The sequence below is a fragment of the Mesoplodon bidens genome (genome assembly GCF_964165515.1).
Source record: "Mesoplodon bidens genome assembly, chromosome: 7".
Taxonomy (NCBI): Eukaryota; Metazoa; Chordata; class Mammalia; order Artiodactyla; family Ziphiidae; genus Mesoplodon; species Mesoplodon bidens.
Window position 1 is genome coordinate 17568689 of NC_138164.1, and position 144179 is coordinate 17712867.

The 144179-nt window shown below is 38.4% G+C and overlaps 2 protein-coding genes and 1 pseudogene across 3 annotated transcripts in view; 1 reads left to right on the forward strand and 2 right to left on the reverse strand.

The window, feature by feature from the left end:
- Positions 1 to 30292: 30292 nt before the first annotated feature.
- LOC308620363 (14-3-3 protein theta-like) lies at positions 30293 to 32455 on the reverse strand (annotated as a pseudogene). The gene is made up of 2 exons: positions 31759 to 32455; positions 30293 to 31446 (listed from the first exon to the last, which is right to left on the reverse strand). The product of its transcript is annotated as a 14-3-3 protein theta-like (transcript).
- A 20324-nt stretch (positions 32456 to 52779) lies between these two features.
- LOC308620045 (NXPE family member 2-like) lies at positions 52780 to 105699 on the reverse strand (the record flags this gene model as incomplete). Its single annotated transcript, XM_081239393.1, is given in 13 exon segments — positions 52780 to 52880; positions 52883 to 53095; positions 53098 to 53298; positions 53680 to 53789; positions 53791 to 53891; positions 55571 to 55625; positions 60711 to 61444; positions 86714 to 86784; positions 86787 to 86818; positions 90390 to 90492; positions 92816 to 92864; positions 104851 to 104982; positions 105520 to 105699. Coding segments are annotated over 13 exon segments (2082 nt in total).
- A 31019-nt stretch (positions 105700 to 136718) lies between these two features.
- NXPE4 (neurexophilin and PC-esterase domain family member 4) overlaps positions 136719 to 144179 on the forward strand; it is a 13234-nt gene continuing 5773 nt past the window's right edge. Inside the window, exons 1-2 of the mRNA XM_081239343.1 lie at positions 136719 to 137104; positions 143171 to 143901. Coding sequence (XP_081095469.1) covers positions 136898 to 137104; positions 143171 to 143901 — 938 coding nt within the window. The 5' untranslated portion in view covers positions 136719 to 136897. The remainder of the gene's footprint in view (positions 137105 to 143170; positions 143902 to 144179) is intronic.

Here is a 144179-nt window from a genome sequence, read left to right on the forward strand (position 1 = left end):
GATTACAGGCCACTGGGGAGACACTTGGGAAGGGACAATGGATGTAAAGAGGGAGATCCAGGACAAATTGGGGCCAACATAAGGAGCTGAAAACTCATGAGATGGACAGAAAATCATATTTGTTCTTGTTGCTTCTGACATAGTGGTATGGATATCTGGCAGACCTGAGGTCTTTCATCTTGGAGTTTATCATGCATACATGTCCCTGGTTGTTGTAGAAGCTGGCAGCATGTCCAGGGCATGGCGGAGTCATTGCAGTCCACCTGCTGCATTAATGCCAAATTGACTCAGCAGATCACCAACAGCATGCTGCTGCTTCACTTCCACCTTCTAAATCTTCCACAAGAATCTCCCTGTGGCCCATCACAATCACAAATATGTAAGAGTGAATATTCTGGGGAATGTATTTCAGCCTATTCAAGTTGACACACAACAAAGCGGTGTCATGTTTTCTGCTGATGTTGGTTAGCTGTTTAATAAATGGCAAACGGTGTTGAGTTCTCTAACTATATTTGTATATTTTTTCTACTTCCCCTTCTCTGTACATTTCAAAATATTTCCAATAAAAATATAAAATAGTGACCTCACTTATATGTGGAGTCTACACAGCAAAACAAACAAAACAGAACAGAAACAGACTTATAGATCCAGAGAGAAAACTGATGTCTGCCAGAGGGGAGCAGAGCGGGGGATTCAGTGAAATAGATGAAGGGGATCAAGAGATACAAATTTCCAGGGCTTCCCTGGTGGCACAGTGGTTGAGAGTCCGCCTGCCGATATAGGGGACACGGGTTCGTGCCCCGGTCCGGGAAGATCCCACATGCCACGGAGCGACTAGGCCCATGATCCATGGCCACTGAGCCTGCGTGTCCGGAGCCTGTGATCCACAACGGGAGAGGCCACAACAGTGAGAGGCCCACGTACCACAAAAAAAAAAAAGAGATACAAATTTCCAGTTATAAAATAAATAAGTCACAGGGATGTAATACATACTGTAAGGAATAGAGTCAATTATACTGTAATTATACTATAATAATTTTGTATGGTGATAGTGGTGATCATTTTTTAATGTATTTGATTGTCGGATCACTATGTTGTACACCTGAAACTAACTTAATATTGTACATTAATTATATTTCAATAAAAAATATATTTGTATATACATATATATATAGCCACTTAATGTCTGTTGTTTTAGTGGTTATTTACTCTTTGATTGCCTCTTCACATAAAATCCAGGTGGAAAGAGCCCTTAGTCTTAACTGATTGCAGTTTTATTTATATATATATATATATAGTAAAAATAACTAAATATATATTTATAAAATATAAGTTTTTATATTTTATGTTTGGTATATATTTATCTATCTATATAAATACATATATAATATATACAGATTTTTTTTTACTAAAATATATAGCCATGTGACTGTATTGCTAGGGCCTCTCCCAGGGCCTTGGAAGGAACCCATGCAAATGAAGGACCCTGGCTTACATTTTCTCCTGATTCTAGCCCAGGTTTGTCTCCAAAGCCCAACCTCTTGACCACTCTACTGCTTCTTCAGTGAGAGAGTCAGGACCAGAATTCCGGTATGACACAAATACACGTGCTCTCTGCTCTGTTTAAAGAATAACTGTGTATCCCAGACTTCCACTGTGATCCAGCTAATGCATCAACGTATCTGAGTAAGTTCACTCATACTTGTCCAAGAACATGTCCTGCTTATCGCTCAAGAAAAATGTGAACATTCAACCAAACCTCTCAATCCTATGTTAAAGGAGAAGCAGATGAACATTTGAAAGAAAGCTGAGATTGTGATTCTTGTTTTAAGTAGGAAGTTGGACCAGATAATCCCATATTGCCTTCCAACAGAGTAATTCCACTTTCCTCTACCTTCCCCAGCAGCAAGAATTCTGCCTGAGTGGAATTTGTCCATCTAATTTTCATTCACCTATGAAGTCTGCACACATTAGGTTCATTCAACAAGTATCTATTATATACTTGATACAATAGTGAATAAGACAAGCACAGTTGATGGTAAACTCAAGTGTGCTTCTTATACTTTACCACTGGGTTAGAACGTAGAGACAGAGTCCCATGGGTATAAGCTGTTGGTTAAAGATTCTACAAGACTGCTTCCATCAGAGCTGGTGTTAAAGATAGAACATAATAATGATAACAGCAATAGTATCTTTCTTGATCAGTGGCCATATACCTTGTTCTCTGCCAAGCACGTTGCACAATGTAACTCATCAAATCTCCTCAATAACCCTAGATGTAGATACTTAACCACTATGCAATCGTGGACGCAATGCCTTTCTAAGCAAATGGCAATAATATTCTTGGATCAGTGAAATTCACCTAGGAAATGGGAGAGGTTAATGGATGGAGATGAGCCAAAAGTGTCTGCGAACAATTCCAACGCCAACCCAGAATCTGCTCACAAATATTTCCATTCCTCCAGACGCTTTATCCTCTCCACCTTGTAGCAGGGAGGGGGAGAAGTCTTTTTAATAATCAATGTCATTTAATGCCAAGGACAATCAAACAAAACTTCCCCTGAAATTTTTACCACCATTGCTTGCAATTTTTAGTCAAGAAAAACATCTCTTTACTCCTTCCCCAATGACTCCTTGCCTCCGTCCACCCACATTAATCTCTTCAAAATGTCCTGAGAACTTATTTAATGTCAATGCTTAATCACTTTATTAAATGCCACTGCTCCTGAGTGTGAATATTTGTTTTTGTGTTATCTCTGACATCTTCCATAGAGCCCTAATCTAAGAACCCCAACTCTTTTCCAAAAGAACATGAGTTTCCCACTGTGCACCCCATTTGTCACTTTTTGCCGTTAAGACCAAATAGTACAATCTGAGGTACATTAGAAAAACAGCTCTTTCTGACATATCTCCCATTTGGTCTTATTGTCTGAAATCTATCATAGAAAATTCTTGCTACAGATTAAGCACAGCCTTTTCCAAATCTCTCCCTAGGGATTTGGAGGGGTAACAATAGGGGTAACAATATTTTTTTTTCATTTTTAATTAGTATTCTTTGATCTGAGGAGAGAAATTCCCATTTTTAACTAGTATTCTCTGGTCTGAGAAGAAAAAGGGGCATGAAAGTTCTGGAAACTTCAGGAATGAGTGGTTACAGGGATAAAAAGAGTGAAAAACAGAGAAAAAGCTTCTGTCACCAATAGAAATGTGGCCAAAATAAAGCTTTCACTCCATTGACTAAAACCAAAATGTTGTCCCATGACTGGCATAAGACATGTCCTGCCCACCCTCGGGAAGAAGGTAGAAACGTGGAAAGACAGTGGGTTACACAATTGGTACAGGAAGGATCCGCTCTGGAGGGGGAGGATGGTTTCACCATAGTCTATATATATATATTTTTTCAGAGTCGATATTATCTTGGAGAGAAAAAGGAAACTACACTCTACTAAGTGTTTCCTATATGTTGTGAAGACAAACTCTCTGGAACAAATATTTTTGTTCCAGGGATGAAACATTGGTTCCCATGTGCAGGCCAATGCCAAGTGATTGGTAATGGTTTGTTGCAGAACTGTGTTGAGAAGGATTCTGAGACCTCAACAAGCATAGCTGGTAAAAGCTGTGATGCATGAACAAGGTCTATTGTGGAGAGAAAAAGAATGTCATGACTTCCAAGTACCTGCTAACCCTGTATTGACATACCAGTTAAACCCCATGCTGCCTTGAGGAGAAGAGAAACGCAAGTAGTAGACACTCACCAAGTCCTCACCTTATAGTTCATTCAATGCTTAAATCTCCTTCCTCACAGAAACTCGAAACTGGTATTGTTGGTTGCATATATTTAAAAGGGATCTTAGAAATCCTCTGCATTTCACTCCTCACTTCATGAATAAGGAAACTAAAAGTAGGAGAAGTGGTTTGCTAATTATATCTTTAGGTTCCAGCGTTTTTTTAATGTACCTTTCTGCAAGTAGGGTCATTTCACTGTATAAAATAAAACCGATTTCTGAGAGGGTCACTACAAAATAAAGACTTCAGAATGTTAAGTTTTTCTGTTGACATCCATTATAGCAATACATATGGCTTTCCTGATGGAGAAAAATTATTGGCTGTTGAGAGAATTATACTTATTGTTAAGGATTTAGAAATATAGGAAGAAATCACATTTTAGAAACTCAAAACTAAGTATGAGACTCATAACGAAGCAGAAATCTTTTACTACAGAATGTAAACAAGGACTTGTTTTAATGCTAAGAAATTTACTTTTTTTTCCTCATTTGGTCCACAGCCCTAACAAAGCATTATGATTTCATCCCCATTTAACAGGGAACATGCTGCACAGAGCTAGTCAGTACAGGCCTGAGACGTATATGCAGGCTTGTCTTATTCAATAGTTTTGGCTCTTAACTCCTCTGTTATTGCCTCCTTCTGTGACCTTTGGAAAAGAAGCAGCATCTCATCCTCTATGGAATGATAAAGAGAATTCACAAGTATTATAGAGTCTGAGAAATCCACTCACTGGGCCCAGGAAAAAAAGAAACCATCGACTAGAGAGCATGGAGCAAACACTAAATGGTGGATGTGAGAAGCCAGGAGGGGACTGGCTGTCTCTGGTGCAGACGAATCCACGATGTGATGGACAATAAACAGAATTTATCACTCTTTCATCCCCAACCACTTTAACTCATTCCTGGAAAGATGGAGGTGTGGGACATGGGGAAATACTCTAGAGAAAGGATGTCTTATCATAAAACTATAAAACTTGGGGTTCAGGTAGGTAATATTTTTCATTTCAACTAAGACTGGGATTTGAGGAAAGAAATTAGTTCAACAAACAGCCAAGTGGTTTAATTTCCTTCTAGAACTAGATGATAGAGGAGAGATAGATAGATAGATACAGACAGACAGACATAATACATAGAGAGAGAGAGAGAGATAAGGAAGGTATCTGTCTGCAAAACTAGTATTATGGGATGACATTTGGTTTTGGCTTTCTAGGTTGTGGTTTAAGATACTGAAATGTTGGTCTCTTGGCAGAGAAAAGAGCACACATCCAGTATATGCAGGCTACCTAGGTGCTTATTGATTTATCAAGCAGACTTTACACTAAAAATAGAGGCAGAGAAAGAAAAATTCCCAGAAATGAATCAGGGCAGCATCTATAACAAGAGAAGAAAAAATAATAGTGAGAGGGATGCCTGGTACTTCATAATGGGAAGAAAAGCTGAGCATAATACTGAAAAAAAATATGTGTAGCCTTAGTACCTCCCACACACAGCTCCTGGGTAATAAACAAAGACAGACATCATCTCTCTGCAAAAGCTTTCTCTTCAACAGCAAACATACTATTAATTCTCCTACTTTAAGAAAACCTTCCTTTGATCCCCTCATCCCCAACCCCATTTCTCTACTCCTCTTTATAGCAAAATCCCTTGAAAGAGTCACCAATTTTCCTTATATTTTCCTTTGTACCTACTCAGTCAAACTCATACCCTTATTGGCTCACCAAAACATCAATGACCTCCACGTTATAAAATCTAAGTCAGTTTTCAGCTTACTTGAACTAAGAGCAGAGCAAAGATCCAACCATATGCATAGCTATAGCCATACTAGTTGTTAAAATACTAAACTATTCCCACACCATTGATAAATAGTCACATTTCTGAGCTCTCTCAGTGCTCCTGCCAACCATTGCTACTCCCTGGAACCCATTCACTACCTTCTCAAAATCCAGAAATTAAAGACTTCATCCTAGGCACTGGAGGGGGCTCTAGGTCCCTGCTCCAGCACTAAGACCAGATTCTTTTCCCATTGATCGATAGTGTAAGTGCCACTTATATTCCCCAAGGGTCCTGACTCCCTGGCATTGCCATCCTTCCATCCCCAAGCAGAGTAGACCATGTCCTGCTCACACTGTGCACAGGCCTGAGGATCTCTGAGTGGTAATGTTTGGGAGGCTCCTGGAATGCCAGCCCACCCACCATGGCTCCCATGAGTCAACCTTAGATTCCGGCTCTAGTTGGCACAGAGATTTGTAGGAAGTGTCCCCGGCAGCACTGGTATTCACGTAAGAAAATGCCTAAGCTCCATATGGCCCCCAAAGCTCTGGCCTAGTGCTGCTGGTGCTTATCCTGGTGTCACTTTCACATGGCTACTAGGACTGTAGCCTCCATGGGACTTTGCCTCAGAAAGGATCTGGAATGCAAACTATTATATATAGGATGGAGAAACAAGGTCCTACAGTATAGCACAGGGAACTATATTCAAAATCCTGTGACAAACCATCATGGAAAATATGAAAAAGAATATATATATGTATAACTGAAAAAAATAATAATAAAACTGAAACTCTTTTAGAAAAAGAAAGAAAGGATCTGGGAGATGCTGGGAGAACAGGTAAGCAGGAAGGAATGGGTGGGACACTTGGGGACAGTTTGAGGTCTAGGACACCCAGAGTATAGATCACTGTTGAATTTCACCTCCATCTAATTGGATCAGCTCATTAAAATCCATCCAACACTCACCCATCACAAGAATTAGCAGCAATAATTTTATTAATAAAAATGAGAGCAATCACTTACAGCATTTGCTTTGTCTGGTAAATATCAACTCATTTAGGTACTTAATGCTCATTATCATCTCCATTTTTACAGATAAGATAACTGAGACACAGAGAGGTTATTTAAAACTTGAATGGCAGAACTAAGATTCAAACTTAGTCTGGCACATAGCCAATGTTCTTTTTTTTTTTTTTTTTTTTTTTTTTTTTGCAGTATGTGGGCCTCTCACTGTTGTGGCCTCTCCCGTTGTGGAGCACAGGCTCCGGACGCCCAGGCTCAGCGGCCATGGCTCACAGGCCCAGCCGCTCCACGGCATGTGGGATCCTCCCGGACCGGGGCACGAACCCATGTCCCCTGAATCGGCAGGCGGACTCTCAACCACTGCACCACCAGGGAAGCCCTAGCCAATGCTCTTAACTGCTATAGTGCTTTGCCTCTTGTTTGGCCGGAAGGATTGTGTTCCACCCAATTAAATATGACATTCCTAAATGCTTTTCTTGATTTAGTTGATGATATAGATTTTTAATATACAAAATCTCAGTAATATAAGGACTAAAACATTTAGGAGGGTAGAACATTTTTAATATAATTGCATTTCAATAGAAGCTGAGAGGATTTGGCATCATAATCTATATTATTGACATTAATTTGACACTCTAAGTCACCAATGACTATTAATTTAGCGGGGAAGCTTTTGTGTGTTGGATGTAGTCTCTTTTATTAAAGCATAGCTCACAGACAGGGGCATCATTTAGCTAATGACAACCTCTTCAAATGAAAGATCACACCTACAATTTCTAAACATTAACAAATGATTTGGAATTTATTGTAATGATTTGATGAACAATTTACACCATGACTATGGCACATGATGGAATTATAATATATTTAGCTTAGCTTTTTTAAGGATAAAGGGGGTTTTCTTTTGGGTTGTTATATATGCACTTTTACATTAATTTATTTTACCAAGCTGATCACCTCACCTTCCACATCTCCAAACCTTAGATGGCACTTGAATTCCTTGAGTCCTACCCCCTTCAAAGTCAGCCACGTAGCATCTTCATATCTCCCTTCCTCTGACTTCTGCTTCCACTGTCATTGTCTTTTCTGACTCTGACCCTCCTACCACCCTCTTATAAAGACCCTTGTCACTTGATCCAACCAACTTAATCCAGGATAATCTTTCCTTTTCATGATCCTTAATCACCTCTGCAAAGTCTCTTTTGCTATAAAAAGTAACACATTCACAGGTTCTGGGAATGAAGTCGTGGACATCTTTGGGTGCCATTGTTCAGCCAACTACAGTGACTTTCTTAGTAGACCTTCTCCAACTGAAATATTCAAGCTTGCAGATCTCATTCCCCCACCAGAAAGCCCTAGCCTCCTTTTCTGCTTAATTTTTCTCCACAGCATTTATCATCACCTGACACACTGTATATTTAAAATTTGTCTAGAATGAAGGTAAGTGGGCTTTGTCTCTTCTTTTCACTGCTGTATGACGAGTGCCTAGAAGAGTACCTAGAAAATAATAGGCACTCAATAAATATCTGCTGAATGACTGTGAAGGACACTTCATAAACAATAACCATGTTGGAATGAGACACAACTGAAATCTGCTAGTGAAAGGTACACGCAGAAGATACTAGTGTTTGCCAATATCTAGTTCTGCCCCTGTTGCCATATGAAGGTCCACTTTCAGCTTCTTCATGGTTGATTGGGACCCTATGACTAATTCTGGCTATTGAAATGTGGCCATAAGTGATGTATGTCGTATCTGGTGTGAGGTGATGGAAAGTCCATGCACTCTTCACCAGTCCCTATTACCCTGTTGAGGCAACTAGGGAGCTAGTTGCTTCAGATGGTGTAGATACAGATGGCAGAACATCTGACAAACTGCGTTTCTGAGTGGCTATGCCAAACAGAGCCTTCCCTTTATCCCCACCAACCACAACAGGACATACGATGGGATCAAGAAATCAACTTTTGTTGTATTAAGACACTGAAACTTTGGATTGTTTGTTATCAGAACATAACCTCATCCATTCCTACTAATGCAGAATTTCCTGCCAGAAATTTGGTGCCTTTGTAAAAAAAAATAATAATAATAACTCAAAATACGTGGTGGCACAGGTTTCACAGTTAGATGGTCATTGGCAAGGACACTGATGACAGAGGCTAGAAAGGCTGTGAACCATGTTTTATAGTGACCAAATATTTCGTAGAACTGTCATTCATGTAACTTGAGAAATAGATCATGATTTGAGTGAACGTACAGCTCTAGGGAGAAATACGTTAGAATGTTTGTTTAGTGATATTTGTCACGTTTGGCTAGGTATTATAATAAAGACATAAGCCCAGGAGAAAATTGCTTAATTTGAAAGCACAAATGAAAGGAAATTGAGAGATTTAGGAATTGGGGCTTTGCAAGCTCAAAAAACCCCAACTGCTTCTAGGTTCCAAATAGTAAAATACAAGCGTCAGAAAGCAATTTTAAGGAAGATGATAAAATCTGTCAACAGATTATATTACCTAAGGGCAAGGATCAGATTACAGATATATTGCTCAGTAAATCTTTTCCAGCTTTATAAAATTACTCATGTCAAATATTAAGGGTAAAACTTGCCCCCAGAAGTGGAATAGAGAAAGAGAGCTTTGGGAAGGAAAATGCAAAGAAACACACCAGCTATGAGAAATTTGTCCCAAAAGGAACAATGGGATCTTTCTCTTCTCTTCCCTTTTCTTCTTGAAGAATTTGCCCCTAAAGCCAAATTGGGCAAAGGCAGGTGGACCATCCATACCTGGTGCGGGGTGGGGACAGCCACAGTGGCCCAGAGGAGAGTACTGGAGTCTGAGCTGAATAAGGAGGGCATCTGCATAGGACAGCTGCCCAGGTCTGAGCCTGACTGTGGCGAGGAGGTTGTCCACCTGGAGGAGGGAGTGTAGGTGTCAGAGCCTCAGAAGGGTGAGGAGGGTGTCCCTGTGGAGGGAAGTGTCCTGGCAAGTGGTGTCAGAGCCTGAGGAGGCTGAAGAGTCTTGCTGGAGGAGTGGGCTGGCGTGGGGTATCAGAGGGCATCCCTGTGAGAAGCACACACTAGCAAAGAGGGTGAGAGACCCATGGAAACCGAGGTGACCATCCGTGGTGATGGGAGAGGGGGAGTTGGCACATCAGACACAAGGTGGCAAACCCTGAGCTGGGTGCAGAAGACCCCACGTGGAGGATGGCTTGTTATGGGCTTTTGGAGCCCAGAGTGAAAAGGGCATTCCAAGTATGGGAGTTAGAGACCCAGCAGGGTTAAGAAGGGGTCTTTGTGGAGTGGCATCCTAGCATGGGTATCAGCTCTTGAGTTGGTTGAGGGTGGCATCCACATGGGAAGTGCAGATCGAGTCAGGCTGTCAGAGCCTAAGTGCAGTGAGGAGGGCATTCGTGCAGGGAAGGGGCAGTAGAAATGGATGATTACCAAGGGATTGATGAAATAAGGATAATGGGAGATGGGTTTCTCATTGTCAGAGAAGGGCACTTTAAATATGAAAAGGGAAGAAATTAGAATCAGCCCTGTGATGCATCATATGAGCTTGTGGAGATTTTATATATATGTTATATGTAATATTAGATAGATGATAGATAGATGATAGATTGATAGATAGAGAGATAGAAGTAAATGTGTATGTTTATGTGTGTGTGTGTGTGTGTGTGTATACATACATACACTGATTCCCTAACTCTATCCTCTGAGAGAGCTTAGGAAGAGTGACACTGCAATGAACATACCAGTGCCTAGATCATGGTTTCTATATACCCATTCTCTACCAAAAGGAACCAGGGCTCCTTGGAGAAATGTCTGATTCCAGAGCTGGGGCAAGAAAAGTATAAAATGAGCTTGGGTACCTTCTTGTCCTAGAAAACAAGGAGTAGCTCAAAGAATGATAAAGACATGTCAAAAGAACACAGATGCCTGCTTGAAGGGGCACTTGCTGATCAAATCTAGGACAATTTAATTATCAAAATAATAATGATGGTAAGGGATTATAATTCATTAAATAAAATGGAAAACATATGTACTCTAAATACAAATTAATAAATGAATAAACTGAAAGTTAGATGACAAATGGGGCATACACATAGTTCCAAAGTACCTTCCCACAATAGTTATTAGTTACAAATGGAAAAAGAATAACTTTACCGTGAAGAAGCATGGTAGACATCATCTTATTCAAGTGATCGAAGTGAAAAAATCAAACTCTGTCACCCAATGGCACGGACACAGCATCGTCTCTGTGATATTCTTGACAAAACATACAACTTGAATCTGATAATGGGGAAACATGAAACAAATGCAGATCAGGGGACACAGAACAAAGTTATCGGTCTATAATCTTCCGAAGTGTCAACGTAATGAAAATGAAGGGAAGACTGAGGAGCTGGGCCACAGTGAGGGACACTAAGAAGACACGAGAATGAAAAACAATTCATGATTCTGAACTGAATTCTTTTGCTATAAAGGACATTTTTGAAATATCAGGCAAAATGTGAATGTGTCTGAGGTTTCTTTCTTTTTTTTTAATTGGAGTATAGTCGCTTTACAATGTGTTCATTTCTGTTGTATAACAAAGTAAATCAGCTATATGTATACATATATCCCCTCCCTCTTGTACTAACATATCAATGTTGACTTCCTGATTTTGATGATTATATTTTGGTTACGTAGGACAACATACTTGTTAGTAGGAAATGCACACACAAGGGGACGAGGAGACATCAGATCAACAACTTGCTGTCAAATGGCTCAGAGAAAAGAAAGCTCTTTGTGCCATACTTGCAGCTTTTCTATGTGCTTGAGATTGTTTTAAAATAAAATAATAGTAAGCAAAAAAAGAATTGTGAATATGGGGGTGGTTTCTGGCACATGAAGATGACTGGAATCAAATGGCAAGAAGCTCTATATGTTTTTGAAAGACTGTGTGATATTGTTTGCTCCTGACCTTTTCTAGCCAGAACATGGGCTGTGAAATCTGCATAGCCCTCATAGAGCACCTATTTCCCAGTCATCATCGGCTGTGTCTGAAGAAGAAAACGATAAAAGGAAAATCTCCCAAAGACTGGGGCCAAGAAAACAAAGGACTAGGAAGCTTCCAGGGTAGAAGACCCTCACAATGCCTGCCAGTGAGACTGAAGAATTCCCAGAAACTGGTGATTTCTTCCTCTTCCTAGATTTTGGGCCCATGGCAGACAGATAACTTGCCTTTCTCATTCATTATTTCCAGATATAGAGGAGTCAGGCCTGGATCTGAAGTAGAGGCTATGATCCTTCCTGAAGAGGCCCTGGGCTTTGAGCTCAAAACCATAACTGGCTGACATTTCAGGTTGTCTCCCTTGGGGAGGGTTGTTAGGGAAGAGTGAACTGAATATTTCGAGACTAGAAGAGAGACTGTGGTAGCCATTATTCATATTCACAAAATCTGACTTTCCTCCCCTTCTGTGTGTACAAAACATTGCAATTATTAGCCCATGTGACTTGTGACTATTTCAGGCCAATGAAAGGTGAGCAGAAATAACACTTACCACTTCTATACAGATGCAGTGAAGGGTCCAGATGCTTTTCCCCCATCTCTCTTTCCCTGCTGTGGTGATTGAAGAAGGCATGTGCTCAGATGCTGCAGCTACAAGATGACAGATTCTCTACCAGCCTGAATCCGAGTGTCACCATGGAGTCACACACCTAATGGAACCTAGAAATAAAGGAGGCAAGTAGGGCAAGTAAAAGACTTTTGTGGGGGATTAAACCACTACGTTTAGAGGTTGTTCATTACTATAGTGTAATCTAGCCTACATAGATACTTCATTCCTAGAAAGAACCTGGGAAGAGGGAAGGGAAAAGACATGAGCATCACTTTGAAGATAAAACGGGTCAGAGTGATATCTTTGTGGAATACGACTATGAATCAACCAAAGAGATAGGGAATCTAGATTTTCTGATGGACATAACAATGCTAACGTAGGAACAAGACATAAAAATTGCTATCTTTAGACATAGGGTGATAAAAGAGGAAAATGCACTCTTTTGATTCCTGGCCCTTTAAATGCTTGGATTCTTGGCACCTGAAGTGGATCTCCTAATAGTTCTTGGTCTTAGGATTTCTGTCACCTCACCCATCTCTGGTCTTGGTAACAATCCTCAAATGGTTTATATCTCTGGATTTGGCATACTGAATTTCTTACAATAGTTAACTCCTACTAGGAGGTTTGCTTTTTGTTTTGTTTTGTTTTTAGTTTATTTGATATTCTTGACAAAAAATCCTGGTTCAGTTAACAGAAATAAAGATACTATAATAATACCCATCATCATAACTAGTTACCCCACATAGTAGGAATACTCACTTAATGAGGGTCAGCACCCCACTGCTAAGGGTACAACATGGTTGCCAAAATTATACAAGATAGTTTGTAGTAGAAGTTCACCAAATATAGATTTTAGCCAAATGCCCAAAGGTCAAGTGTGAAAACCACTATTCAGCTAAAGCCAAGCCAAATAGACATTATAGAAGGCAGTTGTTGGATGTAAAATATATTACTTTATGTGTACACAAAATGTATATTTATACAAAATCAATTACTTATATTTTTATAATATAGAAAAAATATTATTATTGCAATTTTATCACTAAACTTAGAAGTGAAATTTGACATTTTAAGCTTATCATGTGACCACAGGAGCAGTATTTGCTTAGCGTGGTCAGTTCCTATATAGCACATTTGTGAGATAAAGTAACTCATTAAAATTGGTAAAAGAGGGCTTCCCTGGTGGCGCAGTGGTTGAGAGTCCGCCTGCCGATGCAGGGGACATGGGTTCGTGCCCCGGTCCGGGAAGATCCCACATGCTGCAGAGCGGCTGGGCCCGTGAGCCATGGCCGCTGAGCCTGCGTGTCCAGAGCCTGTGCTCTGCAATGGGAGAGGCCACAACAGTGAGAGGCCCGTGTATCGCAAAAAAAAAAAAATTGGTAAAAGAACAAGAAATTGAGAGGCACCTAATTTTTCCCTAGTGTTTTCTTCTTGTATTCTACTCTATTATTCTTTATTATAACTAGTTTTTCTATGTGATTTTGGAGTTTTCTCTTTTCATGAAATTTGAAGGTCACAAAGTTGACTTTCATACTTCATGCTCACAAGACATCAAGAATTCCCAAAAGAAACTTTCCTTGAGAGAATCATGGCCTAAATGGAGCTACAAAACTAAGATTTAAATATGGTTCTTAAAACTTATTTTAATATCTAGTCATGTTACAAATATTAGAACAATGGCATAATCATATTTTTATTATTCGGCTTTTGTATTATTTAAATTCTTATAAATAGTTATTTGCTGACCAAGGATAACTTCCTGAAGTTACCCAGCTTCCCTTAATTTTTGTATTAACTACTAACTTATATCCTTATATTTAAATATTCTTAATTATTTTTGTACAAAAAGTGAACAGCAAAGCGAGAGAGAGGCATGGACATATATACACTACCAAATGTAAAATAGATAGCTAGTGGGAAGCAGCTGCATAGCACAGGGAGATCAGCTCGGTGCTTTGTGACCACCTAGAGGGGTGGGATAGGGAGGGTGGGAGGGAGGGAGACACAAGAGGGAAGAGATATGGGAACATATGTATATGTATAGCTGATTCACTTTGTTATAAAACAGAAACAAACACACCACTGTAAAGCAATTTTACTCCAATAAAGATGGGAAAAAAAAAGTGAACAGCCTTCATAATTGTTCCATTTTATAATTGCAATAACATATATGCCTTTATAACTTTAATGGGCTGAGAATGTTCGTATATAAAATACACAAAGAGATTTTCATTCTACGTAACATCTAGAATGCTCACTTACATTTAAAGGTATCAGCAAAAAATCTGAATAACATGTCATGTTTGTATTACTCACATTGCTAAACCATTTAGACATAATAGTAAACCACAGGATGAAGCTGTTATTGATCATGGACAAGTTAAAGGTGGCAAAAGTTATGTTTAAACATATATCTAGTCTAACATACAAAGGCTAAGACTAATGATGAAGCCAAGGCTGAACACCAGATTTTTTGGCCAGATTCCTAGGGTAAAGTCAAACTTTGGTGTATATCTAGTGTGTACAAATGATACTTTGAAGACAAAGTCTCTATCTAGAATTTACAGGAAGGTGAATGGCAAAGACCACATTCACACCAGGCACAATTTAATAGGGGAAGCACTCCTGCTCTCTCAGCAAATCAGCTCAGGTACATGGGATTGAGCTGCATTAGCAAAGGGCTCTAGGGGCAGCTAAGAAAGCAAAATCCACAGAAACAAAGAAAGGATGGAGAAACACACTCTTTCCTAGCTTTGGTAAAGAAAAATATTTACACTAACTAAATAGAAAGCTTATCTAAAATACCCAGCCTAAAAGAAAAATAAAAAGGAATAGGAACATTGTAAAGCAATTATACTCCAATAAAGATGTTAAAAAAAAGTAGGAAATAGATGATAAGGCAAAGGTCTGGACTATCTTTCCACCTCTGCTATGTATTGACTGTTCCACTTTAGCCCACCTAAGTCACCTGAGCCTGAGTTTCCCATCTATAAAATGTAGGTAACAGTATCTACATTACCAAATTGGTAAAGGTATTAGAAAGATGAAAGTTTTGTCAATTCTAAATTTATGCATAAAATAAATGGATTTTAAACATCCAAGTAAGCTCCTCACTAAAAACTCTTATTCTCTTCTGCTTACTCCCTCACCTTTCCAGTTTGATTGGTACTATTTCAATCATGCTTACATGTTACACTATAAAAACAATATTAGAAAATATGACCATAATTCCCATTTACAGGTAAGGAAACTGAGGCACCGAGCTAAGATTACATAGCTAGGAAGCATCATAACACATAATTTACTGACAAGATCAAATTTTCTTTAGTAATAAAAATAGTATACAAGAAGTTATTCTCTATTTTTCCCATCTCCAACCTACAGTGATATAAGGCAGCAGCCTGGTCAGGTGTGTCTGCCCTGCAGAATCAAACTTTCCCATGATCTTAGTTGAGGGACACTGAGAAGTGGGAAGCCAATTTTTGCTGCATAAGCCATGCCCTCCATTCCAATTTATTTCAGTAAAAGAGCCAATCTTTGATCTCCATCTTTCTATTTTATTCCTCTCGGTTTAGAATTCAAGAGGTAAGCATAGGGGAGCAATTTATTAGAGCTCCTCAAAACCTAGACTTGTGTCCAGGATTCACTGTTCAGCAGATGTGTGTGATCATGAGTTAGTGATTTAATCCATCCACAGCTCTGATTCTTCATCCGTAAAATGGAGAAAATAAGAGAAACTACTTCAAGGATTGTTTGGCAGGATAACAAGGTATAAGCCAAAAAAAGGGTTTAGCTGAGTGACTGGCACATTTTAGACACTCAAGAAATGTTACTATTATATTTATAATTTAATATTTTAATTCATTTCATACTTTATTATTATAATTTTTATCTTTGCTGCAGAAACGTATTGCTCTGTTTCTTTTTAAAAACATTCTTCCAGTACTGATATCAGGTAACGCCCCAAACCCACCTCCACCCAATCCATGTGGAAAGGAATTTGAAGCATTAGCTGATATTGGTGAAGATGGGTTTGAGCATTAACTGATATCGGTGGAAATGGGATTGGGATATTACTGATATCAGCAGAGATGAGTGTGGGGCTTTGGCCAATATCAGTGCTGAAAGAACTGGTTTAAAAGGAAAACACAGCACTAAAATTCTGGGGCAAAGATCGAAATCAGACTATTGTCAGAACACAGAAAATAAGAGAAATCCAATTGTGTAAAGGAAGAAACAAGTTTTACCATGTGTATGTCTGTTCTAGGAGAGAGTGCAGGAGTCAGGGAAATCAATACCTTGCAAATTGCTAGCACTCAGAGGTTGGCAGTTTATCACTTCCAGAGAGAGAAGGGAAGAAGTAGGTTTTAGAAGCACGCTTTCCAGGAACACCACAAACAGACACAGACGGTGCCCACATAGGACCACTTAGATAAAGCTCAAATTCAGAGAGACAGATACTTGTAACAAAGGCCTGTAGGACAGTGTGCCATGGTTACTTTCCTGTTGCAGGTGATCACTCCAGATACCTCTTGCAAGTTTAAGCTGGAGTTTCTGCTTGATATCAGAGGAAAGTAACTGAAATATAAATGGCAACAACGATGATGATTATGACTGACAGTACCACCTAATGTTTATTGATTCCTGTGTGCCACGCTAAGCAATGTGCGTTCATTATCTCATTTCATCTTCACAACAATCCTACGAGATGGAAATAATTTTAACTTCTCCATTTTTCTAACGAGGAAACTGTGGTCACAGAAGTTAAGTGGGTTTGCCTACATTCACAAAGCTAGAAACTCATAGATTTGGACTACAAACCTGGCTTATCAGTGAGGAAGAAAAATTCTCACATAAGATATAAGAAATCCTTTTGTAAAAATACAGTGGTAGAGGGCTTCCCTGGTGGTGCAGTGGTTGAGAGTCCGTCTGCCGATGCGGGGGACACGGGTTCGTGCCCCGGTCCGGGAAGATCCCACATGCCGCGGAGCAGCTGGGCCTGTGAGCCATGGTCGCTAAGCCTGCGTGTCCGGAGCCTGTGCTCCACAATGGGAGAGGCCACAAGAGTGAGAGGCCCACGTACTGCAAAAAAAAAAAAAAAAAAAAAACAGTGGTAGAAGGAAACGACTCATAAGAAATGGCTTTGGAAAGATCCCAAACAGCAGAGGTAAAAAAAGAGAAACCTTTATATTCTTATAAATATAGAGTTGAGGCTCTTTTGTAGAAGATTATTCTGAATATGCTAAAAAGAAGAAAATCTATACTATGCTTTTAGAAATGCCAAGAAAAGAAAAAATTTCCCAAACACCACAGGAGGTTGAGACATTCAAAACTCCCTGTTATACTTCAGAGAAGTGACCATTGAATCACACAGGGACATGTGCTTATTTTTCCTGGAGCGTGTATCCAAGAGAAGCTGAAGAGTCTTAGCAACCCTATGAGGGTACAAATAACATATTTGAAATATGATGTAATTGTGAAATGAAGCAAACTGAAGATCATGCTAAGTTTCATTACTTTCTACTGACAGCCATAGCTTTAAAGATAAGCAGTGTATAGGAAAGTGAATTATTAGCCACACACCTGGCATTGGCCAAAGTTTTCGTCCCCTGAACCATGACCAATGCCAGTACAATGAGCATTTTGAAAGGGATTAAAAAGAAAACTAAACAAATATATAAAGCCCTGTGCTTGCACACTGTGGAGGAAACAAGATGAATTAGCTTTGCCCTAAAAGTTGCTCATTACACAAGTAAGCAGTATTTGGAAGACATATCTGTAGATACATAGGGGAGTTTTAAAGTTATAATAAGAATTTACTATGTCAAATTTGTATCAGAGTAAAAGATCTATGTGAAAAGATGGGTTTTTAAAAAAAATACAAATGATCAAAATTGACCAAGATAAGAATTATTATAGGTAGTCAAAACTCTGCCACTAATTCAGATTCAGGGGGTTTCTTTAAGATACGTTCTATCAAGACTTAAAATAACAAATAATTCTGGTGCTACTTAAACTATTCCAGAGCATAGTAAAAGATTAAAAAAAAATTGGAGAATGGATTGCCCACAAACTCCTGTCTCCACTTCCTCACCTAAATCCTTAAAAATGGCACAAAAGATATTGTTTAAAGGAATAAATTCATAAACACACTATAAAACAAAAATGTATACCAGTGATCATGAGGAAGCCATGAAAAATAGAATATACACATGGGGTTGGATCAACAGAAGAAATCATTGTCCAAAACATATAAGAGGACTCTTAGGAAAGGTGGCAATGACTTTGGAAGTATCAATACTTCAAGTTGAAGGGGTAGACGCGGGGGTCAGGAAGGATCCCTGGCAAAACATCTAGGTGATTAAAGAAATATATTTTGAATGTCCAGATGAGTTGACCCCATAGGACAATGACATCCCATGTCCATTTATACCAAGGAACAGCCAACAGAACATTAGCCTCTGGGCTAAAACTATGAATATGGGTACCTGGGCAAGAGAGGAAAGACAACATATTAGGCTACTTGCAGCACCCAGGAAAAAGCAGGAAACCCATGCCCCCCAAATAAATATTTTTACCTCCTTGAAATATAGCCTACTGTTTCAGTACCACAATCACTTAAGGCAGCATTGTTCACCCCCAAAATTAGCATCCACTGAAATTAGAATAGGGAAACTCTCATACAAGATGAGTATGCAGCAAGAAGCATCTAACATTCTGGAAATTCACTACATAAAACAGCACCAAACTCAACAAACAGGACACTCAAGAAGATAATTAAAGGAAAAGAACATTTTTTTAAATCAAGGTAATATTCTCAGAGGAACAGGACAGAATATTATATCAATCAAATAAGAACAGGCTAAAAAATGAGGAATGAAGAAATAATATTACAGAATTGCTGTAAAGACCTAATCGATGGGTGGCTTAAACAGTAGAAATTTATTTCTCAAAATTCTGGAGGCTAGATGTCCAAGGTCAAAATGTTGGCAAAGTTGGTTTCCCCTAAGGCCTCTCTGCTTGGCTTATAGATGGCCATCTTCTCTATGACTCTTCAAATGATTTTACCTCTATAACAACCTGTGTCCTAGTCTCCTCTTACAAAGACATCATTCTTTATTACTGGAAATAGAGTCATTAGTGTCTTTAAATCTAATCAGATCAGAGAACCAACTCCAGATATCCCAGAACCAATTCAGAAAACTCATCCTTAAGATTCTGTTCCTCTAGAACCACTGTCAATACAAAAATCTGTATTAGTCAGGATTCTCCAGAGAAACAGAACCAAGAGTATGTGTATATAGCCAAAGAGAGAGAGAGAGAGAGATTTATTGGCTCACAAGATTGTGCAGGCTTCGAACATCCGAAATCTGCAGGGTAGGCTGTCAGGCTGGAGACCCAGGGAAGAGTTGCAGTTTGAGGACAAAGGCAGTCTGCTGGAAAACCCCCACTTCTTGAGGAAAGGTCACTCTTTTTCTATTAAGACCTGCAAATAATTGGATGAGGCCCACCCATATTATGAAGGGTAATCTGCTTTAATCAGAGTCTACTGATTTAATGTTAATTTCATGTTAAAAATATTACAAAAACATCTAGAATAATGTTTGACCAAATACCTGGGTACTGTGGCCTAGTCAAGCTGACACAAAATTAACCATCACAGGAACTAGTAGTTTACCCAAAGTGTTTGACATATTAAAGAGAGTTTTATTATTCTAACATAGAGTATAGGAAAAAATGTATAAGTACATAGAAAATTAAGCAAACAACAAAGGATAATTATCAACATCAAAAGAAATTATATAAGTAATGAAAATTTAATCATAGTATACCATGTTGTTCATTTATAGAAAGATTTATATAATCCTAGTATGGTAGGCAAAATTATGCCAAGCCCCTGACCCAGATGGCCACATCTTAATCCCTGGAACCTGTGAATATATTAACTTACACTGCAAAGGGACTTATAGATGTGGTTAAATTAAGAATCTTAAAATGGGAGATTTTCCAACTGAGCCCAAAGTAATCAAAAGGATCTTTATAAGAGGGAGGCAGGAGGGTTGGCATGAGAGAAAATGATGGGCAACTAAAGCAAAGGTCAAAGAGTCAGAGAGATTTAAAGATGCTACACTGCTGGTCTGGAAAATGAAGGAAGGGACCATGAGCTAAGGAATGCTGGTGGTCTCTAAAAGCTGGAAAACACAAGGAACTTCCAGAAGGAACCAGCCCTGATAACATTTTCACTTTACTCCAGTGAGACTGATATTTTACTTCTGACCTACAGGATGTAAGGTAATAAATTTGTGTTCATTTACACCACTAGTTTGTGCTAATCTGTTACAGCAGCAATAGGAAACTCATACACCCAGTAATATGAAATCCTGAGTAATTAATCAAAAACATAGTCTTCTGAGAGGGAGAGAAGGGGAAAGATGTGTGTGTGCGTGCGTGTGTGTGTGTGTATGTGTGTGTGTGTGTGTGTGTATGGGAGGGCAGTAGGGTAAGAGAAATGAACACTTATCTCCCTATATAATAAGCTAATGAATATATCAAAAATAGATATTAAGTCTAGAAAGCAGAACTTAAGGAGTAAGGATGTAGGGGATTGCTCTTATGCATTACAAGCTTTGTCAGACAAATGCCATTAATCTATGTACTATATAATTTTAATTAAAAAATTAAAATAAAACTAAATCAAAAAGGTTATCAACTTCATAGTCTGAAAGAATTATTAGAGGATATACTCCAAAAGGAGAAATAAATGAATTCAGAGAAGACACAGGTCATAAGAAGCAAGAGCAAGCAAAGAAACTAAAGAAGCCTAAATGTAAAAGGTTAATAATCTATATTGAGAATCCCAGATGATCTCAATATAGATGATGGTGAAGGAAAGAAGATAGAAACAAGCCCTGCTAAGGTTCTTGGTGTTTGTTTGTTCTGGTTTGGGCAAGCCATAGATACTGATTAACTCTAGATATTAATGCCTAAATAAAAATTAAAGCTATATTAACATTTTTAGTGTTAATATTAAAATGAGAAATAGAATGCATACCTTTCAAATCACTAGAGGAGATTCTAGTTCTAGTATGGCTAAGTAAGCTTATAATGAGCAGATTTTCACACAAATAACTATTATAAAATCTAGTGTGGAAGGAAGAGAAAGTAAAAGTAGGCAGATTCTGGAAAGGGATTGATATTGGAAAAACAAGAATAAACTAGTGTGTTTATTGTCTTCACAGCTTTGAGCCTAAGGAAAATTTTAGACTGTACTATACAGGGCATCTAAAACTCCTAAAGCAAATCTTCCACTTTTCTGACTTGAAGAGCCAGAAAAGATAGCCAATAGAAAGAAACTGTCCTTTCTCCACTGTACATTCCTGCCTCCTTTATCAAAGATAGGTGACCATATGTGCATGGGTTTATCTCTGGGCTTTCTATCCTGTTCCATTGATCTATATTTCTGTTTTTGTGCCAGTACCATACTGTCTTGATTACTGTAGCTTTGTAGTATAGTCTGAAGTCAGGGAGCCTGATTCCTCCAGCTCCATTTTTCGTTCTCAAGATTGCTTTTGCTATTCGGGGTCTTTTGTGTTTCCATATAAATTGTGAAATTTTTTGTTCTAGTTCTGTGAAAAATGCCAGTGGTAGTTTGATAAGGATTGCACTGAATCTGTAGATTGCTTTGGGTAGTAGAGTCATTTCCACAATACTGCTTCTTCCAATCCAAGAACATGGTATATCTCTCCATCTATTTGTATCATCTTTAATTTCTTTCATCAGTGTCTTCTAATTTTCTGCATATAGGAACACTAGAAATGAGAGAGATAGAGGGAGATATCCCCAAATGCTGTGTACAGTCTTTAAACAAATCTCTGGCTGTCCCCAGACCATGCATGTGCAAGGCAGATTCCAAGCTGCTTAGCAAAGGATAAAGAATTGAACTGAGATTTGAACTGCTTCCCAAGGAACAGGTTTGCAGTGTGAGTGCAACCAAGTCAACTGAGTGCTAAAACAATAAGAATAAATAAGCAATACTTATCAGAGGAATATAACAGCATCCATAGTCTTTACAACATAATATTTACAATATCTAGAATTCAATCCCAGACATTTCTATTCATGATAGAACAGGAAAATGTGACCCATTTTCAGGAAGAAAATAAATTCAGTAGAGACTAACCCTAAGATGACTCAGATGTTGGAATGAGCAGATTTTAAACTATTCTCAATGACATGAAGAAAAAATTTTTGCAATACATAAAAACATAGGAAATACTAGCAGAGAAATAGACACTAATTTTTTAATATAAATTTTAGAACTAAAATTTGTTTAAAAAGTCACTGATGTACTCAAAAGCAGGATGACGATTATAGAGGAAAGTCAGTGAACTTAAAGATAAATCAATAGTGGGCTTCCCTGGTGGCGCAGTGGTCGAGAGTCTGCCTGCCGATGCAGGGGACACGGGTTCGTGCCCTGGTCCAGGAAGATCCCACATGCTGTGGAGCGGCTAGGCCTGTAAGCCATGGCCTCTGAGTCTGTGCATCCAGAGCCTGTGCTCTGCAACAGGAGAGGCCACAACAGTGAGAGGCCCGCATACCACACACAAAAAAAAAAAAAGTTATCCAGTACATTAAAAAATGTTTTTAGATGAACCAAGACTCCGGGACAATATCATAAAGTTTAACATAGATGCAGTTGGAATCTGTCAACAGTTCAGAGACAGCCAAGGTAAAACTAATGAATCACCAAAGTAGTAATTAGTAGAAGTTTATTATGTACACAGCAAAAAGACAGTTTCTGAACCTGGAGCATTCAAATCAAACATGGAATGAGGGTCCAGGGTAAGGAGACAGTGACTGTTTATTCTTCACAGTGATTAATTATAACATTAGAATTTTCTTAAATGATAGGGAATTGGTCAGTGGTTACCTCATATCAACAGTTTAAGTTTTGCTTATGATTTCCAGAGTCATAAACAAGAAATGACCTAGGTCAAGTTATTCTTGTAAAGTAAGCTAAATTAAACTTTGCTTGTATGACTAAAGTAGTTTTGTCTGCTCAGGGAATTTTCAAGGCTGGTTTCCATTTGTTTTTTATTTTAACAAGCCCCATAAGGAAAGGAGAGAGTAAATAAAGAAAATAAGGGTGGGGGGTGGTAAAGAAATCACAACCCCAAATGTCCTAAGCTTAGCAAAAGAAATAAACTTACAGATTCACGTACTTCATAGATCCCCAGGCAGGATAGATTTGAAGAAAACCACTCCTAAGCACATTAGAGATAAACTGCTGAAAACTAAAGATAAAGAGAACATCTTGAAAGTAGACAGAGGAAACTGACACAATACATAAAAACTGAATAATGACTCAAATGATAGCTGACTTCTTTTGGATATAACAGAGGCCAGTAAACAGAGGAACAACATCTTTAAAATGCTTATGAATAACAACTGTCAACACAGAATTCTATACCAAGCAAAAGATATCCTTCAGGAATAAAGGTAAAATAAAGCATATTCAGGTAAAATAAAGCATTTTCAGGTAAAATAAGCTAAGAAAATTTGTTGCCGGTACACACTGCAAGAAACACTTGTGACTTAACAAGCTTTCCAGGTGATTCTGATACACATTAAAATTTGAAAACCACTGATTTAAATGGGAATTTGGCACCTCGTACAAGGTTAACACAGAAGCTCTTCACCATCCCCTTTAACTCTGAGTCCTATGATTGTGTGATTTAATAACATGCAGCAAGGAATTTTGGCTGGTTGAGCTAGACCTCAGATGTTGTTAGTGTGGACAAAATACTTTCGTGAGCTATGGCACAAACAATGCTGCTACAGGACCCCAGTGCAAAAGTGTAGCATAGAGTTTTAGGGTATTCTCCCGACCTGTAACCTGAAATCTAGCACAACTGTGGCAAGCCAAGGATCACTAGCTTTATTAGCATTAGGAGGAGACAGTTTCTGAAGGAAACATTACCCAGAGTGTAAAATAAAGCCGTGGAAGTCCCAATGATGCTCCTTCAAGTAGCTTTGCAAGCATTGCTTGCCAGCAGGCATGAACCAAAACAGAGAGGGGTGGAAGAGGCAAACACAGAAAAGACCAGCAGATGGTTCATAGGCACTCACGAGGCCCCCATTTGGGAATGTTCAGAAACAGATGGGAAGACTTTTTGTTCAGAGGTAGTGCAATGGAGGATTATGAATTTCCTGCTTAGTCTAGTAGAAAGTTCAGAGGTACTTAAATATGGTAACAGGGCATGCAAGTCTCTTCATTTGGTGTAGCAGGTAACATTTGGACTTCAAAGCCTGTGTATGGCAAAAGACTGGCCGAGTGGTAGGAAAAAGATGGTGGAAAAAGAATGCAAAGATAGACCCTAGCTGTTGGCTATAACATTACAAGCAGAAGTGAATGGAATATTTTCATTGTCAACATGTTGAAGCTCTATGGTGTCACGCACTCTGGTGGGATAAGGAGAAAGAGACTTCCACTCTGAAGTTGACTCAAGGTTGAGAGTCTAACTGAGAAGTGGGCCGTCATAATGGCATGAGAAGCAGTACGGTGTTGTGGTTAGGATCTGAGTTAGGAATTGTACAGATCTGGGATTAAATCTCAGGTTACTGGTTTGCCCTTCATGTGACCTTGACTATTTTATTTATCCTCTTTGAATTTTCGGTTCCTCATCTATCAAATGGAGATAATAATGGTCTCTCATCCTTAGAATTGTGTATGTTGTCTCCAACCAGTTTGATATTTTATTTTTCTAGAGGAAATTTAGGAAGTTTCTTCATTTCTGATTTTCCCCTTCTATTGAAAGCATTGTTGATCAATTCAGAGCTACAAAGAGACAACAGCTGGGAAGAACTGGGAAGAACTTGGAACCAGTCAGGAGAGGGTTCTGAGCACAAGAGATCTAATGGAAAGGGACAGTGTCAGCACCAAGAGATGTCATGTTGCTTGTGATTGTGCATGAAATTTCTTTCATATTTACCTATAATAAGATTCATACCATGTATTGTACACTGGAAGGAAACATACATTATCTTCCATACTGATGTTTGTACTAGTTGCCTGGGTCATTTTTGTGACCCCTTCCTTGCCCCCCAAAGACTTTGTAAAGCTAGGAAATGTTTGCTCACTCACTACATTAGATGTTTCAATCCAATTTCATAACAATCTCCCTGGGCAAGCCAGAGTAAATCATCTCCTTATGAAGATAACTCAGATTTGGGGATATAGCTGGTACATGCCCAGGGGAATTAATAACCATGTACAAAATCCATTGTGAGACTCTTTCCTTCTGAAGCCCTCAGGAAATCTTAGCATATGACATAACCTTGAATTGTTCTCCCTCTTCCTGCCCAAATGGATCATTTATTACTGTGTTTTTGGTAACACTTTTCCAACTCTATGCTTTCCACACTTTGGGATTTCACAAATTAGTAATCCTTCCCTCCCTCTCCCCTTCCTTCCATGCTTTCCTCCCTTTTTTCTCTCCCTCCCTTCCTTTCTTCTTTTCTCACTTCCTTCTTTCCTTCCTTTCCTCCTTGCAATTCTTAAATAAATTGCAAATTTTCTGTAAAGGTTAGGGAATGATGTGTTGTCTCATTAACAGAACTCCTTAAACTATATAGGAAAATTAAGCTTAAATAGAAGTTTTGCTGATAAATGCAAGAACAGGGATCTTCCAGGTACAATATATAAACAAGGGTTGAAACTGCAGACTTTCTTTCCACTTCCTTCCTATCTCCTCCTCTTTTCAATACTATCTCCTTCCAGTCAAACTTTTCCTCTAGCTGCTCACATGTCTGGGATACCATTATTTTGTACCCTCTATTTCCTTTTTCTTTTGGCATGCCTTTCTCTTTTCTACTTAATCCTCTCTCCTAATTCTATTCATGGGCAGGAAATACAGTCGTTAAAGGAAAAAAGCACTCTAAAGTCAGACCTCTCAAATCTGGTCCAAGCTACTGATCATTGATGTGATTTGGGGCAGATTATTTAACCTCCTTCTGTGTCAGTTTTCTCATCAGTAAAATGGGATGATCTTACTACCTCCCTCAGGGGTGATTATGGAAAGAGAAATAATAGCAATACTAAAAATCTTTCATAAGTTGTAGGTATGCAGTCAACTCCCCCAGGTCCCCCATGGCCTGAACTCACCCTGGGCATCCTGGGCAGCCACTTGACCTTGCAGGCTTCCTCCTTTGTCAGGGACTGTGCAAAGCCATGGGGGGTCAGACACGGGGCACAAGCTCACTCATAGCTGTCACAGCCAGGCTGTCTCCAGTGTGTCACCTTCATTAGGGGAGAGCCACTAGGGTACCAATGAGAAGTATGGGGCTTCCAGAAGGACCTGGGGTGGGGGGATGGCATCAGAGAGGGCTGGGACCACAGCCTACTTGTCTTGAGAGGTTCTCAGCTGAGGAACGAGGCCAGGAAACTTCTTGAGAGGAGACATGTGACACGCACGTTGTGGCCCGAGACCCCCAGCAACAACAGCCACCAAAAGCAGGCTGAGCCCTGGGTCAGGTGGTCACATGAGGCTGGATGCAGTCACTCTGCAGGCCCTCCACCAGGTCTGGGGAGGCAGAAACTTTGTGTAACTCTTCTAAATACTTTCCCTGACCAAGTGGATCCAATGGTTCTGATGGGCACTGCCACTTCTGACTCATACCAGGGACCTGTAGTGATGACAGAATGGGCAAAAGTCCACCCAAAGCAATGTAGAGAAGAACAAAGGCACAACCAGACAGCTTCCCTGCCCCCCAGGGTCCATGGCACCCAACCTTCTCCTGCACTAAGCTGCTGCCTCCCATACCCCTGAGGAGTGACATTGTTTTCTGACTTTCAGAAAATGCTCAAAAATTGTCCATCTGCTATTGGTTCTCTTCCTTGTTTCCTAAAATTGTTATTAATTTTTTCATCAAAAATATTATTTCTGCCATTTCTTTGGTTGGGTTGGGAGAGAGGTGAAAGGAAGGAAGAAGTAGTGACGTATTATTATCTATCGTACCTGCTGGCAGTGAAGACATACTGACTACAGGTGATCTAACATGCAATAGAGGTTTGACTGTATTATCTAACGTAATAAAAAAAACAATCCACAGAAGCACTAAAAGTAGTAATATAAGGAACAAATCTTATAGTGGAAGAAAGAAGCTGGAAGTGATCTAGATTCCTCATCTTTCCCAGTGACGACTCAGTGAATTCCATCTAATGTCAGTATAATCAATAAGAAGTATGAATTTAAATTTATGGTATACCACCTGCCAACCTGAAACAGAAATAATTAACTCTTTGGAGGGAGTGGTATTCCATGTGCTACCATTCTATTGTACTTAGTTGTGCTTTTAACATATATATGTGTTATATATTTATATATATCTTTATTTCAAATTTTTTAAAAATAGGATTTGTAACATGTAATTTTTGTCACAGATAAATGAAGCCTGAACATCTCAGTTACACTAACGACTATACGTACCTATAATCACAGCAGTTTCATTGGAAATTCTGCCAGATTTACTACCCTTATTGTGGATTTCAACTCACCATGAGAAAAGCAATGATGGATATGACTTCATCCATTTCCTTGTAACAAAGGGATTATGGACCCTCATATTCTTTTTCACTTTTTATTGAACATTTTCAAACATTTATATAAATAGGTAGAATGGACTAATATAATTAATCCTCAGATACCTATCGTCTGGTTTTAACAATGATTAGAATTTTACTATATTTTTTCCATTTATTTAGTTTTGTCCCATTTGTTTTCCACTTGTTTTGTTTTGGCAAAAGTATTTTAAAGTAAATGTCAGACAAATGAAACTTAATTTCCAAAAGTGTATGTATGCCTCTCCTTTTTAAAACATGGCATTTCTTACTTAAGATCAATGCCATTATCATTCCCAACAAGATTTACAGTATTATCTTAGTTATATCAAGTATCCTGTTCATATTCAAAATTCCCCAATTGTCCCCAAAACATCTTTTACAAGTTCAAGCCAGGATTCAATAAATAACCATACATTTTATTAATTGGATATTACATCTCTTAAGTTTTTCTTTCTTTAAACAGTTTTATTGATGTATAATTGGTATACAAAAAAACTGTACTTATTTAATGTGTATAATTTGAGCTTGGACATATTGTGACCGAATTCTGGTCTCTGTACACCAGCACCAAATTCAATCTCGGAGACAAAGTTTTGGGTGAAGCAGAAAGGAATAGCTTTATTTCTTTGCCAGGCAAAGGGGGGCCACAGCAGGATAATGCACTCAAAACTGTGTGTCCCAGCCCGGGGAAGGGGGCTGTTTTGAGGAGTCTTATAGTAATGGTTCAGGGAGCAGGGTTGTTGATTAGGAGCAGGGTACATGCAGGGCCTGCATTCCTTCCATCCAGAAATCATCTGGAGACCGTCAGGACTGGTCTTGTGATGGGCTTCTGTGGTTCTCAAGGTTATCGAACTGTGACCTTCTCTCTGGAATGAAGAATGCTTACAAAGAAGGGAGTGTAAAGGGGAGTGTCCTTAAAAGAGAAAAATACCAGGTGTGGATATGCAACTAAGCAGGAAAACAAGTCATCTGTAAAAAACAAGTCAGAGTGAATTAGATCAGAGTATGATGGGGGTTGTTTCAACTAGACTTTATAAATTTATCTGGAACAAAATGTGTAACACTCATGAAGCCCTCACCATAATCAACCTAATAAACATATCCATCACCTCTAAAAGTTTCCTTGTGCAAATTGGTTATTTTTGTTTAGTTTGTGTTTGTGTGTGTGTGTGTGTTAACATGAGGTCTACTCTCTTAATTTTTTAACTGCATGTTGTAGGATTAACTATAGGCATGATATTGTACAGAAGTTCTCTGGAATTTATTCATCTGGTGCAACTGAAACTTTATACCCACTGAACAACTTCACGTTGCTCCACCCCCCACCCCTGGCAACCACCATTCTACTTCTTAAATCTCTTTTAGTCTAGAACAGTTATCTCACAACTTCCTTTGTTTTTTTGAGGTTGACTTGTTGAAAAATGAGGCAGTTGTTCTGCAGAATAACCCATCTTCTGAATTTTCTTATTGCTTCCCCAAGATGTTAGTTAATTTGTTCCATTACTCTTCTAGGTTTCCTATAAACTAGACATAGATCTGAAGGCTCAATTAGATTCTGGTTCAACAGTTTGGACAAAAGCACTTCATGTTGCATGAAGTGTTCAGAAGGCATGTAGTTGCCTACTGTCCCACTTGTAGTGATGCTGAGTAGGTTTGGGTGGTGGCAGGCTGACTTCCCCATTGTGTAGATGCACTTTCCTCTTACAGCCAGTAAGTAATTTGTGGGGCAATGTTTGGGTGCTTTGTGGATATCTGTAATTACTTTAGCATCTATTAATAATATTATCTAAATAGACAAATTCATTAGGAGCTTAAAAGCTGGTGATTTTCTAATTCTTTCCACATTTATTCCCTGGAAAAATTCTGTTAAGTAGAACTTTCCTTCATCAGTTCAAGCTCTTTGATTTCCCTGAATATAATTCACACAGGAAAAGCAAGATGAATGCGAATTCTTTAACTTTAATTATCAACATTTAGAGTAAGGTATTTCTGTGCTTCCTACCTCCAATGATGATAAATGAAATTTCTTCTCTCTCTCACTCCCTCTCCCTCTCTCCCATAAACTCGGAGACTTTTATATATTCAATGTGCTTCAAACAACTGCAGTCATTCTTTTTGGAGTTCACATTGCCCCATATTTGACCAATGAGAGCCCCTTGAATTCCTTTTCGGACCCCTAAATGGAAGGGGACCTCAGTTTTTTTTTCTAGTTTTAGAATGTCCACTTTATCTTATTTAACAGTTAACTAATATCATTTACCTCTAAGGAAGGGAGGGTCCACAAAACTGATCTAAGGTAAAACACTAACTCTTAAGTTTATACAGGTCCAGGCATCCCTAGACAAGTGTATCACAATGCAGAAAAATGGGTACCACTACTCCATTTTAAATGAGATAAAAGGGAAGTATCAATAAACTTCAGAAAGTAGTAAATTCACCTGTCCCTTAAAATATGAGTACGCAATTGTTACAAAGCCATAGTAAATGGTTTATAAAATGTAATTTTATTTTATGTTACTCTGTTGTTACATAGGGCATAACATTTTCACAAAGTCTTTTTGGAACTACAGTCGATGATTATTAGCAACATACAATAGTGGTCCAACTCTCTGACAATCACTAGACAAACTGGACACCCTCTCACATGTGCACAAATCTGCATGGAAAAGTACTAAAGTTTTAGACTTGGACTTGTGTACTTTATTTCCCCTTTCTAGTGTATTAAGAAATGACATGCACTTTCATTTGCCAAAAGCAATGCTTGTATTCTGGCAGCAACATGCTACTTCTATTACATAATAAAGTGAATACCAGAACTACAAAGGCAGGAGGTGTAAGTGAATTTTTATTGGGAAGGGAAGTTGTCAACTTAAACAGCAGCAAATGAAGAATGAATGAGGAAACTCCCTGTTGTCACAGATACACAAGACCTCCATCATATATGATACAGGAGGCATTTTAATTTGTGACCTCCAGCCTCAAAATGTCATCTGCTTTTCCATTCAATCTAATACTTCTGGATTCCTACCAAAAAGGAATATATTAAGAGGATGGAAATTTGCTTACTGAAAGAAAATCCCCGAAGAAGAGTAAGAGAGGGAATGTAGAAATTAAGAAGTTATGTAGAACACTCTTTAAATTGTAATTAACTACATTTTCATATCTTCACAGTAATACAAAACACAGTCACTTGCAGAACTGGTTCAGATTACTTAAATACCAGATACATTTTTAGTCCTCTACATAAGTGTTTGGAAGTTACTTATGTTTATATGAAATGAAGCTATTAATACTTTTCTACAGCAGTAACTGCACACCAGAAAGGCCAAGACAAACACAAATCAAGGAATGGAGTTTTCCCAAAGCTGCGGTGTGAAAAGACTATAAACGGTTGATTCCATACACATGAATGGGTTTCTTTGCTATAGGAAATCCAAATGGAATAAGGAATGGAGATGAGTAAAAAGGTTTCTTGAGGGGAAGAAAGATGACACCCTGTATGCACTTAGTTCTGTGGCATCACATCCTTCTCCTGCACTGTCTGATGTCCATAATGTTAGGTTGTCTCTGAGCAACTGCATGATGAGGGTGCTGTCTTTGTATGAGTCTTCATTCAGTGTATCAAGTTCTGCCATGGCCTCATCAAAAGCCGTTTTAGGGCTTCCCTGGTGGTGCAGTGGTTAAGAATCTGCCTGCCAATGCAGGGGACACAGGTTCGAGCCCTGGTCCGGGAAGATCCCACATGCCACGGGGCAAGTAGGCCCGTGTGTCACAACTACTGAAGCCGGCGCGCCTAGAGCCTGTGCTCTGCAACAAGAAAGGCCACTGCAATGAGAAGTCTGTGCACCGCAACGAAGAGTGGCCTCCGCTCGCCGCAACTGGAGAAAGCCCGCGCGCAGCAACGAAGACCCAACTCAGCCAAAAACAAAAATAAATAAAATAAATTTATTTTTAAAAAAAGCCGTTTTAGCCAGTGTGCAGGCAAGTTCTGGGTTATTAAGGATCTCATAGTAAAATACAGAAAAGTTAAGAGCCAGCCCCAGGCGGATTGGGTATGTGGGTTGCATCTCTTTCTTGCTTATATCAAAAGCCTCTTGGTAAGCTCCTTGGGAATTATCTATCGTTTGCTTCCGATCATCACCACAAGCAACTTCAGCAAGGTACCGGAAGTAATCTCCTTTCATCTTCAGATAGAAGACCTTACTCTCTTGATTAGTTGCATTGGCTATTAAATACTTATCCAACAGTTCCAGGACCGTGGTGCAGATGGACCACAGTTCGGACTCCACTATCTCCCGATAGTTCTTCATCAGCTGCAGCTTCTTGTCGGAGGTGTCTGTCTTCTGCTCGATGCTCGAGATGACCCTCCAGCCGGACCTGCGGCCCCCGACCACGTTCTTGTAGGCCACCGAGAGCAGGTTGCGCTCCTCGTTGGACAGCTCAGCGCCCTGCTCCGTCACGGCCTTCATGCAGGTGGCCATGTCGTCGTAGCGCTTGGCCTGCTCGGCCAGCTTGGCCTTCTGGATCAGCTCCGTCTTCTCCATGGGGCCAGGGACAGGACAGCGAGGGCGAGCACCGACCCGGATGCTGAGGAGGAGTGCGGAAGGCCTTCACGTCTCCGCGGCCACGGCGCGAGTCCCACCACTTTGACCCGCCTTTGGCTTTTCGGGACCTCAGTTTTTATAGTACAATTTCTGTTTATAAAAAGAGTTAAGTATTACATGTGAAACTTTATTCATGGCTGCTAGAAGCCTGAAAAAAAATCAGGAGAGAGGTGAACTCAGAATTACCTTCCAACGTAAAAAGAATAGTGTGTGATATTGAGTGTAGGGGACTAGGAAAAAAAACTGTTAAGAAATGTCAGTTAGACATTGCAGGGATGGAAAAATATTGGACATAAGTAAATCAAAAAGCAAATACAAATAACCTCAGGACCGTTTTTTAGAATGTAGATCAAATTTTTAAAAGTTGTTTTTAGGCTACATTTTGACATTTACATATCCCTGTCCACCAAAAGGGAAGAGAGAGAGAGTCAGAGAGACAGAGACGAAAAGAGAGAAACAGAGAAAGAGAGGGGAGAGGGAGGGAGGAAAGGGGTGAGCGAGAGGGAGAGAGAAAGAAAGAAACAGAGGCAGACTAGCTTGGTTCTTTCAAAAGCTTTTATGTATGAGTAAAATTGCTACCAAATTCATCCATCACCTGTAACATCTGCAAATCCCAACTCTGAGAGTTACCTTGCCCTTACTTTATTCCATGTCTGACTCTTGATTCATTTCTTAGTTTTGAAATGGACTTTGATTTCTGTTATATTTTTTCCACTAGTGACATCAATAAGGATTATTTCTTCTATTTTTATGGATGAAAATTTGAAGAATTATGACACATTTCCCAGAATATTGTCTACTGTTTTGCTAATGGAGCAAGGCAATTGTCCTAAGCCAAAATGGTTCAAGACATTGGGTATTTTATGGTGCCAGTTGTTACACAAGATACAGCCCAACTCAAAAGCAAGAAAGCCACAAATTTAAGCCAAAATCTAAATCCAGTTACTTAATTATAAAGCCAAAGATTAATTGCAGGATTTAACAGTAATTTGCCCACAATAAAGTTGGCATTAGTAAAATATTTGGACTACGGGTCAGGAATGAGACTATGTCCAGGGGTGGGGTGAAGGCTGGCCATCCTGGGAGAAGATTCATTTCTCACATTAGTTACTGGGAGAAATAAAGGCTAAAAGTCAAATGCTACCCCATACTACCACTTCCACAAAGCATCAAAATGACCGTATCATAATACTTACAGAAGAACATTCTGTTTCTTAAACATTATCTCTCCTATATCTTACCCAAGAATTAAGAATTCTTGGATTCTTAGAATTTAGAATTAAGAATAGTGACATAGATGAGATAAGAGCAGATATGTCTGTGAGGCAGAGAACATTTCAGAGGCAAGAGTGGGCATCAGGATTTAACATCTTTTGCTGCTATAATTCAGACTTGTTTTGATTTCATCACAGCCTTTGCTTCTTAAATCGGATGAGCATGAGAGACCAAAAGAATAGAAATATTTGGCTACAATGAATCTGTTCTATTAAAATTAGGCATCTTGACATATTAGAGTGGTACTATTGTATTGTGGCTTCCTTTCCTTGAAATGATGAACTGACTAATAGATTAAAAGAAGAGCATGAGGCATAGGGGGTATCAATGAGTGTTAGTTGTTAACATTGACTTTGATGAGAAAGATAATAATAGCTTACATTGTTGAGCACTTATATTGTTCCAGACTTATTTTAGTAAATACTTTAAATCAATTCTTGAAAGTCGATACTATTATCTGTTTTATAGATGATGAAACTGAAGTCCAGAGAGGTTAAGTAAGTTGTCCAAAGATACAGAGCTTGTAAGGGACAAAGCTATATTCAAATTCAGGCTATTCACAGCCCAGTCTCTTAATCAGTATTTGATCAGGATTGCATTCATTTATTGGCAGATACAATCAGCATTCATTCACTCATCCAGCAATTATATATTGAATGGCTCCTATTTCCAAGCAATTGTGCCAGCCATGGTAGATACAGAGCAAAATAAGACTGGAACTCAGCCCTTAAAGTGGAATCCAGTGACTATTTTCTCTTTTGAAGGATATCCTCAGGACAACCCACTCAAAATTTTGCACTTGTCCTGCTCATAAGGCCCCAGCCAACTGTCTCAGACCTCAAACTTTTCCTGGGGTCCAAACACCTCCACAACAGACACAGAAGGAGGATCCACTGGACTCCCATCCAGTCCTGGCCTAAGCAGAGTGAGTTGTAGAGAAGATGGAGGAGGGAAGAGGAAACCTCCACCCTACTATGGGGCCAGTGGAGGAAAAGTGGGGAATGTGTATCCCAAACACTGTGTGGTATGTTTGCTTGTACCTATTCTCACTCTTCCCAAATCCTTCTCTCTGAGATAATAATGTAGCATTATTTCAAATTTGCACATGAAAAAACAAGCTCGTTGACGTTAAGTGAATTTTTGAAGGTCATCCAACTAGTTAAGTAGTGATGACTTGATTTGAATTTAAGAATATTTAACCAGGGAATGATTCTCTTTCCAGTACACCAGATGCCTCACACCTCTCAGGACTGGGCAGTGGTTGCTGGAGTCAGCTCCTACCATCTAGTGAGATATGATGTGTGCCTTTCTTCCCAATTTTGTGTTCAGTAACATCATGCTGGTAGCTTGAAACCAGCCGTGAAGGGGAATATTTACACCACAGAAACCGGCAGATGCTACAAATCAAGGCTTTTTTGTTCCGATTGCTGGTTGTTGAACATTTACTTGCACACCAGTGGGACTTGGTAAATGGATGACAGGTATGTGAACTAGGTCAGAAATGACTCCCCGTTGGTCTTCATGGTAGATCCAGGAAGAGTCCAATTAAGAGGAAGGCCAGCCAGGAAGTTACCAGGTACACCAGTCTAAAAGGACTCTAAGCCAAAGGTCAGCAAATTTTTCGGTAAAAGGCCAGATGGTAACTATCTTAGGTTTTGAAGGTCACATATTCTTCTTTGTTTTATTTTTACAAACCTAAAAAGGCAAAAACCATACTTAGCCTCTGTCCCTCAGGCTGTATAAATACAGGCTGCAGGCTGGGTTTGGCTGGCCGCCACCAATTTGCTGAGTCCTAAACTAGCAGCAGATATGCAAAAAGGCAGAACCTATTTATTTATTTCCATTCTCCTTATAGAAAGTGCTCTTTGTAGGTGGAAGGAATACTTTCACCAACTGCTTAAAGTATGGAACACCACCTACCTCCTCCCTAAGTGTATAACCTAGTGACAATGACCTGATGCCAAACGGCCTTCTGAGTAGGGCAGATCTTTTCAATCACAGAGCTCTCACTTGGCTTAGTGAGATTTGCAGCTTGGGGGTCAGAGCTGAATTGCTCAAGAGTATAGAAGCAGCACTGACCATTCCCTGCTTGGCCACCAGGAAGCCCTCAGCTTGCATCTCAATATATGCTGACCAAATCCTTGAAAAGTGCCACTCACTTATTTCTCTGCCCAGGTTGTACTTTGCAGGAAGGACATATTGTGTAATACATCCGAGACCCAGATAATCAAGACAGAGATGAATAGAAAAGACAAGAAACATATACCCACCTACATTTCAGAGCATTTTTATTTCATCCCTCATCACCCCTCCCCTATTCCTAGGGTAACTTATATGTAGGAAATGGAGTGACCTTCCTTGTGCACCAGAATTCCTTTTTTCATGAAGTGCAGTAGAAGAGGAGGCATAGACAACTAGTGTTTTTGGATCCAGAGCAGGTGAGGGTGGAGACAAACTGCTTGGTGATCAGGCCCCACTAAAGCTGCTTTACCTTGTCCTACCTGCTGATGAAACTTCCACAAGGATTATGAGTTACCTCTTTTGGGGGCTGCTTCCCACAGTATCCTGGGTGAGGACTCAGCTATGTGATAGGTTTAGATGAGACCCGAGGAGGGATATAGACAGGGCAAATGGACAAGTGTAAGTTGCTTGACCTCAGGGAATAGAGTGGAGAGAGAATACTTTAGGGTGTGATTCCTAAATTAATCCCATTGCCAGATGCCAAGATGCATATGTTAGAGTTACTATTTAAAAATAGAGACTTCTGGGCTCCCCTGGTGGCGCAGTGGTTGAGAGTCCGCCTGCCGGTGCAGGGGACGTGGGTTCGTGCCCAGGTCTGGGAGGATCCCACATGCCATGGAGTGGCTGGGCCCGTGAACCATGGCTGCTGAGCCTGCGCGTCCGGAGCCTGTGCTCCACAATGGGAGAGGCCACAATGGTGAGAGGCCCACGTACGGCAAAAAAAAAAAAAAATTAGAGACTTCTGAGCATCACCCAGAAAAAGCCTTATTTAGTTAGTCAGAATTAAGTCTGTCAATCAATGTCTTTTATAAGCTTCACAGATAGTTGTGGTACCCAAGCTCTCGGAGGAGGTGACTTTGAAAATACCCTTGTAGGAGAAAGCACTAATTCTCAGAGTGCGGCCTGTGGTAGTTTAGCAAGGGGTCAGGAGGTGTTTGAGTAGTTCTCAAAGAAAAATACTTAAATATTTTGTTTACTTATATTTCATAGATTTGAAGTGAAATGCATTTTATCTTACCCCACCTTAGGCTAGTTTGAGGTTGATTTCTATCACCTGTTAAAAAAAAAGTCTTGTCTAATAGAGAGGACTAAAGCCATGAAAGACTTGATATAATTTTCAGGCAAAATTATGATTTTCCCCAAATTTCTCCATATTCTTAATAAAAATCTCTTACTCAAAGGTGGTGCATGAGTCATAAGGTCTGTTTGGTCACTTAATTTTGACTAGTATCCAGCTAACATGGAGCAGTTTGGGATTCATAAACATATTTTTATATATTTCAGAGTATTTTTGTTTATGTTAAATTTATATTTTATTGTTTTCTATTATATAATTTTAGATTCTCACTACACATATAAATAACTCAAAGGCTTAAGAATGGATTATTGAAATTAAATGTAGTGGAAAAATTAGTGACAAATACTTCAACTCAAAATAATTTTAGACATAAAATGAAGAGTTTCTTTCCAACTATCTGTGAATGTGGTGATTTTATGGAATTAAGTAAGAAAGTACAAAAAAATACAAACACAAATCTCTGATAATTAAATTTTACAGAATCAGTAATCTATTTGCCCCTGGGGTATTATTTTTTATTTTTATTATTCTTTATGAGACTTCATCAAATACATCTGCAGTGGACAGGAATAAAGACGCAGATGTAGAGAATGGACCTGAGAACACGGGGAGGGGGAAGGGTAAGCTGGGATGAAGTGAGAGAGTGGCATGGACATATATACACTACCAAATGTAAAATCAATAGCTAGTGGGAAGCAGCCACATAGCACAGGGAGATCAGCTTGGTGCTTTGTGACCCCCTAGAGGGGTGTGATATGGAGGGTGGGAGGGAGATGCAAGAAGGAGGAGATATGGGGATATATGTTTATGTATAGCTGATTCACTTTATTATACAACAGAAACTAACACACCATTGTAAAGCAATTATACTCCAATAAAGATGTTAAAAAAATACATCTGCAGTAGAAGAAAAATATGTTGTGTTTATATTCTTTCCTTCACTTCTAGCAATAGAATCTGGCCATAGGTGTTGGCATATGGTCTAGGCTTGATAATCAAAATCATTTATACCCTGGGCCACTGTCATTGGGCCCAACATGGACATGTGTCCTAAACAGGACAACCAGAGTCTTCTCTGTTTTCTATCTATATATAGGCACTAGAAAAGGGTTCTATTCTTCTGGGATCCCAAGTCACAAGGATCATGCAGCCTTTCAGCTATCATATGTAAAAATCCTGCCTGAAAATGAAACCACCAGAGAAACACAGAGCCAAGAGGTGGTAAGGGAGAGACAAAGAGTCCTAACAATGTTCTTTAAGCATCTGGAGACAACATTCCTCAATTTTTCTGCCTTTTCTGTACTTTTTAGTTATGAGTCAATACGTTCCTTCCCGCCCCTCCTTAGGCTATTTTGAGGTGGATTTCTATCACCTATAAAAAAAAAAAAAGCTCCTGTCTAACACAGAGGACTAAAGCCATTAAAGATTTTATATGATTGTCAGAGAAAGCACAGTCACCTCTCTGCTAAAGCAATCTGCTTTTCTCCAGAGCAGGAACAAAATATTGCCTTCTAGTACAAACTTGATGAATTCTATCAATGAAGTCAAAGGAAAGATTAAAATTACTAAGGTATCATTCAGCATTGAACTCTTGATAATGAAAAAATGTACAAGTCAAACCACTGATGAGAAGTTTATAAAGCCAACCACAAGTTAATGACAAATATGGTTAGTGCTAAATCAGATGGAACTGTTGGCAAAATTCCTTTGTCAAATGATACTGTTGTGCAAACACAATATCAATAGCATATAATGTGAATTGAAAGGTGTATACTAGAACACATTTTGCTTTACAGTAAGTTGAATTGATTGATATGTAGGGTATGATAAGTTCTTGGCATCTGTGCAGCATTTCTAAGAGGCTAAAGCACTTGATGATTTTTTGCTTCTGGTTGTCATTGAAAACATGCTGTAGAGGAAGAATTTTCATATAAGTTATTTTGTGAGCTGTGGTGTTGAATGGAAAAGAGCATTGGGATTACTCCTACTAGGACAGCAGCTATGTGTGTAGCAAGACTTATACCTGAAGCCGATTCACATGCTGCTTTACTAACAGAACAGTTTTTTTAAAACAATATGCCTCCTAATATTGACTTATTATGAAAGAAAATTAAGAATTCAAGTCACTAACAGCTACTGAGCAACTAAGACTATTTCATTTTAACATGTTAAGCAAAGAAATGAACTGCTCTGGATCTCAACATTGATGTTTATTTGCTATGAAAGGGACAGAACATACGTCACATAAAAAACACATAACATTAAATTTACCACCTTAACCATTTTTAAATGTTCAGTTCAGTAGCATTAAGTATATTCACATTGTTGTACAACAGGTCTCTAGAACTTCTGTCTTGCAACACCAGAACTCTACACCCACTAAACACTGGTTCCCCCTCCTCCCACCTCGGTAACCACAGTTGTACTTTCTGTTTCTATGATTTTGATTACTTTAGATACTTGATATGAGTGGAATCATACACTATTTGTCCTTTTGTGACTGGCTTATTTTACTTAGCATAATTTCCTTGAGGTTCATCCATGTTGTAGCATGTGACAGGATTTCCTTTTTTTCTTAAGACTCCCATTATGTTCTACTGCATGTATATATCACATTATTCATTTATTTGTTGGTGCACATTTGGATTGTTTCCACATCTTGGCTATTGTGAATAATGCTGCAATGAACATGAGAGTGCACATATATCTCTTTGAGATCCTGATTTCAGTCCTTCTGGATATACCCAGAAGCAGGATCAGTGGGTCATATGGTAAATCTATTTTTAATTTTTTGAGTAACCTCCATACTGTTTTCCACAATAACTGCACCATTTTACATTCCCACTAACAGTGCACAAGAGTTCCAACTTCTCTCTGCATCCTCACCAACACTTGTTTTGATAGTGGCCATCCTGATAGGTGTGAAGTGATGTCTCATTTTGGTTTTGATTTGCATTTCCCTAATGATCACTGGTGTTGAGCATCTTTTCATATGCTTATTGGACATTTGTATATCTTCTTTGGAGAAATATCTATTCGATTCCTTTGCCCATTTTTTTTTCTCTGATGCATGTCACTAACCTGGTGACTGACTATGCCATGAGGGCCACAGCCAGTGAATAAGGTCAGCAGCCACTCTTTGAGGACTCTAGCACACTAAGACAATGGCTGGTACCCAAGCGTAACTCTAGCCTCGATCCTTTGCCCGCTTTATAATCAGGTTTTTTTTTTTTTTTGAGTTGTAGTTATTCCTTATACATTGTGGATATTAACCTTGGTTAGATGTGTGATTTACAATTATTTTCTCCCATTCTTTAGACTATCTTTTCATGCATCGTTTCCTTTGACATGCATAAGTTTTTAAGTTTGTGGTATAGTCCCATTTGTCTGTTTATTTTGTTATTTGTGCTTTTGGTGTCATATCAAAGAAATCGTTGCCAAATCTAAAGTCCTAAAGATTTTCCCCTATGTTTTCTTCTAGAAGTTTAATAGTTTAGGCCTTATGTTTAGGACTTTAATCAATTTTGAGTTAATTTTTGTATGCAGTGTAAGGTAAGGGTCCAACTTCATTGTGTTGTATGTGGATATCCAGTTTCCACAACACCCTTGGTGTTCTTTCCCTACTGTTTAGGCTTGGCACCCTTGGTAAAAATCATTTGGCCATATATGCAAGGGATTATTTCTATACTCTCTATCCTGTTCCATTGGTTTATATATCTAACTTTATGCCAGTACCACACCACCTTAATTATTACTGCTTTGTAGTATCATTTTGAAATCAGGAAGTCTGAGTCTTCCAACTTTTTTTCTTTTTTGCAAGATTGTTTTGGCTATTCAGGGTCCCTTGAGATTCCATGTGAATTTTAGAATTTTTTTCTATCTCCACAAAAAAATACCATTGGAATTTTGATAAGTATTGCATTGAGTCTGTAGATTGCATTGGGAAGTATGAACATTTTGATATTAAGTCTTCCAATCCACAAGTATGCGATGCCTTTCCATTTATCTGTAACCTCTTTGATTTTTTTTAACAACGTTTTGTATTTTTTAACATACAAGTCTTTCACCTCCTTGATTAAGTTTGTTCCAAAATATTTAATTCCTTTTTGAGGCTATAGTAAATAGGACTGTTTTCTTAATTAAATTTTTAGATTGGTCTATTGTTAGTGTATAAAAATACAGCTGATTTTTTTTATTGAAGTACAGTTGATTTACAATATTGTGTTAGTTTCAGGTGTTCAGCATAGTGATTCAGTTATTTCCTTCTGATTATACTCCCTTATAGGTTATTAAAAGATATTGAGTATAATTACCTGTGCTATACAATAAATCTTTGTTGCTTACCTATTTTATGTATAATAGTTTGTATAGGTTAATCCCATACTCCTAATTTTTCCCTCCTTCCCTCCTTCCCTCACCCCTCTGGAAACCATAATTTTGTTTTCTGTCTGAGTCTTGTTTCTGTTTTGTATATAGATTCATTTGTATTATTTTTTCAATTCCACATATGTTACATCATATAGTATTTGTCTTTCTCTGCCTGACGTATTTCACTCAGTATAATATTCCTGGTGGCACAGTGGTTAGGCATCCACCTGCCGATGCAGGGGACACAGGTTCGAGCCCTGATCCAGAAAGATCCCACATGCTGTGGAGTAACTAAGCTCATACTCCCCAACTACTGAGCCTGAGCTCTAGAGCTCAGGCTCTAGAGCCTGTGTGCCACAATTACTGAAGCCTGCACACCTAGAACCTGTGCTCCGCAACAAGAGAAGCCACCACAATGAGAAGCCCATGTACAACAAGGAAGAGTAGCCCACGCTCGCCGCAACTAGAGAAAGCCCACACGCACCAACGAAAACTCAACACAGCCAAAAATAAAATAAATAAAATAAATAAATGTATAAAAAATTCCCTAAGGATAACCACGTTGCTGCAAATGGCATTATTTCATTCTTTTTTATTGCTGAGTAATAGTCCATTGTTTATGTACCACATCTTCTTAATCCAATTGTCGTTTCCATGGCTTGGCTATTATAAACAATACTGCTATGAACATTGGGGTGCATGTATCTTTTTGAATTACAGCTTTAATTTTTTCTGGGTATACCCAGGGTGGGATTGCTGGATCATATAGTAACTCTGTTTTTAGTTTTTTAAGGAAACTCCATACTGTTTCCCGTAGTGGCTGCATCAATTTTCATTCTCATCAACAGTGTACAATGGTTCCATTTTCTCACACCCTCTCCAGAATTTTTTTTTAACATCTTTATTGGAGTGTAATTGCTTTACATTGTTGTGTTAGTTGCTGCTGTATAACAAAGTGAATCAGCTATACATATACATATATCTCCATATCCCCTCCCTCTTGTGTCTCCCTAATGCCATCCCTATCTCACCCCCTCTAGGTGGTCACAAAGCACCAAGCTGATCTCCCTGTGCTATGTGGCTGTTCCCAATAGCTATCTATTTTACATTTGGTAGTGTATATATGTCAATGCTTCTCTCTCATTTCATCCCAGCTTACCCTTCCCCGTCCCCGTGTCCTCAAGTCCATTCTCTATGTCTGCGTCTTTATTCCTATCCTGCCCCTAGGTTCTTCAGAACCATTTTTTTTTTTTTAGTTTGTCTCTTTCTAACTTACCCCACTCTGTATGACAGACTCTAGGTCCACCCACCTCACTACAAATAACTCAATTTCGTTTCTTTTTATGGCTGAGTAATATTCCATTGTGTATATGGGCCACAACTTCTTTATCCATTCACCTGTTGATGGACACTTAGGTGGGTTCCATGTCCTGGCTATTGTAAATAGTGCTGCAATGAACGTTACGGTACATGACTCTTTTTGAATTATGGTTTTCTCAGGGCATATGCCCAGTAGTGGGATTGCTGGGTCATATGGTAGTTCTATTTTTAGGTTTTAACGAACCTCCACACTGTTCTCTCTAGTGGCTGTATCAACTTACATTCCCACTGACAGAGCAAGAAGTTTCCCTTTTCTCCACAGCCTCGCCAGCATTTACTGTTTATAGATGTTTTGATGATGGCCAGTCTAACGCATGTAAGGTGATACCTCATTGTAGTTTTGATTTGCATTTCTCTAATGATTAGTGATGTTGAGCATCCTTTGATGTGTTTGTTGGCAATCTGTATATCTTCTTTGGAGAAATGTCTATTTAGGTCTTCTGCCCATTATTGGATTGGGTTGTTTGTTTTTTTGATATTGAGCTACATGAGCTGCTTATATATTTTGGAGATTAATCCTTTTTCAGTTGCTTCATTTGCAAATATATTCTCCTATTCTGAGGTTTGTCTTTTGGTTTTGTTTATGGTTTCCTTTGCTGTGCAAAAGTTTTAAGTTGCATTAGGTCCCATTTGTTTATTTTTGTTTTTATTTCCATTTCTCTAGGAGGTGGGTCAAAAAGGATCTTGCTGTGATTCACATCATAGAGTGTTCTGCCTGTTTTCCTCTAAGAGTTTTATAGTGTCTGGCCTTACATTTAGGTCTTTAATGCATTTGGAGTTTATTTTTGTGTATGGTGTTAGGGAGTATTCTAAATTCATTCTTTTACATGTAGCTGTCCAGTTTTCCCAGCACAAATTATTCAAGAGGCTGTCTTTTCTCCATTGTATACTCTTGCCTCCTTTATCAAAGATAAGGTGACCATATTTGTCTGGGTTTACCCCTGGGCTTTCTATCCTGTTCCATTGATCTATATTTCTGTTTTTGTGCCAGTACCATACTGTTTTGATTACTGTAGCTTTGTAGTATAGTCTAAAGTCAGGAAGCCTGATTCCTCCAGCTCCGTTTTTCTTTCTCATGATTGCTTTGGTTATTTGGGGGTTTTTGTGTTAACATATAAATTGTGAAATTTTTTGTTCTAGTTCTGTGAAAAATGCCATTGGTAGATTGATACGGATTGCATTGAATCTGTAGATTGCTTTGGGTAGTACAGTCATTTGCACAATGTTGATTCTTCCAATTCAAGAACATTGTATATCTCTCCATCTGTTTGTATCATCTTTAATTCCTTTATCAGTGTCTTATTGTTTTCTGCATACAGGTCTTTTGTATCCTTAGGTAGGTTTATTCCTAGGTATTTTATTCTTTCTGTTGAAATAGTAAACGGGAGTGTTTCCTTAATTTCTCTTTCAGATTTTTCATTATTAGTGTTTCAGAAGGCAAGAGATTTCTGTGCATTAATTTTGTATCCTGCTACATTATGAAATTCATTGATTAGCTCTAGTAGTTTTCTGGTAGCATCTTTAGGATTCTGTATGTATAGTATCATGTCATCTGCAAACAGTGACAATTTTACTTCTTTTCCAATTTAGATTCCTTTTATTTCTTTTTCATCTCTGATTACTGTGGCTAAAACTTCCAAAACTGTGTTGAATAATAGTGGTGAGAGTGGACAACATTGTCTTGTTCCTGATATTAGTGGACATGGTTTCAGTTTTTCACCACTGGAAACAATGTTGGCTGTGGGTTTGTCATATATGGCCTTTATTATGTTGAGGTAGGTTCCCTCTATGCCCACTTTCTGGAGAGTTTTTATCATAAATGCATGTTGAATTTTGTTGAAAGCTTTTTCTGCATCTATTGAGATGATCATATGGTGTTTATCCTTCAATTTGTTAGTATGGTGCATCACATTGATTGATTTGCATATACTAAAGAATCCTTTCATTCCTGGGATAAACTCCACTTGATCATGGTGTATGATCCTTTTAATGTGCTGTTGGATTCTGTTTGCTAGTATTTTGCTGAGGATTTTTGCATGTTTGTTCATCAGTGATATTGGCCTGTTGTTTTCTTTTTTTTGTGATATCTTTGTCTGGTTTTGGTATCAGGGTGATGGTGCCTTCATAAAATGAATTTGGGAGTGCTCCTCCCTCTGCTATACTTTGGAACAGTTTGAGAAGGATAAGTGTTAGCTCTTCTCTAAATGTTTGATAGAATTTGCCTGTGAAACCATCTGGTCCTGGGCTTTTATTTGCTGGAAGATTTTTAATCACAGTTTCAATTTCAGTGCTTTTGATTGGACTGTTTATATTTTCTATTTCTTCCTGTTTCAGTCTCGGAAGGTTGTGCTTTTCTATGAATGTGTCTATTTCTTCCAGGGTGTCCATTTTATTGGCAAATAGTTGCTTGTAGTAATCTCTCATGATCCTTTGTATTTCTGCAGTGTCAGTTTTTACTTCTCCTTTTTCATTTCTAATTCTGTTGATTTGAGTCTTGTCCCTTTTTATTTTCATGAGTCTGGCTAATTGTTTATCAATTTTGTTTATCTTCTGAAAGAACCAGCTTTTAGTTTTATTGATCTTTTCTATCGTTTACTTCATTTCTTTTTCATTTTTTTCTGATCTGATATGTATAATACCTTTCTTTCTGCTTTGGGGGGGTTTTTGTTCTTTTTTGTCTAATTGCTTTAGGTGTAAGATTACATTGTTTATTTGAGATTTTTCTTGTTTGTTGAGGTAGGATTGTATTGCTATAAACCTCCCTCTTAGAACTGCTTTTGCTGCATCCCATAAGTTTTGAGTTGTCGTATTTTAATTGTCTTTTTTTTTCTAGGTCTTTTTTTATTTTCTCTTGATTTCTTCAGTGATCTTTTGGTTATTTAGTAGTGTATTGTTTAGCCTCCATATGTTTGTATTTTTTACAGCTTTTTTTCTGTAATTGATATCTAGTCTCATATTGTTGTTGGAAAAGATACTTGACACTATTTCAGTTTTCTTAAATTTACCAAGGCTTGATTTGTGATCCAAGATATGGTCTATCCTCGAGAATGTTCCATGAGCACTTGAGACGAAAGTGTATTCTATTGTTTTGGGATGGAATGTCCTGTAAATATCAATTAAGTCCATCTTGTTTAATGTATCATTTAAAGCTTGTGTTTCCTTATTTATTTTCATTTTGGTTGATCTGTCCATTGGTGAAAGTGGGCAGTTAAAGTCCCCTACAATTATTGCGTTACTGTTGATTTCCCCTTTTATGGCTGTTAGTATTTGACTTATGTATTGCAGTGCTGCTATGTTGGATGCATAAATATTCACAATTGCTATATCTTCTTCTTGGATTGATGTCTTGATCATTATGTAGTGTCCTTCTTTGTCTCTTGTAATAGTCTTCATTTTACAGTCTATTTTGTCTGATATGAGAATTGCTACTCCAGCTTTCTTTTGATTTCCATTTACATGGAATATCTTTTTCCATCCCCTCACTTTCAGTCTGTATGTGTCCCTAGGTCCTAAGTGAGTAGGCTTGTAGACAGTATATATACGGGTCTTGCTTTTGTATCCAATCAGCCAGTCTGTGTCTTTTGGTTGAAGCATTTCATCCATTTACATTTAAGGTAATTATTGATATGTATGTTCCTATTACCATTTTCTCAATTGTTTTTGGTTTGTTATTGTAGGTCTTTTCCTTCTCTTGTGTTTCCTGCCTAGAGAAGTTCCTTTAGCATTTGTTTTAAAGCTGGTTTTGTGGTGCTGAATTCTCTTAGCTTTTGTTTTTCTGTAAAGATTTTAATTTCTCCATGAAATCTGAATGAGATCCTTGTTGGGTAGAGTAATCTTGGTGGTAGGTTTTCCCTTTCATCACTTTAAATATGTCCTGCTACTCCCTTCTGCCTTGCAGATTTTGTGCTGAAAGATCAGTTGATAACCTTATGGGGATTCCCTTGTATGTTATTTTTTGCTTTTCCCTTGCCTTGCTGCTTTTAATATTTTTTCTTTGTATTTAATTTTCGATAGTTTGATTAATATGTGTCTTGGTGTGTTTCTCCTTGGATTTATCCTGTATTGGACTCTCTGCACTTCCTGGACTTGATTGACTATTTCCTTTCCCATATTAGGGAAGTTTTCAACTATAATCTTTTCAAATATTTTTTCATTCCCTTTCTTTTTCTCTTCTTCTTCTGGGATGCCTATAGTTCAAATGTTGATATGCTTAATATTGTCCCAGAGGTCTCTGAGACTGTCCCCCATTCTTTTTTCTTTATTCTTCTCTGCAGTAGTTATTTCCACTATTTTATCTTCCAGTTCACTTACCCATTCTTCTGCCTCCGTTATTCTGCTATTGATTCCTCCTAGAGAATTTATAATTTCATTTATTGTGTTGTTCATCATTGTTTGTTTGTTTGCTCTTTAGTTCTTCTGGGTCCTTGTTAAACGTTTCTTGTATTTTCTCTATTGTATTTCCAAGATTTTGGATCATCTTTACAACCATTACTCTGAATTCTTTTTCAGGTAGACTGCCTACTTTCTCTTCATTTGTTTCGTCTGGTGGGTTTTTACTTTTCTCCTTAATCTGCTGCATATATCTCTGTCTTCTCATTTTGTTTAACTTACTGTGTTTGGGGTCTCTTTTCACAGGCTGCAGGTTCGTAGTTCCTGCTGTTTTTGGTGTCTGCCCCCAGTGGGTAAGTTTGGTTCAATGGGTTGTGTAGGCTTCCTGGTGGAGGGGATCGGTGCCTGTGTTCTGGTGGATGAGTCTGGCTCTTATCTTTCTGGTTGGCAGGACCGCATCCAGTGATATGTTTTGGGGTATCTGTGAACTTATTATGATTTTAGGCAGCCTCTCTGCTAATGGGTGGGGTTGTGTTCCTGTCTTGCTAGTTGTGTGGCATGGGGTGTCCAACACTGGAGCTTGCTGGTCGTTGAGTGGACCTGGATCTTAGCATTGAGACAGAGATCTCTGGACATGCTCTCACTGATTAATATTACATGAGGCCAGGAGGTCTCTTGTGTCCAATGTCCTGATCTCAGCTCTCCCACCTCAGAGGCTCTGGCCTGACACCCGGCCAGAGCTCCAAGACCCTTTCAGCCACACTCCTTGTGTTTCCACTTTCCTGTCAGAGGCTCCCAGCTGTGCTTCTTGACAGCAGCTCTTGCCCAAGGCATCTCCCATTGAGAAAGACTAGTTCTGTGTTCATCTCCAGTCTCTGAGGAAATATCAACAATTTAGAAAACCAGCCCAAGTCCTGCCTTAAATACACACTGCCTTCAATCAAGAGGGAAGATTACAGAGACCACACAACAGTTTTCAATCCTAGATGATCACTGGAGAACCAAACTTTTGGCTTGATTTATTTATTTAATTTGACTGTCCATCCTTGACTCTCTTCCCATATGGAATGGATCTTGATCTTATATATCCTTTTCTTAATCCTCCTTGGAAATATTAAAAAGAGAGTAACGTATCACTTCATTTCCAGCATAGAGTTCACTGTCAAAAATCAGCGGTTCACACATCAGAAATCTGACCTTGCCAAAACCTTTGTGCAGTTTACCACAGAGTACTCTTACATTTATTATTTGTAGATTTTTTGATGATAGCCATTCTGGCCATTGTGAAGTAATACCTCATTGTGTTTTTTATTTAAAAATGCAACTGATTTTTGAGTGTTGATTTTTGTATACTACAACTTTGCTGAATTTGTTTATTAGCTCTAACAAGTATTTTTGTAGAATCTTTAGGATTTTCTAAATATAAGATCATGTCTGGAAATGGAGATAATTTTATTTCTTCTTTTCCTATTTGTATGCTTTTTATTTCTTTTTCTTATCTAATTGCTCTGGCTAGAATGTCCAGTACTATGTTGAATCTTTGCCTTGTTCCTGACTCTAGAGGAAAAGCTTTCAGTCTTTCCATGTTGAATAAGATGTTAGCTGTGGGCTTTTCTAATATGGCTTTTATTATGTTGAAGTAGTTTCCTTCTATTCCTAGCTTGTTTAATGTTTTTATCATGAAATGGTGTTGAATTATGTCAAATATTTTTTTCTGCACTGATTGAGACAATCAAGTTTTTATCATTGTGGTACATTACACTGATTTAGTTTTGTATGTTGAACTATCCTTGTTTCCAGATATAAATGATGTATGATCATGATGTATGATTCTTTTAATATGCTGTTGAATTTTGTTTGCTACTATTGTGTTTAGGATTTTTGCATTACTGTTCATCAGGGATATTGATCTGTAGTGGTTTCTGTTGTCATTGTCGTTGTTGTTGTGTCTTTGTCTGGTTTTGGTATCTGGTAATTTTGGCTTCATTGAACACTCAGAGGGAATGTTCCATCCTCTTTTATTCTCTGGAACAATTTGAGAAGGATTAGTATTATTTCTTCTTTAAATCATTGGTAGAATTCTCCAGTTAAGCCATCTTGTCCTGGGCTTCTCTTTGTTGAGATGTTTTTGATTACTGCTTTAAAGAACTGTTTGTATTCAATGTAGTTACAGGTTTGTTCAGATTTATTATTTCTTCATGATTCAGTCTTTGTAGGTTGTATGTTTCTAGGGATTTATTTATTTCTTCTAGGTTGTCCAACTTGTTGATTGATGATTGTTCATAGCAGTCTCATAATCTTTTTTATTTCTGTAACATCAGTTGTAGTGTCCTCTCTTTCCTTTCTAACTTCATTTGATTCTTCTTTTTTTCTTAGTCTAGCTAAGCATTTGTCAACTTTTTTGATCTTTTCAAAAAAAATCAGCTCTTGCTTTTGTTGATTTTTTCTCTATTGTTTTCCTTTTTCCTCTTTCATTTATCTCTTCTCTAGTCTTTATGCTTTTCTTTCTTCTACTGACTTTTGGTTTAATTTGTTGTTTTGAGAACTTTCTTCTTTTTTTAGTGTAAGTATTTACCACAATAAACTTCTCTCTTAGTACTACTTTCACTGCATTGCATAAGTTTTGATATATAGTGGTTTCTGTTTCACTTGTCTCCAAATATTTTCTAAATCCCCTTGTGATTTCTTCTTTGATCCAGTGATTGTTTAAGAGTCCATTGTTTAAACTACAATGAGATATCATCTCACACCAGTCAGAATGGCCATCATCAAAAAATCTAGAAACAATAAATGCTGGAGAGGGTGTAGAGAAAAGGGAACACTCTTGCACTGTTGGTGGGAATGTAAATTGATACAGCCACTATGGAGAACAGTATGGAGGTTCCTTAAAAAACTAAAAATAGAACTACCATATGACTCAGCAATCCCACTACTGGGCATATACCCTGAGAAAACCATAATTCAAGAAGAGTCATGTACCAAAATGTTCATTGCAGCTTTATTTACAATAACCAGGACATGGAAGGAACCTAAGTGTCCATCAACAGATGAATGGATAAAAAAGATGTGGCACATATATACAGTGGAATATTACTCAGCCTTAGAAAGGAATGAAACTGAGTTATTTGTAGTGAGGTGGATGGACCTAGAGACTGTCATACAGAGTGAAGTAAGTCAGAAAGAGAAAAACAAATACCATATGCTAACATATATATGGAATCTAAAAAAAAAAAAAAAGAAAGAAAGAAAATGGTCAGAAGAACCTAGGGGCAAGATGGGAATAAAGATGCAGACCTACAAGAAAATGGACTTGAGGATACGGGAAGGGGGAAGGTTAAGCTGGGACAAAGTGAGAGAGTGGCATGGACATATATACACTGCCAAACATAAAATAGATAGCTAGTGGGAAGCAGCTGCATAGCACAGGGAGATCAGCTCAGTGCTTTGTGACCACCTAGAGGGGTGGGATAGGGAGAGTGGGAGGGAGGGAGATGCAAGAGGGAAGAGATATGGGAACATATATATATGTATAACTGATTCACTTTGTTATAAAGCAGAAAGTGACACACCATTGTAAAGCAATTATACTCTAATAAAGATGTTTAAAAAAAAGGAAAAGAGTCCACTGTTTAATTTCCATGTATTTATGAATTTTCCTGTTTTCCTTTTGTTATTGATTTCTAGTTTTATTCCTTGTACATACATGAGCTTTTGAAAGAAACTTGATAATACCAGTAAAAAACATCTTTACATTTCAAATGGCTTGCTCAAGTCTTGTAATTACATAAGCAACATAGTCAATATCTGCAATAATCTGAGGCTATCACTTCAAGGTCAAAGCATTATGAACTATATAGATACCAGGATTTCTTTAAAAGACTGAACCAGAAGAAAATGGTTTAAAAGTCAAGAGTTTGACACTTAGCAACATTTAATAATTTTTTTACTCACTGTAAAAAACTACAATATATCATAGGCCTTATTATTAAAAACACATTCAAATACTACAACAAAACGTTAAAAAATAGTCTCCAGAAACAAATGAAAGTACATATTGTGCTGTCAGTACAGTGCCACTAGCCACATGTGGCTACTGAACACAAATGTGATAAGTGCAACCAAGGAAATGATTTTTAATTTAATTTAATTTTAATTTAAACAGCCACATGTGACTAATGGCTATAATATTGTACAGTTCAGCTTTAGAACAAGTGAAGTAATAGACCCTCATTTTTCAATGCTGATTGATCACCTTCAAATTAGAGAATTCAATTTGTTGAGGAGAGAGATGGGGTAGAAGACATGCTGTGGAATGACACAGACACACTTCAGTGCAATCAGAGAAGAGTAATGGTAACAAAACTGGAAACTCTAGCAACTCAGAACTAGGTGAAATGAACTTAAGGTAACTTTGGTGGGACAATGATAAGTCACATAAGCATCTAAGAGTGTAATGATTGGAAGAACGATTAGGTTTATTTTGAAAGTTTCCTATGCGAAGAGTTAGAACCAAAAGAAAAGATTTCTAATGTGTGTTCCCTTATTTAGAGGAGTCTGGTCCTAAGCTGTATGGATTGACCTTTATACTGATGTTACAGTACTATAATTTCACTTCCTCTCCCTAAGAAACACAGTCCAAACAAAGAAATCACCCTGGAGTAACAATATTTCCACTCTTGTGACCTCAAGTATATTAATAGAAATGGAGGATACTTTTATTCTGAGAGGACAGTTTAGAGACAAAGCTTATAACGTCATTTGAGGTCCTCTGGAGGGGATCTCATCCCATACTTTTAAGGTCAGCAAGAACCAGGGTTGTAGGGTCTGTATATTGACATAATACTAGTTGGTTTGTCTCAATGAGTTTGTGGGTTTGGACTGTGATCCCTGATTCTTACTGAAATCTAGAGAACAACTGTTTACCAAATTTCAAATAATTATCTTAAGCACAAAGACTACTATTAAGATTTCACTAAGTTTTCTCCTACATTTCACATTTTCTCTAAACTTGAATCATTTAGACTGCTCCTTTCCAGGCCTTACATTTCTAAAAATCAAACTATGAATGATGATGTTCTGCTGTTCTGTCATCATACTCAGCACTGGAAACAATCTTTCAAATTTGGTTTCCTCTTCATAGCAGCATTATTCACAATATCCAAAAGATTGAAATAACCCAAGTGTCCATCAACAGATGAATGGATAAACAAAATGTGATATATACATAATGCAATGGAATATTATTCAGCTTTAAAAAAGGAAGGGAATTCTGACATATGCTACAACATGGATGAACCTTAAAGACATTACACTAAGTGGAATAAGCCAGTACGAAGGACAAATACTATACAATTCCACTTATATGAGCTACCTAGAATGGTTTAATTCATAAAGACAGAAAGTAGAATGGTGGTTGCCTGGGGGGAGGGGAATTATTGTTTAATGGATACGAAGTTTCTGTTTGGGATGATGAAAAATTCTGGGGATAGATCAAGATGGTGGTTGCACAATATTGTGAATGTCATTAATGCCACTGAATTGTACACTTAAAATGGTTTAAATGGTAATTTTTAAGTTACATATATTTTAACAGTAATTATTTTTATTTTGTTTCCTCCTACCTTGGATTTCATTAAACTATCCTTGCAGTGTAAGTGAGGTCATCTATAGAGAATGGCTGGTACTGGCTTTTTTTTTGTATTTTTCCTCTAGCAAATGTAGTTTAAGAACATGTTAATCTGATTTCCAATCACATAGTCAGGTAGATGAGCATTATCAGTGTTATATGCCATAGTCATGTCCCAGGCATGAGATCCACAAAAATATCCCTCATGATAAGATTCTGAACGTAACCATGAAAGTCACTAAACATCTCTGCATTTTGAGACATCCCCCTGGTGTTTTCAGTTTTCAGGATCATCTTGATCTCTGGGCTTCGCAAAAATAGATGTTCAATGGCCTTTTGAACATTGATGGCCCTACGGATAAAGATTTTGATGGGGAGGGGTCTGAAGTGCTGACCAGAGTGATGACAATGGCTGTGTCATTGTCTCCTGCTACCCGGGCAAATTCCCATGGGATATAATTTTCGTCCTTCACTGAGAACAGATTTTTGGTAATAAATGGATGACCATGTTTTTTCCACTGAATCAAAATATGTCTTTCAGCATCCAGAAGCACATGTGTTTTAAAGATCCCAGCTCCATGATGATCAAAACATTTTAAGGCTGATGGGAAAAAAAATCAATAAATCTTTTAACAAAAGGAAAATAATGATATAATTTTTAAATGCACATATTTGTAAAATTCTAGCTAAGATCACTTCTAACTCTAAGAGCATTGCTGGCCTGTGGGAGGAAGGGAACTTTAACAGATGCTTTAAAATCTTAACAGAATTTTGAACTTATTATCAGCATAGAGAAAGAGGAAGAAAATGTTAATATTTGTGAATGAAGAAAATAAAATTTAACTTTTTATTAAAAGCCCAAATCCAAATATTTGGCAAATTTTAAAAAATAATAAACGTCAGAAAAGGGAAGCAAAGAATTCTACTATAAAAATAACCTCTGAAGGCAACTATAGTTTCAAAATAAAAATAAAATTCATACTTTTTACCACTTTTTGTAAGTAGTGAATCCACTGATGCAGTGTTGAATCTCCCATGAGGTAAATAAGTTTTCTCTTCAAGCAGTCATTTATATTTTTTGTTTCATTTAACGATCTGTTTGCAAAATGCTGCAATCCACCTTCTTTTCACAGTATAACCGCTGGGAAAAGGAGTCTTCATGCCAAGCTGACATTTTGTTTCTATGTTCTCACTCTCTGGCAATAAAAATTCCCACAGTCAGCAACTTTTATTATCACAAGTTATTTCAGAAACACTTTCCTCATTTTCTTCCTCTTTTCCCCCTTTTCCGTCCACCCTTCTCTGTCTCTGCCATCCTCTCTTCCCAAATATTTATTTAATAAGTTCATGTTAAGGGATTAGTTAAAAGTTCTCAATTTTGAATAATCCCAATAATGAATGGTATTTCCTAGACTGGGGTTAAATTTTTTTCTTTGTGCATTTGCAATGTTTCCCAGGGCTTCATCTTGTCCCTAATGTCACTCAGTTGTGAGACAGCTAGCCAAAATCAGGGGGAAATGTGTGGTGGCAAAAGAGCAGGACTCGGTAGCCCAGCTGAATATCATACCCATGACACTGGCCAGGGGGGACTGGACATCTTCTCCTCCTCATACTCCTTATCCATGGAGAAAACTTGAACACCTTTACAAAATGACTATTACACGTTGTTTATTTTGTATGTATCAGAACCATGTTTTCTAGTTAATAGGAAAACTCCTTCAATGTTTCTTTCTTGTGCCCAGAACTGAACTTAATATTCTGTGTGGTCTGATTAGTGCAGAAAAAGAGAGGAACATTATCTGCTTATTCTGAATATTCCACTTTGAGGTGGCCTAAGTTGAATTCACTGACTCGTATCAAGCTTTCCATCCATGTGTGACTCAGGCTATTTTTAATTTTGCCACTTTAAAAACACATCTTTTTGTCATCTACCTACATTGTTCAGATTTGGGGTATATGTTTAGGGACTTAAGTTTATCCATATTGAAGTATGTCAGGTTTATAAATGGCTCCAAAAATAAGTCTGGCACTGTCTTATAAGAAACTGCCTGACTTTACTAGAAATTACTGTCCAGGCAAGAGAGAAACCACAGGGGTGTTAAGAGGACTCAAGTGGCTTCAAGGGTCAAAGAACTTTCTTTGGTGTAACGGTTGGGTATGGACAATGGTTGCCATGGCAGAGAAGGGATCTGTCTTTCCCAAAGACACTGAACTTTAGGTCTGGGTTCCTGATCCATTTATATCTCCACAGGATTTAACAAACTTCTTTGCCTATAGTAGGTCCTCAATAAACATGTGCTAAATATATGAGAAAAGGGCAATGGATAAATGCATACCCCATTGACTGTTAAAACAGAAGTAATTTGATTTCTGAAGTTGACTTTACTTTCAGGATAGCAGAAACATCACTTTGATAAGTGAGATGGCTTTGTATTGACCACTGAAGTTTATGTGATAAAATTTAAAATATTCACAGGAATTGCTAGTTCATAGAACTTTAACTGAGATGGTTTAGGTGAAAGGAGATTTTCTAGCTCTGTAGTTCATTTGAGACATTTTCACCAGTATCCAATTATTGGCTTTTCAGGAACAAATCCCAAATTGAAATACAAGTACAAATAACCTGTACATTTTGAGAGAAGGCAGCTGAAATGAAGGGTTACCTAGCCTTTTATATCTGACTCAAGATGAAAATTGGTTTAAATTGATATGGAAATATTTCCAAGAATGAAAACCCTTCTGCAAAACCCAAGATGATTAATACTATTTATCCCAGGAAATGAAAGATTGAAATGGTTAATGTTCAAGAAATATCTCTTAAAGTAAGAATGTCCTTTAAATGGATAAATTGTGAACGCAATAGACTTGTTACATGGCAAGACCTCGATGGAGGTAAAGTCCTTCATTATTTCAAGCCCCATGTTGGACCTTCAAGAAATGGGAAAGTAAAATAGCCTGATAGCTGTCCAGACATTAAAGTAAGAATGAATCATGGGGGACTTAGAGGGATCAAACCACTCTCAACTCTCTGCAAATACTTTTTTCTTTATTTTGATATATTTTAGATATTTTGCAGGAAATAGATGGGCCAGGATTCTATAAAACTGTTCTCCTACTGATGACAAGAATGCAGAGATCCAGAGAGTCACTCACCTTCTTTGTGCAATTAATCAAATATATATCTCTTTGATTTTACCTTCCAAATGATTTTCTACCACAAGCCACCCTTTCCACATCTACCACTCGTAGTAATCCAGTCCTTCATGGACATTTTCCTTGGCAGGTACTTCTCTAACTCAAGCGTGCCTCAAAATCATCTAGAGTGCTTGTTACAACTCAGATTGCTGGGTTTCATCTTCAGAGCTTCTGATTCGATAGTTCTGGGCACTTGAAGAGATATCTGTACTTCCATGGTCATATCAGCATTATTCACAATAACCATGATATGGGAACAACCTAAGTGTTTATCAGTGGATAAATGGGTACAGAAAAATATGGTTTATATGTACAATAGCCTTAAGGAAGGAAGTCCTGCCATTTGCAACAATATGGATGACCTCGGAGGACATTTTGCTAAGTGAAATAAGCCAGATATAGAAAGACAAATACTGCATGATCTCACTTTTATGTGGAATCTAAAAAATCTGAACTCAGAGAGTAAAATGGTGGTTGCCAAGAGTTGAGGGTTGGGGAAGTGGGGAGATGTTGGTTAAAGGGTACAAATTTTCAGTTAGAAGATGACTAAGTTCTGGGGATCTAACGTACACCATGGTGAGTATAGTTAATAATAATGTATTGTATGTTTGAAATCTGCTAAGAAAGTAGATATTAAGGGTTCTCACCACACACAAAAGAATGCAAATTATGTGAGGTGATGGATATGTTAATCAGCTTGATTTTAGTAATTGTTCTACAACGTATACATGTATCAAAACAGCATGTTGTACACCTTCAATATATACAATTTTTATTTGTCAATCATACCTCAATAAAGCTAGAAAAAATTAGTTCTGGGGCGGGGGTCCACAAATTTGGGTTTCCAACAAACTCTCAAGTGATGCTGAGGCTGCTGATACAAGGACATTACTTTGAGAACTATGTCCTAGATTGTTATAATATTGTCTTTCTGCCCCTTTGGGTTATCCACCTAAATACATCCTCTGTGCTGCCTGTTTTACTCCCCTACACCAAATCTTTCCATGACTTTCCATCATCAACCTGCAGGATAAGGACCAAGTTCCTCAAATGGCATAACACTTCCTACGAGTATCTACTTCTCCAGCCTCTCCTCCCTGCACTCTCCTCCTTCACAAATCCCCCCAGGAGTCTATTTTCTGTTCTCTGTTATCTCCTTGAGAGCTCACTGTGCCAGGGCCTTGAAATATTATAGTGAGTAAGTAAGTCAAATCTTATTCACTATAATATTTCAAGGCCCTGACACAGTGAGTTTCACCTCAAGGTATAGGTCTTACCAATTAAGATGGTCACTTTACTGATCAATCAAATTCATTTCATCAGAATGAAATACATCTGGGGGAAGGAAGGACTTCCAGGCCCAGAGCCACAGAGATCTCCAGGAGGGACAAAGGACACATTTTCAAAAATTGAGAGGGATTGCTGGAATCCCAGGAAAGGATTTTTTTAGGTCGAGTGAAAAATATTTTCTTTATCAAGGGCATCTGAGGGCTGGAGAGCAGAGAGGCTAGGGTATCTGGACAGTGATGGCTGCATAGAGTGATGGAGTGGGAGACTGTGCTTTAGCCTACTGACTTTAGAATAGGGGATAGCAGGATTCCAGTTCTGACTCTGCCACTTACTAGACGCTACCTACACTGGCCAAGCATAGTCGCTCCAGAGTATCTTACTGAGGCGCCTATCAGACCTCTCTTTGGCACAAATTAAAATTTGTCTCAGTGGGAAACTTGAACTTTAAAACTTGAAACATTGATTCTTCTACATCCATTCCAGGTAAGGTTGAAGCTGACAAAAGAGACCAATAGCCGGCTACCTCGTAAATTTGGTTACCAAAGCCAAACTTTGATGGGACCTTAAAATTAGGATTAAAAATATGTACTCATGGTATAAAGGCATTCATTTCAATGTGTCTGGTCTTAGTATTGAGTGTGCTTGTGTATCACATTTCAGAAGGGGGTCCATAGTATTAGAAACATAACAGAAACAGAAAGAATTGTCAACAACTTGTTGCCTGTGTGATGTGTTCTCATGTGATACCCCTTGTTTATTTTCCCATCATGATTTTCAATAAAACTCTTAAAATAAGAAGAAAAAATACTTTTTTAACTTTGAAGAAGTGAGTATCTGAGGAGGTAGATCTGATTCTGCAGCTAGGGTTGGGAGAGAGAACCCTGGTAGGAAAATGTATTTACTCTGTGACAAATGAAAGAGAAACAGGCTTAGTCCCTGGACTTGTGGGAAAGAAAGATGGCACAGAACCTGGTGTGGGCCTAAGAAGGGGCCCTAGAGCTTAGTGATAGAATGATCCGTGAGAGTTCTCAGATCCAGAGTCACCAATGAAGCCAATTGTTCCTTGTGTGGGCACTAAATCACCTTTGAGAAGATTGAGATATCTACTTACATGTATTGGGCAGTGCGAGGGTGGGCAGGGGGAACGGAGGCAGGGTAGAATAGATGGTTTGAATAGAGCAGCGGATCCAGGAAGTAAATGTGTCCTTTGGGAAGTAAAATGGAGTCAGGCAGATTATTGTCATGAGCATAGCTCACTTGAGAAGCATGATTAGACCCAAAATACAGATCTGAAGATCTGCCAGACCAGGGACTTAGCATTTGCTGAGAGCAGCCAGGTGAGTGTACAAGGAGAGCTCCTCCAACCCAAGCTGCAAGGAGGACCATCTCAAGAGGGAGCAGATGTGGCCAACAAGGAATATGGAATCAGCAAAGGTAGTCTCTGCCCATAGAGTTAAGATATGGTTCTGAGACCTTCAAGACATGAAGGTCTCTATCTTTGCAATTACTTAGGCCTTTATGTCTCCATGATTATGTCTCCTTTAGTTTTCAGTAAAATATTTATTTGAAAAAGTCTAGCCTCTTTTGGCTGAGCCATAGGATAAATGGATTTTTTCACACCTTGACCAGGAAAACAAAAAGAAGTAAAAGTGACCTAGGAGTGGAAAGGAAATCCTGTAGCCAGGTGAGTTCTGTTGTATCCTGCCCCCTCCCCTTGTGTCATCATAATGTTTGAATGGGATTTGAACTTGAATTTCCAGAATATTGTGATATCCAACTTGCTCTTCTCGAAAACCAAGGCCTTTCTACAGCAGCATTTACCAAATTATGGAACCACAATCCCTGAAAATGATCCATTAAATAGGTGGTCCAGGACTTCCATGGCAGTCCAGTGGTTAGGACTCTGTGCTCCCAATGCAGGGAGCACAGGTTTGATCCCTGGTTGGGGAACTAAGATCCCTCATGCTGCGTGGTGCGGCCAATAAATACATAAATAAATACGTGGTCCACAGTCAAGTAATTTTGGGAAATGTTTTGTGTTCCATCCCACTTGAAGGAATAGAGACTAAAGTTAATGGATACTCTAAGGCTCTGCCTACTCGCCTGACCTCCTTTCTCCCTCTCTCATTGCATTCCAGCCTCCCTGGTCCCCCTCATGGTTCCTGGAACATTCCAGCATGCCATTGCTTCAGGTTCTATTCCTCTTCCTGAAATAGTGTTTCCCCCCATAGTTCACAAGGCTCACTTCTTCACTTCATTCAGGTTACTGTTCAAGTGACCCATCCTCAGATTGGTTCTCAAGACAGGTCTTACCTGACCTCGCTTTTAAAATAACATTCACCATCACATTCAGATCTCTTATTCTGATGATTTTATGTTACAAATCTATTTGTTTATTGGTTTGTTGTCTTTCTACCAAACTACAATGTTAAATTCTCAACACCTAGAGCTGTGTCTGGAATATAGAATGTGCTATTTATAAATTGAATGAATGAATGGTGAAAAAAATGGTTACAGTTATTGCCTCACAGAGCTTACAATTTAACAGAGGGTATAAAATATATATCTGAAATTTAATAGTGTAATGAGTATTATGATTGGGGAAGAATAGAATGCAATGGAAGAGTATGGGACTAGCATTTTAACCAAACACAGAGGAAATGGTGTTTAGATGAAGGCTTGTGAAATGCCAGAGCTGAGAGACACCACAGTCCATTTGTGAAATTAAAGGAGTTCAATTTGACTGACAGAGAGCAAGGCAGCAGAAGATAAGGGGCTTCAGAGCTAGGTAAGTCCTTGTAAACATATTAAAGAGTTTGGATTTCATCCTTAGAGCAATGGGATCATATTAAGTGTTTTGAGCAAGGAAAAGTAAAACTTTGGTCTGGGTATGGAGTGGATAGGAAGGAAACAAGGCTGTGAGCAAGGAAACATCTCTGGAGATTGTTGTAATAATCTAATTGAGGTAGGATGATAGTTTATACAAGGATAGAGGCAACAGCAATAGAGTGAAATGGCTTGGTTCAGGAGATACTTGAGAGGCACAATTCACAGGATTTGGTGATTCATTTGCTGTAAAGGGTGAGGTAGACTAAATAATGATAGCATTCTTTCCCCTTGGGTTTTTGTTTGTTTGGGTTTTTGTTGTTGTTGTTGTTCTTTTTTTTGTTTTTGCATAGCATCCATTAACACTCTATAGGATTGGTATTCCATGGAATACATTATAGAAAATACTTGTCTCCAGAATATTCCTGAATCTGGAAGTATTACAAACTCTGGAGAACTATAGACCCACATGAATTGCTTCATTGGTTGTAGTCCTTTTAGCAAATAGTTCAGGATGAATAAAACCACAGTTGTAGAGGTGACCTGTATGGGACCCTGTGAATATATTACCATCTGCACTGAATCTCTGATTATAACCTAGTCAACATAAGGGAGCTTGATTAAGAAAAGATATTAGGCAGTGTTGGTCTGAACCTAAGTCTCCCTCTTTGTATCGATGATTGTGTTTGAAGGCCCGTTTACCTGCGGAAAAGGATCCATTCTTTCTCTCTAAGATAGGAAATGTTTGCATTCCTGGTGGTCATGTGGGTCAGCGCCCCACAGGGAATACGTGGAGGCTTCACACAGTAGAAGTCTTCCTGGTCGCGATAGTGCAGGTACTTGCACAGTTCAGCACGCGAGTGTAGGGTCAGGCCACATTTAGGGAGGACCCGGGAGGTGCCACTGGCAAACTGGCCTGTGAAGATCACCCTGTCATAGCCTTGGTTCCTTGCCCTCCAGAGAGCCGACACCCCTTCACTGGGGAGGATGAGCAGGAGAGACAGAGACACCCGGCCCTCCCAGAACAGGGTGAAGCTGACAAGGTAGGTGCCATTGTTGAAGTCTGTCACCTTTCCCGAAGCACCTGCCTTCAGGGCTGGGGAGGACATCCTGGCCCTCAGGAGATCCCCGCCATATTCCTTCCTGCATCCCAAGTGGTCCCTCACCTCCAGCAGGACGTCTAGCTGATCCCCCCTGCAGTATGTGTCTTGAGGGCTGAGGAGGGTGGCTTTGCTGTGTGTGGTGCTGGTGGTGGAGCTCACGTGGGTGAAGGGTCTGGGTGGGATCAGCTGGTCTAGTTTCTCCATGATCCCCTTTATTCTCAGCTCAGTCTCTGTTGGTGAAAATTCTGGATCGGGTGGTGCTTCTGGGTAGAAGGACTTTCTGAAGGTGTTCCCATGATTCAGAGAGATAGGGTTTCTCAAACTGAACAAGAACTGAAGTACTATGAGAAAAGGGATATATTATCAGCAAATAATATGGCTTGTCTTTCAACATAAATTATTATGGTTTAGTTTACATACATTTCAGTAGATGCAATCACATATCAAAAATGGATTCTAACTAGTTTTCAGTTTTGGAATCACAGGATTAATTTCCATGAAATGTGACTTCCTGTGCTGCCAGCTGATGATTTCTTCTAGAAGCCATTGGCTTAAAAATTAAATATATAGAATAATTATATACTATTTAATGATTGGAGTTTTGTGTTTCCCTTCACCATCTCCTTATTTGGCCTATTTTTCTTTATGAAAATCATATAGCCATATTATAGGCAATATGGAAAACAGCATATTTTTTAAAATATGATCCTACCTAAGCCTTGCTATCTTTATAGTATTTTTTAATTATTATGTCCTTTCTTTTTCCTTCTATAAATATATTTTATCTAGCTGTAATCATACTAAAAATATAGTTCTAATACTTTTTTGCAGATAATACCATGGATTATAAATGTTTTAATATTGTTACATAATTTTCATGATCATTTTTAATGGTTATATGATACTCCATCAAGAGGATGTAAAATGGGTTGTGTGGCCAATGATATTGGACAATTGGATTATAGCTATTCATTTCCATTTTACATCACATTTGGATATTTTCCAACTTTTCATATACAGGATTACTTCCTTATGATGGATTCCTAGGGATGGAAGTACCAGATCATATATTATTGAATTAAGTTATCAATCAACCAAAGTATAAATATAAACATTTTTATTCTTCTTGACTGTCAAATACATTCTCAAGAGTTTATATTGCCACCAGCAATATGTAAGACTAGCTGTCATGCCACACCGGTGTCTCTTTTATCATTGCAGCAAAGTGTAAGAGTTATGTATAATGCTCCTTAACAAGAGTACTGAGAGACATATTTAGTCATATCAAAAGTTTGTTTAGCTGACAATGAATGCCATGAATTCACCTGGAAAATGAGGTAATTGGAGGAAATATTACTACCAGTTTAAGTCTGTTCAGGTCCCAGGAATCTCTCAAGCCCCATGGAAGTACATTTAGCCATGGCCTAAAATGACATAGGTGAAGCTAGAGTTGGAAACTACCCCTGTTTGTTTCTTAATTGGCTTGTTTGTGTTTTGCTTTGTTTTGCTTTTTAAGTCAACTGCTGTTTAATATTTATACGGAAAGGCTTGAAGCCCAGGTGTCTTATTTCCCCTGGCATAACTATAGTCAAAGATTTTTCTGGAACAAGATATTTCATTATGCCAAAACAATTATATAGCATCACATATATCAGATTTTAATAACTGGATCATTACCTGAATAAAAGAGTCATACAAAATCCATTTTCTGACTGAGGAGTTTGGATAGCTGTCTGCTCACCAAGAGAAAGGAGTTGGATATCTCAATTAAGTCTCCCTTACAAAATTCATCACTTTAAATACTGGTGGTTAAATTATAAAACATTGTCATTAAAACTATTTGCAAGGGCAGGACAGGAATAAAGAAGCAGTCATAGAGAATGGACTTGAGGACACGGGGACAGGGAAGGGTAAGCTGGGACAAAGTGAGAGAGTATCATTGACATATATACACTACCAAATGTAAAATAGATAGCTAGTGGGAAGCAGCCACATAGCTGAGGGAGATCAGCTTGGTGCTGACCACCTAGAGGGGTGGGATAGGGAGGGTGGGAGGGAGACGCAAGAGGGAGGAGATATGGGGATATATGTATATGTATAGCAGATTCACTTTGTTATAAAGCAGAAACTAACAAACCATTGTAAAGCAATTATACTCCAATAAAGATGTTAAAAAATAAAATAGGGGCTTCCCTGGTGGCGCAGTGGTTGAGAGTCCGCCTGCCGATGCAGGGGACACGGGTTCGTGACCCGGTCCGGGAAGATCCCACGTGCCGTGGAGCGGCTGGGCCCGTGAGCCATGGCCGCTGAGCCTGCGCGTCCGGAGCCTGTGCTCCGCAACGGGAGAGGCCACAACAGTGAGAGGCCCGCGTACCGCAAAAACAAAAACAAAAACAAACAAAAAAATAAAATAAATTATTTGCAAATGTGACAGGTGAAAATGGAGACTTACTATTGTTTTAAATTACATTTATTTTAATACTAGTGTGTTTCAACTTTATTTTCCCTCAAACACTGGTTTTACTAATATATCTCTTCTCTTCCATATGGTCTATTTCCTTTGTTTATTTTTTTATTTTGATTTCAATGTTTTTTAATTTCTCGGTTGACATCAGTTCTTTATATAACAAACATCTTAACATTTAGTCTCTCAATTTTGCAGAAAATATTTTATCATTCATATCTTGACATTTTTAGAAGTATTTAAATTTATAGTTAAACCACTGAAAAATTCCTTTGTGACATAATTCTACTGCTTCTAATCTTAGATTGTTCTCCATACTTTCATTATCTAAGTATTCAATTCTATTTTTTTAAACAAGAAAATGTTTATTTAGTGGATAAAAATATACTATCAGTAGAGCACAAAATTTTGAGAAAATATTTGAGAAATATTCTGAGAAAATATTTGTTCTATAGGAATTAGCAGTACTGGAAAATCATGAAAATACATCACTTCAAATTATAAACAAGTACATTTGTACTAAGTTTATCAGGTACAAAGTGAAGAGAAAAATCGACTATTTTATTAAGGAAAAATCTAGTCAGCCAAACTAGATCACTTAGACTACCCAAATTCATTCTAATTAGACTTAGTTAAATTAGCAGGATGATTACATGTTTTGAATTTATTTTTACACTTTATTACATTATTGTCATCCTTTTTTACTATCATGTATGATCATAATTTCACTATCTGGTAAATAATCGCTTCCAAAATTTTTTTTTCTCTTAAATAGAATAACAATTTTGTTACTTCTTGTTAAGATCATAGCACATTTAAATTAACAAATTAAACACCTAATGGTTTGGTCAATATCTACCCAGAAATTTCTTTTTTAAATAAATGGGTTGCCCGTGCACTTGATGAACTGGTTGACTTCAGGGCTGATGAAGCAGACGTGGTCAGAGCAGTCATGAAACTGACTGTTGGCAAAGTACTCAAAGGCAAACCCAATAATATGGTCACTGAGCCAGGTTGGAGGATCCAATAGTGAGACATCTGTTTGCCACAGCAGACTGTCCAGGTAACTGAAGACTACTGGAGCCATCTTGTACTGACTAGAGCTGCTCAGAAATTCCAGAAGCTGCCTCAGTCCTCACCACTCCAACCAGCATTCAGGCACCTCTGTGTTGGTCAGAAAGCTGGAAGTGGGTTTTAGGGTAAACAAGTCTAAAGGCTTAACTTTGAATTAGCCTGTGTACATGAATTTATGCTTCATTCTTTGTTTTTCCTCATACCTTTCAATGTGTGTGCATAAACCAAATGAACTAAATGCTTTAAAATATTTGGAAAGTTAACCAGAAAGCACACTTGTAATGTATTCAAACAGTTGTGATCATACATATATATCAAAAGTATTAAATAAGTAGATTTAGATAAAGAACAGTCAAGTTACCTGTGAAATTATTAAGAGAGTTCTACCCCCTAACATGAAATCATGCCATATTACTATTGGCTTTCTACTCCTGACTATACATTTTCAGTTTTACTCCTTTATTTTCTCTCCTCTCCTTTCTTCTCCTTTCCCCTCCCTTCCCCTCCTCTTTTTCCCCTCCGTTGCTCCCTCCCTCCTTCATTTCTCTTTTTTCCTTCCCTCCCTCTCTTCTTCCATAAAATATGTAGTGAATCCATGCTCTGTACCCTGTATTGTGTTAGCTGTGGAGACATGTGGAGACAAAAGCAAGACACACCCAATCTCCCCTTAACAACAATTTTATATTTTAAGTTGGAAGACTTAGATGGAAATTGGGAAACAAAATGAAAAACTACAGATTATTAACAATAATGGTTAGTAAATGTTTTCTATGCGTCGATGCTGTTCTAACAATTTTAATTGTATTTTCTAATTTATCCTCACAACAACCCTATGAAACTAGTAGAACTGTTTCCCCTCTTCTACAGAAAGTGAAACTGAGGCCCTGAGAAAGTTAAATAACTTGGCCAGGGATGCAGAGCTAGTAAGTGGTGGGAAGTGTGATTCAAAAGCAGGGAGGTGGGCTCCAGAACCTGTAGTCTTAACCACTAAATTGTACTACACACTAGAGAAGTTCTTTGGTTGACAAGAAGGGAATAAATTAAACAGCTTAGCTGGTTTATTTTGACCATAAATTTTTAATATATATGTATTGTGTGCCTTTTATGTAAGTATAATTTTGATGTAGTTTAGCAGTGAACCTTTCATCTTGATGTGGTTACTATGGGTTGTTTTACTAAGTTTTAGTTCATATTTATCTTTTAACGTATGGAATCCAGTTCTGCTTGAAAATATGCTCCAAATTTTGACTGCAGGACTAGAAGGTGTTTTGGCTACAAAGTAGATTGATCAAATAAACCTTCCAAATAAATGGCTTTTCAGATGGGTTTGGCAAAGGATATGTGTGTAGTAAAGATAAATTTCATGTTTAAGCAATGGTAGACTGTTCCCTTGGGAAAAGATGGTTAGTATTGCACAACTAGCATTTCCCACGGCAATTTTGAGATAAATAAGGGAATCTTTCAGTGTGGGAATTGATGTACTATCTACAGCTACAGCCTTATCTAAAAGCTCATATTTCAGATTCTACAGATAGATGCTTCAGTTTCTGTGTGTGTGTGTGTGTGTGTATTATATATGTATCAAATGGTTTCTAATTTTTTTTAACATGAAAATGTGCCAAATAATCCTAGAGGGGAAAAAAAGGGTTCTTTGTATATTTTGGATAACATTTCTTTGTCAGATGTATCTTTTGCAAATACTTTCTCTGTCTGCAGCTTTTCTTCTCATTCTCTTGCCTTTCATAGAGCACAAGTTTTTAATTTTAAAGATGTCCAGATAATGAATTATTTCCTTCATGGATTGTGCCTTTGGTATGATATCTAAAAAGTCATCTCCATACCCAAGGTCAGTTAGATTTTCTCCTTTGTTATCTCCTAGAAGTTTTATAGTTTTATAGTTTTGCATTTTACATTTAGGTCTATAATTCATTTTTAGTTAATTTTTGGAAAGGGTGTAAGCTCTGTGTCTAGATTTATTTATTTATTTTGTATGGATGGATGACCAGTTGTTCCAGTACCAGTTATTGAAAAGACTGTCTTTGCTCCATTGTCAAGCATCAGTTGACTTTATTTATGTGGCTCTGTTTCTGGAGTCTCTTTTCTGTTCCCTTGACTTGTTCATCATTCTTTCACCAATAATATCATACTGCCTTGATTACTGTAGCTTTATAGTAATTCTTGAAGTCAGGTAGTGTCAGTCCTCTGACTCTGTTCATTAATACTGATTTGCCTACCCTGGGGGTTTTGCCTCTCCATAAAAACTTTAGAATCAGTTTTTCATATTTTATATGACTGGATTTTGTCATTCTTTTGTCTATCTAGATTCAATCAAGTGGATAGAAAAATCTATTCTTCTGGTTCTTATGGTAAAGATACTCTTTGCCCTCTTTACTGATCTTAATAATAATTTTAATTTAACTAATTATTTCTTTTTTTTTTTTTTTTTTGTGGTACACGGGCCTCTCACTATTGTGGCCTCTCCCATTGCGGAGCACAGGCTCCGGATGTGCAGGCTCAGTGGCCATGGCTCACAGGCCCAGCCACCCTGTGGCATGTGGGATCTTCCCAGACCGGGGCACAAACCCGTGTCCCCTGCATCGGCAGGTGGATTCTCAACCACTGTGCCACCGGGGAAGCCCTTAACTAATTATTTCTGATTAATTATAAAAGGAAGTACACAATTATTATTTGCAGCTGATATGATTATATACCCATAAAAACCAATCTAATGAAAGGAACAAATGTGTAAACTTATTATTACAAAAAGTAAATAATTTGAAAGATATATAAGTAGAACTCCATGGCATCTAAAAGAGATTGCTGCAAACTTGGCCTCAGATGGTTAAAAATGGCTTCATGAGGGGAAAATGGGAATTACTGTTTGGTGGTCACAGAGTTTCTATTTGGAGCAATGAAAACGTTTTGGAAATAGATAGTGGTGATTATAAATGTTATTAATGCCATTGTATTATACACTTTAAAATGGTGAAAATGTTAAAGTTTTTTGTCATATTTAACCACAAATTTTACAATTAATAATGTAATGTACCCAAAATCATTGAATTATATACTTTAAATAGGTGAATAGTATGTTATGTAAGTTATATCTCAATAAAGCTTTTTTTTCCTGAAAGAATTGCTTCACGGGGACTTCCCTGGTGGCGCAGTGGTTAAGAATCCACCTGCCAGTGCAGAGTACACGGGTTCGAGCCCTGGTTTGGGAAGATCCCACATGCCGCAGAGCAACTAAGCCCATGCGCCACAACTACTGAGCCTGCACTCTAGAGCCCGTGAGCCACAACTACGGAGACCACGTGACACAACTACTGAAGCCTGCACTCCTAGAGCCAGTGCTCTACAACAAGAGAAGCCACCACAATAAGAAGCCCACGCACCGCAATGAAGAGTAGCCCTCGCTCGCCACAACTAGAGAAAGCCCATGCACAGCAATGAAGACCCAACACAGCCATAAATAAATAAATAAATAAATTTTAAAAAAAGAATTGCTTCATGGAGCTGATGACATTTGATTCTCAAAAGATGAGAGGAAGATTACCAGATAGAGAAGAGGAGGATTTTTAGGCAGAGCTCTTCTTGGCACTGAGATTTTTTTCCTTTCAGAAGAAAAACTTTATCTTTACTACATATCTGTAAACTGTGGCCATATGTCCAGGACCATTATCCTTCCATCAAGAACAATTCTTTGAGTCAAGAAAGCAATTAATGTCAAAAAGAAAAGAAAAAAGAGCAAAAAGTCTAACCTAAATATTTAAAGGGCTTGGAGAAGCTCTGAGGAACAAACTAATAAGCAGAATCAGCCATCCTGGTTTCCTTCTTTCTGACAATGGTTTTCATTAATTATAGCTACGCAATTCTGCTTCCTGATTTCTTTATAAAAACAAATATCCTAAAGTTCTTATAAAGATCCCAATAACAACCAAATTAAAGAAGAGTCTAGGCTAACAGATGATAAAGACATTGTGGAAGATTTTGAAGAAATTATTCTTGACATGGGACTTCCAGAGCGGAGTTTTCATCTGATTACTCAGGGCTAAGGTGTGTTTATTCTTGGTTTTATTAGGATTCTTTTTTTCAGGATTCATTTCCCAACACTGGGTGCTTAATGATTGAGGAGACAAACTCTGAAGCTAAAGAGGTGGGGATCTTCTCCGCTAGCCAGAGGTCATGCCTGAGTCACTGGAATCCAGGCTTAGTATTATTCTGAGAGTGAGGTTGCTGAGGACTAAAGATAGATAGCTTAATAAGACATCAGATATTCCTAGAAAATAAAAACGTCTCCTTCAACCCTGATACAGTGATTACATATCACCGTAAAAAGAGCAGTAAGTTTTGGGCTTCCCTGGTGGCGCAGTGATTGAGAGTCCGCCTGCCGATGCTGGAAATGCGGGTTCGCGTGCCCCGGTCCGGGAAGATTCCACATGCCGCGGAGCGGCTGGGCCCATGAACCATAGGCCGCTGAGCCTGCGCGTTCGGAGCCATGGCCGCTGAGCCTGCGCGTCCGGAGCCATGGCCGCTGAGCCTGCGCGTCCGGAGCCTGTGCTCCGCGATGGGAGAGGCTGCAGCAGTGAGAGGCCCGCGTACCGCAAAAAAAAAGCAGTAAGTTTCGATTCCTTGTATCACCATTTACTACTTTTGTGATTATGCATTCGATGAAGCCTCATTTCCTCACTCTTAAAGTAGGGTTCTTTACACATGGGACATTTGTGTTGAGAGATAATAATAGAATAACCTTATTTAGTTTCAGGTGTGCCTTTTAAAAATAACAAATCACTGGCTCTTTAAAAATTTTTTACTCCAGAATGAGAACCTTACCTACCCCTAACTATCACCTCTTTGGAAATTGGGATACAATTTCTCTTTTTAGTTCAAGCATACCTTGGTATTTTGCATAAGGCATTGGGGTAGCAAAGGAAGTGTTAGAGGCAAGTCATGGAAAGGCATGATGTTGAGAGACAGGGGCAGATTCTACACCTTTGTCTTGTTTCCAATCACCTCATTTTCAATCACATCCTGATTCTAACTAGATTCACCAAATTTAGGTAAGACAGGAACTGGTGTGAGCAGACCTCAGGTATATATGCTGTTTTTTGTTTTCTTTAATTTAACTAAAATACAGTAAAATTGACTTTGTTTAATATACAATTCAATGAGTTTCGACATGTGTCTAGATTTGTGTAAGCACCATCACAATCAGAAAAGAGACCAGTTTCACCATCCCCAAACACTGGCCCTTTGTAATAACATGCTCCCTCCTCCCCTTACCTTTGGCAACCACTGATCTATTCTCCATAGCTATAGTTTCACCTTTTTTCCATAAATGTCACATAAATGGAATCATGTATGTGATCTTTTTTTTTTTTCGGCTGCAGTTGGGTCTTCGTTGCTGTGCGCGGGTTTTCTCTAGTTGCGGTGAGCGGCGGCTATTCTTCGTTGTGGCGCGTGGGCTTCTCATTGCAGTGGCTTCTCTTGTTGCGGAGCATGGGTTCTAGGCATGAGGGCTTCAGTAGTTGCAGCACACAGGCTCAGTAGTTGCGGCATGTGGGCTTTAGGGAGTGCAGGCTTCAGTAGTTGTGGTGCATGGCCTCAGTAGCTGTGGCTCGCGGGTTCTAGAGCACAGGCTCAGTAGTTGTTGCTCATGGGCTTAGTTGCTCCACAGCATGTGGGATCTTCCCAGACCAGGGATTGAACCCAAGTGCCCTGCATTCCCAGGCGGATTCTTAACCACTGCGCCACCAGGGAAGTCTTTATGTGGCCTTTTGAGACCAGCTTCTTTCCATCAGTATATTGCCCTTGAGATTTGTCCATATTGTTTTGTGTCAGTAGTTTGTACATTTGCATTGCTGAGCAATATTCCATTGTATGGATGTACAAGTTTGTTTATCCATTGACTTACTAAAGAACATTTGGGCTGTATCCAGTTTGGGGCAATTATGAATAGAGCTGCTATGAACATTCGTGTACAGGTTTTGTGTGAATATGAGTTCTCATTGCTCTATGATTTTGCCCTGAAGGGAAGCTTTGGCAATGCCTGAGGGACATATTTGGGTTTGGGGGGAGTTATTTTTTTTCTTCATTTTATTCTTTTTAAATTTTATTGGAGTATAGTTGATTTACAATGTTGTGTTAGTTTCATGCATACAGCATAGTGATTCAGTCTTACATATATTCATTCTTTTTCAGATTCTTTTCCCATATAGGTTATTACAGAATATCCCTGTGCTATACAGTAGGTCCTTGTTGGTTATCTATTTTGTATATGGTAGTGTGTGTACGTTAATCCCTAGCTCCTAATTTATCCCTCCCCCGCCCCCACATTTCCCCTTTGGTCACCGTAAGTTTGTTTTTGAAATCTGTGAGTCTCTTTCTGTCTTGTATCATTTATATCATCTTTTAAAAAAATTAGATTCCACATATGAGTGATATCATATAATATTTGTCTTTTTCCATCTGACTTACTTCACTTAGTATGATAATTTCTGGGTCCATCCTTGCTACTGCAAGTGGCATTATTTTGTTCTTTTTTATGGCTGAGTAATATTCCAATGTATATATGTACCACATCTTCTTTATCCATTCATCCATTGATGGACATTTAGGTTGGTTACCTGTCCTGGCTATTGTAGATATATATAGATAGATAGATAGATAGATAGATAGATAGATAGATAGATAGATAGATATATCTACATATATAGATATATATATATATCCATCTACATATATATATCCATATATATGGATATATGCCTAGGAGTGAGATTGCTGGACCATATGGTAGCTCTATGTTTAGTTTTTTAATGAACCTCCATACTGTTCTCCATAGTGGCTGTTACCAATTTACATTCACACCAACAGTGTAAGAGGGTTCCCTTTTCTCTACAGCCTCTCCAGCATTTATTGTTTGTAGACGTTTTGATGATGGCCATTCTGACCAGTGTGAAGTAATTCCTCATTGTAGTTTTGATTTGCATTTCTCTGATAATTAATGATGTTGAGCATTTTTTCATATGATTTTTGGCTATCTCTGAGGGACATTTTTGATTGTCACAACTAAAGCAGAGTTGGGGTTTGTTGGGGGCTGGAGAGGCTGAAGAGTTGCTGCTATCATCTAGTGGGTAGAAGTCAAGGTGCATTATCTGACAATGCACAGGACAGCCCCCAACAACAAAAACTGATTGGACCAAAATATCAATAGTTCTACAGTTGAGAGACCTGCTCTACAGGAAATACCTGAGTGGGAATTATAAGGGTATGTGGTAAGTAAGTGTATCTTTAACTTTACAAGAAACAGCCAAACTGTTTTCCAGAGTGGGTATATTTTTTGGCATTCTCACCAGCAATTAGAGTTCCAGGAGTTCCACATTCTTACCACAGTTGATATTGCAGGGTTTTCATTAGTTGTATTTTTTGCCATTCTACTAGGTACATAGGGAGAGCTCATCAGAGCTTTAACTTGGATTTCCTTAATGGCAAACCATATTGGTTATATATGTTTTAATTTGTTTATTTGCTAGCCATATATCCTCTTTGGTAAAGGATCTATTCAAGTTTTGGGGCCCAATAGTTAATTGAATTGTTTGCTTTCTTACTGTTGAATTTTGAGAGTTTCTTATACAGTTGACCCTTGAACAATGCGGGGGCTGGGGTACCAACCCTCCACGCAATCCAAAATCTGAGTATAACTTATAGTCAGCCCTTGGCATATGCAATTCCTCCACATCCTTGGTTCCACATCCATAGATTCAACCAACTGCAGATCGTGTGGTACTGTCATGTTTACTATTGAAAATATCCTCATGTAAGTGGACCTGTGCTGTTCAAACCCATGTTATTCAAGGGTTCGCTGTATATTATGGATACAAGTGCTTTGTTGATTGTGTGACCTGCAAATATTTTCTCCCAGTCTGTAGCTTGTCTTTTCATTCTCTCAACAGTGTCTTTCACAAAAAAAAAAGGAAAATGTTTTAATTTTGATGAAGTCCCATTTATCACTTTTTAATTTTATGGGTTGCATTTTTAGTTTTATACTTAAGAAATCTGACTAAACACAGGTTGTTAAGATATTCTGTTTTCCTTAAAACTTTTGTGGGTTTGGACTTTATATTTAGATCCCTGATCCACTTGAGTTAATTTTTGTATAAGGTGTGAGGTTTAGGTTGATATTCATTTATTACCATACGGATGGCTGATCGTTCTAACCATATTGTGAAATTTTCATTTTTCCATTGAATTGCCTTTCTACATTCATCAAAAATCAAGTAGCCATATTTGCATGGCTACATTCCTGGAATTTCTATTCTGTTTAACTCATCTTTGTATCCATTCCTTCATTAATTCTGTGCTGTGTCAACTATTGTAGCTTTATAGTAAGTCTTGAAATTTTTTAGTGTGGCCTCCAACTTTATTCTTCTTTTTAAAACTTGTTTTGTCTATGCTAGTTCCCTTGCTTTTCCATATAAATTTTAGAATCATCTTGTCTAGATCAACAAAAAATTCCTGTGAAAATTTTGTTTCAAATTGTGTAAAATCTGTAGTTTGGAGACAGTTAACATATTAAATATTCAGTCTTCCAATCCGTGAACACAATATGTCTCTCCATTTATATGTCTATAATTTTTTATCAGCATTTTATAGTTTTCAGACTACAGATTCTGCCCCATTTTTGTTAGAATTTTATCTCAGGATTTCACTTTTTAATTTCTTGTAAATGGTATTGTGTGGGGTATTTTTTACTGTTTATTTCTAATTTTTCATTGCTAAAAATACAATATATAGAAATACAATTGAATTTTATGTTGACCTTATATCCTATGACCTTCATAAACTTGCATAGTACTTGTAGAAATGTTTTTGCAGTTCCTTTGGGTTTTTCTATGTAGACAATCATGTCATCCACAAATAGGGACAGTTTTATCTCTTCATTTCCAACCTACATGTGCTTTACTTCCTTTTCCTTCTCTTACTGCAATGGCTAGCCCTTCCAGTACAATGTTAAACAGAAGTGGTGAAAAGGGAAAGGGACATCCTTGCCTTCTTTACGATCTCAAGGATAAAGTATTCAATCTTTCACCATTAAGAATGATGTTAGCTGTATATTTGCTATTGATGTCCTTTACTGAATTAAGGAAGCTCTTTTTCATTCCAGGCTTCCTAAAGGTTTCGTCATAAATGACTGTGAATTTTGTCAAATATTTTTTTCTGTATAAATTGATATGATCAGGTATTTCTTTCTCTGTAGCCTGTTGACATGGTTGATTATACTGATTGACTTTTTAAAACATTGAACCAGCAATTGTATTCCTGGGATAAAACCAAGTTGGTCATGGTATATTGTTCTTTTTATTTATTGCTATATTTGATTTGCTAGTATTTCGTTGAGAATTTTTACACCTATGTTCATAAGGAATATTGGTCTGTTATTTTATTTCCTTGTACTGTCTTTGGTTTTGGCATCAGGGTAATGCTGGCCTAATAAAATAATTTGGGAGCTTTCCTTTCTCTTCTATCCTTTGGAAAAAGAGATTGTGTAAAATTGGTGTTATTTATTTTTTAAGTATTTGATAGAATTTTCCCATATAACTATCTGAGCCTACATACTTCTTTTTCAGAAGAGTTTTAACTATGAATTCTATTTATTTAATTGATTTAGGACTATTCAGAACATCTATTTATTCTTGGGTGACTTTTGGTAGTTTGTGGTCTTCAAGGTATTCATCCATTTTATCTAAGTTTTCAAATTTATATTCATAAAGTTTTTTGTGGTTTTCCTGTATCATCATTTAATGTCTGTGACTTCCATTTGTCAATTCTGATATTGGTTACTTATGCCTTCTCTTTTTTTTTTTCTTTTTAAGTTTGGCTAAAGTTTTATCAATTCTAATAATCATTTTAAAGAACCAACTTTTTTGTTCTATTGATTTTCTCCATTGCATTCTGTTTTCAATTTTAATGATTTCTACTGTAATATCAATATTTATTATTTCCTTCTTTCTGCTTGCTTTTTATAGTTCTTTAAGGTGGAAAATTAGATTATTGATTTGGTACCTTTCTTCTTTTTTAGAACAACCACTTAATGTAATGCTATAAATTTCACTCTAAGTACTGCTTTAGCTGTGTACAACAAATATTAATGTTATATTGCCATTTTTGTTTAGTTCAAAATGTACTCTAGTGTCCCTTGAAACTTATTCTTTGATTCATCGATTATATAGAAGTGTGTCATTTAATTTCCATATGTTGAGAGATTTACCAATTATTGTTCTGTTGCTGATTTCCAGTGTAATTTCATTATGTCAAAAAACACACTTTGGGCTTCCCTGGTGGCACAGTGGTTGAGAGTCCGCCTGCCGATGCAGGGGACATGGGTTCATGCCCTGGTCCGGGAGGATCCCGCATGCCGCGGAACGGCTGGGCCCATGAGCGATGGCCACTGAGCCTGCGTGTCCGGAGCCTGTGCTCCCCAACGGGAGAGGCTGCAGCAGTGAGAGGCCTGTGTACTGCCAAAAAAAAAAAAAAAAAACCACACTTTGTGTAATTTCAATTATTTTGAAATCTGTTAAGGTTTGTTTTATGACTCTAGATATGTTCTGTCTTGATGAATGTTTCATGTGCACTGAAAAAATCATGTATTCTGCTGTTGTTGGGTGAAATGTTATATAAATGTCAAGCAGATCCAGTTATTGTATTCCTTAGTTCTTCTATATTTTTACTGACTGTATTAGATTCCTAGGGCAGCCGTAACAAATTGTCACAAACTTGGTGGCTTAAAACAACGTAAATTTATTATCCCACAGTTATGGAGGCCAGAATTCTAAAATCAAGATGTCAACAGAGATGATTCCTCCTGGGGGCTCTGAGCGAGAGTATATTCCATGCCTCTCTCCTGGCTTCTGGTGGGTGCTAGCAATCCTTGCTATTCTTGACCTATAGGTGCATCACTGCAATCTCTGCCATCATCTTCACTTCACCTTCCCCTTGTGTATCTTCTCCCTTCTCCTCTTTTAAAAAGATACTTGTCATTAGCTTTAGGGTCCACCCTAATCCAGGATGATCTCGTCCCAAGACCTTTAACTTAATTACATCTGCAAAGAGTATTTTTCTTAATAGGTTAGATTCAGAGGTTTCAGGCAGACATATCTTTTAGAAGGGAGGGCCACCTTTCAACCCACTACACTGACTTTCTGTCTACTTGTTCTATCAATTACTGAGAGCAATGTAGGAGTCAACAACTTAACTTTGGATTTATCCTTTTTTTTTTCATTTTTATGTGCTTTTCTTGAAATATTTTGAAGCTGTCAGATGTATACAAATGTATGGTGGTTATAAATTTAGGATGAATTTATTCTTTTATCATTATGTAATGATCCTATTTACTTCTGGTAGTTTTTCTTTTTCTGAAATCTACTTTGTTATTAGTAAATCCATACAAGCATTATTTTGGTTGATATTTGGATGGCATATCTATTTCCATCATTTTACTTTTAGCCTACTTGTATTTAAAATGGGTGTATTATAAATAATTTATGGTTGGGTCACTGTTTTTTTATCCATTCTGAGTCATTGTCTTTAAATTGGTATGTTTGGACTACTTATATTTAATGTATTTATTGATATGTTTTGACTTAGGGCTGCCATTTTACTTGTTTTCTCTTTTTTAAATTCTTCTATAACAAGTTTGAAATACACCCAGAGTGCTCTCTTCTCCTTAACAAGCTTTGCCCTCAAGGGAAACTATTTCACCAGAACTTAAATTACTTGGGTTTACCAAAGCCTAACCAACCTGAGGGAAGGAAAATACCCAAATCCAGCTACCCAATAGATCATGTCCAGCTTTCAATAAAACATTACAAGGCATACAAAAAAAAAAACACACAGTCTGAAGCAACAATATGGGCATCAGAGCCAGACTCAGCTATAGTAGAGACTTTGGAATTATCAGACCAGGAATTAAAAATAACTATAACTTAAGTGCTAAGGGTTCTACTGAGAAAAGTGGGCAACATACAGGAACAAATAGGTAATGTAAGCAGAGATATGGAAACTCTAAGAAAGAATCAAAAAGAAATGCTAGAAATCAAAAACACTGTAAGAGAAACAAAGAATGACTTTGATGAACTTGTTAGTAGAGTAAACACAGCCAAGAAAAGAACCAGTGAGCTTGAAGGTATGTCAGTAGAAACTTCCCAAACTGAAAAGCAAACACAAAAAGGAACAGAATACCTAAAAACTATGGGACAAATACAAAAAGTATAACATACACATACTGGAAACATCAGAAGCAAAAGAAAGAGAAGAGAACAGAAGAAATATTTGAAATAATAATGGCTGAGAATTATCCAAAATTAATAACAAACACCAAACCATAGACCCAGGAAACTCATAAAACACCACAGAAGATAAATAATTTTAAAAATCTACACCAAAAATACAAACACATGGAGGCTAAACAATACACTACTCAATAACGAAGTGATCACTGAAGAAATCAAAGAGGAAATTAAAAAATACCTAGAAACAAATGACAATGGAGACACGACGACCCAAAACCTATGGGACGCAGCAAAAGCAGTTCTAAGGGGGAAGTTTATAGCAATACAATCCCACCTTAAGAAACAGGAAGCATTTCGAGTAAACAACCTGACCCTGCACCTAAAGCAATTAGAGAAAGAAGAACAAAAATACCCCAAAGCTAGCAGAAGGAAAGAAATCATAAAGATCAGATCAGAAATAAATGAAAAAGAAATGAAGGAAACGATAGCAAAGATCAACCAAACTAAAAGCTGGTTCTTTGAAAAGATAAACAAAATTGACAAACCATTAGCCAGACTCATCAAGAAAAAAAGGGAGAAGACTCAAATCAATAGAATTAGAAATGAAAAAGGAGAAGTAACAACTGACACTGCAGAAATACAAAAGATTATGAGAGATTACTATAAGCAACTCTATTCCAATAAAATGGACAACCTGGAAGAAATGGACACATTCTAGAAATGCACAACCTGCCAAGACTGACTCAGGAAGAAATAGAAAATATGAATAGACCAATCACAAGCACTGAAATTGAAACTGTGATTAAAAATCTTCCATCAAACAAAAGCCCAGGACCAGATGGCTTCACAGGTGAATTCTATCAAACATTTAGAGAAGAGCTAACACATATCCTTCTCAAACTCTTCCAAAATATAGCACAGGGAGGAACACTCCCAAACTCATTCTACGAGGCCGACATCACCTTGATACCAAAACCAGGCAAGGATGTCACAAAGAAAGAAAACTACAGGCCAATATCACTGATGAACATAGATGCAAAAATCCTCAACAAAATACTAGCAAACAGAATCCAACAGCACATTAAAAGGATCATACACCATGATCAAGTGGGGTTTATCCCAGGAATGCAAGGATTCTTCAATATACGCAAATCAATCAATGTAATACACCATATTAACAAGTTGAAGGAGAAAAACCATATGATCATCTCAATAGATGCAGAGAAAGCTTTCGACAAAATTCAACACCCATTTATGATAAAAACCCTGCAGAAAGTAGGTATAGAGGGATCTTTCCTCAACATAATAAAGGCCATATATGACAAACCCACAGCCAACATTGTCCTCAATGGTGAAAAACTGAAACCATTTCCACTAAGATCAGGAACAAGACAAGGCTGCCCACTCTCACCACTCTTATTCAACATAGTTTTGGAAGTTTTAGCCACAGCAATCAGAGAAGAAAAGGAAATAAAAGGAATCCAAATTGGAAAAGAAGAAGTAAAGCTGTCACTGTTTGCAGATGACATGATACTATACATAGAGAATCCTAAAGATGCTACCGAAAAACTACTAGAGCTAATCAATGAATTTGGTAAAGTAGCAGGATATAAAATTAATGTACAGAAATCTCTGACATTCCTGTACACTAATGATGAAAAATCTGAAAATGAAATCAAGAAAACACTCCCATTTACCATCGCAACAAAAAGAATAAAATATCTAGGAATAAACCTACCTAAGGAGACAAAAGACCTGTATGCAGAAAACTATAAGACACTGATGAAAGAAATTAAAGATGATACAAATAGATGGAGAGATATACCATGCTCCTGGATTGGAAGAATCAATATTGTGAAAATGACTCTACTACCCAAAGCAATCTACAGATTCAATGCAATCCCTATCAAACTACCAATGGCATTTTTCACAGAACTACAACAAAAAATTTCAAAATTTGTTTGGAAAAACAAAAGGCCCCGAATAGCTAAAGCAATCTTGAGAACGAAAAACGGAGCTGGAGGAATCAGGCTCCCTGACTTCAGACTATACTACAAAGCTACAGTAATTAAGACAGTCTGGTACTGGCATAAAAACAGAAAGATAGATCAGTGGATCAGGATAGAAAGCCCAGAGATAAACCCACGCACATATGGCCAACTTATCTTTGATAAAGGAGGCAGGAATGTACAGTGGAGAAAGGACAGCCTCTTCAATAAGTGGTGCTGGGAAAACTGGACAGGGACATGTAAAAGTTTGAGATTAGATCATTCCCTAGCACCATACACAAAAGTAAGCTCAAAATGGATTAAAGACTTAAATGTAAGGCCAGAAACTATCAAACTCTTAGAGGAAAACATAGGTAGAACACTCTATGACATAAATCACAGCAAGATCCTTTTGGACCCACCTCCTAGAGAAATGGAAATAAAAACAAAGATAAACAAATGGGACCTAATGAAACTTCAAAGCTTTTGCACAGCAAAGGAAACCATAAAGAAGACCAAAAGACAACCCTCAGAATGGGAGAAAATATTTGCAAATGAAGCAACTGACAAAGGATTAATCTCCAAAATTTATAAACAGCTCATGCAGCTCAATAGCAAAAAAACAGACAACCCAATCCAAAAATGGGCAGAAGACTTAAATAGGCATTTCTCCAAAGAAGATATACAGACTGCCAACAAACACATGAAAGAATGCTCAACATCATTAATCATTAGAGAAATGCAAATCAAAACTACAATGAGATATCATCTCACACCAGTCAGAATGGCCATCATCAAGAAATCTAGAAACAATAAATGCTGGAGAGGGTGTGGAGAAAAGGGAACACTCTTGCACTGCTGGTGGGAATGTGAATTGGTACAGCCACTATGGAGAACGGTATGGAGGTTCCTTAAAAAACTACAAATAGAACTACCATATGACCCAGCAATCCCACTACTGGGCATATACCCTGAGAAAACCATAATTCAAAAAGAGACATGTACCAAAATGTTCATTGCAGCTCTATTCACAATAGCCCGGAGCTGGAAACAACCTAAGTGTCCATCATCGGATGAATGGATAAAGAAGATGTGGCACATATATACAATGGAATATTACTCAGCCATAAAAAGAAACGAAACTGAGCTATTTGTAATGAGGTGGATAGACCTAGAGTCTGTCATACAGAGTGAAGTTAGTCAGAAAGAGAAAGACAAATACCGTATGCTAACACATATATACGGAATTTAAAACAAAAAAAATGTCATGAAGAACCTAGGGGCAAAACAGGAATAAAGACACAGACCTACTTGAGAATGGACTTGAGGATATGGGGAGGGGGAAGGGTAAGCTGTGACAAAGCGAAAGAGAGGCATGGACATATATACACTACCAAACGTAAGGTAGATAGATAGTGGGAAGCAGCCGCAGAGCACAGGGAGATCAGCTCAGTGCTTTGTGACCGCCTGGAGGGGTGGGATGGGGAGGGTGGGAGGGAGGGAGATGCATGAGGGAAGGGATGTGGGAACAGATGTATATGTATGACTGATTCACTTTGTTATAAAGCAGAAACTAATTTAAAAAATAAACTTTAAAAAAAAATACCTTAAAAAAAAAAAATCTACACCAAAGCATATCATCTCTAGCTACAGAAAATCAAAGACAAAGAGAAAAATCATGATAGAAGCCAGAAGGAGAAAAATATCCTACATATTGAGGAAAAAGAATAAGGTTTCTGTGTTTCTATTGTACAAAACTTATGCATATGTTAGGTTACATGGCAAAAGGAAATTAAGGGCCTCCCTGGTGGCGCAGTGGTTGAGAGTCCGCCTGCCGATGCAGGGGATACGGGTTCGTGCCCCGGTCTGGGAGGATCCCACATGCCGCGGAGCGGCTGGGCCCGTGAGCCATGGCCGCTGGGCCTGCGCGTCTAGAGCCTGTGCTCCGCAACGGGAGAGGCCACAGCAGTGAGAGGCCCACATACCGCAAAAAGAAAAAAAAAAAAAAAAAAGGAAATTAAAATCAAAGGTGCAATTAAGGTTGCTAATCAGCTGACCTTAAAATAGGGAACACTGAATTATCCTGAGTTATCCAGGTGGGTCAAAAGTAACCACAAGAGTCCTCAAAAGTAAAAAAGAGAGGCAGGATAGGGAGAACCAAAGAGATGGTGGTGTGAGAAGAACTTGGACCAAAGTTGCTGGCTTTGAAGATGGAGGAGCCAGAGAAAACACACGAGCTCTAGAAGCTAGAAAAGGCAAGGAGATGAACTCTCCCATAGAGTGTCCAGAAGGGTGTGCATACTGCCAGCACCTTGATTTTAACCCAGTGAGGTTCATTCTGGAATTTTGACCTCAAGGAACATAAGATAATACATTTGTATCATGTAAGCCACCAAGTTTGTGATAATTTGTCACAACAGCAGTAGAAAACTAATACAATTATAACTACTGTTTTAAAGTTTTTGATAATTTCAACGTCTACATTATCTCAGAGTTGGTGACTTTGCTTATTCTCCTGCAAGTTGTAATTTTCCTGGTTCCTCATATGCTGAATAGTTTTGGCTTATATTTGGATATTTTAACTACTGTGCTATGAGATTCTGGATCTTGTTTAAACCCTAAAGATAATGTTGATTTTTTTAAATCAGGCAATCGATCTAATTAGGTTAAAGCCATAAGTTCCAACCCACCTTTTGTGGGCTCTAGTTTCAAGGTCTATTCAGTTCTCAAAACATTTGGCTGTACTGTTTGAATCTGTCCCATGCATGTAACATCCAGTGGTCAGTCTGGGACCTGGGCAATGGTCCAGTCTGTAATTGAATTCCCTAAGCCTTCAGTGTGCTATTTAGGGTAAGAGTGACACATGCTAAACTCAGAGTTGAGCCCAGAAGTTCATCCACCACTTTATGGGATAACTCTTTTGAGCTTTGTCTTTGCAATCTCCCCAAACCTTTCCCATTCTATGGGATCCCTACTTTTGGTCCTTCAGCCAGACAAATGGGGCAAGAAGAAGGTTTCTCAGCCTGAGTGGGAAACCTAATGTGTTTCCTTAGAATTCCTGTAGCACCTGAGATCAGGCAGGAACATTTGGACAAGGTCTGATAAAGGCAAGCTGACCACCACATGAGGTTCTAAACTCTTAAGGGAAATATGGTTTGTGTAAGATTCAGTGTGTAATGAGATTTTTAACTTGAGCAGTAGTATAGCAATGAGGGAAAACTTAAACTTTTTATTTTTAGACAATTGTAAATTCACATGCAGTTGTCAGAAATAATAGAGAGACCTCATATACCCTTTACCCAGTTTCCACAATGATAACTCTTGTAAAACTGTAGTAAAATATCACAACCAGTATATTGACACTGAATATAGTCAAGATACGAACATTTCCATCACCACCAGCCTCCTTCATATAGCACTTTTTAGTCACACTTACTTCCCTTCCAGGCCCACCCCTCCTTAATCCCTTAACCCCTGAAAACCATTTATCTGTTTGCCATTCCTCTATTATTTCAACAATATTATGCAATGGAATCACACAATATATGAACCATAAATATGAGTGAAGAAAAACAAATAATTTTGTGCCTGACCCTTAAAATGAGTCATATAAAGGGGAAAGTCTCTTTAAAATAGTAGTAGCAAGATTCAATAATAATTCAATAATAGTAGATCAGGATTCAATGCTCAATATCTCTTAGCCCAGTTACCTCATTCTTTTAACAACCTGTTTCAAATATATTTTTCTCAAATATAAATATTAGGGGTATATATATTTCAAATATATATTAGAGATAAATATATAATAAATACATATAAATATAAATATATAATTCAAATACGTATATATTTCATATATATAGACACTGATACATACAGTATTTTTCAGAAGACTCTAAGATCTTTTGTTCTCCATGATACATCTGACCAAATATCACTAATTACTACATAATCTTATCCATCATTTTCTAGTCATTGGTACCTTCTACTCATTTCCTGAACATTTTGAAGAAACTGACTTCATCATTAAAAATCCTGATATCCTCCAAGTAGACCTCAATGTCCAGGAAGCAACTCCTCCAATACCTAAATTTTTTTGTTCCTTAACCTCAGCTTTAGAAATCTAAAAAAGTAGTCATATGGCAATTCAACTTTCTGTCACCCTGCCCTACTTAATTGTACCATACCATTTTTTTCTGCTTCCAGTTTTCTTCTGTTAACTTCTTTCCATAAGAATTTAAATGCATTCACATATCTCTCATATTAAAAAAAGAACTGCTATACTAACTTTTGCTTATTCCCTATCCCTACCCAGTTAAACTTCTCAAGAGTTCTCGTCAATCACTTTCTTTCCTACCACTCACTTCTCAGACCAGTGCTTTTTTTGTTCTTCAGGGCAATAGAACTAGCAACTTTTTTTTCTTTTTTAAAATTTTTATTGGGATATAGTTGATTTACAATGTTGTGTTAGTTTCAGGTGTACAGCAAAGTGAATCTGTTATACATATACATATATCCACTCTTTCTTAGATGCTTTTCCCATATAGGTCATTACAGAGTATTGAGTAGAATTCCCTGTGTTATACAGTAGGTCCTTTTCTTTTCACTCTGTAGCTCACTCAAGGAATTGTCACAGACGCCAATGAGTTAAGCTGCCATTTATATTCTGATGATTCCTAAATCCATTTTCCTGAACCACGTCTTTCTTAGCTTCAAATTTCTATATTCAAGTCTACTGAAGAAACATTTCCATTTAGATGACATAAAAGCACCTCAAACATAAACTGTTCATATCTAAACTTACCTTTTTTTCCCAAAACTACTTCCCCTACTCTGTTCTATACTTCAGTGAATGGCATCACCAGCCATGTACTTGTACATATCTAGAATAATTCCTGCTTAATTCCACCTCCTCACCCCCTCACCACAGTCAATCTATTTCTGTCAATTCTATCTCAAATTCATTGACTTTTCTCCAACCTCGTTGTTAGTACCTCATTTCAGGTCACCATTACCTCTCACCTGGATTGCTGAACAGTCTTTATTTTGTAATTTAACAGTTATTTATTAAGCACCTACTATGTGCCAGCCATTGTTCTAGGCACTTGAGATATACCAACAAATAAATATAGATAAAAATCCTTCCCTTATGGAGATCACCTTATAGCAGGTCAAGATAGACAATAATCAATGAACATAATAAATAAGTAAATTATATAGTATTTTAGAAAGTTAAAAGTCAAACAGAGTAAGGGAAACACTAAGAGGTAGGGTGGGGGCTGCTTCTAGTGCTAAATAAAGAGGATGACATTTGAGCAAAAACCTGAAGGAAGAGTGTTAGCCATGTGAAAACCTGGAGGAAGAACGGGCAGAGGAAACAGCCAGTGCAAAAATGCCTTGGGCCAGGCTTTCTGTACCCTTGAATAAAAAAACCTGACCGAGACACTGTGCCAGGAAGTCTGGGCTCTGCCATGTTCCCACTGAAGTTGAGAGCATGGAATTTTATTTTAGAAATATAATCTCAGACTCCTGAACATAAAGATGATGTCCTATATTTCTGTATCCCTAATACCTAGTTCAGCCCTGACACACAATCTATACTCAACAAACGTTTGCTGAATGAATGATTAGAGAAGGCCTAGACTGGGAGCCAGGGAAATTAATTAGAGGACTCTTTCCACACCATAGATGAGAAATGACAAAGGACTGGACTAAAGCAAGACTATGGGGATGGAGATAAACGGATAGATTTGAGAGAGATTTAGGAGGTAGAATTTGTGAGATTAACGGCTGATTGCTTGTGGAGAGAGTTTTGGCTTGGTTGACGAATGGGCTGTGGCAACAGAGGAGAGAGAGGAGAAAGAGCAGAGAATTTGTTTCTGTGTGATCCTGTTTTGCCAAGGAGGGTGGTGAAGAGGAGCATAAACTCAGTGTGCTTTTCTTTGTGTTGGTAACACTAGTGGAACTGAGGTGGAGATAACCGATGAATGTATTGAATAGTGGGGCACAGAAGAGATCTCAGCTCTGGAAGTACATAGGCAGCGATTCTCAAACTTCAGTGGACGTGTGAATCAGCTGGGGGACTTGTTAAAATTTTATCATTTTATTTTTTTATTGAAGTATAGTTGATTTACAATGTTGTGTTTCTGGTGTACAACAAAGTGATTCAGTTATATATATATATTCTTTTTCAGGTTCTCTTCCATTATAGATTATTACAAGATATTAATATAGTTCCCTGTGCTGTACTGTAGGTCCTGCTGTTTATCTATTTTGTTTTTTGGCTGCGCCACACGGCATGCTGGATCTTTAGTTCCCCGACCAGGGATCAAACCTGTGCCCGCTGCAGTGAAAGTGCAGAGTCTTAACCACTGGACCCTCTATTGTATATATAGTAGTGTGTATTTGTTGATCCCAAACTCCTAATTTACCCCACCCCCGACCCCACTTTCCTCTTTGGTAACCATAAGATTGTTTTCTATGCCTGTGAGCCTATTTATGTTTTGTAAATAACTTCATTTGTATCATTTTTTTAGATTCCACAAATAAATGATATCATATAATATTTGTCTTTCTCTGTCTGACTTGCTGAAGTGAACTTAGTATGATAAACTCTAGGTCCGTCCAGGTTGCTGCAAATGGCATTATTTCATTCTTTTTTATGGCTGAGTAATATTCCATTATATAAATGTACCACATCTTCTTTATCCATTCATATGTGGATGGACACTTAGGTTGCTTCCCTGTCTTGGCTATTGTAAATAGTGTTGCTATGAACATCGGGGTGCGTGTATCTTTTCTGATTAGAGTTTTCAAAACTTCATTATTTTAGTCTCAAGTCCAAAGATTTCTTTTTAGTAGCTCTGGAGCAGGGCTCAGGAATCTGCATTTTACACACACATGCACAAACACAGGTGTTCCAGTGCAGAGAGTGTCCAGACCTCACTTTAAGAAACACTAATATTGGTGGTGGGTGGGACCTGAGCCTATGAATTAAAGGGTACAAGCATGAATGAGAAGAGGATTGAGGGAAGAAATCTAGAAAACACATATTTACAGAGAGAACTCACAGAGAGAAAGCTTCTGAGCTGTGGCTTGAGAGCTCTACTACTTATCAGTTCACATCGTTGTCTGAACATCCTAGATTTATGGTCCTTCTTGTTTGGAGCTGAGGGTTTGTATTAGACAAAGGTGAAATAGATACTTTGAAAAGAAGTTGGGTTCAAATTTAGAGGAAGGCTGAGTGGATAACTAAGGAGTTGATCTCCTCAGCTGCTACCATCTGTGAAAGCCATTGGTGAAAGTTTTTGATCAGGTCAAGAAGATGATGAAAGCAGAATTTTCGAAAGATCGGATTTGTACTAAATGGTTGAGAAGAGGAGAAAGTAAAGCAAAATCAGTTTTTAAAAAAGACTGCAGAAAGGGAAAATCAAAAAATGCGAACTGAACTATGTAAAGAATTTTTGAAAACCCTGTGAAAAAAGCAGGGGCTGACACAGAGATTTAATTGGATTGGAGGCTCAGAGGCCAAGGTCGGAGAGAATGTTTAGAAGGGATGGTTAGCAGGGCCAGACACTACAGAGAGAGCAGTAAATCCACCTGCCACTAAAAAAAAAATAATAATAATAGAATACATGGTGTCAAAGGAATAACTGCTGAACAAAGGGCCCTCTCATCCACATCTGTTGCTAAGATAGCATGCTTTTAACTTTTAATTCTTGCATTGATCACACTGAGCATTCAAAGTCACCCTTTCTGAAATTCTGAAAAAGGAAACAATTCCTACCTTTTCAAGGTCTTTGGAAGAGAAGTAAATGACCCAGAAAACTAAGATAAACATCAACATCAGCAGTAATTATGAGCTATGGCATTTGGAAACAAAGCAAGAATCCTGTAAGAGAGGACAGGAGAAATAATCACACGTTAAATCAAATAAATATAACATTGCTGTGTATACCTAGGTTCCTCCTCAGTACTTTTCCAGAATAGGGTTATGTTCTGTTCAACTGCTCTCTTCTGGGTTTCCAGGAAATTCCATCATATGTTCTATTAGAAATCAGAAACAATTGTCCTCTCCAAAGCAGAGAGCTGAACTGGGTGAGGCAGGAAAGAACTCCTGGTTCCTGATTCTCAGATGAACTCTTTCGTTTAGAGTCATATCAGGGCTCTGAGCCTTTTCTGTCATGGAGGGCTCAGCAGGTGTAGTAAGGTTTTAGTGACTGTTTACCCTAAGAAACACTTTTTTTCTGGTGCCCTCTGATGAATTCTGGTCTCTAAATCTCTCTCAGATACACACACACAGGCACACACACATGCACGCATGTATGCACATATGCATTATCTGGTATCCACTCTCCCTGGTCTTACATGCTTCTGGGGCTTCCTTCTGAATCTCCCCTTTGTTTTCTTAGGCAGCGTGTTTCCACCTCAGGTTTTTAATCACCTCATTCTAAAGTAGTTGAGAAACATTGCCATGAAGGGCAAAAGTGTATTCTTTAGAGAAGGTCATTGTTGAGTGGCCGGAATTTTAGTTTTTGTTTTGCAAACCCAGAATAACAAAAGTATGTGCCAAAGAGTTAAATTACAGCAGTGTTTCCCAAACTTCTTTTGCCTGGGACCCACAGTAAGAACATCATATCAAAGCTCATTTCAGGGCACACACACACACACACACACACACACACACCAAAGTTTCATTAAACAATCCTTATCCTTACTGCATGTAATGTACTCTGATATTTTCTAGTTATTCTATTTTACTCTATACTACTCTATTCCATTTTTAAAGTATTTTTCATGCCCAAATAAGATAATTTTACTATCCCCTAAAGGGATGCAATGCACCATTTGAAAAGCACTGGCTGGTCTATGGTTCTCCCTCCTGTCTCTGTCAGTACAGGACCTATGGATGAATATCTCCTCCATCATATTCTCATATTTTCTCACAGGAATTACAGCCGTCCGGAGTTTCTTTGGATAAAGCAGTCTTTGCATTTACTTCGGGACTGGAGTCTCCCTATAAGCTTCACTGATCAAAAGCTGAAATGCCATTTGTGGCCCGAGTGTGCCAGGTAGAATCACAGCCCTCCCCAGCGATGAACTGCCCCTGCTCACTCCACAGAGCCAGAGAAAGAAGCCAGGAGGGAGTTTGTTTTAGAGAACGGACATATCTAATCCCAGCACAGGGTCACCTTTGGTTGAGGTCTTATGTAGTTATTTATTTACTTATTTACGTAGTGGATTTCCTTTGCTTATGCCCTCGTTTCGCTGTCATGTGGAATTAGTCACTTCCACAGTAGCAGAAACATCGGAAAAACTGGAAAGAAGGAAAACAGAAGCCCTCGTCCACGGTTCTTGAATGACTGAGATTTGATTTGCCTGGTTCTTCTCAACATTTGGAGTGTGTTCTTTGTTTTTTGTTGTTGTTGTTGTTGTTTTGCGATACGCAGGCCTCTCACTGTTGTGGCCTCTCCCGTTGCGGAGCACAGGCTCTGGACACGCAGGCTCAGCGGCCATGGCTCACGGGCCCAGCCGCTCCGCAGCATGTGGGATCTTCCCGGACCGGGGCACGAACCCGCGTCCCCTGCATCGGCGGGCGGACTCTCAACCACTGCGCCACCAGGGAAGCCCTGGAGTGTGTTCTTTGTAAACACTTTCCCTTGGTCTAAACAACTTCATCCATTAAGCCTTCCAACAATGATGATTTAAATTAAATCTCAGGGGACTTCCCTGATGGTCCAGTGGTTATGACTATTTTGCGCTTCCACTGCAGGGGGCGCGTGTTTGATCCCTGGTCAGGAGACTAAGATCCCTCATACGGCGGGGCGGGGTGCAGCCGTGGCATGAATGAATGAATGAATGAATGAATAAAATCAATCTCAGGCCATAAGAGGAGGAGCCATAGGTCTAAATCTCACTGCACCCTGCATCTGTAACAGGATAGGAGAGAATCCAAAAGAGCAAATTCTATGGACGTGGGGAATCATTGTCACTAACAGTGGTAAAGTAGTCACAATGCAGCCACCTACCAGGTGGCCTGTTACCACCATATTATACCAGCCATGCTCAATTTGCATTGCTCTGCATGGAGATAGCTATAGAGACAGAGATACCTAGGTAGAGATATGTATATAGATATACATATGTATATTTTACATATATGATATATGTATATACATATAACATTTGTTTGTTTGCATCTGTACCAATCTGTCCTGGCACATATCCATATAACTGTATGGCTATCAGGGCTGTGATCACAGCATGCAGAAGATTGGCACAGAGATACAGTAGATAATTTCTAAAGGAATGTATTGAAAGAAAAGAGATATAGATCCCGGCAGTCCTTCCCCACACCTTATAAGGCATGTTTCTCTCTACTGCCTTGTACTACTGTATTGTGACAATGGTAACAGTGGGTCCAGTATCCTTAAACTAAACCCTAAAAGCCTTCTGTCTTGTGTAGAACTAAGTGAAAACACTTGGCTCCCTAAATCTTTGTTGATAAATGTATGCTCTGAGGCACAGCATAACTACCACAGCCCCATAGATAATGGCATAGTAAACAGACACATGCTTTGTACCCCTAAAATATATAATTAACTCATTTTGTTTTCATAAGACCTGCTGAGCTAGTCAGGACAAATACTACCACCCCAGTGTAACAAAGAGCCTGGGACACAGAGAAGGGCTACAGAAGTGGCCTGAGGTCACCGTGTCAGCAACTGAGCTGAGGTTAGAGCTTCCTTGACTTGTGCGGGCATGCAGCCCACAGGAATGGGCATGGTGGTTTTCGGGGTATGTCTCCACATCCTGGAGACTCATTTGAGAAGAAATAAATGTAGTGAAGGAAAGCTGGTTTTTGGTTGATATAACAGTCTTGGCTTTTACTTCTCAAATTAAAAATTATTGCCCAAAGGCGTGGGTAGTATGAGGCCACATTTGCGGGAAAGAGGGTACTTAGGTACTCCAAGAGTACGTTTTCCCATAGTGTTAATTTTACTCAATGATTTGGTGTGTGTGGGGGGGTGATTAAAGCCATTTAATTGGTAAATGACTTAGACAACTTTGTCAATTTAAACTGCAGCATACCCCTTGGGAAATGCAACATTGGCATAAAGTATTTTTAAGACAAAAGAAAAGATGGCCAAGGAATCTTAATCCCTTAGCAGGGTCTTTTTTTATCCACATGCATAGGCCCTGGGAGGTTAAAATCTATTCCAGTCCACTTTTGGAATACATTCACAGAGAAGTTTGAGCTAAACTCAGAGAACTTCCCCTGGCACACACTCAGGAAACTGTGAGAAAGTGTGAGTGTGCTGCCAACACCCTTGTGGGAGAGGTTGCCTTGACCTCATGAACATAAACCTCCAGTCTGGGAACAGTGGGGGAAGGCAACGAACATTTGCTCTAGGCAGAGCATTAAGAACCCACTCCTGATATTTCCATCCATTTGGACGGACCTTAATGATTTTTTATAAGAAGGTAGCCAGTCTCCTCTTCCTGTTCGAGAAAGCCTGACTTGGTCTAGTGCCGCCTGGACGGTGTAGGTAAGCTTCTCTGATTCTGGGGTTCAGTATTAGAAAGGCTGCTTGCCTACAGATATAAGACACAGTCTCCAATTACAGCTTTCTTATAAGTAACAGTGAATTTTGGAGTGAGGCATTGTTCTCCATTTGCTTTTTTCGAATTCCTCAACTCATTCAGAACTCAGCCTACAGAAAAGATTTTATCAGTACCCCTTTTAAAAAACATGGATTTCCTGAGTACTGCGTGCTATTGGTTACATGATGCTGGTGGTACATTGTCTCATTTAATTCTCATAAACTTGGAGAGTTAGAAAGCATCATCCCCAATACACAGATGGAGAAAGGGAGACTCAGAAAAGTAAAATAATTTGCTTATTCTTTTTTTTTTTTTTTTTTTTTGCTTATTCTTGTGTAAGCCCATGTCTAGGCCTGAGTCTAAGCTCAGAGGAGAGGAATATAAACCATGGCCATGGACCAAATCTGATCTGTGGCCTGTTTTTGTAAATAAAGTGTTTCTTGGAAGACAGCCATTCCCATTTGCTTACATATTGCCTAGGGCTGCTTTTTCCCTGAAACAACAGATTTGAGTAATTGTGACAGAGATCATATGACCCAAAAGGCTGAAATTTTACTATCTGACCCTTGACAGAAAAATTTGCCTATGACCCCCAGTCTAAGCAATCTAATAACTTATTAGATTAGTAAAAGTGAAAAAGTGCAGAGGCTACAGGAAGAAAAGGAGGATATACTCACTAACGGGAGTAGTGAAGTGGCAGAGAAATTATGGCTAATGACGAGCTGTTATTACAGTGGTGTGAAGAGGAAGATCACTGGATTGAAAAGACAAGAAACTATGAGGATTTAGATGTCAGAGGTGTCATCCATGTGACTATTAAAAACACACAGAATGAGAGCAGAATTTGGGGTGGGAAAGAGGGTCATGAACTCAATACTAAAATATTTTACAATGTAAGGGAAAGATTGATAGATGGCAAATAAAAAAGAGTGGTGGGCTTCCCTGGTGGCGCAGTGGTTGAGAGTCTGCCTGCCGATGCAGGGGACATGGGTTCGTGCCCCAGTCCAGGAGGATCCCACATGCCACGGAGCGGCTGGGCCCGTGAGCCATGGCTGCTGAGCCTGAGTGTCCGGAGCCTGTGCTCCGCAACAGGAGAGGCCACAACAGTGAGAGGCCCGCGTACCGCCAAAAAAAAAAAAAAAAAAAAAAAAGAGTGGTGATGGGTATTAGCAGAAGATAATGATCCTCAAAATGAGGAGGAACTCCACAGAAGAAGGTGGAGATTTAATTATTTGAAAGCAGCTCTGTTGATGGCAACCCTCATTGTCCACTGGCTCCTTGCCACTTATATTGAAATACCTGATACCCAGTACCCACGTTAGGCCATCAGAGGTCATAGTGACCTACCAGCTGACATGTCCTTTTGTATCACTAACAAATTTCTAGGCATTTTTATTTAAACTGTTGTTAAAAGTTACTTCCATGTCTTGGCTATTCTAAACAGTGCTGCAATGAACAATGAACATTGAAGCATTATTTACAATAGCCGAGACATGGAAACAACCTAAATGTCCATTGACAGAGGAATGGATAAAGAAGATATGGTACATATATTCAATGTAATATCACTCAGCCATAAAAATGAATGAAATAGGGCTTCCCTGGTGGCGCAGTGGTTGAGAGTCCGCCTGCCGATGCAGGGGACACAGGTTCATGCCCCGGTCCGGGAAGATCCCACATGCCACGGAGCGGCTGGGCCTGTGAGCCATGGCCGCTGAGCCTGCACGTCCGGAGCCTGTGCTCCACAACAGGAGAGGCCACAGCAGTGAGAGGCCCATGTACCGCAAAGAAAAAAAAAAAAAAAAAGAATGAAATAATGCCATTTGCAGCAATATGGATGGACTTAGAGATTATCATACTAAGTGAAGTAAATCAGAGAGAGAAAGACAAATATCATATGATATTACTCATATGTGGAATATAATTTTTAAAATGAAACAAATGAACTTATTTACAAAACAGAAACAGACTTACAGATATCAAAAACAAACTTCTGGTTACCAAAGGGGAAACGTGGTGGGGAGGGATAAATCAGGAGCAAGGGATGAACATGCACACACTGCTGTGTACAAGATAGATAACTAACAAGGACATACTGTAGAGCACAGGGAACCCTACTCAATATTCTGTGATAAGCTATAAGAGAAAAGAATCTGAAAAAATGAATAAATGTATATTTATAACTGAATCACTTTATTGTACACCTGAAACTAACACAACATTGTAAATCAGTTATACTCTCATAAAATTAAAATTTTAACAATAACAACAAAAAGGCATTTACCAAGCATCACAGCATCTGCTGCTCCACCTGCACAAACTTTAATGAGAATCTGCAAGCAAATAAAAAGGCATGTGTCTAACGAAAAAAAAACTTGTTGTTAAAGGGAATGTATAGGAAGGAGACCTTTGAGATGACATTTGAGAATCTCCCATTTCCAAATGCTACCATCACATACAGCTTTCCACATAAAATATTCACATAACACTAGCAGAAAATAACAAAGTAGTGCCAAAATGTGGATTCTGCGCCCTTGGCTCCTACCATCAGCATTTATGTGAACCCCTTCTCTGCACCAGCCTCATGGTGGGCTGGCTTAAACTCTAACTTTAGAAAGACTACAAGTAATTGTATTTAATGGATTTTGGGGTTGTTCAGGTATAAACAAAACCAAGAATGGTTTTCATTCCATGTTTTGTGTTTAGTACCCTTCAACCCCAAACAGAGTGAACTGATTTTCCCTCAGTATGTTTCTAGTATGTGATGCATTCCAGTATTTGAACATATATCCCACATAACTGTATTTATTTTTGTTTTAACAGCTTTATTAAGCTATAATATCCATACCATAAAACCCATTCACTGACTTTTAATAAATTTACCTAATTATGAAACCATTACCTAAAATCAATTTTAGAACATTTTTATCATCCCCAAAAGATCCCTTGTCTCCATATTCAGGCCCTTCTTATTCCCACCTCCAGCTTCAGGTGACCATTAATCTGCTTTCAGTCACTTGGTCTTTTCTGGACATTTCATATAAATGTAATCATTCAATATATGGTCTTTTATGTCTGGCTTTTTTTTTTTTTTTGCTTAGCATAAGGTTTTGGAGGTTTATTCTATGTAGTAGCATGAATCAGTACTTCATTCATTTTTATTTCTGGACAATATACCACTGTCTGGATAGACCACATTTTATTTATCCATTCATCAGTTTATGGACATTCAAGTTGTTTCCCCTTTGGGGCTCTTATGAATAATGCTGCTGTAAACATTTATGTACAAGTTTTTGTGTGGACATATGTTTCCATTTTTCTTGGTATATACCAGGAGTTGAATTTCTGGGTATATGGTAACTCTGTATTTAACATTTGGAGGAACTGTCAGGAAATGCACCACTTTATAGTCCCACTAGCAATGGATGAGGATCCCAATTTCCCCACATCTTCACGAACCCTTGGTATTATCTATCTTTTTCATTATAGTCATTCTAGTGTATCTGAAGTGGTATCTCACTGTCATTTTGATTTGCATTTCCCTCATGACTAATGCTGTTGAGCATCTTTTCATGTGTTGATTGGTTTTTTATGCATCTTCTTTGGAGAAATGTTTATTCATATCTATTGTCTATTTTTTAATTAGGTTACTTGTCTTTTTATTATTGAATTTTAAAAGTTCTTTATCTATTCTATGCACAAGCCCCTGATTGGCTATATGATTTGCAAATGTTTTCTCCCATTCTGTAGATCGTCTTTTCATTTTTTAAATCGTGTCCTTTGAAACACAAGACATTTTAATTTCAATGAATTTGAATGTATCTTTTTTTTTTTCTTTTGTTACTTGTACTTTTGGTCAAATCTAAGAAGGCTTTGTCTAACCTAAGGTCACAAAAATTTAATCATATATTTTCATTTTTATTATTGAACTATAGTTGATTTACAATATAGTGTTTGTTTCAGGTGTACAGAAAAATGATTCATATATATGTATTTCTTTTCAGATTCTTTTCAATTTATATATTTTCTTTTTAAGAGTTTTGTAAATTTGTTGTAACATGTAGGTCTATAATCCATTTTGAGTTAATCTTTGTATATGGTGTGAGGAAGTGTTCCAACTTCATTGTTTTGCAAGTGGATATCCAGTTGTCCCAGCATCATTTGTCAAATAGACTATTCAAACTATTCTTTCCCCACTGAATTGTCTCAGCACTCTTGCCAAAAAGCAATAGATTATATTTGTAATGGTTTATTTCTGAACTTTGAATTCATTCCATTGATCTATGAGTTTACTCTTATACCAGTACCACACAGGCTTGATTACTGTTACTTTGCAGAAGGACTCAAACTGGGAAGTATGGATTATCTGAAGTTATTCTTTTTCAAGATTGTTTTGGCTATTCTGGGTCCCTTGCATTTTCATATGAATTTTAGGATCAGCTTGTTAATTTCTGCAAAAAAGCTATCTGATAGCAATTGTGTTGAATCTGCAGATCAGTTTGGAAAGAACTGTCATCCTAACAATATTAAGTCCTCAGATCCATGAACATGGGATGTCTTTCCATTTTTTTTAGGAGTTATATAATTACTTGCAACAATGTTTTGTAGTTTTCAGAATATAAGAATTTCACTTATTTTATTAAATTGATTCCTAAGTATTCTTTTTGATGCTACTGTAAATAGAATTGTTTTGTTCATTTCATTTTCAATTTTTTCATTGATAATTTATAGAAATACTACTGGTTTGGGTATATTGATCTTATACTCTGCAACTTTGCTGAACTCATTTATTTTTTCTAATAGTTTTTAGTGAATTGCTTAGGATTTTCTATACGGAGTGTCATATCACCTGCAAATAGAGATAGTTTTACTTCTTCCTTTCCAATCTGAATGTCTCTTATTTTTTCTTACCTAATTGCCCTGCCTAGAACCTCCAGTACAATGCTGAATAACACTGTTGAAAGCATGCATCTTTTCCTTTTTCTTTATCTTAGGGGAAGCTTTCAATCTTAAACCACTAAGTACAGCCGACCCTCAGTATCAGTATTGGTTTCAGCACCCCCTCATCCCCCACTTCCCGCGAACACCAAAATCCACAGATGCTCAAGTCTTGTACAGTCAGCCCTCCATATCTACGAATGTAAACCCATGGCCACCTGTATGATGTTAGATAGATGATAGATAGATAGATAGATAGATAGCTATGCTTGTTTTATGGCATAGTACATGTTCTTTCCTGAAAAATATTACCCATGCACTTGATAAGTATGTGTAATCTGCTTTTGTTGGATGAAACATTCTATAGATATCTGTGAGGTCTAGTTGGTTTATAACATTGAAGTCTTATATTTCCTTGTCAGTCTTCTGCCTAGTTGTTCTAACCATTGTTAAAGTGGGATATTGAAGTCTCCATTATTGTTGAATTGTCTATTTCTCCCTTTAATTCTGTCAGTTATTGCTCCATGTATTTTGGAGCTCTATTATTAGATGCATATATTTTTCTCATTGCTATATATGCATGATGGATTGACCCTTTTATCATTAGAAAATGTTCCTATTTATCTCCATTAACATTATTTGTTTTAAAGTCTATTTTGTCTGGTATTGGTATAGCAACTCTAGCTTTCTTATGACTGCTATATTAATGATATGTCTTTTGCCATCATTTTACTTTCATTCTGTTTGAATCATTAAATGTAGTGTAGCTACTTTGTCAGCACATATTTGGATATTGTCTTATTAACCAATATGGCAGTCTCTGTCTTTTGATTGGACTGATTAATCCACTCACATTTAATGTTATCATTGAGATAGTTGCTTTTTAGTTTTGTTTTGTTTTCGTTGTGTCCCATGTCTTTTTGTTCCTCTGTTCCTTCTTTACTGCTTCATTTGTATTAAATGAATATTTTCTAGTGTAACTCTTAATTCTCTTAATGGTATCTTGACTATTTAAAAAAATTAATTGTTGTTCTAGCAATTACCATATACAGTAGATTCTCAATATTCATGGTAGTTAAGTTCTATAGTCACCTTTTACCTGTGTGTGTCAATTCGAATTATTCTCTGGGTCACCTACTTTTAGCCTGAAGAATTCCCCTTACTATTTCTTGTAACACAGGTCTACTAGCAATGAATTCTCTCCATTTTTGTTCATCTGAGAATGTCTTTTTTTCTCAACCTTGATTTGTGAAAAATAGTTTTGCTGGGTAAAAGCCTTGGTTGATGAGTTTTGGGGTTTGTTTTTTTTTTCTCTTCCTCTTAGCACTTTAAATATTTATCCTACTGTCTTCTGGATCCATTGTTTCTAATGAGAAGTTGACTGTTAATCTTACTGGGGTTTCCTTGCACGTGACTGGTCATTTTTCTTTTTCTTTTTTTCCTTCCAGTTTTATTGATATAATTGACGTACAGCATTGTTTAAGTTTCAGGTGAACAGCATAATGATTTGACTTACATACATCATGAAATGATTACCACAAAAAGTTTAGTGAACATACATCATCTCATATAGATACAAAATTAAAGAAATGTAAAAAATAAAATATTTTTCCTTGTGATGAGAACTCTTAGGATTTACTCTCTTAACAACTTTCATATATAATGAACAGCAGTGTTAATTATATATATAATGTTGTACATTACATCCCTAGCACTAATCTATTTTTTGACTGGGAGTTTGTACCTTTTGACTGCCTTCATCCAATTCACTCTCTACCCCCCCACCGCCAATTCTGATAAGCACAAATCTGATCTCTTCTGCTATGACTTTGTTTGTTTTTGAAGTATAATTGACCTAAAACAATATGTTACTGTTGCACAACACAATGATTCAACATTTCTATACATATCAATATGATCACCATGATAGGTCTAGTTACAAATTGTCACCATAAAAATATATTACATAGATATTGACTATATTCCCCACACTGTACATTTCATACCCATGACTCATTTATTTTGCAACTGGAAGTTTGTACCTCTTACTCTCCTTCACCTATTTCTTTTTTTTTTAACATCTTTATTGAAGTATAACTGCTTTACAATGGTGTGTCAGCCTCTGCTTTATAACAAAGTGAATCAGTCACACATATACATATGTCCCCATATCTCTTCCCTCCTGCATCTCTTTCCCTCTCACCCTCCCTATCCCACCCCTCTAGGTGGTCACAAAGCACTGAGCTGTTCTCCCTGTGCTATGTGGTTGACTCCCACTAGCTATCTATTTTACGTTTGGTAGTGTATATATGTCCATGCCACTCTCTCACTTTGTCCCAGCTTACCCTTCCACCTCCCCGTATCCTCGAGTCCATTATCTGGTAGGTCTGCATCTTTATTCCCATCTTGCCCAAGGTTCTTCGGACCATTTTTTTTCTTTTTTCTTTTTTTTTTTTTTTTTTTTTAGATTCCATATGTATGTGTTAGCATACGGTGTTTGTTTTTCTCTTTCTGACTTACTTCATTCTGTATGACAGTATCTAGGTCCATCCACCTCACTACAGATAACTCAACTTCGTTTCTTTTTATGGCTGAGTAATATTCCATTGTATATATGTGCCACATCTTCTTTATCCATTCATCTGTTGATGGACACTTAGGTTGCTTCCATGTCCTGGCTATTGTGAATAGAGCTGCGATGAACATTTTGGTACATGACTCTTTTTGAATTATGGTTTTCTCAGGGTATATGCCCAGTAGTGGGATTGCTGGGTCATATGGTAGTTCTATTTTTAGTTTTTTAAGGAACCTCCATACTGTTCTCCATAGTGGCTGTATCAATTTACATTCCCACCAACAGTGCAAGAGGGCTCCCTTTTCTCCACACCCTACCCAGCATTTATTGTTTGTAGACTTTTTGATGATGGCCATTCTGACTGGTGTGAGATGATATCTTATTGTAGTTTTGATTTGCATTTCTCTAATGATTAATGATGTTGAGTATTCTTTCATGTGTTTGTTGGCAATCTGTATATCTTCTTTGGAGAAATGTCTACTTAGGTCTTCTGCCTACTTTTGGATTGGGTTGTTTGTTTTTTTGATATTGAGCTGCATGAGTTGCTTGTATATTTTGGAGATTAATCCTTTGTCAGTTGCTTCATTTGCAAATATTTCCTCCCATTCTGAGGGTTGTCTTTTCATCTTGTTTATGGTTTCCTTTGCGTGGAAAAGCTTTTAAGTTTCATTAGGTCCCATTTGTTTATTTTTGTTTTTATTTCCATTTCTCTAGGAGGTGGGTCAGAAAGGATCTTGCTGTGATTTATGTCATAGAGTGTTCTGCCTATGTTTTCCTCTAAGAGTTTGATGGTGACTGGCCTTACATTTAGGTCTTTAATCCATTTTGAGTTTATTTTTGTGTATGGTGTTAGGGAGTGTTCTAATTTCATTCTTTAAATGATATATTAAACAAGATGGACTTAATTGGTATTTATAGGACATTCCATCCAAAAACAACGGAATACACATTCTTCTCAAGTGCTCATGGAACATTCTCCAGGATAGATCATATCTTGGGTCACAAATCAAGCCTTGGTAAATTTAAGAAAATTGAAATCGTATCAAGTATCTTTTCCAACCACAATGCTATGAGACTAGATATTAATTACAGGAAAAAATCTGTAAGAAATACAAACACATGGAGTCTAAACAGCACACTACTTAATAACTAAGAGATCACTGAAGAAATCAAAGAGGAAATCAAAAAATACCTAGAAACAAATGACAATGAAAACACAATGACCCAAAACCTAAAGGATGCAGCAAAAGCAGTTCTAAGAGGAAAGTTTATAGCAATACAATCCTACCTTAAGAAACAAGAAACATCTCAAATAAACAACCTAACCTTACTCCTAAAGCAATTAGAGAAAGAAGAACAAAAAAACCCCAAGGTTAGCAGAAGGAAAAAACTCATAAAGATCAGATCAGAAATAAATGAAAAAGAAATGAAGGGAATGATAGAAAAGTCAATAAAACTAAAAGCTGGTTCTTTGAGAAGATAAACAAATTTGATAAACCATTAACCAGACTTATCAAGAAAAAAAGAGAGAAGACTCAATCAATAGAATTAGAAATGAAAAAGGAGAAGTAACAACTGACACTGCAGAAATACAAAGGATCATGAGACATTACTGAAAGCAACTATATGCCAATAAAATGGACAACCTGGAAGAAATGGACAAATTCTTAGAAATGCACAACCAGCTGAGACTGAACCAGGAAGAAACAGAAAATATGAGCAGACCAATCACAAGCACTGAAATTGAAACTGTGATTAAAAATCTTTCACCTTGGGGCTTCCCTGGTGGTGCAGTGGTTGAGAGTCTGCCTGCCAATGCAGGGGACACGGGTTTGTGCCCCGGTCCGGGAGGATCCCATGTGCTGTGGAGTGGTTGGGCCCGTGAGCCATGGCCACTGAGCCTGTGCATCCGGAGCCTGTGCTCCGCAACAGGAGAGGCCACAGCAGTGAGAGGCCCGCGTACCGCAAAAAAAAAATCTTTCACCTTTTTCTTTTCATTTTTATCTGTCTGATTTACGGATTTTCACTTTGTTTTTCAACACTTTCACTGATGTGTCTGGATGTGGATCTCTATACTATCCTAGTTGGAGTTGGTTGAGCTTCTTGGATGTGTAGATTAGTGTTTTTCATTAAATTTGAGAAATTTTCAATGATTATTTCTTCAAATACTTTTTCTACTCTTTTCTCTCTCTCCCCTCTCCTGTTGCTCTCCCAGGATGTCTATGTCAGTGTGCTTAAATTGTGCCACATGTCTATGAGGTCTATCTATTTTTCTCATGATATTTCTCCCTATTCCTCTATAGTCTCTATCAAGTTATCTTCAAATATAGTAATTTGTCAATTCAACTATACTATTGAGCTTTTCTTTTCAAGTCTACTATTGTATTTTTCAACTCTAAAATTTCTATTTTGCTCTTTGTTTATTTTTTTTAATAATTTCTCTTTATTGATGATCTCTTTGATGAGATATTGTCATAATACCTTTCTTTAACATCTTTAAGCAGAATTTCCTTCAGTTCTTTGAATATACATGCATACCCCATTTATTACACTTCACTTTTTGCATTTTATAGATATTGTGCTTTTTACAAATTGAAGGTTTGTGGCAACTCTGCATCAAGCAAGTTTATCAGCACCATTTTTCCAATAACATTTGCTCACTTCATGTCTCTGTGTCACATTTTGGTAATTCCTGCAATATTTCAAACTTTTTCAATATTGTTATATTTGTTATAGTGATTTGTGATCAGTGATCTTTGATGTTACTATTTTAATTATTTTGGGTCACCAAGAACCATACTCATTTAACACAGTGAACTCCACTGATAAATGCGTGTGTTTTGACTGCTCCACCATACTGCTCTCTCTCTTTTTCTCCTCAAGCCTCCCTATTCCCTGAGACACAATTATATTGAAATTAGGCTAGTCAATAACCTACAATGGCTTCTAAGTGAAAGGAAAATTTGCATGTCTCTCACTTTAAATCAAAAGCTGGAAATGATTAAGCTTAGTGAGGAAGGCATGCCAAAAGCTGAGACAGGCAGAAAGCTAGGCCTCTTGCACCAAAGAGTTATCCAAGCTGTGAATACAAAGGAAAAGTTCTTGAAGGAAATCAAAAGTACTCCTCCAGTGAACACACAGATGATAAGAAAACGAAACAGCCTTATTGCTGATATGGCATAAGTTTTAGTAGTCTGGATAGAAGATCAAACCAGCCACAACATTCCCTTAAGCCAAAGCCTAATCCAGAGAAAGGCCCTAACTCTCTTCAATTCTATGAAGGCTAAGAGAGGTGAGACAGCTACAGAAAAAAAAGTTTGAAGCTAGCAGAGGTTGGTTCATGAGGTTTAAAGAAAGAAGCCATCTCCATAACATAAAAGTGCAACATGAAGCAGTAAGTGCTGATGTAGAAGCTGCAGCAAGTTATCCAGAAGATCTAGCTTAGTTAAGCAATGAAGTTTGCTATACTAAACAAAAGATTTTCAGTGTAGACATAACAGCCTTATAATGGAAGAAAATGCCATCTAGGATTTCTGTAGCTGGAGAGGAGAAGTCAATGTCTAGCTTCAAAGAACAGGCTGACTCTCTTGTTAGCAGCTAATGCAGCTGGTGGCATTAAGTTGAAGCCAATGCTCATTTACCATTCCCAAAATCCTAAGGCCCTTATGAATTATGTTAAGTCTACTCTGCCTGTGCTTTATAAATGGAACAACAAAGCCTGGATGATAGCTCATCTATTTACAACATGGTTTACTAAATATTTTAAGCACACTGTTGAGAACTACTGTCCAGGAAAAAAAAGGTTCCTTTCAAAACATTACTGCTCACTGACAATGCACCTGGTCACCCAAGGACTCTAATGCAGCTGAACAAAATTATTAATGTTTTCATGCCTGCTAACACAGCATCAATTCTGTAGCCCATGGATCAAGGAGTAATTTTGACTTTCAGGTCTCATTATTTAAGAAATACATTTTGTAGGGCAGTAGCTGCCATAGATAATGATTCCTCTGACAGATCTGGGCAAAGTAAATTAAAAATCTCTGGAAAGGTTCACCATTCTAGATGCCATTAAGAACATTGGTGATTCATGGGAAAAGGTCAAAATATCAACATTAACAGGAGTTTGGAAGAAGTTGATTCCAACCCAAATGAATGACTTTGAGGGGTTCAAGACTTCAGTGGAGGAAGCAACAGCAGATGTGGTGGAAATAGCAAGAGAGCTAGATTTAGAAGTGGAGCCTGAAGATGTGACTGAATTGCTATAATCTCATGATAATACTTCTACAGATGAAGAATTGCTTCCTATGGGTCAGCAAAGAAAGTGGTTACTTGAGATGGAATCCACTTCTGGTGAAGATGCTTGAAGATTGTTGAAATAACAGCAAAAGGTTTAGAATATTACATAAACTTAGTTGATAAAGCAGCAGCAAAGTCTGAGAGGACTGACTCCAATTTTGAAAGAAGTTCCACTGTTGGTAAAATTCTACCAAACAGCATTGCATGGTACAGAGAAATCGTACATGAAAGGAAGAGTCAACTAATGTGACAAACTTTATTGTTGTCTTATTTTAAGTTGCAACAGCCATTTCAAGCCTCAGCAACCCTGCTCGGTCAATATCTATCAAGACAAGAGCCCTCACCAGCAGAAAGATTATGACTCACTGAAGACTTAGATGATGGTTAGCATTTTTTAGCAATAAAGTATTTTTAAACTAAGGTATGTACATTTTTTAGACATAATGCTATTGCACCCCTAATAGATTTTGGTATGGTGTAAACATAATCTTTATATGCCCTGGGAAACCAAAAAAAATCATTTGACTCACTTTATTGTGGTATGCACTTTATTGCAGTGGTCTGGAGCTAAACCCACAATATCTCCAAGGTATGCCTGTATGTATAATTGTTGTTTTGAAGTTTTTGCCTGCTAGATCTGACACCTTGGTCCTCTCTAGGGCAATTTCTGTTGTTTGCTTTTATTATATTTTTCCCTGTTTTGGGGTCATAATTTCCTGTTTCTTTGCATGTCTCTTTTTTGTTGATGTTGTTGAAAACTGAAAAATTCAGATAGTATATTGCAGTAACTGTATACACTGATCTCCCCGCCTGGAGCTGGATGTTGTTGTTGTTTGCTTGTTTATTTGTTTAGTGTTTTGCTTGACTATTTTAGTAAAGTCTATTTCTCCTGGAGTATGCAGCCTTTAGTGTTACTCCTCAGAAGGTGTAACCCTGGGCGTGCACACAATCACCCTGAGTTGACAGTGGTTTTATCAAGGCTCTCTTTGACCATCTTTTATCCTGATCTCTCTGTTAAGCTGTCTGCATCTATTGGTATGACATCCAGCTGTTAGGTTCCAGTAATTGCTGACTGACTGCTCCATTATTTTTGACTAATGCAATTAAATGTGGGTCACTTTGCATGGGCAATCTTTGAGATGAGTCGTTGAGGTTTGTTCCAACTCCAGAGCACTCTTAGCTTCCTCCTTCTGTGGGTTCTCTCTGGCAAACTAGTCAGTCTGTGGTTTAGCTTGCTGCTCTCAAGTAACTACCAGCCTCCTCTTAATTGCCTACCTCCAATATCTCCACTGGTTTTTGAGAGTGGCCTTAGGCTTGAACTTCCCAAATAAAGTCAGTTCTCTCAGGGAGAACTTTGAAGCATTCTGTTCTATGTCCTGCCTTTCCAAAACCTCTGCAATTGCTCCAGAACTGAGGCAGGGACACTGGCCCACTTTTCTCAGAGTGACATGCTAGCTCTGCACACAGATCCTCCCAGCTTGTCTCTCCCAGCAAGTAAGCTGGATGGGGGTGATCTGGGCCCAGGATTATTACTCTACCACACCTGGAATAGAATTTGTGCCCTACAAGTAGAGGCTAGGAGGAGGAAGAGAGTCCTCAATTTCTCAGTCATTCTTGCCTGGAATAGAACTTCTACAACATGGAGCTGGAGGGGGTGAGAAATGCTGGTGGCTTGACCCTTCTGGGGAATATACCTGGGGAAAGGGGAAGCCCTGTGTTCTTGGTTGCACCCACAAGAATGAAATTTCTGTCATCTTGAACTGGGTGGGGGTGGGGGGAGAAATGGGTGGAGGAAGGGAGCATTTCATTTCTCAAATGCCATAAACTGTTGCTGTTCTAAACAAGATTTAGTAGATGTTCTTTTTAAATTGTTTATTCATTTGCTGTATTCCCTTAGGATAACTTTCAGAGACTTTAAATCTTTGTTTTATAATTTTCACCAGTTATGGTTGTTTCACTGGGAAGAGGGTCCATGTTGTTCCTCAAATGACTATTTCAGAAGTTGTCTTGGATTGTTACTGTTTCCAAAATCATCCCTGAGGGTAGGGTTTTTCTGTGGATTTCTAAATCAGCTCAGCCCCCTCCAGCTGCCATTCCTCATGGCTACTGCTCCGTGGATCTGGAAGTAAAATGAGAGCATCCCTAAGTTAAAATGTCAGAGATTCCACTCTTCTTATCAAGATTCAGTAGTCTTTTTCTTAAATAAATGCTTCTTTATTTGTTGTATGCATTTGGTTAACTTCTGAGTTCTGAAATAGTTGTTTTTGATAATTTTGTCCAGTAGGTTTTGGGGGGGAGGATTTTCCAAGGTTCTAATTCTACTAATCCAAAAGTCATGTCCTACTAGTCTGGTTTTATATTTATAGTGTCCATTAAAAGATTAACAAACATTGATATTTTGTAAAGAAACATATAAGGACAAGTCACAGTCCCTATCCACTCTCATTATCTTCCTATCCTGTTCCTTTCCTCACTTGCCCTACATGTCTGACCAGGTTCTAAATTACCTTGTGCTCATTCTTGCCTTCATGGCTTTGTTCTTTCTTTTCCTTCTGTCTGGGATACCCTTCACTCTCTTTCACCTGGTTAATCCCTACCTGTATCAGTTGGGGCCCATTCAAGAAAACAGAAACCATACACTAGATATTTCAACAGAGAGAAGTTATTAGAGAATGAGTTAAACAGATATTGATGGATTCAAAAAGCCAGAGGGGAGGAACAGTGAGATACATGAGACAGTAACTGCAGGAAACAGCCACCACTCCAGGGCTGGGGAAACATAGGAAAGAGGTGGGGTTATCAAAACCCATAAGCTACAAAGAGGGTCCAAGTCAAGTAGGGCTCAAGAAACTATTACAGATGTTGAAAGTCAGAGGAGAGAGCAATAAGAGTAGTTCCTGAAGAGCCCAAAGAAACTAGATGCCACTGCCAGGATGAAAGGCTATTTATTGGTCTTCACTGGCAGGAACAGAGAGCAGACAGGAAGGAACAGTCCCTTGTTCTTCAAAGTCTTGAAGCCTTTCTCTAGTGCCCCTTAACGGCAAACCCTAGTAGGAACCCAGTTGAGGTTTGCAAAATCCCAGCCCCAGCATCACAAGGCAGAATATAGAAAGGTGGTTTTAAGCTGAGGAGCAATATTTTAATAATAGGCACACTATCCATCTGCCTAAATTTACCTCAAATGTCATTTCTAAGAACACTTCCTCGACATCCTTCTCCCTAGTCAAGGCTGGCGCCTGTTCTTTTTGTACCCATAGAACACCAACCTCACTTTTATCATAGCGCTTATCACAATGTTTGTGTTTGCCTCTTTTTGTGTATGACCTAAAGTCAAGAACTGTGTCTTTCATTCCCATGTCCTCTGTATATTAGTTATCCACTGCTGTGTAACTTAGTGGCTTCAGAGGATAAACATGTATTACCTCGGTTTGTGTGGTCAAGATTTCAGGAGTGACTTAGTGGAGGGGTTCTAGCTTGGGGTCTCTCATGAGATTGCTGTCAAGATGGCAGCTGGAGATGCAATCATCGTCTGAAGGCTTTAGGGGGCAGAAGATCTACTTCTCAGATGACTTACTCACATGGTTGCTGTCAGGAGGCCTCGGTTCCTCGGAACCGAGCAAGAGGGCTCGGTTCCTCACCATGTGAATGTCTCCAGAGACTGGGTGAGTGTCCTCATGACATGGCAGCTGGCTCCCCACAAAGCAAGAAAGCAAGGCAGAAATCACAATGCCTTTTAGGATCTAATCACACTATCACTTCCATCAAATTATATTTGTTACAAAGCAAGTCAAGTCCATCCCCATTCAAGAGGTGCAGAATAAGGAAGGCTCCCCCTTATTTTTTTAATTTTTTTTATTGGAGTATAGTTGCTTTACACTGCTGTGTCAGTTTCTGCTGTGGCGTGGCCAAAAAAAAAAAAAAGAGAGAGAGAGAAACTTGTCTAGTTGTTAATTATAATTAGGTTAATAAAGAAACACTTTCTCTTTTTACCTTCACTCTGCAACTCTGTTTCTCAGTCTCCTGACTTTTATAAAGTGAAAAGAATTAATTAGAAAAATCCAGAAAGATTCCTTCTAATTCTAGAAGAGCAAAACCAACTCCATTACTCTCTGTCAATCAGAATCTGGATCTTCATGAAAATACCTGTGAATACTTAGATAACTCACTGGCCCATATGGCTCTCATTACACAAGTAGAACAGCAGCCAGCATATAGTAGATGCTCAATAAAATCTTGTTGAATGAATGAAAGAATGAATAGTGTTATGGGCTGAATGTGTGTGTCCCCTCCCCCCAAATTCACACGTTGAAATTCTAACCCCCAATGTGAAGGTATTAGGAGATGGGGCCTTTGAGAGGTGATTGGGTCATGAAAGTGGAATCCTCATGATGGGATGAGTGCCCTCATGAAAGGGACCCCAGAGAACTCCCTTGCCTTCTTTCTGCCACATGAGGACTTAGCAAGAAGCCAGCAGTCTGCAGCCCAGCAGACGGCTCTCACCAGACCCCAACCAAGCTGGCACTCTGATAGCGGACTTCCAGCCTCCAGAACTGCAAAAATAAATTTATGTTGTTTAAAAGCTGCCCAATCTATGGTAATTTCTTATAGCAGCTCAAAAGAACTAAGGAAATAGGTACATAATTTAGAGGTGGGGAGCTTAGGTGTTCTTTAATGTTTGTCAATTGAAAAAAAATGCACAACATTCTTTAATGTTTGTCAATTGAAAAAGGATGCACATGAGAGCTGTGAGTTAAATTTTACTTGGGGCAAAATGAGGACTATAACCTGGGAGACAGAGTCTCAGATAGCTCTGAGGAACTGCTCCGAAGACGTGCTGGAGGAAGTGTCAGTATATATATGATCTTGGTGAAGGGTTACGTGCGGTCAAGAACACACCTCGGTAGAATGTTGCTTCTAGTCACGAGAAGCAGGTGTCTCCATTAATGACTCTAGTGCTCTTCTAGTTATGAGAAGATGCAAAAAATCCATAAATTCTTCTCCTGAAAAATATCTACCTGAAAGCCTGTTCTGCCAGTTTTTCCCAGAGCACAGAGTGCCTCATTCTTGATCTCTGCCCTGAACTCCTTTTAGGGTGTGTTAAAGGTCAGCAACTGCAGTGGCTAGTGACTTAATCCTTGTAGACACAGATGGTGAGTGACAATTTTTAGTTGCCATGTTCAATGCTGTGTTTTTGTGTCAGAGGCACGTACATATGGGTGTGTTCTGTGCCCACCTCAGCCCATCAATTACCAGTGTTGTAGACCAGCCCTGTGGTTCTTATTGTGAATGCAAGACACCCTTCAGCAATAACCATCAGGAAACTTTGAAAAAATAAAGGTTTATTACTTACAGGACCTGGAAATTACATAGCACACCTGGGCCACAGGGTCATAGACAGAGGGAGTGGTGCTGGGTTTCTGTTTTTACTGAGGTCAAGGGTGAGGGCCTAGTGTTTTACAGGCTCACCCTCTGTTGGTAAATTTCAAACTTAAAAGCAGGAAGTTAAAGCACGGGAAGACAAAAAAGCACAAATGGCCCAAACAGTCAGTTATCAGACTCAACCAAAGATCTCTAAAACAAAGGTGCCTCAGTTGGGGGAAATGGCCTGGTTCTTTATCTAGCCTTGTGCTGGCAATGTGTTTATTCAAGATGCCGTTTTGGAAGAGGATACTTCGGCAATCAAAACTAAAGTCAGACACTTACATTACCAGAAAAAAAAAAGAACTGTCAGGGTGTGTGTGATATGTGTGTGGATGTGTGTAGGCACGTGTTTTATGTGTGTTTTATATAGAGGTGTGTATATTATAAAAGAGGGCTGGGGTTTGTTTTTCCTTTGGTCATTTTGTCCATCATGACTGAACAAGAAATCAGTTCAAACAAAGGCTGTAAATACAAAGAAAACACCAATACATTAAGAGAGCATTCCAAGATGAGCTGGCATTCTAGCTAGTAAAAGTTTGAGAGCATTCCAAGATGAACTGGCATTCTAGCTAGTAAAAGTTTATCACATGCATATTTGCACAATCTAGAGTGAGACTTGGGTCTTTAAGACCTATTTAGAAACTATTTGGCAAAACTGTGCGTGATTTTTCAGATGAAGAAGCCAAAGTTCAAAGCAATTATCTGATTTACTGAAGGCCATATAGCTGTTTCAACAATGGACTTCCTAGAGAACCGGTCTTTTAATTACCAGTCCATTGGATTTCAGTTATACTTTTACCATGTCTGAAAAAAAAAAAAACCACACCTATCTTTTGTTTGAGAGTCCATAGAAAACATTTTAAAACAAATCAGAACTGATCTGGGGATACACCTTTTAAACCTTGATAATAATAATCTAATTGAGTTATTTTTAGGGGAAATTTTTCCTCATCCCCTGATTAAGGATAATTATGGTGCTATGGGGCTTTCACTGTAAAGAAGACCCTGACATTGGCTCCAGGCCAGCAAGAAATGTTATAAAACTGAAAATGGTGGTGCGTATCAGAAAGATGATCTTGTAAAAAGGAATGAACCTGCTACAGGAGAGAAAATGTGTGTACCTTAGAAAAAAGCAAAGAGTAGGAACCTGTCAGGCAGGGCCTTGGTGTGGGGAGGTGGGGGGGGGCTGCTGGTCCTCTCTGATGTCTAGGACATGCCACAAATCATAAAGAAAGGAGATAGGGTCAGTGGAAAGAGTGGTATAATTGTTCAAAGATGTGGAAAGAGTCTTCAGAAATCTGGAAAATGTGCAGTAGGGCCAAAAAGACTGAATGCTGGGCAGTTCATCCTAAGATTCAGGATAGTGTGGAACAGAGTAGGGACACTGGAATCAGAAAGGTGTAAGTTCAATTCCTGACTTTGCCACTAGCTCAGTCTCTTTTCCTATAAAATGAGAAGAATAATAACTGCACACAGGTTTATCATGAAGATCAATGTTTCAGTGCAAGTAAAGGTCCTAGTGCATTGTCCACGTGCAAACATGGTAGCTTTAGTTAGAGTGAGGCGGTGTAGGAGGGGATAGTTCCAAGGAGGAGCTTCTAACTTTGATGGTCAGCCCTCCTCTGAATCCCTAGATCCTGACCTTAACTTTGCCACCTACACACTCAGCCTTTCTGACTCCAAATTATAAATTCTTTCTAACATGCCAAACAATTTCCCACCTACACTGACTCATAGCAATGGGTTCTGGCTGTCCATGTCCTGTCCTACTAATTCTCAGTGTTAACTATGTGGGCTTCAGAGAAATTGTTGAAATATTTTAAAAGGTACATGTCTCTTTGCATACTTTGAGATCTTCAGACTTTACAACCCTTTTATTTTTAGAATTGATATATTAAGTACTAATATAACTCCCCGTAAAGTACGACTACCAAAGGGACCAAAATCATATACTATGCTCATAAAATTTTTAAACTTTGAACAAGTTCAGGTCATACATTTTTTGTTAACAGATCATCAAGATGTGATGAGCTTACAACATTCTAATTGCAGAGATTGTTGGAGGAAAAAAAATCAGCACTTCAAATTAGTTATCATATAACCGATGAGAAAACATTTTTGAACTAATCTTAAACAGATATTCTATGTTTTACCAAGATAATAGCATTATCATAAAGAAAGTGGGAATGGTATGGCAAAGCTATGTTATATATGTATAATGAAACTATGTTTTCACTAGAAAGTGAAATATAATAAATAAGATAAAAAGATATGACGTCATGTATTTAAGTGTATACAAAATCACATGCATGTCCCTTTAAGGACTCTGTACCCTCAAGGAGCCCCTTTCTTCATGGTGTGCAGAGCAGTCTGACAGGAGCAAATGTGGAAAATGACACTCTGTCCAGATTTTTTAAATTCAATTTATTGAGTACAATTCATATACAATAAAATTCACCGTATTTAGTATGGAGTTTGGTGAGTTTTGACAGTAATATGACCATTACCACAGTCAAGATACGGAACAATTCCATCACGCAGAACACCATCTCATATCCCTTTGTGGCCAATTCTTGTCCCAACCCCCAACTCCAGCAACTCTTAATCTGTTTTCTGTTCCTAAGGTTTTGCCTTTTCCAGAATGTCCTATAAGCCTTTTTAGTCTAGGCTCTTTTTCTTAGCATAATATTGGGTGGGCCAAAAAGTGCCTTTGGTTTTTTAAGTAGAAATAAAAGACATGTTTTTCATATTCACCAAGAACTTTATTGAACAACGTATTCACTCTTTTGTTCCACTACCTTCTGCCATTTTTAGGCAACTTCAAAATTCCATCTTCCCAAAACTTTTTATCTTTTTGAGCAAAGAACTGTTCCAGGTGGTGCCTTTTACAGTCTTCTGGGGAACTGAAATTTTTTCCATTAAGAGAATTTTGTAGAGATTGAAATAAATGGAAATCTGAAGGTGCTGCAATGTCTGGTGAATACAGCAGATGAATCAAAGCTTCTCAGCCAAGCTGTAACAGTTTTTGCCTGGTCATCAAGGAAACATGCAGTCTTTGTGTTATCCTGATGGAAGATTATGCGTTTTCTGTTGACTAATTCTGGATGCTTTTCGGCGAGTGCTGCTTTCAGTTGGTCTAATTGGGAGCAGTACTTGTTGGAATTAATCATTTGGTTTTCTGGAAGGAGCTCATAATAGAGGACTCCCTTCCAATCCCACCATATATATAACATCACCTTCTTTGGATGAAGACCAGCCTTTGGTGTGGTTGGTGGTGGTTCATTTCACTTGCCCCATGATCTCTTCCATTCCACACTGTTGTACAGTATACACTTTTCATCGCCCATCACAATTTGTTTTAAAAATGGAACCCTTTCATTACGTTTCAGTAGAGAATCGCATGCAGAAGTATGGTCAGGAAGGTTTTTTTTGCTTAACTTACATGGAATCCAAACGTCCAAGTGATGAATACAACCAAGCTGGTGCAAATGATTTTCAACACTTGATCTGGATATTTTGAGTACGTCAGCTATCTCCCGCATGGTATAACGTTGATTGTTCTCAATTATTGTTTCAATTTGATCACTATCAACTTCACTGGCGTACCCAACCATGGAGCATCATCCAGCAAGAAATCTCCAGTAGGAAACTTCGCAAACCACTTTTGGCATGTTCGATCAGTCACAGCACCTTCTCCACACACTGCACAAATCTTTCTTTTGCATTTTGGTTGCATTGTTACCTTTCTTGAAATAATAAAACATAATATGCCGCAAATGTTGCTTTTTTTCTTCCATCTTCAATATTAAAATGGCTACCCCAAAATTCACCAATTTTGATAAGTCTTTTTTTAAATACATGCTGATATAACAGTTGTCATATACAATCTAACAAAATTGTTTTGAATGAAGTTAAAGACAACTAAGTGCTACTAGAGCCATCTTACAGAAAAAACAGAATGAACATTTTGGCCCACCCAATACATTTTAGATTCATACACTGTGTATCACTCAGAAGTTTTTTCCTTTCTACTGCTGAGTAGTATTCCATTATATGGATGTATCCCAGCTTGTTTACACAATTGAAGGACATTTGAGTTATTTCCAGTTTTTTGGCAGTTGTGAATAAACCTTCTATATACATTCACATACAGGTTTTTGTGTGAACGTCAGTTTTCATTTCTCTTGGGTGGTGATCATGCTGGGTAATATGATGAGTCTATTTTAACATTATAAAAAATTTCCAAACTGTTTTTCACAGTGTCGTCACCATCTTTGCATACTCCATCAGCAATGTATGAAAGTTTCAGTTGCTCCACATTCTTGTTAGTACTTGGTACTGTCAGGGTTTTCTTTTTTTTTTAGGCATTCTAATAGATGTATAGTATTATCTCATTATAATTTTAACTTTCATTTCCTAATGTTTGAAGATGTTGAGCATCTTTTTATATGTTCATTTGTCATCTGTATATCTTCTTTGGTGAAATGTTTAACATTTGCCCATTTTTAATTGGGTTGTTTATTATCTTATTATTGAGTTTTGGGAGACATATATATGTAAGTCCTGGTCCAGGACCAAAGGCCAGGGAACCAGAAGCACTGATATCTAAGGGTAGGAAAATATAGGTGTCCTGGCTTAAGCAGAGACCAAATTCACCCTCCCTCCATTTTCTTGTTCTCTTTCAATTGTCAGTGGATTAGATGATGCCCACTCACATTGGTTAGGGGTGGGGGCAATCTTCTTCATTCCATCTACCTTGAGTCAGTATTCTCTTCTGGAAAGACCCTCACAGATACACCCAGAAATAATGTTCTACCAGCTATCTGGACATCCTTTAGCCCAGTTAAATTAACACATAAAATTAACCATTATAGCCATCAAAGACATACTTCATCTCTGTAACTTCCCCTGTCTGAATTCCAGTATCTGGGTTATACTATTGTATATCAGTCTGATACTATTGATTGCTTTGCTCTTTACCATGGATTATTTTTTCTCACTCTTCCTGTGTTCATCTCATATTTTATTCATTGTCATAAACAAAGTTGAGAAGAGTATAGACTGAAACAAACAGTATTTGTACATAGAAATGATACACCTTCTAGGCCATCAGACTGTGTTGGAGGCCAGGGTTGGAGATGGGGGTGGTTCACTCAATCTAGTCAGTAGTTGAGCTGGGTTTGGGCTTTTTGTTGCTATGTTGACCTTGGGTTCAACATCAGCTTCAAATTTCTCTGGAGTTATTTTGTGTTTAGGGTGGGCATTGTTTAGACAGAGGGTTTTTCTCAGTGTTCCTATTTCACCCTTAGCTTCACCCTTCCCTGTCTATGTCTCCAAGTCTCTCTCCACACCTTGTTCCTTCTCCTGTGGTCGACTGCAGTTGTCTCTCACTTGGCACTGCCCAGCCTGGTGGGGAGAAGAAATGGCACTCTCTGTTGCTCTGGCTCAGCCTCCATCTTAGGCAAGCCCTATGCCCCTGGATTGGGCAGGAGTTGGGGGGTGGCTTTCTCAGTAGTCCTGTTCCCCTCCCCACAGCATTAGGAAATCTCTAATGGCCTGAGTCCAGGAGTTTCCCCCCACTCCCACAGGAGTCTACAGTTTTCTTTCTTCTCCAATTCCCCAGCCAGAGTCAGTCTTCACGTGTGCTCTGGGAAGTGTTCACTGTCCCTCCCGCAGTGGCACAAGCTTTTGTTCTTAGGGAAGAAGGATGCAGGGGAGACTTGGTGCCTTTCTCATCAAGGAGTTGCCTTCTCTTCCAGGCCTGTGCCACTGAGGGAGACTTCATCCAGCCTCCTGCCCTGACCCAAGTCTTCCTCGTGAGTGCTTGGTGGAGGCCCAAGGAGACGAGGTGGCAGGTAGGTGCAAAGTCTCTTCATGTCTTCACTCCTAGAAGCTCTCTATGCTTACACTAGCCCATACTCAGCTTTTAGCAAATTATTATTTTTTTTAATTAACTAAATTCTTCTTACCCATCTCCCCCCGCAAAAGTGAGTCAGTGTTTGTGTCCCTTCTCTTCTTGGAAGTACTTTGCTTTTGTCAGATTTTTAAGTTAGATGGTTGGCCTGTGACCCCAGTTTCTGGTAGTTAAACAAAAGTTATCTTTCTGTAGATTATCTGGATTTTTCCTGTGACTGTGGGAATGATGATATTCCTGACAGCCAACTCCATCCTAGGCTGAAGTTGGAAGTCCTCCAGCATTTATTTCAAAGGGAAAAAAAAAAAAAAAAAAAACAGTTCAGGGAGACAAAGATCCTCGGACCAAAGAAGAAAACTTTTTTTTTTTAAATTTTTATTTATTTCTGGTTGTGTTGGGTCTTCGTTGCTGTGTGCGGGCTTTCTCTAGTTGCACCGAGCGGGGGCTACTCTTTGTTGCGGTGCGCGGGCTTCTCATTGTGGTAGCTTCTCTGGTTGTGGAGCATGGGCTCTAGGGCACACAGGCTTCAGTAGTTGTGGCGCACAAGCTTAGTTGCTCTGCAGCACGTGGTATCTTGCCGGACAAGGGCTCGAACCGGTGTCCCCTGCATTGGCAGGCGGATTCTTAACCACTGCACCACCAGGGAAGTCCTGAAGAGAAAAACCTTAATTTAAAGAAAGCACATGTTCAATGAGCTGATTGGACATTGTCTACAACTAAAAGTAAGTAATTGTCTATTATACTCCCTTTTGATTGAGGAAGATTCTGGCATTAAATGAGACGAAGAAGTTTTGCTTAGAATGCAAATTTGTGACTGTAGGCTAATTTTTAACTGAAAATAGCATATTTATCTAAATTAGTGGAAAATACACTAGAGTAAGTATAAGGACAGGGGTTCTTAATTTTTTTTTTTTGGTGCTATAGAACCCTTTCACAATCTATGAAACTTTTCTCAAAACAATATTAAGTGCATGAATTAAAATGTAGGATTTAAAAGGAAAATAATTATACTGAATTATAGTTTTCAAAGTATTTTAAAATATGCTAAATATATGCCCTTCCAATTTACCACATTAAATAACAACAGTTTACAACAATTTCAAAGTAGTGGTGAGAGTAAATGCTATTTTGCAAAATCTGCAACAACTGTGACATGATATGAAATATTTGTGATTTTTAATGGCTTAAATATTAGATATTACTAATACTATTGAACTTTATTATCAACATACAAAAATTTTAAAATGCGGACTCTCAGTGAGATGTTAGTGAAAATAAAGATGCAACCTTTTTCCCATCTAAATTCACAGACTCCTCTGATTTCCATCTACGGATCTCCCAAGGGGAACATTGGATTAAGAAACCTCTGTGCTAGAAACAGAGAGTTCTCAAAAGCAATCAGAGGTAGAGAGAGGAAAGTCAGAGAAGGCTTTAGGAAAACTCCAGGTGGAGATCACAGCATCTGCAAAAATATGCAGATGATGATGAGTGTAGTACATTCAGAGAACTGAAAGTAATTCAGCGTTTTAGGACACAACCCTATCACTACTACTAGTTACCATTTTCTGAGGACTTTTTAGACGCCAAGTGCTCTATTAGGTATGTTATAAATACTTTTCATGTAATTAAGTCCTCACAATATCTCTTTGAGGTAAACATATTTAATTCCCCTTTTAGAGATGAGGAAATTGGGATCCAGAGATTTTAAACAACTTTCCTAAGATCAAGCAGCTTGTATGTTGCAAAGCATTTATATAAACCTAGGTCTATTTCATTCAAAGCTCATGAGGGGCTTTGGGTGTGTCTTCATCTGTGTAGGAGGGAAGAATTTCAGTCTGGAAATTCTCAGGGATGAAGAGTCTTGAATGCCATACTAAGGAGAGTGATTGTACCCTGAAAGCCAGTGGGGGGGGGGTGATCCCTTCTTTCCAGCTTCATCTCCTGCCTCTTCACATACACCTCAGCCACCTTGTACCACCACTATTCCCAAACATAACTTGATTTTCCCATTTTATGCTTTGCCCTTGATTTCCCCTCTACCTGGTATGCCCTCCTTCCAGGTATGCCTTTGTCTCCTGGCTAACTAGGACTCACCTTTCAAGACTTCATGGGGAGTTCCTCTCTAGTTCACAAATGTAGATACCATCCTTGTTTAGGAAAGCAGAATCCTAAGCTTTCTAGAGGCAGTGGAAAGGAAACCAGGATAAGGGCCATTCTAGCAGGAAAAGAGAATGCAATATGGAATAAGAGCAGCAAAGGGTAAAATAGGTTTAAAGCTACTTTCTTGGTGAGGAAAAAAATGTGACAGCAAAAGAGGAATCAAAAGGAAAATTAGATGGTTTATTGTCCATATAATAAGATTGCTGAGCTTACAGAGAAAATAAAAGTAGCATATGCTGACCGAAAAGGCTATCCTTTCCTTGAACAACCCTGGATTCAGCCCTACATAGTAAGTTTATAATGTTTGCTTAAGATTCCTTTTGCATCTCTAATCTCCAACTGTTAAATCTTGAACAACAATGTTATGTTTTAGCATCCCTCTCTCTCAACCCTTTTATAAATTCAAAACTTATAAAACCAGCAAGTATCGGTATATGTGCTTTCTAGAACATCCTTTTATCAAAAATCCATTCATTCAACCAGTATTTAATGAGAACCTAAAAATATGCAAGGCACTCATGGGACATGTAATGATGAGTTCTGCAGCGCAGGAACCTCTAAGATCCTACACAGAGGTTGAAACTTTGCACCTTACAGTCATGGTTTACTTGCTCCAGATTTTTAAGAATATAAAAATTCAGGAGCTTTCACATAATCATCTGGATTTCTGGCTTTGATTGAAAGATTGATGAACTGGCACCACTGGGCTTGCAATCCTAAATAAAACAGGCTGGAGCTGAATGAGCCATCTTTTACAGACCAGGTACATGCTTTGCAGTGTACGACCAGCACCACCATACTGCCAACCTTGGGAGTCTCAAGATGGAGAGACAGTCTTGACCCTGCCCTCTCTCATCCTTCATATTCAATCAGGCAACAAGTCAGTTCAGTGTCTACAATATCCTTTGCTTCCACCCCCTCCTTTTCACTCTAACTTCCAGTACTTTATTACCCCCTGATGAGAATTATAATAATCATAGCTAACATACACTGAGCAGCACTCATTGTGTTAAGCATTTTTTATGGGCCATCTCATTTAATCCTCACATCAGCCCTCTAAAATAAATTCCATCACAATCCTGATTTTATAGTAGAGAAAAGTGAGACACTAAAAGCTTAATGTCCCTGCCCAAGGTTCCACAGCCTGTAAGGGGTGGAGCCTGACTCTCAAGACTATACTTTTAACCCTACAAATACTATAAATCATGAAGATAGCTTCAAGCTTGCGTACAAGTAGCCCTGGTACCTTGAAGCCTTTCCAAGGTGTAGAAACGGAATGCTTTAAGGGGATCATTTCCGACTCCAGATCCTCAACTGCTATAACTATTCTTTCATAAAATGGGTCTGCCTGCTAACTCAAGTGACGTCTCAAAGTCCCCTTTCACCATGACCTTTCTCTCACTGACTATCCCACACCCATCTTCAATCTTACCAGGGTGCATTGCCCCAGAGTATGAACCACTCTAGGAAGTAAACAAAAGGACAATTTGAAATATTGGTGTAGGTGTTGGGGAGAGTCAATAGCTTTTACAGTGGTATAACAAACCTTTTGAGGTCCAACCCAGTTCCAGTTCCATTCCAACCTACAGAAAGATGGAGGTTGCTGCTATCCTAACAACACCCTAATAACTTTTCCTTATTATTGTTGTAATTAACCTTCAGTGCACCACAGGCTTCAAATTCTTGGTTGCCCTGTGCTTACGCTGGGGGTTGAGATGCAGGAGGGTCTTTCCTCAGTGTTCCTGCTTCCCCCTCCACTCTCAGCCAGCTCTGAGGCCAATGTCACGGTGCTCTCCCTCCACAGATTGCAGACTGCTGCTGTGCCGTTGTTCCTGGGGACTAGGCCTGGGGTGGGGGCAGGAGAGAGTGTTTTCCTGGTCCAGCCTGTCTTAGGCAGGTCCTCTGTGCCTGGATCTTTGAGAAAGCTTTCTTCAGAGTTCCCGCTCCTCCTTCCCATAGCAACCACAGTCTGCCTTGTATCCAAGATTGGTCTCGGTGGGAGTTTCCTGCCCTGTTCATGGTGGTAGCAGACCTCTACCTACTGTCAGTATAAATCCTGGGTCCATGATGGCTTCCTGTCCCTTTCCTAGAAGTAGGGGTCTTATTCTCCTACCTCCTGTCTTTGCAGGATTGGATCTTTGCTTGTGTCCTAGGAATGAGAAAGTTACATGTCCTACTTTCAAGGCAGGACATGTTGAATTTCTAATCTTCCTTCCTTAGCAATGGAGTTTTGCCTGGGCCCTGAGACCGGTTTGCAGCTTTTCCTCAGGGGATTGAAGGCTTTTGCTGAAGAGCCTTGGAAAGTCTGCAGGGCTTTATGCCTATCCCTTAGCAGCTGCCAATCCCTTCCTTCATACCTGCACCAAGTAGGGGTGCTCTCTCAGTCTCCTGCCCTGCCCCCAGTCTTCCTCCTGAGCACCAGTGAAGAGCCATGAGGAAGAGCTTACGGGTGACTGTTCCTATTCTTTTCTGGAACACCCCACCAGCACATAAACCCACACTTGGCCTTTAACAATTCATTTACATTTTTGCTGGTTTCTTCTTTTCTTTTTCTGTTGCTCTCTTTTTCCCACACTCTGCCAAAGATGAAAGGGTTTGTATAACTCATCTCTTCTTGAAGTAGATTGTCCCTCCTTGGAATTTGGGTCATGTGGTTTCTTGCTACTTGAGTTCTCTGAGGTACTCAAGAAACTTACACTTCTGTAGAGTATCTGGCTTTTTCCCATTGTGAGGGTAAGAGTGTATTTTTTGCAGCTTATTACATTTTCTGTAGTCACAGAAGTCTTAGTTGACTTTTATAAATATTACTTTATTGAGGCATAACAATATTACATATCATATAATTCACTCATTTCAAGTGTACAGTTGAAACTTCTTTCGAAATGCACACACACACCCACCACCCCGCCTCAACTGCTGTAACTGAGGGGAGTGTCATAACCTTCAGGAGTTGGTAAACATTAGCCCAGAGGCAAAAGAATATTCCAGGTGTTTGGTGCACCTGGATTTGTCCCTCCCTTGGGATCCTATAATTGTTTCTTCCTAGCTGCTTCCCTGCCTCTGGACCTCCTCCATTTCATCATATTTTGTGTTTCATGACTGTGTGCAACCATCACCATAAGTCAGTTCTGGAACATGTTCATCACCCCAAGATGATCCTTCATGCTGATTTACTCTTAATCCCAATTCTTGTCTCATCTTCATCCCAACCCCAAGCAACCACAGATCTAGTTTCTGTCTCTATAACCTTGCCTTTTCTGGACATTTCAAATTTCGTATTGCAAATGGAATCATGAAATCTGTGGTTTCTTGTATCTGAGTATTTCATTGAGCATAATAGTTTTGAGGTTTATCCAAATCCTGGCATGTATTAACAGTTCATTCCTTTTTATTGCTGAATTCTATTTCAGTGTATACCTATACCTAATTTTGTCTGTACCATATTCACCAGTTAAAAGACATGTAGGTTGTCTCCAATTTGGAAGCCATTATGAATAATGCTGCTATGAATATTTATGTGCAAATCTCTGTGTAGTTCATTGAATTTTTAGCTATACCTCCTTGTTTTATCATCAGTGGTGCTCAACTCTAGCAAGCTATGGTCTATAGTCACAAAATGGTCTACAGCTTGTTTTTCTAAATAAAATTTTATTGGAACACAGCCCTTCATAGGCTTACATATGGTCTGTGGTCGTTTTCACATTGCACTACAACAGCAGAGTTGAGTACTTGTGACAGAGACGCTCTGGCCTACGAAGCCTTAAATATTTACCACCTGGTCCTCTGTAGAAAAAACTCACTCCCCCTGCTCTAGAGTTTATAATGTGCATCTTTAACTTATGATAGTCGATTTTCAAGTAATATACTATTCTGCAATTAATGTAGGAACCATACAACAGTATAATTCTACTTACTTCCTGCTACCCTTTGTACACTTGTTATTATATAGTTTTATTTCTATTTCTGCTACAAACTCAGCAGTGTATAATAGATATACATCCTATAGGTTATGTTTCTCTGGAAAATCCTAACTAATACATCTTGTATGTCATGTGTCTTTTTTCTTGGGCTCCTTATAAGATTTCTCATCTTTGTTTCTCAACAGTTTGACTAAGATATGTGTAGCTGAGGAAGTCTGTTGCTCTAGGGGTCCATTGAGCTTCTTATATCTGATATCTTTCCTCAGTTTGGGAAAATGCTAAGTCATTATCTCTTCAGATATATCTACTGCTCCATTATCTCTCCCTTCTCCTTTTAGGTCTCTAATTACTTATATTTTGGGCCAGATGATATTGCCCCACATATCGTAGATATTCTGTTATTGGGGTTTTGCCTTTTTTGTTTTGGTTCTTCATTTTGTATAATTGCTATTGGCCTGTCTCCAAGTTTATTGTTGCTTTCTTCTTCTGAGTCCAGCATGTCATAATTCGAATGAATTTTTCAGTTCTGCATTATTTTATTTTTCATTTTTAACATTTTCATCTATAAGTTCCATCAAAATAACTGTTTGGGTCTTTTTTATAATTTTGACCTCTCTGCTGAAATTCCCCCATCTATTTACATTGTCCAATGTTTCCACTAGAGCCTTTAATATGTTTGCCACAGTTATATTAAAGTCTCTGTCTAATAATTCCAACAACAGGACTATCTTTGAGTCTTCCTTATGTGACTTGTAATTTTTTGACTCTGTGTCAAGACATTCTGTATAAACAAACAGTAGATATTGAAGGAAATAATACCCGCCCCCCAAAGGGCATGCTCCTTTCAAGGTACTGGAATGCAGGATTGAGTCAATTTAATCTCTCATTGAGCTGTGTCTAGGCTTTGTTACAGTTTTAGCTTGTCAGTTCATCACTGGCTTTAAAAGTTTTGAAGGCAGATTTGCAGCAACATGGATGGACCTGGAGATTATCATACTCAGTGAAGTAAGTCAGACAGAGAAAGACAAATACCATATGATATCGCTTATATGTGGACTCTAAAAAAAATAATACAAATGAACTTATTTACAAAACAGAAACAGACTCACAGATTTAGAGAACAAACTTATGGTTACCGGGAGGAAGGGTGGGAGGAAGGGATAGATTGGGAGTTTGGGATTGACATGTACACACAGCTATATTTAAAATAGATAACCAACAAGGACCTACTGTATAGCACAGGGAATGCTACTGATATTCTGTAATAACCTAAATGGGAAAAGAATTTGAAAAAGAATAGATACATGTATCAATATATGTATAACTGAATCACTTTGCTTACACCTGAAACAACACAACATTGTTAATCAACTATGCTCCAATATAAAATAAAAACTTAAAAAATATTTTGAAGGCAGAATCAGTACAGCTTGAGTCTGATCATACACAAGACTCCACAGATCCTTTTAGGCTTAAGAGGCTAACCATCAGCTCTCCAATTCATAATGGTAGCTTCTTTGGGTCTCTGGGGATTCTTATTTGTTCTCCAGTCTCACTTCTAAATTATTGCACCTCAGTAGATTCCTTTATGTCCAGCTTCCTTGTCTCTAACCTTTGGAGAATGCTGCAGTACACTAGCTAAATGCAGCCCAAAGTGCTTTGGAGAGATTTCTCTTAGTTCTCCCCTGTTTTCTTGCCTTTAGCAGGCCACTGCAATAAGCTTGGTGAAAGCTTGGATTGCATCAGAGTCATGGGACAGCTCTCCTACCCTGTCCCCAGCTTCAGCAGGCCACTGCCTTTCACTTGTGAAAGAACTGCTTGTTTCAAGAGGATTCTCTTAGCCTTGCTCTCAAACCTCAACTGTAATGTAAGTAAGTGTGGTAAGAGCAGATATCCTTGACCTGCTCCTGATCTTAGAGAGAATGCATTCTGTCTTGCTCCATTAAGTATGATGTTAATATTGCTTAGTATAGATGACAACAAACTTACTACATGTCCAAATTTGTAACATACATCTAAACAGAATTGAGGAGGAAATTTATTTAGAATACATTTAATAAAACAAGAAAGTTTTTCTTTTTTTTAAACATGTTTATTGGAGTATAATTGCTTTACAATGGTGTGTTTGTTAGCTTCTGCTTTATAACAAAGTGAATCAGTTATACATATACATATGTTCCCATATCTCTTCCCTCTTGCATCTCTCTCCCTCCCACCCTCCCTATCCCACCCCTCTAGGTGGTCACAAACCACCTAGCTGATCTCCCTGTGCTATGCGGCTACTTCCCACTTGCTATCTATTTTATGTTTGGTAGTGTATATATGTCCATGCCACTCTCTCACTTTGTCACAGCTTACCCTTCCCCCTCGCCATATCCTCAAGTCTATGTTCTAGTAGGTCTGTGTCTTTATTCCCGTCTTACCCCTAGGTTCTTCATGACCTTTTTTTTATTTATTTATTTTTTTTAGATTCCATATATATGTGTTAGCATACGGTATTTGTTTTTCTCTTTCTGACTTACTTCACTCTGTAGGACAGACTCTAGCTCCATCCACTCACTACAAATAACTCAATTTCATTCCTTTTTACGGCTGAGTAATATTCCATTGTATATATGTGTCACATCTTCTTTATCCATTCATCTGTTGATGGACACTTAAGTTGCTTCCGTGTCCTGTCTATTGTAAGTAGAACTGCAATGAACATGACTCTTTTTGAATTATGGTTTTCTCAGGGTATATGCCCAGTAGTGGGATTGCTGGGTCATATGGTAGTTCTATTTTTAGTTTTTTAAGGAACCTCCATACTGTTCTCCATAGTGGCTGTATCAAGTTACATTCCCACCAACAGTGCAAGAGGGCTCCCTTTTCTCCACACCCTCTCCAGCATTTATTGTTTCTAGATTTTTTGATGATGGCCATTCTGACTGGTGTGAGATGATATCTCATTGTAGTTTTGATTTGCATTTCTCTAATGATTAATGATGTTGAGCATTCTTTCATGTGTTTGTTGGCAATCTGTATATCTTCTTTGGAGAAATGTCTGTTTAGGTCTTCTGCCCATTTTTGGATTGGGTTGTTTGTTTTTTTGATATTGAGCTGCATGAACTGCTTGTAATTTTGGAGATTAATCCTTTGTCAGTTGTTTCATTTGCAAATATTTTCTCCCATTCTCAGGGTTTTCTTTTCGTCTTGTTTATGGTTTCCTTTGCTGTGGCAAAACTTTTAAGTTTCATTAGGTCCCATTTGTTTATTTTTGTTTTTATTTCCATTCCTCTAGGAGGAGGTGGGTCAAAAAGGATCTTGCTGTGATTTATGTCATAGAGTGTTCTGCCTATGTTTTCCTCTAAGAGTTTTATAGTTTCTGGCCGTACAGTTAGGTATTTAATCCATTTTGAGTCTTCCAATCCAAGAACATGGTATATCTCTCCATCTGTTTGTGTCATGTTTTATTTCTCTCATCAGTGTTTTATAGTTTTCTGAGTACAAGTCTTTTGCCTCCTTAGGTAGGTTTATTCCTAGGTATTTTACCCCTTTTGTTGTGATGGTAAATGGGAATATTTCCTTAATTTCTCTTTCTGATTTTTCATTGTTAGTGTATAGGAATGCCAGAGATTTCTGTGCATTACTTTTGTATTCTGCAACTTTTTACCAAATTCACTGCTTAGTTCTAGTAGTTGTTTATTGGCACCTTTAGGATTTTCTGTGTATAGTATTATGTCATCTGCAAATAGTGACAGTTTTACTCCTTCTTTTCCAATTTGTATTCGTTTTATTTCTTTTTCTTCTCTGATTGCAGTGGCTAGGACTTCCAAAACTATGTTGAATAAGAGTGGTGAGAGTGGACATCCTTGTCTTGTTCCTGATCTTAGTGGAAATGCTTTCAGTTTTTCCCCACTGAGTATGATGCTTGTTGTGAGTTTGTCATATATGGCCTTTATTATGTTGAGGTAGGTTCCCTCTATGCCCATATTCTGGAGAGTTTTTATCATAAGTGGGTGTTGAATTTTGTCAAAATCTTTTTCTGCATCTATTAAATGATCATATGGTTTTTACTCCTTAATTTGCCAACATGGTGTATTACATTGATTGAACTGCGTATATTGAAGAATCCTTGCATTCCCGGGATAAATCCCACTTGATCATGGTGTATGATCCTTTTAATGTGTTGTTGGATTATGTTTGCTAGTATTGTATTCAGGGTCTTTGCATCTATGTTCATCAGTGATATTGGTCTGTAATTTTCTTTTTTGTGTGATATCTTTGTCTGGTTTTGGCGTCAGGGTGATGGTGGCTTCATAGAACAAATTTGGGAGTGTTCCTCCCTCTGCAATTTTTTGGAAGAGTTTGAGAAGGATGAGTGTTAGCTCTTCTCTAAATGTTTGATAAAATTCACCTGTGAAGACATCTGGTCCTGGACTTTTGTTTGTTGGAAGATTTTTAATTACTGTTTCAAATTCATTACTTGTGATAGGTATGTTTATATTTTCTAATTCTTCCTGGTTCAGTCTTGGAAAATTGTACCTTTCCAAGAATTTGTCCATTTCTTCATGGTTTTCCATTTTATTGACATATAGTTGTTTGTAGTAGTCTCTCATAATCCTTTGTATTTCTGCAGTGTGAGCTGTGATTTCTCCTTTTTCATTTCTAATTTTATTGATTTGCATCCTTTCCCTTTTTTTCTTGATTAGTCTGGCTAAAGGTTTATCAATTTTGTTTATTTTCTCAAAGAACCAACTTTTAGTTTTATTGATCTTTGCTATTGTTTTCTTTTTTCTATTTCATTTATTTCCGCTGTGATCTTTATGATTTCTTTCCTCCTACTGACTTTGGTTTTTCTTTGTTCTTCTTTCTGCAGTTGTTTTAGGTATAAGGTTAGATTGTTTATTTGAGATTTTTCTTGTGTCTTGAGGTGAGATTGAATTGCTGTAAACTTCCCTCTTAGCACTGCTTTTGTTGAATCGCATAGGTTTTGGGTCATTGTGTTTTCATTTTCATTTGTTTCTATGTATTTTTTTATTTCTTCTTTGATTTCTTCAGTGACCTCTTGGTTATTTAGTAGCACACTGTTTAGTCTCCATGTATTTGTGTTTTATACAGTTTTTTTCCTGTAATTGATTTCCAATCTCATAGTGTTGTGGTCAGAAAAGATGCTTGATACAATTTCAATTTTCTTAAATTTTCTGAGGCTTGATTTTTGACCCAAGATGTGATCTATCCTGGAGAATGTTCCATGTGCACTTGAGAAGAAAGTGTAATCTGCTGTTTTTGGATGGAATGTCCTATAAATATCAATTAAATCTAGCTGGTCTATTGTGTCATCTAAAGCTTGTGTTTCCTTATTAATTTTCTGTCTGAATGATCTGTCCATTGGTGTAAATGAGGTGTTAAAGTCCCTCACTAATATTGTGTTACACTCAGTTTCCTCTTTTATAGCTGTTAGCATTTGCCTTATGTATTGAGGTACTACAATGTTGAGTGGATATATATTTATAATTGTTATATCTTCTTCTTGGATTGATCCCTTGATCATTATGTAGTGTCCTTCCTTGTCTTTTGTACATTCTTTATTTTAAAGTCTATTTTATCTGATATGAGTATTGCTACTCCAGCTTTCTTTTTTTTTTTTTTTTTTTTTCTTTTTGCGGTATGCGGGCCTCTCACTCTTGTGGCCTCTCCCGTTGCGGAGCACAGGCTCCGGATGCGCAGGCCCAGCGGCCATGGCTCACGGGCCCAGCCGCTCCGCGGCATATGGGATCCTCCCAGACCGGGGCACGAACCCGTATCCCCTGCATCGGCAGGCGGACTCTCAACCACTGCGCCACCAGGGAGGCCCCCAGCTTTCTTTTGATTTCCATTTGCATGGAATATCTTTTTCTATCCCCTCACTTTCAGTCTGTATGTGTCCCTAGGTCTGAAGTGGGTCTCTTGTAGACTTCATATATATGGGTCTTGTTTTTGTATCCATTCAGCTAGCCTGTATCTTTTGCTTGGAGCATTTAATCCATTTACATTGAAGGTAATTATCGATATGTATGTTCCTATTACCTTTTTCTTAATTGTTTTGGGTTTGTTATTGTAGATCTTTTCCTTCTCTTGTGTTTCCTGCCTAGAGAAGTTCCTTTAGCATATGTTGTAAAGCTGGTTTGGTGGTGCTGAATTCTCTTAGCTTTTGCTTGTCTGTAAAGGTTTTAATTTCTCTCCATCAAATCTGAAGAGATCCTTGCTGGGTAGAGTAATCTTGGTTGTAGGTTTTTCTCTTTCATCACTTTAAGTATATCCTGCCACTCCTTTCTGGCTTGCAGAGTTTCTGCTGAAAAATGAGCTGATAACCTTATGGAGATTCCTTTGTATGTTATTTTTTGCTTTTCCCTTGCTGCTTTTAATATTTTTCCTTTGAATTTAATTTTTGTTAGTTTGATTAATATGTGTCTTGGTGTGTTTCTCCTAGGGTTTATCTGCTATGGGACTCTGTGAGCTTCCTGGACTTGGTTGACTATTTCCTTTCCCATGTTAAGGAAGTTTTCCACTATAATCTCTTCAAATATTTTCACAGACCCTTTCTTTTTCTCTTCTTCTGGACCCCTATAATTCAAATGTTGGTGCATTTAGTGTTGTCCCAGAAGTCTCTGAGATTGTCTTCAATTCTTTTCATTCTTTTTTCTTTATTCTGCCCCTCAGCAGTTATTTCCACCATGCTGTCTTCAAGCTCACTTATTCATTCTTCTGCCTCAGTTATTCTGTTCTTGATTCCTTCTAGTGTATTTTTCATTTCAGTTATTGTGTTGTTCATATCTGTTGTTTGTTCTTAAATTCTTCTAGATCTTTGTTAAACATTTCTTGTATTTTCTCAATCCATGCCTCCATTCTATTTCCGATATTCTGAATCACCTTTACTATCATTACTCTGAATTCTTTTTCAGGTAGGTTGCCTATTTCCTCTTCATTTATTTGGCCTTGTAGGTTTTTACCTTGCTCCTTCATCTGTGACATATTTTTTGTCATCTCATTTTTTTTGATGGGTGGGATTGTGTTCTTGTCTTACTGGTTGTTTGGCCTGAGGCTTCCAACACTGGAGTTTGTAGGTTATTGGGTAGAGCTGGGTCTTGGTGCCAAGATGAGGATCTCTGGGAGACCTCACTCCATGGAATATTCTCTGGGGTCTGAGGTTCTCTGTTAGTCCAGTGGTTCGGACTCTTAGCTCCCACCGCATGAGCTCTGGCCTGACCCTCGGCTCATGAACCAAGATCCCACAAACCTCACAGTGCAGCAAAAAAAAAAAAAAAAAGAAAGAAAAGGAAAGGAGCAGAACGATGACAAAGAGTAAAAAATAAAATAAAGTTAGAAAACTAACAGATATGTTAGAAAGAATTAAAAAGTTAAAATATAGATGAAACAACAACCGGAAGGTAAAACAGAACCACAATAGGAAAAAAGAGAAAAAAAAAAAAAGCCAGACAAGGCCTTGGCTGTGGGGGGTGTGGCTTAGGCAGGGGCGGGGTTTAGGGGGTTGGTGGGGCCTATGCTTAGGACCCACTGGGCAGAAGAGGCCCTGGGGGAGGGTGGGTGCTTAAACTTAATGCAGCAGGAGGGGCCCAGGAGTGCCTCTCGACTTAAGAGGTCAGAGGACCAGGTCCAGGACCCCAGCAGGCTCACTGGGCCTGAGTGGGTGGGGGAAATGCTAGGTGCGTTCCCCCGTGTTGCTCCAGCCCTGGAGGGCCCCTCCCCATTGGCCTCTCTTCTTCTTCCCCTTCCCTCCCTCCTATGCCTCTAGGAGCCATGTGGCCAGAGGTGGCCCCAGAAGGCAGGGGACCAGACCCGGAAGCCCAACAGGCTTCCCTGGGAGGAGTGGGTGGGGGAAACACCCTCTGCATCTCCCCTGATCTTCCAATCCCAGAGGGCCCCTCCCTGTGTGCCTCTACTCCTCTTCCCCCCCCCTCCCTCCTATGCCCCTAGGACCCCCAGAGCTGGAGGGGCCTCAGAGAACAGAGAACCAGGCTCAGGAGCCCAGCAGGCTTCCCAGGGCCCGAGTGGGTGGGGGAAACGCCCACTGCACCTTCCCTGATCTTCTGGCCCTGAAGGGTCACCCCCCACCATCTGCCTCTCTTCCTCTTCCCCCCACCTCCCTTCCTCCCATGCCCCTAGGACCCACGAGGCTGGAGGGGGCCCCGGAAAAAGAAGGACCAGGCGAGGACCCAGCAGGTCCCCAGGCCGAGTGGGCAGGGGAAACACCTGCCACACCTCCCCTGATCCTCTGATCCTGGAGGGGCCCTCCTGGTCCACCTCTTCTCTCCTCCCCCCACCTCCCTCCTACACCCCTAGAACCAACATGGCCCAGAGGGGGCCATGGAGGGCAGGGGATCTGGCCCGGGAGCCCAACAGGTTTCCCGGGACCGAGTGAGTGGGAGAAACACCTGCCCTGCCTGCCCTGATCCTCTGAGCCCCTAAGGGTCCCTCCAGGCGTGGGAATGACTCCCCCCTCCCAGCCACCCCTCAGGGGCACCAGTCCTGTCCGGCCTCCAGTTCTCCTCCTCCCTCACTCACCCCCCGCTTCCTACCCAGTTGCTCAGGGGTTCCTCCCATCTCCTTGGGCATCAAGGTCCCCTACCAATGTCCAGCAGGCACCCTAGTTGTAGGGAGACTCAAACTCCATGTCTTCCCACACTGCCATCTTGACTCCACCCAGACTATCTTAATTGCAATTGCTTTTTAATAAATTGTTATCTGGTAGGATAGGCTCTTTATTTTAAGCTTCTTCTACAGGTTTGGTTTCCTACTTTTGGCTTGTTGCTCTTCCATATAATAATTAGTCATCGTATAGAGGTCTGATAGAATTTTGGGGAGAATTGCAGTCCACATGATTTTAAACTTTCTTATTCATAAACATGACATACCATTTCATTTATTCAGGTCTTCTTTTATGTCCTTCAGTGTTTTACAATGTTGCCCATAAAAATGTTTTATATCCTGTTTTAATTTTAGATGTTACTGCAAATAGAATTTTTTACTATTATATTTTTAATTGGTCATTATTACTGCTTAGAATACAATTGATTTTATATGTTGATTAGTTTCCTAGGGCTGCCATAACAAAGTACGATAAACTGTGTGGCTGAAACCACATAAATTTATTCTCTCACAGTTTGGGAGGCTAGAATCTGAAATCAAGGTGTCAGTAAGATGACACTCCCTCTGAAGGCTCTAGGGAAGAATCCTTGCTCACCTGCCTCAGCTTCTAGTGGCCCCAGGCATTTCTTGGCTTCTGGCAACAGACTCTAATCTCTGCCTCCATCTCCACATGGCCTCTTTCGCTCTGTGTCCTCTTTTCTTTTTACAAGGACACCAGTCATTGAACTTCAGGCCTAACCTAAATTGAGAATGATTCCATCTTGAGTTCCTTAACTAATTACATCTGCAAAGACCCTATTTCTAAATAAGGTCACAATCTGAGATTCCAGGTGGACATGAATTTTGGGTGGACACTATTCAACTCACTTACAATCTTATATCAAACAACTTGACCAAATTTTCTTATTATTTCTAATAGTTTGTGGATTATCATATCTTTTATGTCATCTTCAAACAGACAATTTTTTCATTTGCTGTCTCTTCTGTCATTCCTTTTTTGTTCCCCCTTATGTCTTCTTACTTTTGCTACAACTCCATGAAAATATTGAACAAAAGTTGTAATGACAAGCAACTTTAATTTGTTCCTAACTTGAGTATGAATTCTTCTAAAATTTCACAGGTAAGTGTAATATAATGTTTGATGTAGGGTTTTAATAAACATCCTGTATCATACTAATCAAGTTTCCTTCAATTCCTAATTTGCTAAGAGGTTGTTTTTACATCGTTGTGTTTTCAAATTATGAATGAGTGTTGCATTTTATTGTCTTTTTTTCAGCATCAATTGAAATGATCACATTTCTTTTATCTAACTGCTAATGTAGTCAGGGAGGAAAAATTGTTCCTCTATCCTCCTACGTTCAGCAGCTGGAGTCCTATATATTCTGTCTTTTTCTCTTGATCAGATTTACTAGAAAGTTGCTCATTTTTAGTTTTGTTTTAAGAATTGGCTTTTTATTCTGTTGATCATTTCTATTGTTTCTTTGTTTTATCTCTTATTAGTATCTGCTCCTACATTTGTGATTTCCTTACTTCTATTTACTTTGGGTTTACTATGCTGTTCTTTTTCTATTCTTGACTTGGACATCTAGCTCATTTAGTGTTAATTCTTATTGCTATTTAATAGCTGCATTTACAGTTATATATTTCCCCCTCAGTACGACTTGGTGGATTTCCACAACATTTGACATAAAGTACTTTCATTGCTATTCACTGTCAAATATTTTATGATTTCATTGTGCTTTACATATAAATGATGAAGTTAAAAGTTGTTGAGAGTTCCCTTGTGACTCAGTATTTTTGATTTTCACACGTACTTGAAAATAATGTAATGTCTCTCTTTGTTTCCTTGGTTTTTACCCTACCTTTCTGGGATTCTTATTAAATATGGATATTGACATTTTTATTTCTTTGCTCCATATCTTTTAACTTGTCTTTCACATTCTTTCAACTCCTTCTTGATGATTTCTAGAGAGTTCTTCAACCTGATCTTCCAGGTTACTAATTTTATTTTTGTATACATTTTACTCTTGCACTCTACTATTATTTATTTTGGTTATTATATATTGTAGACTGAGACTCTTCCACTAGTTCTTCTTTATGACTGCTCATTTGTGCTTTACAGTCAAGCAATTGGTATCTCTTCTCTCTCTCAAATGATATTTATTATGCTTAATTCTAATTCTCGGTCTATGTGGCCCATTACTTTTCTCCTTTTTTATATAGTGATTGTGCTCTTCAAATGTCTCATTATTTTATCCTGTGAGGTCACATTTCCCTGGAATTATTGGCTATCAATGGTAATGTCTTCCTAGGAGAACAGGCCAAATTCCAAGCCTTAGCTTGTGCCATTGACAGTGAATTTGCAGGGGTTCTTAAAAGGATTCTTTAGTACTAAGAGCCTGTTTTGATCTGTCCTCAACAGTTTTCCATTCTGTTACTCACACACCCAACCCTAAGTGACTTTTCTGTACCTCCACCCAAGTACAGTTTTCCCAAGAGCTGTCATCCTCTTATGATCTAGTCATCTAAACCAGAGGTTCTCAACCAAAGGAGGTATTTGGAAATGTGTGAGGGAAATTTGGAGGTTGCTCTATTGACACTGGGTTACTACAGGCATTTAGGGCAAGGGGCTGGGGTACTAAGCATGCATTTTTATAACACATAGAAAAATCCCACACAATGAAGTACTACCCCAAACAGAATGACAGTAGTGCTCCCAGTAGCGATGGGGCAGAAGTTAAAGTTTAGGACTAGCTCATTCATTTGCACAAGTAGGTTTCTCCTCTGTACTCTCAGGGTCCCCTAGTGGTCCCTGATGCTACTACACTGCCTCCAATCAGGTGCTCAGAGAGATGCTATTTCTCTGCCCTACAGTAGCAAGGTGGCAATCATTGTTCTAACCAGGGTATTATAAGGAGATTAAAAGGACTCAGAATGCTCGCCTCAATCTTTATCCTGCCCATGGCTTCCAGCTGTTTCCTGCCCTGGGTTCGCTTCCTCTCACCAAACCCTCACCTCCATCAGGCACAACAGAACCCAGTTATCTTGGACTTCCTAGGGATATCTCACAGTTTTTATTAATGTCTCAAATACATCACCTCCTCTCACTTCTGTGGCATCTCCAGGGCTGGATCATGTGAGGGAATCAGCGCCCTCTATTAGTATCCCATCCTGCTACCTCACAGGAACACTGGTTGTTAACAATATATGAAAAAAAAGTACATGGAAAACTAATTTTGAAAAATGAGAGCAACAAAAGGAGATTCACCCCCAGCAGATAATAAGATATTGTATCTTTATATTTGTATAAAGCCATGTTTTAAAAAAAAGCAAAACCCAAAAGAATAACATTTACAGAAAAATAGACCAAACAGGATTATAAAGCCCAGAAATATAGCAGGTATTGATGGCAATATGAAATGATAGAAGTGGCAGCGCCAATCTGTGTGAACATGATAGACTATTTCGTAAGTTATTTAGTAGATGATTTGGGGGAAAATGAACCACTTAATGGAGAAATATATTATTTTCTCCACTTGAGAAAGCTTTTAAACTCTTTCTCTTGAAATAATTTTATAATTACAGAAAAGTTTCAAAAATAGTACAGAGAGCTCTCATATACCCTTCAGCCAGCTTCTCTCAATGATAACATCTTGTGTAACCATTGTGCAATATTCAAAATCAAGAAATTAACATTGGTAGATTAGTAGCTTAACTACAGACTTTGTATGAATTTCACCAGTGTTTCCTTTCTCTGTTCCAGAACCCAATCTAAGGAAGCCACATTGCATTCAGTCATCGTGTCTCCTTTGTGTCTTCCTATCTCTGAAAGCTGCTTAATTTGGCATTATTTTTCATGATCACTACACTTTTGAATGGTATTGTCAGTTTGTCAAATGTCCCTCAATTTTGTCCTATCTAATATTTTCTCATAATTAGATTGGGGTCATGCATTTTTCTCAAGAATACCACAGAAGTGGTGTGCCCTTCTTGGTACAACATCATGAAAGGAGATACATCTTATTACTGCTGATATTAACCTCGACCACTTGTGTAAGCCAGTGTCCACTGATTTTCTCCCTAAAGTTACTATTTTTCACTTTGAAATTAATCAATGTATTGGTGGAAAGATATTCTTGTTTCTCAAACTTTCACCCTGTGGTTTTAGGATTCATCAGCAGATCTTGACTATTCCAACTATTCCTGCAGTGTTCTAATGCAGAGAAATGGTGTACCTTGACAATGGATCTGTTTATATTAGGAAATGGAATACTTTTCATTCTGAAATGTCTGTATTTAAGTTGCTCCACTTCATTCATGTTTTTCATAATAAAAAAGGGGCATACACTTGCTTTACAATCATATAACTAAAAGCGTCTTGAGTAGTATAAGCTTTCCAGTCAACCCTGAAGGCCAAGACTTCTTGCAGAATTTTAAAATAAGTTCCTCTTCATTCTACCTTGGAGGTAAAATCCCAGCCGGGCAAACCTGTTACTCAATGTTTGGTCAAAAACTGACTGGGTGACCAGATGTCCGTATTCTCTTGTTCAAGCTGTGCAAATCCATCCAAGTTGTTCAGGAAACCAGACACATCACTGTCTGAACAATCACATTCATTTACTTATCCACAAAAATCTCTGGACATGTGCTGCTAGGATGACTAAAATATCAAAGTCAAGGGCATTTGAAAAAGATGCTCACAGTTTTCTTGTGTCTCACTTTTTCAACTTCCTGGAAAATATGTTGTTTCCTGCTGCCAGTGAATAAAAATCTAATAACTTGTTTTTGCAATATGTGTACTAGCTGGTTTCATGTAATTTGGCCAGTGTCTCACATTTTAGAATTGAATCCTGTCTGAGAATTTGGAGGGTGAGATAAAAGTCTTCCTCCCAGCCCCCCAACATGCTCCAGTGCCTCACAGAGAAGGAAAGCACTGCTGAGGACCTAACTGAAAGAGCCTTTAGGACATGATGCAGCCCTGGTAGTGAGCAGGAAACAACCCCAGCAGCTGGCACAGGTTTTCGTTGTGCTCCACCAGGTAGTGGCTTCCTGCCTCTGCTTCTCCTACTTCTGCTGTGAACATCTAATTTCTACTCTCTGTCTTCTCTGCTTTGTGGATCCTGCTGCCTTGTGTCTTCTGCTATCTCATGCCTGCTGGCAGTACCTTGGAGTGGATAAAAATGCAGCTCTGGAGATCTGGCTTCATGGCCTGCCTCTTCCAGGTTCTGATTCTGTGAACTTAGTTAATGTTTAAACATCCTGTGCCTCACTGTCCTCATCTGAAAATGGTGATGACCTCATAGTGTAGTTCTGAGGGTTAAGTGGGTTAGTGCATGAAAAGCACTAGAACAGTGCCTGGTAAGTCCTCGAATAAATGTTAGCTGTTGTTATTTGATCCGTGAGTCTCTTCCACCTACACCCACCAACCTCTTCCTTCTCCACATGTATGTGTCTCTTTCAAACTCCAGCAAATTGGAGATCTGAATGTAGGCAGTCACCATTGAAAGGGCGCATCCATATTTGTCAGGCATCTCATGCCAAGTTTGAAGCAGGTGCTCATCTCTGTTATAGGTGACCAGGTAACAATGACTTAGGCATAATGAAGCAGATTTAAACCACTGTTTCACCACCTTTTTCAAAGAGAGCTCTGGGCATGGCAGTCCCTCTGAACTTCATACACTTTCGCACAATACCTGAAAATGGCACAGAGGCCATGGTGATCTGTTACTAGTAAATCTGGGACCATGGTGAGTTATCTACTCACGTGTCTGCCTCAGCATTAACCTTTCCCCCCACCATCAACATGGCTGAGCTGCACAGCCTGTGCCCTTCTTCATTACATTAGTGACATAGAGTCCTATGCCAAGTTCTCACTGCTGGAACCTTGAGACTTCTTACTATTGCATCTTCTTTCATCCTTCCTCTCCTTGTACTCAGATCCCATGGACACAAGACTTCCCACCATTCAGTGCAGCCTCCTTGGCAATGGGGTGCATCTTGTTTGATTCCTGAGGCCACGGCAGCCACTTCCCTAACTTGTGGCTGAGTCCCCACTGCATGTTTCCTGGACATCTACTCTTCGCTTTGCCCATTTTCTTGGGCTCCTTTAGACCCCTGCCAAGGTAAGACTACTCTTACCCTAGTCACACCCCCAAAGAATTGATGCTCTCATGGGTTATATTTTATTGTGTGAACTCATGGCTCTATGTTCCTACTTCTGACTGAGCTCTCATGTTCAGACTACTCACTTAGACCCATAAATGTAAGGGAAAGGAAACTGTTCAAAGATGATGAGGAAACCACATACTAACTGCAAAGAGCACATATATCGTGCTCCCACCAGGCTTTTGAGCAAACTGAAAGAAAACATGGTTAAAAAAAAAAAGAGCCTTTTCTTTTAAGTATATTGAACAATAAATATATGAACCACAGGATCTACCTGAACTTGGTTCCTTGGATCTACCTGAACTTGGTTCCTTGGACTCCAATATGTATTGGAGTCACGCTGAGTAGTGAAAAGTGCTCTGAATCAGAGGTCAAAGTGGCAGGAATCCTGGTCTCAGCTCTGTTTCAAAGCTCACTGGACGACCTGGACAAATCATTTAAACTCTCCTCTGTGCTCCCAGTTCCTCAAGTCAAGCATTTCTATTAAACCAACCTCAGGTTAACATTAAATATCAAGATTGATATGACTAAAGCAAAATTAAAATCCATAAATCCATGTGTCTCAGAGTAGGCTGTGAACTTGGGTGGTTGCTGGCACCGGTCTCCTACAGAGCAGCCAAACCAGACCTACTGCAAATATTTATCTCTTATTAGAGTCTCCCTAGGGAAGAAGTGAGCAACTTCAACCAGTCATCTAAGGTTAAACAGCTTTTCCAACAGTCATTATGTAAAGACATAAGAAAGTATTGTTAAGGCCGGTTCCACAGAGCATGATGAAGGATATTGGGAGCATTATCAAAATCCTAAAGATCCTTGTGTAATAGGTCTTGATTTCTTGCTTATACCTATGACTGAAAGGATTGGTGTAGATGTTTAAAGATGTTTAACTTCCTGTGTGGGACAGCACTAATGAAACTGTGGAAGGATCCACAGTGTAATCAGCTACTGCTTCCTATGAGCGCTGGTGCTTTTGTCCTGGGCACATGCTTTTTCTGGCACCATTTCTATCGGTTCAAGAATACAAATCCCAGATGGATTCAAACCCATGACTGTAAGCGGTCACTCTCTTGGTCTCAGAGTGAATCAATATCATTGTCTTGCCTACATTGTATTTGAGGTTCTTTCTTAATTCAGCAAATTTTACTGAGTACCTGCTCTGTACTAGATAATACTCACTTGAACCTGGCAACTGGGTCTTGATAACGAGGCTCAGATGGAGATTAAGTGGTTCAGCTTCCCACAGATGACAATTCATTCAAACTTCCAGATTCATTCACACTTTTTCTTGTCAGGTATTTATTGTACACTTACTAAAATTAACCAATAAAGTCTAAGAACATTAAAATTATATAATTTAACCATACTGAGAATTTCATTTCTCCTCCCCACCTGTGCATGAACTGAGAACTGCAGCTGTGATCCAGGTACCTCCTTAAGGTGGAGCTGGCAGGCCTGATACTCACCTTATCTGAAACAAGCAGAAGGTTCTGGATCTAAGCTCAAAGCATGCAGACTGCAATTTACACCTGTGATATGTCTTGTCTTGGCACAGAGGAGAAGTACTCCTGTAATACACCGGTGGCTTCAGAACAAAGCCTTACCACCCAGCTCACCAGAGTTCCTGTGTATGGAATTAGGCAAAGTCTTTAAATTAAAGGTATGAAAATATTTGCAAAATTGGGGAGGTCAGGGAAAGGAGTAACATTTATTCTTGGGTGCAGAAACTTCCAATGTTTATGTATAAACTGGGGATCTAGCGTAGGAGATGCTTCTAGGGGAGAGAAAATTTTGAGAGATGAGAAAATTTTAGAAGGGCAGTGTTTAAGCCATCTGATTTTAAAAGACAACTTGAAATTCCAGGGCAAAGACAGAAATGAAGATGTAACCATAGAAAACATTGATAAAGCCTAAAACATTTTTTAAAGAAAGAGAGAAATCTGAATTTTAAAACAAATCTTTTCAAGCTTGAGGGGTGCTAGAAAGGCTGGTAAGAAAGGGAAACCTATTAACAGATTAGTAAAAATGAAGCTGGAAAAATCAAGCTACATTAAAAGGGTCCCAGAAGAATGTGATTATCAGAGTCAGTATTTATTGGGATGTTTTGTGTCTGCTCTTTGTGTTTAAGAGAAGAGAGTAGGAAACGTGTTAGATGACACACAGCCTGGAAACGTCCCCTAAGCATGAGCAACCCTGCATCCATCAGGCCCTTAGTTGCTCAATTTCTTACAGTCCATGGTGGGCTCCATTCTCAGGATAGCACTCTCTGGAAGGTACAAGCTAATAAAGGCAGCTGGGAGACAGTAAGAGCAGCAGGAGGACCAAGTTTCAATTCTGGGAGTAACTCATATGAGGACAGAAAGAATCAGGAGGCGTAAACTTTTCAAGTATTTCTGCATTTCTTTTCTTGTTTTGTGTGTTTGTGCCTGTTTTTGTATTGTCTCTTTTAGGATCCCAATCATGACAATGAGAATAACAAATCATAAGTCACTGTTGGTATTGTTGTTTACATTAGCCTCCTGGATCACTTTTACAGTTTTCCCAAACTCCACAAAGGTAGGAACTGCTTTCTTTATGTGTTTTAAAAAAGTACATTTTTACTTGACACTTCATCTGTTCTAGGGAAGTCCAAACAAACAGACCTATAGATTGTAGTAGGGGAGTTTCAACTGCTTACACACCTTTAAGAGCCAAGGTACTTGATAATAATCATGCAGTATGGGAGAGGATAATATTGTGTGTGTGTGTGTGTGTGTGTACACACATTCTTCTTTTGTCACTTATATCTGCGTTGCAACAGTCTTCTCCCAATGCTTAGCTTGCCTTTACACCTTCTCCAAGGAACCTCTGAACAACAGAATATTTTCATGTTTATGTAGTAAAATTTATGTTAATACTGTTACTGTTAATACTTTTTACTGTTAATACTTTTTACTGTTACTACTTCTTGAGTACTAATAAACCCTTCCCTATGCCAACATCAAATTATTTATCTAAATATTCTACTTAAAGTTTTAAAGGTTGCTTTAGACATTTAGCCCTGTAATGTACTTGGATTTTTTTTTTTTTGCTGATTTTTCTTTTACTTCTATATGGATAACCACTTTCTCAGCTCTTTTTATTTTGTAATCCTTCCTTTCCAAGCTGATTTATCATGTCATTTTTGTTATATATCAAAATCTCTAATAAATGCAGGTCCCTCCGTGGGCTCTTCGTTCTATTCCATTGAACAGTTTGTCTTCCCTGTATCAATACCACATGGCTATAATTAACAGAGCTTCATAATAGGTTTTGAAAACTTTTTTAGTTTTCAGCCAGTCTTGGCTCTTCACTCTCTCTTATATATTTTAGAATCAGACTGTCAAATTTAGTGAAAAATTCTACTTAAATTATAAGTGCATGACATTAGCCATATAGATCAAATTGAGAAAACTGATATGTTTATAATATTATTTTGCTGTTTATCAACATGTAATCTCTCTCCATCTATACAGGTCTTCTTCAAGATATTTCACTAAATTTTATAATTTTTGCATTCAGGTCTTATACATCTTTTGTTAGAGTGATACCATGGTACTTCATAATTTTTTTGTTGCTATTATGAATAGTGTCCTTTTAAATACATTTTCTAATTGCTCACTGCTGGTGTAAAGGAATCCTACTGACTTTTGCATAAGGAACAGTAGGATTTTACTTTCCAAGATCTTGAAAGACTCATTATTTCACAGATCCAATATTGTCTAGATCTCTCTGAGGACAGAAAGTATACTTGTTCTAAAATTTTGTTTTGATTTTTCTATTAATTCTGTTTCCTTGGGTATCTCCCCTTTGTTGAACCTGATACCTCTCTCTCATGAGTTACTTTTTTTTGGCCATGCCACATGGCTTGTGGGGTCTTAGTTCCCCAACCAGGGATCCAACCCATGCCCCCTGCAATGGAAGCATGGAGTATTAACCACTGGACCACAAGGGAAGTCCCTCTCATGAGTTACCTTTCATGAAAATTTTTTGCTAATTCTTGGTTATGTACTTTCTTACACCTGAGATTCTGTGGTGGCCAGTCTGGAATGCTGTTACCTGTTTGCTCCAGCGTGTTTGTGGCAGAGATGCAAAAAGTGCTGCAGGGCAATAAATGCTCCCCATTTTTCTAAAGTGTTGCCAGGCACACTGGGTCCTACCCACCTGTCCAGCTTAAAAATCTGTAGTTTTTACTCTCACCAGAGTACAGAACTCCCTGTTTCTAGCTGTCTGGCCCAGGCATGGGTGGGGAAGTAAGGATGTGTCAACCTGCTTGGTTTGTCCTCCTGTGAGCCTCCCCTTCACCCCCTTTTACTCCAGTTATCACCCTCCTCCATGTTGGTAATGTCCCTGCAGTGACTTCCTTCTTTTGCCAAAGCCTCATCTACATGCATTGGAGCCATGGTTTCCTTCTTTGATCTAATCTCATCTGCATTTCATTCTTCAGAAGACTGCTTATAAGTTTTTGTCCATATAAGGTATCTCTTCCTATTTCCCAGAATAATTAGAAAATTTTAAGTTCTTTTCTGCCGATTATACAATTTTATGGTGGGAAATCGAGGCTATAATATGTGCTTACTCCTCCACCTTGAATCAGAATTTTCCTGTTATTTTTCTACTAAAAAAAAAATTGTGCAGGGCTTCCCTGGTGGCGCAGTGGTTGAGAGTCCGCCTGCCGATGCAGGGGACATGGGTTCGTGCCCCGGTCCGGGAAGATCCCACATGCCGCGGAGCGGCTGGGCCCGTGAGCCATGGCCGCTGAGCCTGCGCGTCCGGAGCCTGTGCTCCACAGCGGGAGAGGCCACAACAGTGAGAGGCCCGCGTACCGAAAAAAAAAAATTGTGCAGAGAATATTATTCTACCATACTGAAAATCACTTATAATTTTCATGTGAAGTTGTAGCAGTTTAAAAACATCTAATAATGTACTGTATGGTTAAAAGATGTTACTATGATAATGTTCACATCCTCTAGGTACTTACTCTTTTTTTTTAACATCTTTATTGGAGTATAATTGCTATACAATGGTGTGTTAGTTTCTGCTGTATAACAAAGTGAATCATCTGTATGTATACGTATATCCCCATATCTCCTCCACCTTGTGTCTACCTCCCACCCTCCTTATCTCACCCTGCTGATCTCCACGTGCTATGCAGCTGCTTCCCACTAGCTATTTTACATTGGTGCTTACTCATTTTTTAATCTTGTTCCTGTAGCAACTACTAAGAGATTTTTAAATTTCTGATCCTGATTGTGGATTTTTCTATTTCTCCCTTTAGTTCTGTCCATTTTTGTTTCACATATAAATACATGGATATGTAGGCACGTACACTTTTAAGGTTGCTATGTTTTCAGACCAATTGACCCTGTAATCACTAAGAAATGTCCATCTTTATGTCTGGTGATACTCTTTGTCTTGAAATCTACTTTAGCATTAATGTTAGCTATTTTATGCTTACATGGTATATTGTTTTCCATCCATTCACTTTCAACCTATAGGTATCTTTATACTTAAACTACATTCCTTGTAGATAGCAAATAGTTGGGCTTGCTGTTTTATCTCTGCCTTTTAAAAAAAATTTAACACTTCATTTATTAGATATCATTCTAGTAAAACTTTCTTTCTAGAATGTATTACTAATCACATAGGTGAAAATATAACAGCTTCACCTTTTTATAAATGAATTATCTCAAATATTGAAACATTGATCACAAATTCATTTAATAAAAATTCTTGCAAAATTTGATAAAACCATAAATTTTAATGCCAAACTATAACTTTTAATATCAAAATATTTTAAATATTTCAAAATATTAAAATATACATAAATGAGTGCATTGACTACAGAACATTATTTTATTTATACATACTGTCTTTTAAAAATCTTCACACTCTAACTATTCCAAAACAGTATTTTTTTTCTTTTGAGTTTGATTACACTACTTTAATCCCAGGAAGAGTATTATCTCTGCCTTTTAATGAAGTGTTTAGTCTACTTACTTTTAATGGAATTATTAATATGGGTGGATTTAGGTCCACCATTTTGCTATTTGTTTTCTGCTCAGCCATTCTGGTTTTTATTCCTCTGTTCCCCATTTCCTTCCTTATTTTGGGTTGTTTTTTTTTTTTTTTTTTTTAGTATTTCCTTTCAGTTTCTCTATTATTTTTATAGCTCTAAGTTGTCTTTCTAAAGTGGTTTCTCTAGAGATTACAATACATATTCTTAACTTTTAGAGTTAATATTGTGCTACTTCATGTAATCTGTAATAACCTTTCAACCATTTATTTCCATTTATTCCCCCCATTCTTTATGCTATAGCTGTCATATTATTACAAAATTGTAGTTCTTAAATAATTATATGCACTTTAAAGAAACTAGGAGATAAACACACAGTATTTTATATTAATACATATATTTATCATTTCTGGTGCTTTTCATTCCTTCCTGAAGATCTATGTGTCTTTTTGGTGTAATTTCACTTCAGCTTGAAGAACTTTAGTTAGCAGTTGTTGTTTTTTTTCCTTTTTGATCCTGCTGCTGGCATGTGGGATCTTAGTTCTCCTACCAGGGATCGAACCTGTGCCCCCTGCAGTGGAAGTGTGGAGTCTTAACCACTAGACCGCTGGGGAAGTCCCAGCACTTTTTAAAATGCAAGTCCAGTGTTGTCCCTTCTTCCAAGTTTCAACTCTCCTCCAGTGTCTGTCTGCTTGTGGTCACTCTCCAGTGCTTTTAAAAGAGAAGATTTGGGGGTAGGGGTGTAGAGCTTATCACTGTTCTCTACAGGAGAATTAGTCCAATACAAGCTACTCTGCCTTTATTGGAAATTTGGAGATATTACTATGATTCACTGAGTTCTCAGAAATAGAGTTATTGATAAATGCAATGAACATTGTTAAAGGTCTTAGTACATGCAATAGAACTGTTCTCCAGAAATGTGGTGCCATTCACACCTAAACCAACAGTGAAAGAGAATTTTAGTCTTACTGCATGTTTGCAACACTGGGTAGCTCATTTTTAGAGACACTTGCCTGGGATTAAAACCTGACTCTGTTGCTGACTAGCTAAACAAGCTTGGCTAAGTCCCTTAACTTCGCTGTGAACCAGTTTCATCATCTGAAAATTGGGTCATAAAAATAAATACCCCATATATTATGGTGAGGATTAATGGCTAAAATATGAAAAACATTTAGCATTGTACCTGGCACATACTAAATGTTTGCTATTACTCTCTATTATTTGATAAATTAAAATGTTTTTATTTTTTAAAATCTTCACATGTCAAATAATAAAACAGTAACAATGTTAATCATAGTAACTTAGTCCAGTACAAGCTATTCTGCCTTTATTGGAAATTTGGAGATATTACTATGAAAGATTTATACCAAAAAGTGTTCTTTACAAAATCATAAGTAATAGAGAAAAGCTGAATGCAATAAATATCTAAAAAGACAGGAATAGGTGAAATATTCCATAGGCTGGAATATTATGTGGGCCTTTGACGTAAGGTGGAAAGTAGTTTTTTGTTTTTTGGGATTTTTTTGGTGGTACGCAGGCGTCTCACTGTTGTGGCCTCTCCCGCTGTGGAGCACAGGCTCCGGACACGCAGGCTCAGTGGCCATGGCTCACGGGCCCAGCCGCTCCGCGGCATGTGGGATCTTCCGGCCTGGGGCACGAACCCGTGTCTCCTGCATCGGCAGGCAGACTCTCAACCACTGCGCCACCAGGGAAGCCCGAAAGTTTTTAATTACACTTTTTTTATAAAATCAAAATTCATTGGTAAATATTCAGTTTGTTCACAATCATGTGAAATTGTTATATAGAGGATGAGATAAAATCATCCAAATGGTAAGAGTAGTTATCAATGGTTGGTGTGATTGTGACTAACTTTTATTTCCTATAGAGTTGTGGCATTCTCTCATTTTTCATAATAAATCAGTGTTATTTTATGATTAGAAAATAAATATTTTATAAGCCTATGCTTCTTATGTGCTGTTAGCTAAAGCAATCTGAAAATTACTAATAAATATCACAAGCTATTTAATCAAAGTGTAAAAAGTGAAATAGAAAAAAATAGATAATTGTATATTACATAAAATTTCCATGCTTCTTAAACATTTTCTTAAGGATTTATTTAAATGACTGAATTCTAGTTTTAAGATAAAAAATAATAGAACAATAAACATTTGTTCTCTGCTGTGCAGTTAAAAAGCATTTTCTCATCTGGTCTCCACAACTGCCCAGTGAAAGTATATTTTATGATCACCACTTTAAGGAAGAAAATCCCAGGGCTTTTTAGGGTGGAGTGGCTCATTCAAAATAGATTAGCCAATGATGGCAATTCCCTGGCAATCCAGTGCTTAGGACTCTGCACTTTCACTCCCAAGGACCCTGGAGTATAATCTCTGGTCAGGGAACTAAAATCCTGCAAGCCATGTGGTGCAGCCAAAAAAAAAAAAAAAAAACAGAGACAGTGAAATCTCAATATATTTTTAATTTTTGTACCTCCCATCCTTTTATAAAAGAGAAGCTGGCTAACCTACCAAAATTATTACATTAAATAGGCACATTTTCTTTGTTCTTTATTGTATTCCTTGTCATTTCAGTTATGGACTGTACCCAAGTTGCCCATCTCCCTCCCTCACTGGAATTTCATCATGAACTCATGTCCTGCAGCACCACTGGATCCAGCAGTTTCACCAACAGAGACTGAGCGGAGAATAAAGGGGATCATGGAGAAGCTAGACCAGCTGATGCCACCCAGACCCTTCACCCACGTGAGCGCCACCATCAGCGCCACACACAGCAAAGCCACCCTCCTCAGCCCTCAAGACACATACTGCAGGGGGGATCAGCTAGATGTCCTGCTGGAGGTGAGGGACCACTTGGGATGCAGGAAGGAATATGGCGGGGATTTCCTGAGGGCCAGGATGTCCTCCCCAGCCCTGAAGGCAGGTGCTTCGGGAAAGGTGACAGACTTCAACAATGGCACCTACCTTGTCAGCTTCACCCTGTTCTGGGAGGGCCGGGTGTCTCTGTCTCTCCTGCTCATCCTCCCCAGTGAAGGGGTGTCGGCTCTCTGGAGGGCAAGGAACCAAGGCTATGACAGGGTGATCTTCACAGGCCAGTTTGCCAATGGCACCTCCCATGTCAATACTGATTGCGCCCTCGTTTTAAATTCAAGTGCTGAACTGTGTGAGTACCTGGATAGTCGAGACCAAGAAGCCTTCTACTGCGTGAAGCCTCCACATATACCCTGTGCTGCACTCACCCACATGCATTCCAAAAACAAGGACGTGTCTTATCTTAGCAAACAAGAAAGAAGCCTCTTTGAAAGGTAAATAATTATTTCTGGAGACTACCCGGGCAAATATAGTAATGATTTGGCCTATCTGTTGATCTAAAGGAAACTGCTGTGAGTATATCAACTTCGGGACTCTGTGAAGAGCCATTTTAGAAAAGGTCTGTGAATTCATTTGGGGACAGTGCCCACTCTCCAGTAGTCCCTAAAGGTTTTGGATATTTAACCCTTATCATTGAAACAAAAAATATAAATAAAATAAAAATTAAAAGAGGAGGAGAAATATACATGTGTGAATATGCATGGGCTCTAAT